The sequence below is a fragment of the Pipistrellus hanaki genome (genome assembly GCF_964339955.1).
Source record: "Pipistrellus hanaki genome assembly, chromosome: 13".
Lineage (NCBI taxonomy): Eukaryota > Metazoa > Chordata > Mammalia > Chiroptera > Vespertilionidae > Pipistrellus > Pipistrellus hanaki.
The window spans coordinates 35423548-35567726 of NC_140515.1; the positions used below are offsets into that span (position 1 = coordinate 35423548).

General features: G+C 41.9%; 1 protein-coding gene and 1 long non-coding RNA gene across 3 annotated transcripts; one reads left to right on the top strand and one right to left on the bottom strand.

Annotated features, from left to right (window-relative positions):
* Positions 1-6674: 6674 nt before the first annotated feature.
* On the top strand, positions 6675-89062 carry RYK (receptor like tyrosine kinase). Of its 2 annotated transcripts, none has more exons than XM_084902139.1 (15): positions 6675-7143; positions 32308-32429; positions 44609-44708; positions 46784-46918; positions 48273-48326; positions 51037-51181; positions 56706-56806; positions 60216-60350; positions 61845-61931; positions 66370-66439; positions 68124-68256; positions 69604-69713; positions 69878-70037; positions 85868-86004; positions 87947-89062. In XM_084902139.1, exons 1-15 carry the CDS (start codon positions 6906-6908, stop codon positions 88056-88058), a joined length of 1839 nt encoding a protein of 612 aa, XP_084758265.1. In that variant the 5' UTR covers positions 6675-6905; the 3' UTR covers positions 88059-89062. The 2 variants fall into 2 exon arrangements, with proteins under 2 accessions (XP_084758265.1, XP_084758266.1); XM_084902140.1 differs by having other exon boundaries at positions 60225-60350.
* On the bottom strand, positions 88692-100877 carry LOC311631728. Its single transcript, XR_014796636.1, has 2 exons — positions 99815-100877; positions 88692-99605 (listed from the first exon to the last, which is right to left on the bottom strand). It is a non-coding gene; the product is annotated as an uncharacterized lncRNA (long non-coding RNA).
* Between the last annotated feature and the right edge of the window lie 43302 nt (positions 100878-144179).

Consider the following 144179-nt stretch of genomic DNA (forward strand, 5'->3'; position numbering starts at 1 on the left):
TGTATTTGATTTTCCCCAAACCAGGCATTGCTGTGCCATGTTTCCCAAATAAACTGGATAAACTCTTAACCTCTAACCAGGCTGGTGTGTTGTGGAATAGAGTTTAGGGACTTTGGCTTCCCTTACAGGAGGGCACTTTGAGGAAATGCAGGCATTTAGCCTCCTCACAGAACCTGACACACTTCCCCTTCGCAGCCTCCGTGAAGTTTTCTTGGCAGCGATATACATCCCTCCTTCCCCGGAAACCCTAACCTAGCCCCCAGCCCCACTTCCCATCCATCCAATTTAGCTTCTTTAACCGAGCTCTTGAGAGCACAGAGCTGTAACTCTCTCCTTGGGGTGAGGAGAGCCAGGCTGACCTTAAGCTTTTAAGGGTACCATAAGCTAAAGTTCCTCTTGAACAATGCCTTCTCTTTCTTTGGCTGATGAATTCACAGCAGGAACTCCTAACAGCAAGATGTTTTTCAAGAATGCATCGTGTTACAAAAATATATTGTTTATTTGTTATGATTATATTTGTAGTAAAAGAAAGAAAAACGTTAGAGGTAGTTTCAGTGAAACAGTGAAGCCTGGGAAGGGAAATTCAGTCCAGTGAAAACCTACTCCCAGGGGAGCTTCCTGTGTGAGGCTGGGAAATCCATGCAGTGATTTGGACACTTGAGTGAAAATGACACCCTATGTGATACCCTACATGACACCCTACGTACGGTAGCATTAATGCCTGGTGTGCTATGTGGCTGAGCACAGGAGTCATAGGTCATGAACACTGGTTGCTCAACATCAATAACATGAATAACAATAAACAACCCTACACAGTGAAAAGGAAAAGATTAGGAAGTCTGGCTGCAATAGTTCACTTTATGTGTTAACTTGTGCCCTGTCTACATGCTGCTGTGGAAGTGCTTTAATGGATGCGATCAACAATTAAATCAGTCGATTGGAAATAAAACTGATTGCCTTCCACAATGTGGGTGGACCCCAATGTAATCTGTCGAAGGCTTTAGAGCACAGACTGAGGTCCCCTGAAGAAGAGATTTGGCCTCCAGAGCATAGAAATTCTGCTTGCGTTTCTAGCCTGCAGGTTTGGCACTCAAGACTACAACATCAACTGAATTTCCAGCCTACCAGCCTGCTGTACAAATTTCAAACGTGCCAGCCCCCACAATGACATAAGCCCATTCCTTAAAATCGTTTTACCTCTACTTCTACTTCTATCTCCTGTAGCTTCTGTTTCTCTGGAGAACCCCGACTATAAGTTGGTTACAACTACTAAGAGCAGGATATTCAATAAATACAATAAATAGTGTGTGAAACAAATGCCTTTCCATATGGAAAAAATAAAATCATGTCATATACCATACATAAATATAAATTCCAGATGGACTGAGGAGCTCATTTTTTTTTTAATATATATATATATTTTTTTATTGATTTTTTACAGAGAGGAAGGGAGAGGGATAGAGAGCTAGAATCATCGATGAGAGAGAAACATTGACCAGCTGCCACCTGCACATCCCCTACTGGGGATATGCCCGCAACAAATGTACATGCCCTTGACCGGAATCAAACTTGGGACCTTTCAGCCAACAGACCAACGCTCTATTCACTGAGCCAAACCGGTTTCGGCGGGAGCTCGTTTTTTAAAAGAGAAAAGTACAAAAGCGTTAGAAAAATATAAAACATTATTAATTGGGAAGTCCTTCTTATGCAATACACAAAGTCCAGAAGCCATAAAGGAAAAGATTGGTAAAAATCCAAAATTTAAATCGAGCAAAGGACATCATAACCAAAGTTAAATGAGATGAGATAGAGTGAGAGAAATGATCTACAAATCGATATAAGACACAAACAACCGACTAGAAAATGTGTCAAAAGATATGGACAGGTACTGCACAAAGTAAACGGAGTGAGCAATAAATATATATGAGAAGATGCTCAACCTCCTTAGTGAGGGAAATACAGATTAAACAAGAAGCTATTTTTCTTTCCTCAGACTGTCCAAAGCAAAATGAAAAACACTGATGTCCTGTGTTACCTTGTCTCTTTCATTTATGCCATTGGTGGTGGTGTAGATTGGAAATGTTTTTGGAAGGGCAATGAAGCAGCATCTATCCACATGAAAAGGTAACTCCCTTGGACTCAGCAATTCCACCTGTGAGAATCTACCCTCCCGATGATCTACCTGTGTGCACAAGGAAGCATGTGCAAGAATGCACAGTTGATCATGGTCCATCCCAACCACAAGAGCACGGTTGCTGTGCCTCTGTGTGCCCTGCCGTGCAAGTATCCTCAAGTCCTCAACTTACTCTGATCAGTGAAAAAAACAAATTATGTAGACCATTACTTTTTGTCTGATTCCATTTATGTAAAACTGAAAGAAAAAAACCCCCACAACTACACACATGTATAGTGGCATCTATATGTAGGTAAATGTCTCGATAAAAGGCTAAAGGACATACACCAAAACTGGAAGGTTGGGGAGAGGCGGGACGATTTGTGTCAGGGAGGTTGTTCATATTTCACTCTGTATGTACTTCTGTGCCACTTGACTCCTTCACAGCGCAGCAGGTGAATATGTTCCTTGTGGAGGGGGAAGTTTCAAAAAGTAAATTGCCCTCTAGTACACAGAATAGCATCCCCAACTGCTTGCAGCAAAGGAAGGAGCTGTTTTGAGAAAAGGAAGGAGCAGTTTTGAGAACTTAGAGCCACCTCTTCTTAGTTCCCTTCCCCAGCTGTGAGCTCAGTCCAGGTTGGGGGTTCCCCCCCCCCCCCCCCCCCCCCGCCCCGGGCTTTCTGAGCTGGGTATCTGTCCTTGTGGACATGAGCTGGGACTTTAAGTGGGGCACCAGACTCCATGCATGGAACACCCCAGTCATTTCTACTATAGTAAAGGCCTCACTCTATGCCTCCCTCACCACCACCCCCAACCTCCTAAGCACTCCCACCCACCCTGCTGCATCTCAAGCCCAAGTCTGTCCTTCCTTAAGCAGTAGTGAGACAAGTCCCGATGATGCTATTTTCCAGTCCTTCTGAAATTTGACTCCAGGAGGAACAGAATAAGGTCAACCACAGTGAAAAGCAAAACCAAGAGCCGGAGCAGGACACAGAGTATGGTGGTGAGTGTGGCCTTCATTTCCTCCAGGCAAGGAAACCTCAGGGGGCTGAGGTCAGGGCTTCCCAGCATTTTCACGCTGAGGCTTATTGGGAAATGTCAAAAGTTGCCACCCACCCTTTGGCTGGGCAGGGAAAGGGGACTCCTCCTCCAGGGATGGGTTAGGGGAAGACCTTGGTGTGAAACCAAGTTACTCTGGAGAGCCAGGAGAGATGGAACCAGTTCCTCCTCTGGCGAGTTACAGTGTTGGGAAGTTCACACTTTTAATCTCACTTAGAAGTTAACCTTTAAGTATAGATTTGACGAGGTGAGAGGTGAGGCCATGTAGATGTCTGAGGAAGAGCATTCCACGTTCAGGGAACAGCACTGCCAAGGCCCCCGAGACAGGATTGTGTCTGGTGAGTTGGAAATATAGCAAGGAAGCCATGGTGGCTGGAGCTGAGTGAGTAGGGGGAGACTAGAAGAGATAAGATCAGAAGAGAAGAGGAAAAAGATATAAGGTGAGCACTGCCTTGATATCTTTAAAAAAAAACCAAAAAACTAGTTGGTGACTTATTAAATGCCTTGATATCTTGTCAGGCCTTTGCCTTTTGTCCTAGAGGAGGTAGGGAGCCATTGGCAGTCTAAGAGCCGGGGAGCAGCATAATCTGGCTGGTGTTCGACAGGACAGCTCTGGCTGCTGTGCGGAGAGCAGACTAAAGGAGGAAGGGGAAAGCAGGGAGGCCAGAGAGATGACAAATGCAACAGACTAAAGGAGAGACAGTGTAGCCGAGTTTTTTTTCTTTTTTTCTTCTTCTTTTAAAAAAAATATATTTTATTGATTTTTTACAGAGAGGAAGGGAGAGAGATGGAGAGTCAGAAACATCAATGAGAAACATCGACCAGCTGCCTCCTGCACACCCCCTCCTGGGGATGTGCCCTCAACCAATGTACATGCCCTTGACCGGAATTGAACCTGGGACCTTTCATCCACTGTGCCAAACCGGTTTTGGCAAGTAGCTGAGCTTTCCGTGACAGAGTGGCCAGCATCCCCCGGAGGGCCCATCATGCTCTTTGGAGTATAAGGACTCCTTAGGACAAACAATAAAGTGTATATGCCCGCTCTCCGTGTGTGACTAATAGAGGTTACTTCCCGTTAGTCCGGGGTGAGGCTTAGGAATTTGCATTTCCACAAGGTTCCAGGTGAGAATTCTGCTTGTCTGGCAACCACAATTTGAGAACCCACTCATTTTTCCCTCAGCGCACTGATGGTAGTGAGTGTGCAACAATCACACTATCACAGCACATCCTCGAGGAAGCACCTTGCTCACCTCTGGGTCCCCGTGCCAAGCATGATGCCTGGCACGCGTGTATTGAGCTTGGCTCTGAGCCAGCTATGGTGCTCTATCCAATGACATTCTTGAGGATCCCTGGTTTGAACGGTCTGGCGGTTCCCGGTGATGAAACTTTCCACAAAGTGGTCATTAGAGGGGAGGGATTAATTATAATAGCAATAATAGTGGATGTGACTGAGTCCTGGTCCAGAGTCTGCCTAGATGTTTTACTCACATCTTCTCCAATCAAATCTTGTAAAAGCCCTGCGAGCCTGGCATCATCACCCCGATTTTGTGAATGATAAAAACCAAGGCCTGCAGAGTTTAATTTTCTCAAGGCCATACCATGAACAAGCGCCAGACCCCAGCCAGGCTGGACTGACTGCTCTGCTCTGTTTCTATCACAGACTGCCTCAAGGAGTCACTGATAAGAGGAGATTGCCTTGCCCACAGGAACTTCCTTACTTGGGGACTGTGAGCCATATTAAAACAAAACAAAACAAAACAAAACAAAACAAAACAAAACAAAACAAAAAAAAACCCCTCAGGGAATATGCCACTCTTTTTTATTTTTTTATTTTTTATGTCTCCTGTCTGAATGGGGAGCCCTGTTCACATAGCACACTCCCAGGCCCCAAGCTATTCTTGAGAGAACCCTGGTCCCCTAATAGGTAGTGCCTTTTCCAACGTAAGTATTTTTTACTGATCTCTGTGGTTTTGATCAGACTCTAGTGGAACAGTTCCCTCAACCCTCACGCTCTGCCCAGCCTCCTCCTGCGGGATGTTGGGTGCAGTATTGTGCTGGGGGGCTGAAGCTTGAATAAGTCCAGGCCAGCTAACCTCCAAAACAGAAGAAGAAAATCAAGTTCTAAGACTTCCGGCCTGGTCAGCCTCTCTCCTCCCGCAGCCTCCCCAGAGGATAAAAATAGCAGCCGCCGCCTCCTAGGGCTGCACTGTGGTGCAGCAACTGCCCATGGAAGCTGCCTGGCCCATGAGCAGCTGCTTGGGGGTCAGATCCTGACCCCCAAGCCTCCTCGGGCCAGCAGGAGGCTTGGGGGTCAGGATCTGGGAACTGCCCATAAGGGGCGAGGTGACCCCGGCCAGGCAGGGACGCTCAGAGGCCTTAAGGAGAGAGGGAGCACTGGAGCAAATGTGCTCACATTCATCAGGAGGCCTGGAGATACTCTGTGGCTTCGCTGGCTGCCTCTGTAAAAGACCATGTATCCGTGATTCCTAACCTCCTTGGGGTACAGGGACCCCCCTACAACAAATGTTGGGATGTACATACCACTTCTCTTTGTGTGCTCAAGCATACTAAGACATAGATGTTGTACACCTACGTAAGCGCACACACAGAGATACAGACACACTTTTGCACACAATGTTACATTCTTGGGGAAGGGGGTTGTCAAAGCCTAGCTTGCACCAGAGGTTAACACCCCCAGATGCCTGGTTGGTAATAGGGATGCAGAACGACTATAAAAAAATAAAAATTTGGCCCTAACTGGTTTGGCTCAGTGGATAGAGCATCGGCCTGCGGACTCAAGGGTCCCAGGTTCGATTCTGGTCAAGGGCATATACCTTGGTTGTGGGCACATATACCTAGGGAGTGTGCAGGAGGCAGCTGATGGATGATGCTTCTCTCTCATCGATGTTTCTAACTCTCTATCCCTCTCCCTTCCTCTCTGTAAAAAAACCCCAACTCACTCAATAAAATATATATTTTTTAAAAATAAAAATTTGTAACATTTAACAACAGGCGACTGAAATTTCCCAAGCTCTTTTTTGGAGAATACATTTATAGAGTATACATGCATGACAACAAACACAGAAATGTGAACGTGGACCTCTGATGGTGGGATACAGGTGATTTACATTTTTCTCCATTTTTCCCTAAACAAAACAAACAAACAAAAAATATAACTTTTTCTTTTGCAACTAGAGCGGCCGCATCCAGGCATTTATTTCCTTGGGTCTGGGGAGCCCCCCTGGGCTGCAGGCGCGGCCCCGGCCGGCCTGACCGCACTCCCCGCCCCGCGGCGAGGGTGCTGCAGACAATAGACAAGCAGACCTCAGGCCGGTGACAACGTGGGGCGGGCTCCTTTGGAGGGTGACCCGAGAGCCCTTCGCGGGCGGCTGCGCTTTAAAAATCAAAGCGCCGCGCCCGGCCCAGCCTGGCCCGCACGGGGCGGACGATGCCTGCGCGCGCGCTCCCGGGGCGGCGGCGGCGGCGACGCGCACGGGCGCGCCCCCGCGGCCAGCCCCCCGCCGTGGACGATGCCGCCGCGGAGGAGGCGGCGGCGGCGGCGCGCTCCGGCGGCGGTCTGAAGCGGCGGCCGGCTGCCACGGGCCGGCGGCGCGATGAGCGGGGCGGCCGCCCCCGGCTCGGGGCTGTGAGGGGCTCGGGGCCGGGGGTGGGCGGCGGCGGCGGCGGCGCGGCGGGTGGCCGGCGCTCTCTCCTGGCGGCGGCGGCGGTGGCCATGCGCGGGACGGCGCGGCCGGGGCCGCCGTGCCGGGGCCGCCTCCTGGGGGCCCGCGGCCTGAGGGTCCCGCCGCCGCCGCTGCTGCTCCTGCTGGCGCTGCTGCCGCTGCAGCCCGCGGCCCCCGGCGCTGCCGCCGCCGCCCCGGCCCCGCGGCCCCCGGCGCTGCTGCTGCCCGCGGCCCCGGGGCCCAGCGTGAGCCTCTACCTGAGCGAGGACGAGGTGCGCCGGCTCATCGGTGAGTGGGGCCGCCGGCGCCGGGGCGGGCAGGTCGGGCCGGGCCCGGGCTGCTTCCGGCCGTCCGGCGGCCCAGTCCGCGCGCCGTGGACCGTGGGCCGTGGGCCGGTCCCCGTCTGGCCCCCTGGTGCTCCCGATCCCGCCCCCGCGCCCGGGGTCGCCTCCGGGGCCCGGCCTCTGCCTGCCTTGCTGGCTGGGAGGTGTGGTCCCTGCCTCGCCCCAGCTCCCCGGGTCAGCCTGCTGGCTGCTCCCCTGCTCCCTGGCTGCTCCCCCAGCGCCCTGGCTGCTCCCCCTGCGCCCTGGCTTCTCCCCTGCGCCCTGGCTGCTCCCCCCTGCGCCCTGGCTTCTCCCCCTGCGCCCTGGCTTCTCCCCTGCACCCTGGCTGCGCCCTGGCTGCTCCCCCTGCGCCCTGGCTTCTCCCCCCCTGCTCCCTGGCTTCTCCTCTGCTCCGTGGCTGCTCCGCCTCTGAAGGACCGGGGGATACCTTGGCCGCCGCGACATACCCGGGTTGCACCCCAGCCCCCCCCCCCCCCCATAGCCTCTTCAGCCCTTCACCCCATCCCCTGGAGTCGAGCACCCTTCCAACTTGTCTTCCCCGCCGCACCCTTTCTATGTGTGTCACTCTGTCTAGGGCCCTGGATTTTGGATCTCTCGAAATCCACCTTTTTAGGTAGACGAACCCTGGAAACCCTTGCGGGTGGTTTGGATGCCCCAGTAGAGGCCACACTGCTGAGCTCATGTTTTCTGGTTATCACACTTAAAAAAATATGAGAGAGAGAGAGGTTATAGTGGGTATTTATTACATGTTCATGGCAGTCTCCAAATCTTGCGACTGAGAGGCATACTTTTAAATAGTGAACGAGTCTCCAGGTGGCCTGCACCTTTGAGCTTCTTAGCTGGGATGTGCCGGAGTTTGATGGATCCTTATTTCTGGGCCACTGTCCTACTTTGAAGGGAAAGGAGAACTTGGCTTTGGGTCAGTTGGTTCTATTCTGCTTAATTAACTTTGTCGTTTGGGAATTAATTAAAAAAAAATAATGGTGTTCTCATGTTGGACTTTGTGGGTTTTGGAAATGACCCCCCTGAAGAAGGTCTGATAGAAATGACCCCCAATGGGAAGTTTTTGATAGTTGCAGATACTTAGACATGTACTTTCTTTTGAGTGTTATTTCATCTCAGGCTTGTGGTGCATCGGAGGGATCGATTATCGGTCAGTTTCATTTTTTTTAAAAAAGTTGTAAGACCTTGAGGTCTTTTAAGGAATTGCTTTTAGCAGGCTGTTTAGATATTGTTACATATAAGGGTTTGCAGTCTTTAACCAAAGAAGAATGCTGTGTTTTTATAATGTCTTGCATTCTTAATACCCCTCTCTAGTCTAGATGAATCAACTGAACTTAATTTAGCTGCATTAAAATTGCAAATTGGGTTAGTACATGGAACATAAAACTAAGGTTTAGGAAAAAGTATGAATACTTATATATCTGCTCATATAATTAATTTTTTAAAAATGTTAATGTACTGTGCATGGTGTTGTAAAGTTTTTGTTGTTGTTGTTAAAAGCATGTGTATTATTTGTGACTTTGTTTAAATGTCAGAAAGCAGTCTGGGGTGGAGGGGTAGAGGATGGGAGGACAGCCAGAGGCTGACATTGACTGAGTGCCTGTGCCATATACCTGCCCCTACTTGTTTTATACCCATCATTTCCTCTACTTTTCTTGTGTCCCAGGGAGATATATATTACTATTCCCATTTTAGAGATGAGTAAAGTAAGGCTTTAAGTAACTTGCTCAGAATCACACCATTTATCATCTTTTTTTTTTTTTTTAAATCGAATATAGGGTTGCTATAAGCTGCAAAGTTTTATTGAATGAACTGAAGATATTATTCTATAGCAGCTTGATTATGGCATGGCAGAAAAATAATGATTGCTAATTAATACTTGAAATGATGTATTTGTTACCCAGTTGATGAGCAGAATAGGTTGTTGGGAGCAAAGAGGGTTTGCCTTGCTGATGAGTCTCATTCCCCTTTGGGCCAGAAGGATCTCCAGCAGTATTTTCTCTAACTCAGACAGAGCTGACCTGTCACAGTGGGTCTCTTGACTGTACACCTTGCTAGATCCAGGTCCTCGCCTTCCAGTCCCCTTCCCATGTCCCGTATACATTCTACCTTTAAAGCATTCCTTGGATGCACCTGGGAGCAGAAGAGCAAGTGGGTAGGACTGGGGTGTATACCGGGCATCCTGAGTTCTTAGAATGCAGTTTCCCACGGAAAATCTTGCGGTATTTACGACTACTTGCAATGATACTTTGTACCGTATTTTTGTATCCTTATGGGTTAAATGCCTGCAGAAAGCTGACTTGGGAAGCTAACCATCATTGTATAATATTTCTAAGACAATGAGTTTGGAATTCTGAGTAGGAAACTTATAAATGAAGTTGATAGTGACAGCGTTATAAGTTGAGCTAACTGCTTGGATATGAGACTAAGTTGTTGTTTTAGTCAGTTACTACATGCCCATAATTTATAAAGTAATCAAATAGCGCTAAAAAGTTCAAAGTGAAAAACAGCTATCTCCTTCCGACCTTTGGCCTTTTACTCCTCCAGGCTCCACTCCAGTGGAAGCTACTATCCTATCTAATAAAAGGGTAACATGCAAATCAACCGTCACTCCGCCACAAAGATGGTCGTGCCCAGTCCTCTCAGCCCCACCAGAGTCCCCCCAGTCCCGGGGGCGAGGGGTGGCCGCTGAGAGTGGGCAGTGTGAACAGCCTGGCGGAATGCTTGCTTTATTGCTGCGGTGATGAGGCAAGCGTTCCACCCCGGCCGCACATGGGCCTCTGAGCTGCAGAGAGCCTCTAGGTGGTGGGCCCTGCAGAGAGCTACTGGCGCACGGATTCCTGCGCAGGGCTACTCCTCTTAAACTAGTTCTGCTTATTCCCTGCCCCGGTGTTTTTTACTTTCATATTTCTAAATCAGTGTATAATAAGCATTTGACTTTCCAGTATCATCACTGAGTACTTGCCCTCTTCTCTTCCCCAATCCCCCCAATATAGTTATATATCAACTAGAGGCCCAGTGCATGAAATTCATGCACAGGGGGGTGGGGTCCCCTCAGCCCAGCCTGCACCCTCTCCAATCCGGGACCCCTCTCACAATCCTGGACTGCTGGCTCCTAATTGCTCACCTGCCTGCCTACCTGCCTGGTTGCCTCCAACTGACCTCCCCCATCTGTCTCTCCCCCCCCCCCCCATGACCTGATTGCCCCTCACTGCCTCTGCATGCTGGCCTGATTGCCCCTAACTGCCCTTCACTGCCTCTGTGTGTGCTGGCCTGGTCACTCCCAACTGCCCCCCTTTGCTTGCCTGGTCCCCCTAACTGCCCCCCCTGCTGGTCTGGTTGCCCCTCACGGCCCCCCTAGCCAGCCTGCTGTTCAGTCATTTGGTCATCCCTAACTAACCCCCCTTCTGGCCTGGTTGTAGGCAGCCATCTTATGAGGATGTGAGGGTTAATTTGCGCATTATCTCTTTATTATATAGGATTTTTTGTAAAACTAGCAGTCAGTATTTACATTATTGTGTATATATTTATTACTTATTTATGAGTTAAATAGTGACCCATGATTATATTTTTTCCCCTATATATTTTGGTCTTTCCTGGAGCAAGTGATTAATTGCCTTTTAATTTAAAAATATTTTTTATTCATTTCAGAGAGGGAGAGAGAGATAGAAACATCAATGACGAGAGAGAATTATGGATCAGCTGCCTCCTGCATGCCCCCTAATGGAGATCGAGCCTGCAACTAGGACATGTGCCCTTAACCCAGAATTGAATCTGGGACCCTTCAGTCTTCAGGTCAACACTATTCCCTGAGCCAAACCAGCTAGGGCAATTAATTGCCTTTTAAGTTTTTTTATTTATTTATTTATTTTTTGTAAGTACCTATGGCTACATGCCCTCAAATATTCCAAGAAATATGTTAAATGCCTTTTGATTTTCCCCCAGGTAGCACGTCAGATCATTTATCAGTTCCACTTGGTTTCTCCTCACAGACTTGTCCCTCCAGAGCCTCCCACCCTCTCGTTCCAATCTGGACAGTAGGATGGTTTTTCCTGTGACTTCTATTCCTTTTCTCTCTTGGAGCCTGTTTCCTAGGTCTCCTGTCTTCCTTTCTCCTGGTTTGCTTTGTCTTGTTAAAGTGCACCCACTATAGAAGGGGTACCTGGGAGGTAAATTATTTGTGGCCTTGCGTGTCTGAAGGTGTCTGTCTGTCTTCATGCTTCATAGGTAACTTGGCTGAATTTAGTGTATTAGGTTGGAAATAATTACCCCCCACTCACACACCCAACACACTCACAATTTTGGTGGCATTTTCACAGTTTTTTTGCCTTAAGAAATTTTCTGATGAAAATCCAAAGCAATAGATTCCTTTTCTTTTTCTTTGTTTATTATGCCTTTAAATCTTTTTCTCGGGGGTTCTGAAATTTATAAGCTTCTGTGTGGGTCCTTCTTTCTGTCTGTCTCTCTGGGCCCTTTCAGTCTAGAGACTCATATCCTTCAGTTTTCAAAAATGTTGATTACTTCTTTGGTAATTTCCTACCCTCCACTTTTTGTTTTTTCTTTCTGAGATGTCTGTTGGTTTGGTTATTGAATCTTCTGGAAATGATGTTCAGGTTTTCTTAATTTTGTTTCCCAAGTTTTTATTTTTAAAAATTTAATGATGGCCCTAGTTGGTTTGGCTCAGTGGATAGAGCATTGACCTGTGGATAGAAGGGTCCCAGGTTAGATTCTGGTCAAGGGCACAGCCCTTGGTTACAGTCTGTATCCCCAGCCCTGGCCAGGGCATGTGCAGAAGGCAACCAATTGATGTTTCTCTCTCACATTGATATTTCTCGCTCTTTGTCTCTCCTCTTCCCTTCCACTCTCTCTAAAAAATCAATGAAAAAATATCTTCAGGTGAGAATTAACAAAATAAAATAAAATTTTAATGATGATGTTTTTAAATTTTATAAGCTCTTTTTGTTCTCTGTGTCCATTTCCATTTTATTCTTATTTTATAAATGTACTAGAGGCCCAATGCATGACATTCGTGAACTTTGGGTCTGGGGAGAGTCCTCAGCCCAGCCTGTGCCCTTTCACAGTCCAGGAGTCCTTGGGGGACATTTGACTGACAGCTAACCGCTGCCATGGAGCCGGGGGCGGCTCCTGCCATCGCCACTGCACTCACCAGCCATGAGCTTGGCTTCTGGCTGATGGGAACGCACAGAGCACCAGGGGGCAGCTCCTGCGTTGAGCATCTGCCCCCTGGTAGTTGGTGCGCGTCACGATAACCAGTCTTCTGTCAGTCGATTTGCATATTACCCTTTTATTATATAGGATTATCTTCCCTTATCTTCGAGGTGTGTGTGCATGTTGTTTTAATTTTTTCTATATATTTAATATGTTTTTAATATTCTTCCTCCAGTGTGCTGTTAATTTCAGGGTTCTTTTTAAGTTTGTTTATATCATAAATATCTGGTGACCCTTGGCGGTCTGTTATTAGGAGCGAGATGCTGAGAAGTTGATTAAGTAAGAGAAAGCGAGTGTGTGTGTGCATGAGCTCCAGTGGTCTAATTTGACTGCTCTTGGGGTGCAGGTGGAATCTACCCCATGTATCAGCACTTTCACGTCTTCTTTGGGACTAGTGTCTACAGAGAAGACACCCCCAATGTCCTGCCTTCTGGCATGTTTGGCGATACACCAGCAGCCTGGGCGTGGGTTAGATTTTGACTTCTGTTTACAGTGCTCCTGCCAACATGGCTCAGTTTTTTTTTCAGAAACAACTTTTGGTCTCCTGCTGGACCTGGGGCCCAGCCGCTTTGAAAACCTCCTTCAGAAGCTCCCCCTCTGTCAGGCCTTTGGTGGCTCCACTAATGAGCCTCTCAGGAGTCCTGAGGGACAGTGACCGTTCCTTCAACTGCTTAACTTCTTGCAAAAGTTGTTGAAATGTATGATGTGCTGTTGTCTTCTTTTCCTTCTGTTTGTCTTTGTGGTTTAATGTCTTTATGATTTCATTGCTATCATTTTAGGGGAGTTTGGGGAGGAAATGGGGATAAAGGCTAGTGGTCATTCCCTAATGTATAACTGGCACGTAGGGTTGGCTTTGACTATTTAAGAACTGGTGCCATGTAGCAGTTTTTGTTTTTTTTTTGGTAATAACACTATTAAAACTAGTAGTGGTGGCTGCAGTAGCAGCTGACCAGTGGAATCTTTTGTCTATGTCAGGTCCTAAGACAGTCACCGTGTTAGGTGTGTACTGTTATTTCCGCTTTACAGATGAGGAAACAGACTTGGAGGAGGCTGTGCCCTTGACCAGCCCAGCCCAGTTCCTTGGTAGAGGACATGCAGTCCTGATGGAAGTCCATTGGTCCAGAGACTCCAAAGCCTCAGGAGCTTTTCATCAATGTGCCCAAGGGCCCTGCTTCATTGCTGTCATTTACTCTTCTTAACATGCTGGCTGCTGGCTGTGTTCTAGGCATCCATTTCCTCCTTTCACTGCTGAGGACTCTGCTTTGGGGCCCTTGGGGTAGCCAGGAGAGTGTCAGTTCTTGAGTAAGTCCTGCCTGCATCCTGAATCCCTACTGTCACTTTGTCAACTCTAGAGGAGCTAGTAACCAAAATACTCAGAGAGTACAACCTGCAAGCCTGCTGCATGTGTGTTGGCTGTAGTCTGGATCCTTATCTGCATCCTCCCGTGTTCTCTAAGTGAGTTTCCTGAAGACCAGAGCCTGTGAAAGTGGCATGTGGCTGAGTCAGTGCTGGCATTTAGAATAACGTGCTGGTGAGTAGGGGGTATGGTATAAACTGGTCATGACAGCAGTATTGGTGACAGTGAATCTGTAGTGGTAAGAAGGACTTCTAAGAATAGACTCTGCCTCCCACCAATTAGGATTTCGCTTTGGACAACTTGCTTCCCCTGGAAGAGTTATGCATTCGTTGTTCGTATCTTATTTAAAATCAGGTCATTGTTCTCTACATCAGTCCAGTGAAGAATTTTGAAGCCCATATTGTGGTAGAAAATGGCGATTCGAAATTATTAAACTTTTCTTGAGGAACTTAGAATTTTGTAGGGAAGATTAAATCTACAACTATAACACCGAGATAAGAGTTATATTGCTGGTTGACATAAGTTATTGTAGATGACTTTTGACTATAGGAGGAGGGAGAGGAGAAGCTCAGAGAGTTTCAGGAAAGGTGTTGCAGGAAAGGAGACATGTGAGTGTCATCTTGAAGGATGACTTAGGTGGGCAGAAAAGAGAAACAGTTCATGCTAGGCAGAGAGAAGAGTATGGCCTAAGCCACAGTCCTGTGGAATCAGAGGTGTGTGAAACCAAGGCATAGAAAGCCCCTAATGTGGTTAAGATGAAAAAAAAATTGGCAAAGTCTGAGAGTGGTAGACTATATATAAGGCTGGGAGGTAGGTAGAGATTGGATTGGGAATTTGAATGTTATCTTATAGGTAATGAGGAGCTGTTGAAGAACTCGGGAAAGGAGTGTGCACAGTCAGGACTGAGTTATAGAAAAGATAGCTTTGGCCCCAGTGAGAACGGTGGTTTGTAGACTGAAAAACTGGGTCTGGGAACTGGGACAAAGCCAGCCTTGTGATAAGGGGATCAACGAGGGCAGTGGAAGGGGTGAGACGGATTTGTGAGGAATTTACAGGGAGTTTGTAGGAGACTTAGTGGAGACAGGAGGGTTAAAGAAAAGGGAGGAGTCCAAGAGGAATCCAGGGTTTCAGATTTGGGCAGCTGAATGGAAGGACTCTCTTTTTGGGAAGTGGTTGAGGGAAAGAAAAAAAGAGACCAGCCATGTGTTCCTCTTCTCCCAGCCTCTTTCTCTCCTCTCAGCCTCAGGCCAAGTGCTTGGTGTGGGAGGGCAGGAGGGTGTCCTCCCCACTGTTGAGTCTGGCATAACCTAGCACTGCTGAAACCCCCAGGAGGTGGGGTGCTGGTGGAGGTGGGTTAGCACCCTACCGCAACCTCTTCACCCCGGGGCCTTCCGGGTGGGGTTGGTGGCATTGACGCAGCATCGATTTGAACCCATGTGTTCTTCATTGGGAGAGCAGGGCTGAGTGAGACATTGTGCAATTGTGGGTTTTGAGTTATTTTTTCCTCCTTCGTGCTACGCATGTGGGAGAACTCTATCCAATTATAGCCAAACCTGTCCCCTATGAGTCACATCCTGAGTTGACTAGTCGGTTCTGAAGGTGCTGCCTAAAATACTTTTCAGATTTTAAGAGTCACTTTAGAAACAAATGGAAACATGGAGGTATTCTTTGAGCACCATGAACTGAGGAGTTAGTTCCATAGCATTACTTTTGGGGTTTTAATGCAGTTTATGCCAGCGTTCTGAAAAAAACTCGCCAGCTCTACAACAACTAAAAACTACAGCACACAAAAACTTGGACATGAAACAGGGCCATTAGCTACTCTGAAATTATATCACGCTTAAAAGTACGTGTGTGTTTTTTGGTGTTATTATTGATGTACATCAACTAAAGTATTTCTAATTAGAATGTTTTTAAACAGCTTTCGTTTATAAAGGGCCTCTTTAAATGTGCAGCAAAAAAAAAAAAAAAAAAAAAAAGAAGCATGCGTATTGCTGAGTTACATAATACATACTTATCGAAGGATTCTTTTTACTATGCCTGGCTAGAGTCCGTGTGAATTGTAGAATATTTCTGAAAAGTAATTTCATAGGTCCCATTCGTAAGAGAAATAAGTTATACCTTGTTCATAAATAAATATGTTCTTGTGTAAATATGTCTGTTTTAGTGCACCTCTTGCTGGGTGACAAGTACTTCACGTATGTTCTCTTTTGCCAACTGTAGGAGTTAGGTGGCATTGACATTTTTGTACATTTTTGATAAAGCTGAGGCTCTGGGGAATTACAGAATTTCCTGGAGCTCACAGAAATGTCTGGGGCTCTGTGACTCCAGAGCACATGCTTTCTCCCTTGTGCTGCCTCTGGAGGTTAGCAGTTTAGTCTTTTATCTGGCCGGAATCATCCGAGGGACATAAACAAAATGCAGACTCCTAGACCTACTCTGAGCAGTTTGTTTAGGAGATCCGGGATGGGCCACAGCTAATGAACCTTTTGAATGCCATGTTTCATTGATCGTAAAATGTGTAGTTTTTCTACATTTGAGCATCTCTGAAATTGGAACCATTTTACAATCAATGGAGAGTCATCAGTTAATAGACAGTTTTATTTTTCATTCTTTAGATTGAAGGAAGCTTACAACTAATTTTCCACCCTTTTTTTGTGTGCCTGTTATAATTTCCAAGTTGCGAAATTCACTGGTGGTATTTATTATTTGCTTACTAAAGGCCTTGTGCACAAAATTCATGCAGTGGGTGGAGGGTGTGTGTGTGTGTGGGGGGGGGCAGTTGGGGGTGGAGTGTATGTGTGTGTGTCCCTAAGCCCAGCCTGTACCCTCTCCAATCTGGGACCGCAATCTGTCCAACTGCTGGTTTAAACCTGATCCTGCAGGGACTGCTGGCTCCTAACCACTTGCCTACCTGCCTGATTGTTCCTAACCACTTCTGCCTGCCAGCTTGATTGCCCCCTAACCGCTCCCCTGCCGGCCTGCTTGATGCCTAACTGCTTTCCTGCCAGCCCGATAGCCCCCAAATGCCTTTCCCTGCAGGCCTGGTCACCCCACCTGCCCTCCCCTGCCAGCCTGGTTGCCCTCAACTGCCCTCCCCTGCCGACCTGATCTCACCCCCAACTGCCCTCCCCTGCCAGCCTAATGGCCCCCAACTGCCCTCCCCTGCTGGTCTGGTTGCCCACAACTGCCCTGCCCTGCCGGCCATCTTGTGATGATGTGGGGGGCCATCTTTGTTGATGTGCAGGTCACCTAGCCTTTTATTAGTATAGATGGTAATGGCTGTGTCTTTGTAGGGAATCCAAATGACTGCAGTGTGATATTACCATTAGGTTTAAGAACAAAAGTATTTAGCTAGGAAGCTGCTGGCAAGGGTAATGTCAGTGGTTCTCAACCATTTTTTGTGTGAAAGCCTTAGAGCCTTTTGCTAGGGTACCCCACATAAGCACCTAAAACGTAAGTTTTGTATACTGTGTATGGGGTTCTTGGACTTTGGGGGTCTTGCAGGGACACCTGTTGAAAGCTTATGAGTCCCACAAAAGCTGGTTCTGGAAAGGGGCATCTGTTACCTTCAGCATTTCATCCTGAATTCGCTGACCTCCTTACAGCAAACATGTCAAACTCTTGTCCCTCAGGCCACATGCGGCCCACAAGGAATGTTTTTGCGGCCCACCCAATATAACGGCATGTAAGAAACATTTTAATAAAAATTTTATAACTTAATCTTTACAAAATCCGGTTAGACGTAATTTTTAATAATGAACTACAACGTTCGCTAATGACTGATTACAATAATCCTGTTGCATTCATTTCCCTTATGCCCCTTACGTGCAGGCACACCGTTTCTCTCCACTAATGCTAGCAGCAAATATTTTAGCACCGATTGCCACGCCATTAGTCTTGTATGTAACTTGTTTGGTGTGTACAACAGGAAATATTTCACTAAAGGAGAACAAGAAAAATAGTTTTATTTGTATTGTGCTTATTAATATGTGCAGTTATTCAGAGTCTAAGTTTAAGAAAAATATTAATTATTATTAAAATGTTCTATTATTTTATGTTAATAATTACTCATTTATTTCAACCCTTTGTATTCAGCATGTCTCTATTGAAATAAACCTACGTTTCTATGAAAATTGAAGCTTTTGTTTTTTTGCAGCCCACATAAACTTAAACCTTGTTTATTTGGCCCGTGTTAGCCTTTGAGTTTGACATGCTTGACCTGTATAATTTTAAAAAATGTGCATTCTTTAAGGTTCTTAATGTTTTATGGGTTTTGACAAATGTACAGTGTCATGTATCCACCAGATACAGAATAGTTTTTCTCCCCTGAAAAAGCCCCATGAGTAGGGGGCATTTATATTTATAAATACTCCACTGATATTTTATTTTTATAATGATAAATCTTTATTGTTCAGATTATCACAGGTGTTCCTCTCCCCCCCCCCCACATAGCTCCCCTCCACCTGATTCCCCACCCCACCCCATGCCCTTACCCCCGCCACTGTCTTCATCCATAGGTGTAAGATTTTTGTCTAATCTCTTCCCTCTCAAACCCCCTTCCCCCTGAGAATTATCAGTCCACTCCCTTTCTATGCCCCTGCATGTGCCCACTGTGTGCACAGCCATCTTGTGATGGTGTGAGGGCATCATGGCGTGATGACCACTTAGGCTTTTATTAGTAAGGATGTTTATATTGAGACTCTTGCCCAGTGGTTGGCAAACTGCGGCTCAAGAACCACATGCGGCTCTTTGGCCCCTTGAGTGTGGCTCTTCTACAAAATACCACAGCCTGGGCGAGTCTATTTTGAAGAAATGGCATCAGAAGAAGTTTAAGTTTTAAAAATTTGGCTCTCAAAGGAAATTTCAATTGTTGTACTGTTGGGTATTTGGCTCTGTTGACTAATGAGTTTGCTGACACTGGTTTCCTCTCCTAACCCTGCCATGTATTTAGTTATCTGGTGCCACACTCCTTCTTACCCTGAGGTCTGCATTAGGTGGTTGCTCTGCCTCACATACTTTCTCAGATCTTTGCATGGTGAGAGCCTTTTTTATCTTAACTGAAAACGCCACTTTCTCAGAGCCTTGTCTTTCTAGGTTTGTGCCATTCTGACCTCTCACCGTTTTATTTTAAGCAATTAATACTTTTGTTGTTTCTATACCCCATCCCTCCCATAGGAAAGTTTATTTTCTTTGAGTAGAGACCTTATTTATATTTCTCTATATCCCTCGCACCTAAAACCTAGTATGTATTAGATGCTCAGTAAAAGATCAGTGCATGAATCCTACCTTTTTTTTATTTTTATTTTTTATTATTCACTATCTTGTACCTTACTTAGTCCATCATTTTCTTGATCATTTCTCATTGTCTGATAAGTCTTAAAAGGGGAATTTGACTGAACTTATACTTATGAATGGGAGTTTAAATAAATTAGTTTTTAATAGCTTATTTTCTTTGAAAATTGCTTAGTTTCCCCAGGTCTCTGTCCCTGCACTCCACTCCCTGGGTAAGGTGCTCTCCATCATAGCTTCCATAGTTCTCTACAAACTGTACCCATCACAATGTCTTTCCTCTGCTGCACTAAGGCCACCTCATAACTTGGCACATAGCAGTCTTTCAGGAGACTCCTGGCACACACTCCAGTTAAAGGATGTGAAGTATTCAAGAGAAACTCTTTTTCCCCCCAATAATTAAAAGCTGGGAAATAGAATTTTTAAATCTTTTCATCTGAAATGCATAACCTGCTGTTAATTCTCTCCAGTGTATTTTTTCATCTCATAACATCTCATAGCTTTGATTTGGGTCTTTTTATATCTTCCACGTCTCTACTTAACTTTTGATCATGTGGATGGATTACAGCTATAATAGTTGTTTCAAGTTGTTTAAATGTCTTTGTCTGCTCATTCTAACATCTGTGCCAGTTCTAGGTTGGTTTCAATTGATCTGTCTATCTCCCATGCCTGGTAGTTTTTGACAGGATGTGACACATTGTGGGATTCTCCCGGTGGGTGCTGGATATTTTTGTATTTATATAAATATTCTTGGCTTTTAAAAAAAATATCTTTTTTTATTGATTTCAGAGAGGAAGGGATAGTGAGAGAGAGAAACATCAATGATAAAGGAATCATTGATCGGCTGCCTCCTGAACACCCCCTACGGGGGGTCAAGCCCACAACCTGGGGATGTGTCCTGACTGGGAATCGAACCATGAGCCCCTGGTTCATAGGTCGACGTTCAACTACTGAGCCACTGCAGCCGGCTAAGTATTCTTGGTTTCTGTTCTATTGTAGGACTCAGATAAGTTACTTGTATCAAGTTTGATGCTTTCAGGTCTTGCTTTTAAGACTTCTTAGGTAGCACAGGAGCAGTGCTCGGTGTAGGGCTAATTATTCCCCACTACCTAGTCAAGTCTACTTGTGTCCTTTCTCCAGTGACTGGGAATCATGAGGCTTTCTAGTCTGGCTGGTGGGAATAGGCCATGTTTCAGATCCTATGTAGGTGCTAGACACTTACCTTTTATCCTTTTTCTATGCTTGCTCTGGTCAGTACTCAGCCGAAGGCTGGAGGGTAACCCTCTGCAGATCTACAAGTTCTCTCCTCTCTGGTTCTTTGCTCTACATATTATAGCTGTCTTTTTCTTTATGAATTCTTATACATTTTGTTTATTTTTTTTTTGGTTATTACAGATGAGAGGGTTAATCTGGTCCTGTTCTTCTTTCTGGTCCAGAATTGGAAATAACGAAGGATTATCTTTTTTTATTGTTTGCATCTTTCCCACAGTTAACTCCTTAAGTTATTTGTTAAAGGAGAGAATGTAGTCCAATTTAAAGAAAAAGATTCCAAGGCTTTGTATGTATGCATGCATGGGTACATAAGTATAGATATATAGTAAATAACATGGTGTGGGACAATATTGGACTTGGAATCAGCATATTGAGTTTTCATTCTCCTGCTATCCTGTTTCCCTGAAAATAAGACAGTGTCTTATATTAATTTTTTCTCCCAAAGTTGTGCTAGGTCCTATTTTCAGGGGATGTCTTATCTTTCCATGCGCTATGTCTTATTTTCGGAGGATGTCTTATTTTCGGGGAAACACGGTATCTGTGTAGGCAAGTAATTAATGTTTCTGAGTGTAGGTGGGTTTCTTCATATTAAGATGCTTTTCAACCAACAATAGCATGTGTATTACCATAGTTGCTATGATGTATATGAAAATGCTACATAATTCTCAAAACATTTTATTTTCCTGTTTGGTGGGGGATTTGCATGTTTTTGGGTGAAAGCTAGAATCATAAAATGTTAAAAAGAGAGGTCATTTAGATATCACATGGTTGTTTGATTGCCTTTAATAGCAACATTTATCACTCATTGAACAATTATTTATTGAGTAGATACTAGGCTGTGTTTGGGGGATATGGGACATATTCTGGTGAGTAAAACGTGGAAGCTTGCCTTCATGAAACTGACTTCTAGCAGAGCACTCAGGGACTTGCCTGAGAAATAATTCAGGTAGCTTTGGATCTGGACTCCAAGTTAGCACTTTGCAGTGCTTCCTGTTGCTGGCAGGGAGAAATGTATTTGTGAGTTTTCCATTGTGCTTTGAGACCACTAACATAACAGTAAGCTGTAAGTCACTAATGGCCTCCACAGCTGCCTGTGGAGCATGCTCCTGTTAGGAGTTGCCTGTGAAAGACGTTGAATGGTGATTATGTCAAACTATGTGCAAATTGCTCCATCTCTGTTACAGGAAAGGAACCAATGACAAATTATTTCCCAGTATCTTTAAAAAATATATTTTTTTATTGATTTCAGAGAGAAAGGGAGAAGGAGAAAGACAGAAACATTAATGATGAGAGAGAATCATTGATTGGCTGCCTCCTGCCTGCTCCTTACTGTGGATTGTGCCCTCAACCGGGGCTTGTGCCCCTGACTGGAACTGAACCTGGGACCCTTCAGTCCGCAGGCCAATGTTCTATGCACCGAGCCAAACCAGCCAGAGTTTTCCCAGGATCTTTTTACAGATAGTGAAATATTCTGGCACTATGGCAGGGCATGCTTCATATTTTATGTTATAGTGCTAGAGACCTGGGTGTTTTGTTTGTTTGTTTGTTTGTTTTTTCCTTATTATTCTTGGATAGGATTTGGGAATCACCTTTAACATCTGTGCAGTTGTGGTACAAATCACATCTTTGGAGGAATTCTTTTATGTTTTGTTTTTTTTAATGACATATATTAATTGGAGGTGAAACCTTGTTCCCTGATCCTGTATTTTAGTGTCGAGCTCTCTCTGTAATTTCTTCTCCAACTGCCGTAGCATTTTTCCATAGGGAGGTGACAGTGCATCATCCAAGTCATCCACTTGAAATCACAAGTGACCTTGCTTTCCCTCTGATTTCACATCACTTCTTCCAAAGATGATATTATCACAGGCCTTAGGAAGGTGGACAGCTTTGGGGGATCTGAAATGTAATCTCTGGCAAAGGGGAGAGCAGGGGCAGGGATGCTTACTAAGAGGACCACTGCACCCTGTAGCTTGGTTTGCTAATGCAGCGGTAACTAAGAGCTACCCCAATGGATTGTTTTTAAGTGAACTATTGATTTTGACCTTATATCATGTTTTCTTCCTCAAGTGGCCAAGTGAGGAAAGGTGCTCAGAGACTACAGATGCCTGGCTTTTGGGGAGGATCAGGAGATTCTCTTCCTTGAAGCTGACTCCTTATTTACTTCTCAGGGCCTAAAAGGGGGTGGGTCCTCTTGCCTTTCCTTTGAGGAGGCTAGTCCAGTCTTAGGAAGGAGATGTGGAGGCCTCCTGGAGGAAGGGCATGGAAGGTGGTGGCGTATTTACCTTGTCTTCTGTTGTCGATCCTGCATATCTTCTTTCCCTTAGAAACTCACTTTAATTCTTTTTTATACTCTGTGTGTACTGGTATACACCTCAACCCAGCTCTGCCAGGGCACTTTAGGTCACCTGATGGTAGGAGGCCAATGCTGAATGGACAGAGGATTACATGAAAAATTGTATTTAATCTATAAGATTATTGTTTAAACAGCTATAGCGATGGAAGATTTACATGCCTTTTCTTTTTTTAGTTATGAAGAAATGCCCTTTCTAGTTAAATATTAGGTCTCAGCTAATTTTCTTGGTATAATTTGACTATAGATTTATTGGATTCTGATGGACAAATTATTTTATTATATCTATTTCAGCTTCTTAGTTTCTATAAACTAGGAAAATTTGAAATAAGAGCTGCATATTTATTATCTTTTAGTGTCGGTCAAACTATAGAGTATTTAATGATTTCATACGTACTGAGTGATTTTGGCTTTTTTCCACCTGGCTCATATACTATACTGTCCTCAGAACCTAGATCATTTTGACTAAATACATTTTTTTTTTTTTACTTGAGTTTGACTAGCATTTGGAAACCATGGATGATATCATAGAATAATAGGATTTTGTGGCTGGGGAGGGACATTAACATCATCTTTGGTTTACCTCCCTTGTTTTATAGTTGAGAAAAATTGATGCCTGGAGAAGGTGGTTAAATTGATTGCCAAAATTCACTCAGCTACTGGTTAACAAAACTCTGCTCTAGTTTTCTTCCTATGACATCACTTTTCTTGCCTTAACTGATTTCTGAATTTAAAGAACACACACAGAAAACCTATTTCATTCAATTCATCAAAATCCGTCTTTGCTATAGTTGACTTTTACCAACAGCCAGCCAGTCATGGGTCTAACATTTGAGTAGCTACCAGTTCTTAGAGTGAACCCTGCTTGCGAGTTATTGGGGAAGACAGACATGTGAGTAATTCCCTGGGATGTATTTCGTCAAGTGCTGGAGAGGTAGCTCTTGTTATAAAGGGAGATGGCTTGCTCAGTGACACCAAACAACCAATGTTGTAGCTTTGGGAAATAAGTAGTTAACTTTTAAGATCATTTGGAAAAAATTTTGAACTATTAAATGATTTGAACTTAAGCTAGACAGGCCAGGTCATGCAGAATAAATACATGCCTGAATTAAGTTTGAATTTAAGATTGTCTGGGGGGAAAATAATTTTTCTTAATGGGCGTTGAGTTTTACAGGAATAACTTTGGTTTTTCAGCTTGGATTTTGGATGTTTGAAGTTATGAACAAAAGTCATATGTTCTAACAAGAGAGCAACATTCCTACTTTGCTGGAATTGGCAGCCTTGTAATGGTGATTGTATAACTAGGTTAGAAGAGCAAAGTTCTGTGCTTTCTAATAAAATGCTACCTCTTCCATCCACAGCTGTCCACTCCTATTGCTGCTGCCCTCCTGCAGAGGCTTTTTCCTCCCTCTGCCCACTCTGCTTCACCTGCCCTGTCCTCTTTCCTGCTGGTCTTTCACAGTTACCTCTGGAGCTCCAGTTCTCTTTGGAGGTCTCCTCTGACTCTTCATAGTGCTTCTTTCTTTCTCTCTTCAGTTTAACTGAAACCTGATTTTCCTCAAACTCCTTACACGTATCTGGAAGCCGGTTTTATTACACTCCCTCCCCATTTATGGGTCAGGGGTCAACTCTTTCTTTTCTTTAAAAAAAAATTATTTTAGGTAAAATTTTCATAACATAAAATTAATCACTTTAAAGTGAACAATTCAATAACATTTAGTATGTATATGTGTAGTTGTACAAACACCAACTCGCCTAATATAGTTTAAAAACATTTCCAATGCTCAAAGTAAAACTCTTTACCCATTAAGTAGTTTCTTCTCATTCCCCCTTCCCCCTAGCCTCTGGCAATGACCAATTTGCGTTCTATCTCTATGGATTTATCTATTCTGTATATTTCATATAAATGGAGTCAAACAGTATAAGACCTTTGTGTCTGGCTTTTATTTAGCATAATGTTTTAGAAGTTCATCCAAATTGTAGCATATATCAATATTTTATTCCTTTCTATGGCTGAATAATATTTCATTATATACATTTACCATAATTGATTTATTCATTTATCTGTCAATGGACATTAGGACTAGCTCCACATTTTCATTTTTATGAATAATGCTGTCATGAGCACATGTATAAATATAGTTGATTGAGTACCTGTTTTCAGTTTTGGATGTATACTAGTATCTAGGAGTGGAATTGTGGATCATATGGTAATTTCTTATTTAAGTTTTGAAGAACCACTGAACTGTTTTTCACAGTGGCTGAAACATTTTGCATTCCCCATCAACAGTGTACAAAGTTCTAATTTATCTACATCCTCGCTTACACTTGCTATTTTCTGATTTTTATTTTTTTAATGAACATGATCCTAGTTGGTGTGAAGTGATACCTCGTTATGGTTTTGATATGCATTTCTCTAATGATTAGTGATGTTGAGCACCTTTTCATATGTTTGTTGGCCATTTGTGTATCTTTGGAAAAACATCTATTCAAGTCCCTTGCCCATAATTGAGTTGTCTTTTTAATATTTTTATTAATTTCAGAGAGGAAGGGAGAGGGAGAAGGAGAAACATCAGTGATGAGAGGGAATCATTGATTGGCTGCCTCCTGCACGCCCCTTACTAGGGATTGAGTCCGCAGCCCAGGCATGTGACCTGAATGGAACCGTGACCTCCTGGTTCATAGGCCTCCTGCTCAATGACTGAGCCACGCTGGCCGGGCTGAGTTGTCTTTTTGTTGTTGAGTTATGAGTTCTTTATGTATTATGGATACTGGGCCTTCCTCAGATATACTAGAGACCTGGTGCACGAAATTCGTGTACCACGTGGAGGGGGCCTAAGCCAGAATCTGGCCACCGTGGCTCGGAGTATGCACCCCTGGTAGGGTCCATGGGTTTGCTGGGGGCCTTGGTCTCAGCCGCGGTGTGGCTTGGAGCACGCCTCCCTGAACGGGTCCTTGGGTCCGCTGGGGGCCTTGTTCCCAGGGCAGGCGATGTGTGCCTGCACTTGAACCACCAGCGGGAGTGGCCTCGTAGCTGGGCAGCACTGCATTCCCCCTGGGGGCCTTGCTCCCAGCACAGAAAGGCTCCCAGGGCAGGCTGCGTGATGTGCCTGCTCCTGAACCCCTGGCGGGAGTGTCCTGGGAACTGGGTGGTGCTGGGGCTCGGGGCGGGCTCTGATTGGCCACGGTGTGTGTCTGCTGGGGCTGGGGCGGGTTCTGAGCTGGTCATGATGCAGCCTCTCGAGCTGGTCTGGCCATGATGTCCCGGCCTAATTTGCATATTTCTCTCTTATTATATAGGATAATTTGCAAACATTTTCCTCCATTCTTTAGGTGGTTCTCACCTTCTTGATAATGTTGATGCACAGAAGCTTTCCATTTTTATGAAGTCAAATTTATCTACTACTTTTGCTCATGCTTTTAATGCTGTATCTGAACATCCATTGCCACATCCAGAGTCATGAAGCCCTATGTTTTCTTCTAAGAGTTTTATAGCATAATATTTTATATTTAGGTTGTGGATCTATTTCCATTAGTTTTTATTTATGGTATTTGGTAATGGTCTGAATGCATTATTTTTCCTGTGAATATCTTCTCCCAGCACCGTTTGTTGAAGAAGCCATTTTCCCCCCATTAAATGGTCTTGGTATCCTTGCCAAAAATCAACTCACTAGAAATATATAGGCTTATTTCTGGGCTTGGTGTGCATGTCCTGTTTATGTTGGTACCACAGTGTTTTGGTTTCTGTGGGTTTGTGGTGAGTTTTGAAATGGGGAAGTGTAAATTCTTCAATTGTGTTCTCATTTTTCAAGATTCTTGGGCTCTTGGTGGCCACTTACAATGCCATATTAATTTGAGAATCTGCTTTGTCATTTCTGCAAAGAATAAATAAATAAATAAATAAAAATTTAAAAAGATGGTTAGAATTTTGATAGGGATTGTACTGATAGATCCCTTTGGGTAGTATTGCCACCTTAACAATAAATAGTAAATCTTCCAATCCATAAAGATGGCCTGTCTCCATAATTAGGTCTTCTTTCCCATGTTATTCTCACTTAAATAGTGAGCATGAGTAGTCTAATAATTTTCTTCTCAATCTTGTTGTCAATGTTTAGTATGGAAATTCTGAGCTTTCATGTTCTCCTTCAGTTCATAGTGCTTTGCCAAATTTAACTTTTAGTATATTTGGGTACTTTAAGGGAAAGTCAGAGGGAAGTTTTAATAACTTATTATTACTAGTGTTAATCTTGATATATCAGAGATGTTACCATTACCAATGTAATGGTGTGTTTGTTTTTCAATTGTGTTTTGTTGTGTGGGGGTTTTCTATACCTCCCACTGACCTTTATATATTATTTTAGGCAGTAATTGGATTTTTGTTTAATTAATTGCTGCAGATGTATGTGTATGTCTTTAAACATTTTTGAAAACTATTTTTTTTCAGTTAACTTAGCGTTTATAGAAAAACCTGAAAGCTAAGAGAAGAAAAAAACTAAAGTATGCAATAAAAGTAACCCATAATTCACCATTCGTCATTAACCACTGTTAATATTATTTTAGTGTTTCCTTTCTTTTTTGAGAAATGGAGCACACACATTGTACATATACATATACTTCTAACTTTAATCCTCTGGACATTTATTATTACCTACTATGTGTAAGAACTATTCTAGGTCAGACATTATTAAAAATTTGCTGTAGCAGTTTGTATCTTACCTGTTTTTATTTAACATTGCACTCTAAGCAAAACCCAGTTCATTAAAATTTATTACAATAGTGCTGTTCATGGCTTCCTGGTCTTTTTCAGTATTTTTTGGTCCTTAAAGCCTGTCTTTACAAGGGAAGCTCAATATGTCACATACATGAACAGGGAGAGATTTGATTGAAAGGATGTAGTGGCTTGGGGTACCATCTCTTCTCCTCCAAAGACGAGAAACTGTGAAAACTATTGTTCTCTGTTATGAATGCATTATAGTTTATTAATCAATGCTCTAATGCCAGTCATATATATTCTTTCTTTTCTTCATTTTTAAATGTTTCTTTGGTTAATATCTTTTTACATAAGAATTTGTATCTATATTTGATTTCATTAGGATTGATTGTTAGACATGGAATTACTGGATCAAAGAGTATAAATATTTATAAAACTGTGATAAATATTCACAAATTGCTTTCTTACCATACCCTGCCTAACATTTAATATTATATTTAAAGAATATAGTGTTTCTGTTAAATATAGTTTACATTCCTTAAAAAAATACACACCTATAAGATTACTGATTCATTAAAAATAACAAGCTTTATGGGAAAAATAAGGCTATGGGTAAACCACTCAAGACCTCTGCAATTTTCAAACAAGTACTAATAAAAGCATAATTGGTACCTTATGAGATAACTTGGATGGCCCAGTCAAGCCACTTATAATGGCTGAAGCTGCCTCAGAGGAGAGTTAAAGATATTAATACATAACAGGATGGAAATTGCTGGCTTGCATCGCCTTGGAATAGTGCAGCTGAGGGTACCTTTCTAAGATGATGGGGCTGCCATAGAGATGGGATCCAAGCACAGGCCAACAGTGCTCCTCTGAGGAGGGAGCTCTGAGTTCAGGTGCTCATTTTTAGTTTTCTTAAAATAGGGCTGAGGGGGCTCCTGCCTGCTAGTATCTGAGCCGAGTAAGGGTCTTTTCCTTTCCCACTGAAAATTGTAATTCTTTACCAGCTTTTCTAGTTTCTCTTGCCTAGGAAAATTCAAATGGTAACCCACACAATTTCCATGTTATATGGGCAATTGTTATTTACTAAACACTTATAAGCTAATTGGTGTTTATAGGAACCTGTCTTATGACAGAACAGACTGTATTTGCTCATTTGATAGGCAAAACTTTGCATCTCTTTTTAATGGTTTCTTTGAAAAATACAAACCCTTTCCAACTAGGAGTTAACTACCTTAATTAATAAAGAATGTTTATTTCAAAACAGTGTCCTCAAAATCTGTAGTCAGAAAACAGCAGCTTGTTTAGCGATTGCATTACGACTTCAATATCTCAATTGCAATAAATTTGAAATTTTCAATATATTTTGGTGGGTCACAGGGCTCCAAACTTTCAGAAGCTTATGAATATTAATTTATTTGTTGAGGATAGTAGTTATGGTTTTGTAGTGACTCTCATTTGTGGGAATAGCATTACCCAGGATTATGCAGCATTCAATTACTAGTATACCACCAGAGAAAACACGGAGTAGGGGAATCAAGTCAGTTCAAAATTGGGTGTTTTTATGGTGCATATGCTTATCTGACATAGGTTGGTGGGGAAAAGTTGAAAGTACTGGTAAGTAACTGAAGTAATTGGTATAGAGGCCGGTAAGAAGAAAATGATAAATTATTGGTATAATAGAATGGGAGAAACAAGAGGATTATAGACAATTGAGAAATGAGCCTAGAGAACAGCTAGTGTCACAATAATAAAGGGAAGGAGCTAAAGAGCCACTAGCTATTGAGATATACAGCTGGAGATTTTGGAGGTGGAGCAATTTACATATTGTTACCGTTCATAGAAATGGATTGCTTTGGTTTGGATAAAAGTTATTGGGTATTGAAGAATAAAAGGACCATTGAAGGACAGGTTGAGGATGAGTTGGTCTCAGGGACATTGGAGTCTGTCATAATAAGTCATAGGAGAAGGACATGTAGAAACCTTATAAATTGGCCTTAGTGAACGAGGTAGCTAGATAGTGGGAGGATAGAAGGTGGCATAGTTTAATGGAATGTGCCTAAATGGAAACAGGACTTTTAATAAGGATGCTCAAATAATCATCTGAGGAGGTTGTAGGGATCCAGGGCAGGGCCCACTGAGGGTAGGAGAATGGGTCATTCGGTCTCTACAGGGCCAGTGATGCTTCAAGAAGGTGAGGTGACTGTGGAAGTCACAGTGGCATTCGGGGAGGACAGTATACAGAAGGGTCGTTGACAAGAAGGGATCATGGATGGATGACCATGTAGTAAGCATGCCAGCAAAAGTTGAAATCCAGATAGGTTTTAGAAGGTTAAGGAAGTTACAGACTCCAGTCTTTGCCCAGCGTCAATTAGAATGGTGTGAAGTTGCTCAGAGGTGTTCCAAAGAATGTTTATGAGTTAGGAACCATGATTTCTATCCAGAATTTGAGTTGGTGGAACAGGAGAGACCTTGAGCAATGTGGGAGAACAGATGTCCCCAGGATGTTGGAAAGGAAATTGGCTGTATCCCTCAGTTTCACGAGAGTAAGAATTTAGAGAATTTCAAGTAGGACATAAACCACAAATTATTAAATGACTGAGTGAATGGCTTGAGGATGTGTTCTCCTTTTGTTCTTTATTTCTTTTCTACTTACAGCTCTTTTTAAGGCAGTTGGATTTACAGAACTCCTATATGTTCTTGATACTTTGAACTGTGTCTGAGAAACTTAAATATTTACACATTGTTGTTATTATTACCAGTAACAACTATAACTGCTATTTATTAGGACCAGAGTTCCTTTTCCCTGTAAAAGATGTTTGAAGTGTAAATTCGGAAGTTGTTGATTATGTATGGTTAATTAGTTTTTCTAAAACTTTTATGTTAGTGCTAGTAACATTCTGTGGTATGTAAGCTTTTTAAGATTAGAACAAAGAGGTAAAAATCAATTGTTGATTCTTTTCCCCCCTCCACTTTTAAAAATTTTTGGTAAACTTTACATGTAATGAAATGCTCAGATTTAATATCACGTAGTTGTTTGAGTTTTGGGAAATGCATACACTGCCCCAACTAGAAATAGAGCATTTCCACCATCCCAGAAAGTTCCCTGGTGCCCTTTGCAATCAGTTCACCAGTCTTCCTCCCACCCCGCTTCCCAGGTAGTCATACTTCTCCGACTTCTATCAGGATAAATTAGTTTTGCCTGTTCTAGAACTTTATATAAATAGAATTATATAATATGTACTCTCGTGTATAGCTTCTTTCTTCACTCATAGAGACTTTGAGATTTACTCCTTTTGTTACAAATCCTCAATAGTTAATTTTCTTAGCAGAATAGTATTTCATTGTGCAAATATACCAAAATTGGTTATCCAGCATGGACATTTGTATTGTAGACCCACAGGTTGATAACCGCTAGCAGGGTCGCCTAAAGACTATCGGAAAACATAGATATTTACATTACGATTCATTAACAGTAGCAAAATTACAATTATGAAGTAGCAATGCAAACAATTTTATGGTTGGGGTCACCACAACATGAGGAACTGTATTTGTCTTTATTCTATCTTATGGTTAATTTCTTTATCATGGTATTTGATAAATAGGCGTGAGACCCATGAATAGGCTCAGTACATATGAAGTTTACATTTCATTTGGTTTACCTGAATCTTTTCCCTCCAATGCGTGAAATAACATATGTCATGCATTACTAGAGGGGTCACCTGAACATACTTTAAATAACAATAAATCAACTGAAAGTTACTCCCTGCTCTTATTCTTTCAGTTATTTTGGATTATCATGGAAAAGTCTCTTTTTGATTCTTTACCTCTCTTAAACACTTGTTAATCCCCTACCTCCCCCCCCCCCACACACACACACACCCTTTTTGTAAGGACTCAAGTTCACTTCTAGTATTTAGCTAGTAATTAGTAATATTGTTTTATTTTTTAAATTGATTTTTTGGGGGTTACCTTGTATTTTTTCAGTTATTACTGATTTTTTATTCAAGAAAGTGATAAACTTGGGCCTTAAGTTTTTTTCTTTTAAAAATTGAGTCAATTTTAAAGAAAAATATTAAATACATGAAGGATGAAGGAGTATGACAGAATTGGAGTATGTCAGAGTTGGAAGTTGGATGTGGCCCTGGTTAAGAATGTGGTGTGGGAATGAGTGAAATTTGAGTGACTCCCCCCAGCATTTCTCAGGAGTCCCAATTATTTCTCCTTTATCTGCAGTACTAACTTGTTGTTTCACAAGTATTTGTTGAACATCTACTTTGTGCAGAAAACTGAGAGAGAATACAGGAGAAACATGGTTCGCTCCACCTTATAGTCCAGGTAGGGCGGGGAGGATATATGTTTGTGCAACAGCTGTTGTGAGTGTGCTGTGGTCCGTGCTGCCAGAGCCGCCAGGCGTCATGCCTGTGGAGCAGCAGCAGGCTGAGGTCCCCTCTGGCTGGGGTCTTGAGGCCTTGGCCCACACTGAGTGTTCTCACCCAGGGGCCTTTCTTCCTTCCATGTGACTCTCTCTTCCTAAATCCACATCAGTTCTGGGGGGAGAAGGGGCATTACTCGGAGAAGCACTGGGTCCAAAAGGAAGAGGGTCACGTTGGCCCGCGGAAGACAGGATGGTTACTAGAGTTCTGGTCCCAGCACCCTGTGTTCAGCCAGATAACCACTTCATTGTTTGGAACCCCAGTTCCTTCACCTTTGTGGGTGTTGATGAAGCCCGGTGTCCTTCCTGCTTCATAAGGCAGCACAGTGGGAGGCGTTTGTGATGTGCGTTTGTACATCGGTTTTATCTTCACTGTTATTTGTACTTGAAATACTGATGGTTAAATATTTTGAGAGTATTTCAGGAGTTTAATTATTTTCTCTTTATTTTTTTTTCTAGGTCTCGATGCAGAACTTTATTATGTGAGAAATGACCTTGTTAGTCACTACGCTCTATCCTTTAACCTATTAGTTCCCAGTGAGACCAATTTCCTGCACTTCACTTGGCACGCAAAGTCCAAGGTAAGAGCGTGGTCAACCGAAGATGCCAACCTAGCCCCGCGTAGGCCCAGAGGCGGAGGCAAGGGCTGCATCTGAGGGGTGGGCTGCCATCTGCACAGAGGGTCAGTGGGTGGAAGGCTGTAGCAGCACTAGGTCCTTTCAGATTTTTATTTTAAATCTTTAGCCTATTCCTCTAGGCTTCTTTAAGTCTTTTAAAATGAGGTAGCCATTATTTATGTGCCTAGCTCAGTGGTCTGCAAACCACAGCTCACGAGCCACATGTGGCTCTTTGGCCCCTTGAGTGTGGTTCTTCCACAAAATACCTCGTGCGGGCACGCACATACAGTGCGATTGGAACTTCGTGGTCCGTGTGCAGAAGTTGGTTTTTGGCTCTCAAAAGAAATTTCAATTGTTGTTCTGTTGATATTTGGGTCTGTTGACTAATGAGTTTGCCGACCGCTGGTCTAGCTTATAACAGAACACTTACATCCCTTCAGGCTTTTCAAGCTGGGATGAAGGTCTAGTTTGAAGGGGCATTGCAACTGCTAATGACTATGCTGTGATGGTGAAGCAGTATGAGTGGGGGTGGGAGAATTGGTGGGTTAGGTGTTTTTGACATGTTTGATATAATGGATATAGTTCTCCCATCTATGGAGAAACGGTGAAAGTGAGGTACAGCTGATTCAGGCACCCATGTGTGCTGTGGCTAAGCTCCCTTAACCATAAGGGCACATCTTGCTTTATTTGCTGAATTCTTCACATTTCCTCAGACTCCTTGAATACAAATTTTCTCAAAAGTCAAAGAATGGGAGGCTCAGTGTGGAGCCAACCTCCTCCGTTCAGCTTTATAAATAGGCTTCTGAGTAGGATTTTATTAGGGAAATAAAAATAATTTTGCTACTAAAAAACAAATAAGAATACCAATTGTCAGAGTGCGTGTATGTTTTTTTTTTAATGTATTTTTTATTGATTTCAGAGAGTAAGGATAGGGAGAAAGAGAAAGAAGGTATGGAGTAGAAGGGGAGGGAGGGAGAGAGGGAGGGAGAGAGAGAGGGAAAGATCAATGAGAGAGAATCATTGATTGGCTGCTTCCTGCACACACACACACACACACACACACACACACACCCCTCACTGGGGATCGAGCTGAAATCTGGACATGTGCACTGACTGGGAATTGAACCCTGACCTCCTGGTTCATAGTCCAATGCTCAACAGTTGAGCCATGCCAGTCGGGCTGGAGTGGTTTTTTTAAAAGTATTGTAAAGTACTGGCTGTTCTGTATTTTTGCAAAGTCTTTTAAATTTGACCACTTTAATATAGATTTTTATTTCTACTTGTAAAGAAATAGTGGTTTTTGGGAAAATTCAAATATTATAGAATTGTTTTAAGAACTTTTAAAAACTTTGTAGATCTGTACCCAGAAGTAGTAATTGTTTATAGTTTGGTATACTTCAAGGCTCATTCCCCCCCGCCCCCCCTTTTTAAACAAAAAGGGGATTTTATGACACATGTGTTGTACAGTATTTCCCCCCTACCTAATACTATATCTTGGCATTTTTCCATTTCTCTACTTATAGATTTAACTCATTCTCTTTTGCGGCTTTGTAATATGATATTGTAAGGAAGTATGATTTATAGTTATTTAAGTGCCTCATTGACACATGGATTTTTAATAGCATTTTACTATTTCAAACAGTGCTTCCTTTCACTCCTACAAATAGTTTTCTTCACTTCATTTGGCAGGCAGAATCCATGGTAACAGGACGATGGAAACAACTGGTAGTTGCTGTTTCTACCTTTGTTATTGATGACTATAGAAACATAGGAAAAATGTGTGTGTGTGTGTATGGTGTGTGTGTATGTGTATATATGTGTGTATGTGTACACATTAAGAACATCTTTGTTCAGAAATTTTTGTGCTTTTGTGGCGTTATTTCTGAATAATAAATTTTCATAAAGAAATGATTAGGTCAAAAACACTTATGCTTAAAAAATTTTGATTTGACAATGCCACATTATTTTCCCTTCCCTCTCCCACGATGGCACCAGTGAACCAATATTCCTTACAAAGTGAGTAAGTATAAATAAAAATGATTATAAAAATAAGCATATATTCTTCTTCTTATTATATATACCCATGCATACTTTATAGAAACAGTACACCCATACAAATTCATGCACTAAAAGATAGGAATGTCGTGGTTAAAGTTGTTAGTTGGGTGCTGGGTAAAGCATGTATGCCTTACTGCCTGGGCCACCCCAGCTGTCCAGCATTGTTGCCTAGGGGTTATTCTAATATGGAGAGTGCTTTTTTAAGCGTGGATAGATGCAGAAACAGAGGTGAAGAGAGGAAAATTCATGTGAAATAATTAAGGGCATTTAGTACATAATAACCTGGATGTGGTATAGATAATTCAGAAAAAGTTCACTGGAGACATTTTTATCAGAAATGTGTCTGTTTCAATGAGTGTGTACCTGAATTCTTCAAGGAAACTGGGCTTACACATTTTTCAGTATTCTTACATAAAGATTATGTGAGGGGGCTGGTAAACTTAATTTTGACTATTTCAAACAAAGAAAAATTGTAAGTATAGTAAAAAGAATTCTCATATATTCTTTACCCAGATTCACTAGTTGTTACTGGTTTGTTCCATTTACTTACTTTATTATTTATTCTATCCTTCTTTCTCCCCACTCTCACATGACCACACTTTTTCCTCTTTGAACTGTGTGGAAGGGAATTGCAAGCATCACATCCTTTTAACCTTAAATATATCAGTGTATATTTTCTAAGAACAAGGACATTCTTTACATTAACATGGTCAAAGTCAGGAAACTTAACACTGATGCAATAATATTACTTTACCACAGGACTCACATTTTGTCAGTTATCCCAATCTTTATAGCTCTTTTTTTTTTTTTTTTTTACCCAATTTAGGATCAGGCATGTAACTACCGTGTTTCCCCGAAAATAAGACCTACTTACAGGTTTCCTTCTGAGTGAAATATAAGGCATCCCCCTGAAAATAAGGCCCCTCCTAGGTTAAACATGAGAGATTTGGTCCACTGATTCTAAAAGAAATGGAGTCACAAGAAATTCACCAGGAAATTCAGGAATTGGATTGTTATGATGATGTTCCAGAAGATGATGACATGATTGTCATTGAATAAATGAGTAAATTCTTGATACTGTAGGATTCACAGTTTGTCTGGTTTGTGTTGACAACTACCGTATACAGGTAATAAATTTCCTTTATTTTCACTTAACAATGAAATGTGTACCGTATTCTTCTTCATGGAAAAATAAGACATCCCCTGAAAATAAGACCTAGTGCATCTTTGGGAGCAAAAATTAATGTAAGACACTGTCTTATTTTCGGAGAAACAGGGTAGTTGATGTCCCTTTAGTTCCATCTTAAACTGTGCCCTTTGTTTGTTTCTTGACCTTGACAATTTGGAAACATACAGGCCAGTTACTTTGTAGAAAGTCCTTCATTTTGAATTGTCTGAGGGTTCCTCTTGATTCGATTCAGGAATGTCTCTGGCTGTAAACACCACAGAAGTGCTGTTCTTCTCAGAGCACACGCTGCCAGCTTGCTCCATCGCTGGCGCTGTTAGCTCTGGTCACCCGGTTCCCCAGGTTTTTCACACTGCAGTTTTCTTCTTTGTGATGGATACATAATTGTGGAGAGAGAATTTGAAATTGTATTTTAAAAATCCCATTCCTTAACCACACTTTCAACCACTAGTTTTTGCATATCTGCTAAAAATAGTTTCACTTTCCAGCCAGTGCTGTCATGGAGAGTAGTGTGTTCCCTCTCAGGGGAGCAGTCAGATCTGCACGGGGCAGCCACGTGGTAGAACTGTTGTAGAAGGAATCCAGGCATCAGTGGAGTGGCGGGCCTTGAATTTTAAATTTCCCTGCAACTCTGAGATCCACTTTCTGTGAACAGCTTTCAGGGAGAGAAGCTTCCATGTTCTCCAAAAAAACCTGATAGGTAATCAACCCTTTGTTAACTTTTCTACCTTTTATGTTGATGAACATAAAAACAAGTGATAGATGGATTTTTAAAATAGAGAAAAATCTAATGTTGTAGAGATTCTATTCTAGGTACTCTACTAACCTTGAACAAGGTGACTATTTCTGGGCCCACTTAGGAAAAAAGAGTGCTGATATATTATGAGACTGTTTCCTGGGCAAGTGTATGGGGGGACCTGTAGCTAAAAAGACAAAGTGGGATGTCACAGTTACAGTTGAACTAAACTATGGGGTGAGAAGGAGGACATATTTAATATTTTCAACAATAAAGATTTACACACACACACACACACACACACACACACACTGATGATTTTATTTGGAATTAGTTTCAGGGATCTGACATCACTGTCAGAGGATGCATGAGGAGTTTTTAGGAGCCTGTCATGGGAGGGACAGTGGAGGAGCGTGGATAGAAGAAGGGGCTCAGATGAACACACGTTTAAATGGGAAGCAATGTCAGTCTGGGGTACATGTTGCAGAGCTCTATTGTACATCCATTTTCTTCACATTATCCTGTACAGCATAATTGCTAAACTACTTCTGTGGCAGATATTAAATACTATCATCAGTTCCTTCTTTCTCATAATTACACCTTAAATTAATTTCCTCCCTATGTTGGGATCTAATGCCTCATCCTTAGTTTGGATCTTAATTTATTTCTTACCTACATATGAAAATGATCTTGTGAATGGTCTTTTTTTTTAAGTTTATTTTTTAATTTAATTTTTTGTCAAGATATTATATGTATACATATCTTACCATTGCCCCCACCCCCACCCACTCCCATACATGCCCTCACCCCCCTCCAGTGTTTTGCGTCCATTGGTTATGCTTATATGCATGCATACAAGTCCTTTGGTTGTGGTCTTGCCTCTGGATGCCTTTTGGTGCACCCAGCACAAAGCTGCTCCAGGTTCTCAGTTGCTACCAGAATCAGGTTCTGGTTTCTTAGGAAGCCTTCACGATCTTGTCCCTGCCTTTCTCTTCTGTGTCCTCTCCAGCTAATTGGTTAGTGCCATTTTGTCTATTCGGCAATTTCTTGAATGCCCTGTGCTCTTATTACATTGCTGCTATTGGCTCTGCTAGAAATGTACTTTCTTCATTCTTTATCTCATTAACTCCCACTTATCTCATAAAACCATAAGATTTGGTGTCACCTCTCCTTGGCCGTGTCAGTGCCCTTTTCTGTACCCACAATATGGTGCTCTTACCTCCCCCATAGCCCTCATCATGTTCTAAGCATGTTGTAGTAGTGATTTCTTTTCTGTGTTCCTCCTTGATGCTCAGCACATTATCCTGTACACATTATCCTATACAGCATAATTGCTAAACTACTTCTGTGGCAGATATTAAATACTATCAAGGTGGGAACCCCTTTCATATTTCTTTGTGTCCTCCGTGCCTGGTGTGACACCTGGTACTTAGTTACCCCAGGTGTTCCTTTACTGACTGCAGAAGAGATGCTGGGGGTAAAAGCCAGAGGGCACAGCTCATCAGACAGGGAACTTGTGAACAGTAGAGCTTTTTAGAATTACAGTGTGCTCCTTTAGGAGCTGTGAATTTCCTGTTTCTAGGAGCATGAGAACATAGCCTGGGTACATTTGACACCTGAGTACAGTTTCACACATGGGCTTTTTCAGGTGTTTTACTTTGAATAAAGTCGTAAATGTGAATAAATGAATGGAATTCATAGCTTGACTATATAGCTAAACTAATTTCACAAACTTATATGTAACAGGTATAAGAATTTAGAGAAAAGTAATCATCTTGTATCTTAAAACATTTTATAATAAAAAAACACACCTAAGAAATGTGTGTGTGTGTGTGTGTGTGTGTGTGTGTGTGTGTGTATCTCGTTTCAGGCTTTGGCCACCATTGCAGCTCATAATTCCAGTTTTAGGTCATAATCTCAGGTGATTTTAGCACAGTTGATTAATTGAAGTTTTTTATTTTCAAAATTAATCTTTTAACTATTTGATATGTGCTCATAGTACAAAATTAAAAAGGCACAAGGGGTATATAGTGAAAAATAAGTCTTTTACTCCTCCTTAGTACCACCCCAAGCCATCCAGCCACCTGGTCCCCTTCCCCGTGGCAACCACTATTACCTGATTCTAGCCTCCCCTTCTAGAGATGATTTGTGCATGGATAAGGTGTGTGTGTGTGTGCATTTTTTGAACAAGTAATATACTGCATATTTTCCAATGTATCCTGGTAAAGTGTGTCATTGCTCATAAAATTGAACTTTTCCCCCCTCTAGATGACTGTATCAGATACTATTATATAGTTGTACTTTGGCTTATTGATCAGTTATTATAAGAGGAAACTAAGACTCATATTTGGGAGGAAGCAGGAAGTAGAGTTGACTTGAAATGGGAAAGTCATGCAAGAAGGGAGGAGGGACATAGAGAAGGTTCTTCACCTGGTCACGTTGGCCCTGGGATGCAGTCGTGAGCTTTCACAAGGAGGGCAGTGGCTCCCAAGCTCCGACACTTTAGCAGGAACTCTTGGTTCTTGCCTTTTAAGACTGTGCCAGAAGATGCAATATTTGCTTCCAAAGATCTCTGGGCTCGTTGGTGTGTCAGTTCACATTGTAGAAATTTTAACATTCGTTTTCACACATCAAAGCTTTTGCTCATAGTGCTATTCTTCAGTGTTTACACAACTGTTTTGTCTTGCCAAACAGACTGGTCTCCTCGGAGGCTGGAGCTGTATCTTATTTTCGGTATGTGTCACATTGCCGTAGTGAGTGGTGGATAAATACCATTGGCTAATTGCATTTCCAGATGGGATGAGAACTCTGATATTGCTTCTCTTTCACAAGGCCACACACTTAAAAAAAAGCAAAAGCTACTGGGTTGTTTTAACAAATAATTAGTTTCTTCTGTATTCCGGAACATTCTCCAATGTCCAGGGGGAAAAAAATCCTGCATTTGATAAGTGTCTATATTTTAGATAATTGAAATGCAAAAATATATGAAAGGTTAGCAGAATACCTCCCCTACACATGCCCGCCCCATAGCTGTTATCTGGTTTCAGGGATTTTTCATCATTGTCAAGAGGGTTTGAAGGAACTCGTCCAGAGTTCCAACAGCAGCCCCGGGTAGCAGTCTGCGGTGTCCCCAGCAGAGCGGGGCTTCTGAGAGAAATTCAGAGGAACCAGAAGGCTGTGAGGCTGTAGGCAAATGTATTTAAATCTGTACTGTGTGTCAGAAGGAAATGGCCTTACTCATCATTGCCTATTTGCAGTAGCCATGCATTTCCAAGTAAGGGAAGATTACCCAAAATGTTTCTTTTTTAGTTTATTCAAATATTTATATTTTCTCTAGTTTCCTTTTTGAAATCTTTTGGTTCATTTTTTTTTTTTTCTGACCAACAACTGCTGTTCAGATTTTCTTTTTGTTGCCGTATTATGAATGTTAACTGTAGAACAGATCTGTTTCTTCAAAGGATTATTGGCACGTGCGATTCCGTATGGATCAGTACATACCAAAGTACAGAAAATGGGATTTAACAATGGACAGTTTCTTCCCTGACCCTAGAAACAGCAGTTTTAAACTTTGTACCTTAAGATTCCAGAGGGAGAAGAGAACTGCCTTTCGAATGCCTCACGTGTTTTGAGGGACCCTCCAACAGAGAGCCAGCAAAAGGCAGGTTTCCCCACCTTCAGACTTACTCTGCCAGCCTGCGGTTCTGGCAGCAGGGCCGTCCTTCCCAAACCTGTTACTGAGCCTTTCACCACCTCTCCTCAAGCCCCTCACTCCACCCTGCTCCACTCACAAGCTCACTTCCCTGCCTCTTGCCCTTCTCCCCACTCCTGTCCTGGGCGCTGCGGTTAGAGCTCTGGTCCCTGGTTAGCTGTGCCTCTGCTTACAGTAACTGAGTCCTGCAGTAAAGGAGACAGTGCGTGTAGGGAAACAAGTTTGGCTTTGAATCTGTTAAATTTGAGGGCTGTAGGGTTGTTAGGTGGATATGTTCAGTAGGTAATTGGGCACATGGGAGAGACTGGAGATAGAGGAGAGTGAGGCAGACTGGTTGGTAATACGAGATCCCCCTGGGCTAGCACCTAGTGTGCTAAATAGAAGGGTTTGTCATTTGGAGAGGAGAGGAGATCTTTCCTTGGGACTGGGTGCAAAGAATGGGTGTTCTTTTTTTTTCTTCCTTTTTTTTATTTATTTTTTTATTAAGGTATTATATGTGTACATATTTTATCAATCCGCCCCCACCACCACCACCACCACCCACACACACTCCCATACATGCCCTCCCTCCCCAGAGTTTTGTGTCCATTGGTTATGCTTATATGTTCCTGGTGCTGAAAAGAAAGGCAGAAAGGGTGCTTGCTCACCAAAAAGGACAAGAACGTTGTTGAGTGAGGAAGCAGGCAGAGCAGTAGGTGGTGAAGCATGAGGTCCTGTGAGGTTTGGAATGAGAAAACTAGGGAGAGAGGGTTGGTGAGGAAGGATAGCTGAGCAGGATTAAGGGCCTACCCTGAGCCTGGAGTCAGCCTTGTGTGAGAGCACCTTTCCCTCCTGGGATGTGATCGCCTCTGGCCGTGTTGCGTAGCAGGAGTAGAGTGAGGGGCATCAGGAGCTGGGGCTGCCCCCTAAGGGGGCAGGGAGTGAACCTAGGGTGTTGACATGAGTGTTAGTAACATTGTCTTCTTTGGTGTGGGAAAGTGAAACCAGGTCACTGGCTGGGCTGGGAAGGAGGGAAATAATTGGCTATTACATCTCAGCTGTGAGAGCACAGCCCCTGCTTATAAATGTGCTTCATAAATGTTGGCTGAATTGGAGTTGAGAGAAAGAACTAGTTATGCAGTAATCAGAGGTAGTGATGGGATCTTTGATCGAGTGCATTTTTGCATTGTTTGGTTATGGAGCAAGCTGTTTAGTAGGTAGGAATATTGAATATTGAAGCCACCAGGAAGATGGCAGGAGATATAGTGAGCCAAGGGCCATGGCCTCTGCAAAGACCCATGTCTGTTGTTTATGTTGATGGCATGAGAAATAGCTGTTAGGAGTAGAACTGGCGAGCTTCAGAATGTAGTTGGTTTTGCATGAGGAAGGGATGTCCAGAAAGGACCTAATGATTCTAAAATCTAATGCCTGGCCCCTGAGAATCAGGTATTGTAGGAATTGAATAATAAACAGGGGAGGTTACAACATCTGAGGAAAGCCATGTTGGGGGACTAGGTGGGGAAGACATTTGTGAAGAGGCCAAGAGTGTGAGGGCTGTTTAGAATAGTGGGGTTCTCAGGGTGGGGGACAGAACAGAAGGGCTGCAGCAGTGATCTTGGCGGAGCACAGGAAGGCTGTGTCAGGATCTCTAGGCTCAGGAGTAGGCTGGTGCTTATGGGAAGTGCAGTGGGACAATAGGGTAGCTACTCTGGAATAAGTACTGATGCCACTGGACTCTTCATTCATCAAGGGGAACCTGTGCCACTCTGACAGATGTGCTGCCTTATTGTCCTGTTTGATCCTCATGACGAGTTCCCTTATCTTCATTTTACAACAACTAAAACTTGGGAAAGTTAGTAATTTTCCTAAGCATCACATAGTCTAACAGTTCCAAACCCAGTTCTTGCTGGCTGCCAATTTGTGCACTTGCTCTCCATGTATGGTCCTGTTAAGAGGTAGCGTGGATACAGGGATACAGTGAGTGCATTCTCACTGTTAGTCCATGAGAATTATTGAAAAGCCTGCTAGCACCCTTTGGTGGCAGTGACCCTGTGGTGGTGTGTAAGGTGGGAGGGAACACTTCCTAGCCAAGGCATCACTAAGTCACTTACTGATGTGCAGCAGCAAGAACATTTCCTCCATGAACAGTTGCACTTATCAAAGCAGGGGTCCTCAAACTTTTTAAAGTGGGGGCCAGATCACGGTCCCTCAGAGAGCTGGAGGGCCGGACTATATGAACTACTAATTCCTACTGTAACACCTCGGCTGCGCTCACTGCCCAAAAAACCTGGCGGGCCGGATCAGACTCCTCTGCGGGCTGCATGTGGCCCGCGGGCCGTAGTTTGAAGACCCCTGAAATACAGCCATTAACAGTTGTTTGTATGCCTATTGTAACTGCAAAGCAGCCGTTTGTTTGCATCTCCCTACAGCATTCAGGGACTTTCAGATAGAGTGTGAAGGGAGAGTTAAATTGGTTGAATTGAGTCCCTTTCCTTATCTGTGGGTAGACACCCCCTTCCCCGGGGCCCTTCCAAAGGCCAGCCCTTGCTCTTACAGCTGGGGTGGGGAACATCATCAGGCCAGCGGGCCATATAAGGTCTGCAGAATCATTTGGTCTGGCCTGCCAAGGCTTTAGGGGTGAGTTCATTAAGTGTTTGACCAAATATAGCGGGCTAACTTTTAAGTTGACAATTATGTATAGTTCTTGAATGGTGTTATAAATATCCAAGTGGCCCTTGGCAGAAAAAAAGGTTCCCCATCTTCTTACATATGGGATGATTCTCTTTCCCAGTTTCCTTTCATCTTTATCATGTCCCTTTTCATTGGCTTTTTTCATTAGCATATACATTTGAATAGCCCCCATTGACAAAAAAAGACAGAAAAGCTTTGAGATTTTACCCCCACCCCAACCCCCTCTACCTGGTTCCAATTCTTCCTTGTTGTTTCTTAAAGATTTGCAAATTGCCAATTATAAAATTACAGTATAGGTAATGTAGTCATTAATATCATAATAACTATGTATGATTTTAGATGGGTACTAGACTTATTGGGGTGACCACTTGATAAGTTACACAAATGTCTAATCACTATGTTGTACACCTGAAACTAATATAATATTGTATATTAATTATAACTGAAAAAATAAATTTTTTAAAAAGAATGGGTTCTCAAACCTCTTTCCTGCTACTCTTTTCCTAACCCACTTCCCCTTGGCTTCCACCAAAGCTGCTATGTGACCCCTGAATGGAAGCAGGAAGACTCCATGGGCCCTGGCCATTGTGGCTCATGGTGAGGGCGTGGCCCACACACCAAAGGATCATGGGTTTGATTCCCAGTAGTTGGGGCACATACTGGGGTTTTGGGTTTGAACCCCAATGGGAAACAGCCAATTGATGGTTCTCGCCCCTCTCGTCCTCTCTCCCTCTCCCTCTCCCTTGCTCTCCCTCTTTCTCCCTTTCCTTTTCCCCTCCCCTCCCCTCCTCCTCCCTCTTTCTCTTCCCCTCTCTCTCTCCCTCTTCCTCTCCCTCTCTCTCCCTCTCTCCTCCTCCCCCTCCATCTCTCTCTCCCTCTCCCTCTCTTTCTCTTTCTCTCCCTTTCTCCCTCTCCTCCTCCCCTCTTCTTTCCCCTCTCCCTCTCCCTTTCCTCACTCTCTGGATTCAATGAAAAAAAAAAATGCCCTTGGGTGAGGATTAAGAAGAGAAAAAAAGGGCCCATGGGCAGAACAAAGAATAATGAGAGATATAAGGCCTTATTGAAGGTGGAGCCATTCTGAATTTCAACCATTGCTTTGCAGTTTGAGCTGTTTCTTCCATGAACATCTTTCTAAGCAGCAAGACTATTTATTTATTGATGCTGGTTGGTTTTTTTAAGTCATACTGTGTAGGGCAGTTATTAGATAAATATTGGTATTCCAGAGATATCTTCTTAGTCACCTCTTTTCCCTTTTGGATTCTGACTCACTTAAGAAACAGATTCAGAAGTTAGATGGGCATCCAACCATGAATTTGCTTAATGGTTAAAGTTGGAGTAGAGAACGTGGCTTAGATATTCTATTAGAAATTCCTGCCTTGGAATCTGCTTGTGGGAGCGGGTCTGCCAGCCACATGTAGCCCATCAGAGCCTGGCTTTCATCAGCTAGAGCAGGCATTGCTGGCTAATCTTGGTCTGTGAATTACACATCTCAGTGGCTCTCCAGGGCTTCTTTTTCAATGGCTGTGCAGTTCTCAGAAGAATTTCTGAACTCTACATGGCAGATTTTACATGAGTGTGGTGGCTATGAAGTAGACGGTGGCTTACTGGGCTGAATTTTTGTCCAGTTGAAAATTCCTAGGACTGTTTCTATTTGCATTTTTTAATAGCTAAATTGTACATCTGAAAGGCGCACGTATTCATTAATGAGCCAAATCAGTGAAGTCAGGTTATCAGTGTCCTTTCTGCTATCACAAGTCCAGTTTGTTTATTTCTCCATTTCACAGGTTGAATATAAGCTGGGATTCCAAGTAGACAACTTTGTGGCAATGGACATGCCCCAGGTCAACATTTCTGCTCAGGGGGAAGTTCCACGCACTTTATCAGGTGAGTCTCAAAGACCTACTGATGACAACTGTGTCTCCCATATCCCAAAAAGAACAAGCAATATATTCCCTACTGCTGTGTAGTGCGTCTTACTTGATAGGCATAAGATATATAAGTACTTTGAAAAGTAATTTTTATAAATGTTAATCATTTATACTGAGTTTTAAACCATTCCCTCTTTTCCATCGCCTCCAGAACTATCTGTGCTCAGCTCTTCCTTATCTCCTCCTCTGCCTTGCTGGCATTGGCCTCTGTTTGGGTCTTGTTCCTCTGGGAGAAATTCCCACACCGTGTCCCCCACCTCCATCAACTGACGGCATCCCAGACGCTCCAGCCAGCGTGCTGTAGGTGGACTGTCTGCCCCTGCCTGTCTGGCCTTGTTGCTGCACTTGCCCCAGTGTTCCAGCAGCTCCACATCCATGCAGTTCTGATACCCATGTCTTTGCATGTGCTGGTCTCTGTATTGGGAACCATCTTTCCCTCTTGTGACCTCCTTCCTGTTCACATGTAATAGTCCACAAGTCTCAAATCTGCTCTGTTCTTTTCCTGCCTCCTCCTCTCCCCCCAATCGTTAACCCTTTCTTCTGTTCTTTCTTTCCCATAGAATCTTTATTTCACTATTTTTGAATAGATATACATTATCTTGTGATTCTTTGTGGATTTTTTTGCCTCTCCCTTCTAGCCTGTGGCCACCCGAAAGGCAGGTGCTGTCTTTTTCAATTCTCTACCGTTGGCACCTAGCATAGCATCTGGCCTGGGATAGGCACTCGGGGCTTGTTTGAGTAAATGATTGAAGTGTCATATTTATAACACTTTAATTACTTTTGGACCAGCCTTTTTTTTTTAAATATATTTTATTGATTTTTCACAGAGAGGAAGAGAGAGGGATAGAGAGTTAGAAACATCGATGAGAGAGAATCATCGATCAGCTGCTTCTTGCACACCCCCTACTGGGGATGTGCCCGCAACCAAGGTATTAATACATGCCCTTGCCCGGAATCGAACCTGGGACCTTTCAGTCCGCAGGCCAACGCTCTATCCACTGAGCCAAACCGGTCCCGGCTGGACCAGCCTTTTAAGAAAAGTTCCTGAAGATGTGAAATTTTAAGAAAATGGAAATTATTTAAACTTGGAAGTATAAGCCACAGATGTTGAGGAAGTCTTCCTGGCAGTCTTATTCACTGTTACATATTTGTATTGATTTCAGAGAGAGAACGGGAGAGGGAGACAGAGATAGAAAATTCAATGATGAGGGAGAATCATTGAATGGCTGCCTCCTGCATGTCCCTTACTCGGGATCAAGTCCACAATCCAGACATGTGCCCTGGCTGGGAATTAAACCGTGACCTCCTGGTTCATGGGTCGATACTCAACCACTGAACCACACTGGCCAGGCCACACAGCTTTATATTTAATTTCTTCATTAAGAGCACTACATATTGCATTCAGGTGGTGAATTCTTTCCTTTTTATCAAGTAATATTTATTATGGTAGATGTGGCTTGTAAGGTGGCAGGATTTGATTTATGTTTCTGTAGCTTAACTATATCACAGTAGGATAACATATGAGACAGAGTGATACTAAAATCATGAGCAAAAGTTGAAAATAATTTCTTGGTTCTTTAATGCTAACTTTTACATTTGTAATAAATGAAATAATGTCTCAAGCTGTGTAGTCTGAAGATAAGTCTTCGGAAAATTTCTTTTTTTTTTTTTTTAAAATATATTTTATTGATTTTGTACAGAGAGGAAGGGAGAGAGATAGAGAGTTAGAAACATCGATGAGAGAGAGTCATCGATCAGCTGCCTCTTGCACACCCCCTACTGGGGATATGCCCACAACCAAGGTACATGCCCTTGACCGAAATCGAACCCAGGTCCCTTCAGTCCCCAAGCCACTATCCACTGAGCCAAACTGGTCTCGGCCGGAAAATTTCTTGCTTAGAATTTTATGTAAATGTATTTTTAGTTTTATTAAAACAAAAATCAAATAATTTAAAGATATTTAATAGGCTTTAGTGTTGAATTTTAGAAAATTAAAATAAACTTTCTTTCTTTCTTTTTTTTTTAAAACAGTGTTCCGGGTTGAGCTTTCCTGTACTGGCAAAGTAGATTCTGAGGTTATGATTCTAATGCAGCTCAACTTGACAGTAACCTCTTCAAAAAACTTTACAGTCTTAAATTTTAAACGAAGGAAAATGTGCTACAAAAGTAAGGAATTTGTTTACAAATTTATGTATTCTATATAGATTGTAAGAAGGTCAAAAATAGATTTTGTAGTTTTTTTTTATAGATTTGTAACCAATCTCGATTATAATTGTAAATGGGAAGAGAAAGATCATTGCCAAATGAAATTCCAAGATAATCGCCAGGTCATCTTAATAGCCAGGAACTAGCCCCTCCCTACTTTCTCAAAACTTTTGTCAGAATTGCTAGGGAATTTTATATTAGGAATGTGCAATAGTACTGTAATAGTTAAAGACTATAATAGGTAATTCTTTTTTTTTTTTTTTTTAATATATTTCATTGATTTTTTACAGAGAGGAAGGGAGAGAGATAGAGAGCTAGAAACGTCGATGAGAGAGAAACATCGACCAGTTGCCTGTGGCACACCCCCTACCGGGGATGTGCCCGCAACAAAGGTACATGCCCTTGACCGGAATCGAACCCAGGACCCTTCAGTCCGCAGACCGACGCTCTACCACTGAGCCAAACCGGTTTCGGCTATAATAGGTGATTCTGACAGGGCCCTTGAGTGAAGGAGTATTTACTGTATTTCCCTTATGAAGATACTGTTGTACACAAGCATTGCCTGAGGTCAGATAGACCTGGGTTAGAATTATGGCTATGCTCTTGGCAGAAGTTTGGGACAAATTACTTACCTAATCCAAATCTCAGGGGTCTTTAAATCTGAAAATTGGGCATAATAACCTGTTTCCAAGGTATGTTTTGTTTTAGATCGAGTCTAGCCTAAAATTTAGAATACCAATTGTGGGTACTTAAATTTTAGATATTTTTGCTTTTGAATAATTTGTTACTCAAATTGTTATGCTTACAGTGTTCCAAGTACTTTACAACATTAAATCCATTTATTTTATTTTATTTTTTTTAAAGGTTTTTATTGCTTTCAGAGAGAGGAAGGGAGAGGGAGAGGGAGAGATAGAAACATCAATGCTGAGAGAGAACCATTGATTGACTGCCTCTTGTGCACCCCTTACTGGGGATATAACCTGCAACCCAGGTATGTGCCCTGACCAGGAATTGAACCATGTCCTCCTTATTCATGGGTCAACACTCAGCTACTGAGCCACACCAGCTGGATACAGAAACCCTTTTTCATTGAGCATCTATCTATAAGGAACACCCTTTGGTTATTGATGATTATAGTGATGATTATTAGAATAATAATCTATCATTTTTTATCTTACAACAAATATTTTAGTTCAGGCAGTGTTCTACTATAACAAAACTAGGCTAGAGAAAACTTACAAAATATAACAATAATATTTAAGAATTTTCACGGGAAATAATTTCTAAAGCATTTTCTTCCTTCTTTTTAATTTAGAACTTGAAGAAGTAAAAACTTCAGCATTGGACAAAAACACTAGCAGAACTATTTGTAAGTGTTTCTGTATTATCCTTCTCCTTCGTTAGGGATGAAAATGGTGATTAGAAATGAACATGATTACATGAAGCTTGGAGGCCTTGTGGTTTCCAGTTTGTCAAAAGATAAACACCTTGCTGTTTAATTTGCAGTTTTGTAGATTGGTATAGTCAGATGAAACTACTAGAATACTAAATATTTCCGGAAGTAAAATTTGTATTCTATATAATGAAAGCCTAATATGCTAAGTGTTCAGTCGTCTGGTCATCTGTTCAACCAATCAAAGCATAATATGCTAATGATATGCTAAGGTCACTCAACCACTCACCATTGACATGCACTGACCACCAGGGGGCAGATACTCCAACTGGTAGGGATCTGGCTGATTGGGACTGAGAGAGTTGGGCTGGACACACCTTAAAGCCCTCCTGTGGTCCTTCCCAGCTGGCCAACTTTCCGTGTCCCTCCCTGGCCCAAACATGTACCAGTGGGGTCCCTCAGCCTGGCCTGCACCTTCTTGCAATCCAGGACCCCTCTGGGGATGTCGGATAGCAGGTTTTGGCCTGACCCCTCAGTCCAGGCCGAGGAGTCCCACTGGTGCACAAGTTCGTGCATCAGGCCTCCAGTGTTTCATAACAAGTGATCTAGAAAAATTTTTTAAAAATATATATATATTTTATTGGTTTTTTACAGAGAGGAAGGGAGAGAGATAGAGAGCTAGAAACGTCGATGAGAGAGAATCATTGATCAGCTGCCTCTTGCCACACCCCCTACTGGGGATGTGCCCGCAACCAAGGTACATGCCCTTGACCGGAATCGAACCTGGGTCCTTTCAGACCGCAGGCTGACGCTCTATCCACTGAGCCAAACCGGTTTCGGCGATCTAGAAAAATTTTTAAGCAAGAATTCATATCACATTTCAAATGATTATAATTAAAGTGTGAACGTGAAATACATGTAAGATCTTCATCTCTTTAGCAGGTTAGAAAATCTGATTTGTGACCTAGACCTAACCCTCAGCTAATTTCTTCCAGGTGAACATGTCAGCTTAAAGACAGATGCCATGTTATTTAAACTTACAGAGCAGAAACTCAAAGTAGATTTTTGTTTTTATGGTAATGGTTGTATTTAGATAGTAACTTCCGTTTTCCTTCTCTGACATGGACACATCATTGAGACTTACTCTCCCTGAGGTAGTTTTAATAGCAGTACCATAAAAGGTTACTAGATTGTACTTGTGCAATCAGGTCTGGAGGACCAAGAAGCCATTTGGTTTCTTTGCATTAATCTGTTCTGATTTCTTGTTTGTGGACTCCAAGTTTAAGTTTTAGAAAGCAATCTTTTCCCCAAAGGCTTGAAAGCTCTAACTTTTACCTTTTCTTTCAACTTATTCCCACACTTGACATCTCCACATAGATGTGCATGAAGTATTCTCGGACAGAACAGAGCTCTGGATCCTCCTTCCCTGGCCTACTTCCTCCTTGTCTTTGTAAATGTGCCATTATTCACCTGATTCTTTAAGTCAAAGCTTTGATTCCTCTTTTTCTTTTCACTTTAGTATAATCCACGAGCAAGGTCTGTTAATCTGCTTCCCAATCCATTCACTTCTCTCTCTGCTCCACACTATTGCTCCAGCCACTGCTGTCTCTTTCTTGGACCTCTCACTCTCCCTGCATCTGCTCTGCTGCCCCTCCTCCCCTCAAGCATTCTCTACACAGCATGCAGTCAGCAGTCTTTGTTTTTTCTTCTACTGTGATAATGTGTGTCATTCTTTTGCTTAAACCTTGCAATGGTTTCCCATCTCACTTGGGATAAAACCCAAATTCCTCAGGTTTTATCCAGTAGAATTACCATGTAAGTACTCATCAAAACGCACTTAAATCTCCAGTCACACCAATTCTGGTCTCTGTCTTCCACTCTGTTCCTCATTTTTCTGTCTCTTTCTCAGTTTGCTTCTGTGTGTGTCACTCTGTCTTCTAAGTTATTTTCTCTATTGCTGAGGCTTCCTTTCTCTTTTTTTTAATAACTCTGGGTATTATCTTACTTCATAAATAGTCTTATTTTTCTGCTTTTATCTTTAAAAACAGATAAGCAAAATAATTTGTTACTCTCAAAAGAAAAGAAGGTTAAATGCTAAATAGTTGTTCTTAAAACATAGGGGTTGCTGTGTTATATATTCCTTCTCCTGGGAGCAGTGTGGTCGGCTAATCTGCCTACTTCAGCATCACTACTGAGGAAGTATGAGGATCTAGAGATCTGTGCTGTCCAATATGATAACTCCTAGCCACGTGCAGTTATTTAACATTAATTTAATGAAATAAAAGTAATTCTTCAGTTCCTCAGTTGCACTAGCTACTTTTCAAGTGCATAGTAGCCACAGGTGGCCAGTGGCTGCTGTATTGGCCAGCTCACTTAGAGCTGGCCAATACAGCATCGCCATCGCCATCGGTGGTTTATTATATGGAGCCGCTGTGACTTGTATACTCATTAACCAAAAGTTATATTTAAAACTCTTTTCTAAAAAACTACAAAAAAGAAAAAACATTTAAAAAATTTGTGTGAGCTTACGTCAATGCACTACTGGTAACTGATCATATCAGAGAATGGACACATGAAATGAAAACCTTTTTTTACAAAGAACAGGATACTTATAGTGTATATTAGGTCACAGAGCAATTGGTGAGTTAATTTAAAAAGCTTGATGTACTTTTCATTTTTGTTTCAGATGATCCTGTACATGCAGCTCCCACCACTTCTACGCGTGTGTTTTATATCAGCGTAGGGGTTTGCTGTGCAGTAATATTTCTCGTAGCAATAATATTAGCTGTTTTGCACCTTCATAGTATGAAAAGGATTGAACTGGATGACAGGTATTGTACATATTTTGGGAAAGTAAGGAAATAAAAGTAATTATCTGCATTTGCTTGGGAGCCCACGGGTGTGCAGTGGTGCAAGGGAGAGAGGGAGGATAATCAAGTCCCTAAGCAAAGGGAAAATTACTGTCTCTTTGATTGCTGTCATTGTGATTCTCTAATTTTTTTTTTTTAATTTGTGAAGTCAAATTACAGATTATTAGTTGGTAAAGAAGTTGAGATAAAAATTTCTGCCTCATCCCCTTTGATATGATCCTACAGCAGACTCATAGTAACTTTCAAAAATAGCCCTGTTACTTCCTCCTACTTTGTTCCTCCATCATCATCCATCCATCCATCCATCCATTAACATTTCTTTAAAAAAATGTTTTTGTTGATTTTAGAGAGAGAAAGGGATAGAAAGATAGAAACATTAGTGAGAGGGAAACATTAATCAGCTGCCTCCTGCACGTCCCCTACTGGAGATTGAGCCCACAACCTGGTAATGGGCCCTAACCTGGAATCAAACTGGTGACCTCTTGGTTCATGGGTCGACCCTCAACCACTGAGCCATACCGGCTGGGCCCCAGTAAACATTTGTTGAGAACCTGCTCTAATTTAAACCATCCGTTCTCAACCTGGTTGCACGTTAGAATCATGGGTAAACTTTTGAAACATACCAGTTTTTGGGTCTCCTCTTCCAGAGAGCCTGATATAATTGGTCTGAGGTGGTGTTTGGGCATCATTTTTTTTTTCTTTCTTAAAGCTTCCTGGATGATTTTAACGTGTAGACTTTGAGATAAACTAGGTTACATAGGCTAAGTGCTGGGAATAATAAAATTAATGTTATACCCCTTAGCTTCAGGTATTTAATCTTTGAAATGAACCCATAATTAAAAAGTTTTATGAAGTTGATGATTATGGTATGTGTATTATTGTGTGGGATACAGAGGTGCTGGTCCTAGCCTGGGTGAGTCAGAGATGACAAGGAAGGCATTACAACCAGGATAGGGTAAAAGGTCAAGTAGGAGTGATAGACAATTTTATTTTTCCAAGACACCATTCTTGTCTCCTGCCTCAGGGTTTCCCAGCTGCTGACTGAAGACATCCCCAGCAGCATGGATTGGCTGTCAAATCTCTGCTTTATGTAGAGATGTATCTCCTTTCCTCCTTGAGCCTTTCTCCCTTTCTCTCCATGTTCTTTCCAGCTGCTCTAGTCAGGTGGTTACTTGTCCCTCACTTCAGCCCTACACTCTGCCCTTCAGGACTTTTGTTTAGAATTTCCTTTTGTCCACAGGCTCCCTACATTTCCACCAGTCCAAACTCTGTTCATTCTTCACACTTCTCTTTCATGAAGTCTTTTCTAAGCCTCCCAATTACCCATTTTGCTCTCCTCTCTGTCTCTCCCCCTCCTTCTGTCTCTTTCTTTGGGGTAACAATTATGATACCTTTTCCTCCTGAAATCGTTTCTCTGTGTACTTGTCCTCCTACTAGAATGTGAGCTTTTTCCAATTAGAGAGCAGTGTGTGTTACTTATTGCTGAGTCCCCAGTCCTAACACAGCGTTGTTCACACATTGGGTGAGCACATTTGTGGCCCAACAAAGCCCCAGGGCACAGGGAGCCTGGCTGAATTCAGTACCTGCCCTGAAGTTCTCTCTGTTCCCGTTGTTTTACTTTCTTTTCCTGAGTCGAGAAAAAACAAGAAAGGAGATGCGAATGAAAAGAGAAATACATGGGTGCTGTGTTTCGGAGTATGTTTTGTATATATGGTAGTGTTGTGTTGAAGTTAGACTTCGGTTCTATAGAGGACGAAATGGTCTTTGGAAGCACCGAGGGAGCAGTGAGGTAAGGGAACAGGTAGAGTTAGAGGGGCATTGAAGAGCATGACACTTCGAGGTCAGTCTCGATGCACACGTTTTCCTTGAGTGCTTGCCTGTGTGCCAGGGCTGGGAACCCACAAGGCCAGAGTTGTGCAGGTGCTTCCCGATTCCTCGGGGTATGTCCCTCTGCCTGCGGAAATAGCCTGTTACCACCCATGAACTGGTCCCAGTTCTCTCTAGCTTTCAGGTGAATGTCTCCAGACATTGCCTGAATAAAAGCAACTTACATTATCACCTGCTTTCCGAGCATAGCCTAGTAGTTAGGAGCTTGGCCTCTGGAGCCAGAGCATCTCTGAATTCTGTGTCCTGCTTACTAGCTTTCTGGCCTCAAGAATGTTATGTTGCCTCTTTATGTGTCAGTTTTCCTCATCTCTAAAGCGGAGATAATAGAGGCACATGCTGGGGATGTTGTGAACTTACATAAATTAAGGGCCATTATTACAATTTTGTTTTTAGAAAGGTTCAGTGTGTTAGTAGTGATGGACTAATTTATTTTGCTTTTTTTTGTTCTATTAGCCACTGTTTATTATGTGCCTGGCAAGCTAACAGCGGTAATTAGAAAGTTCCCATCCAGTAATCCAATAGCATTTAAGAGACATACTTCCCTCTGCACAGGGCCCACTGAAATCTCAATGGCTGCCGTTGTATTGAGTGCTTTCTGTTTACTAGCACTGTGCGAGCACTTTACATGTATTGACACTCACATCCCCTATTGGAGTGAAATTGTCCTCATTTTAAAGATGAACAAACAGGCTCAAAGAGATTAACTTTTCCAGGATAACAGTGCCAGCACCAGGGCAGGGCAGCAGGAGACATTATTGCAGTAGCTCAGTATTGTAATGGTACAAAGCGTTTGTTGCGTGCCCTGCACTGTTACACATGCTTGACCCCCATTAATTCCCCTAATCCCCTGCACCGCAGCCCTGTGCCGTTTGATGGGGCCCGTGGCTCCATGGAATTTCTGGGACAGCAATGATGGAGAGTTCCTCGATTCCAGGCATTCAGGAGCCGAGTCCTGCTGTACACGGAGTTTCTTTAGAGGCAGAGAATGAACTCCGCAGGCTTGTTCCTGCCAGGGGCACTGGGTCCCATGTGTGTAGCTGTCCCTGTCCTGGCACCATAAGGTGACCTTTCTTTCTCAGTCTCGTGTCAGGCGAGATTGTCCTGAGAGGCAGAGCTTCTCGCCACATTCACTCCGGGGCCCTCCCCCAGTGGGATGCTTGCACCCTGTCCACTCTGTAGCCTTCCCCTGTTAGTTCATAACTGCAGGGAAGTTCGTTCCTCTTTTGTGGGGTACTTGAACTTGCTATTTCACAATATCTTCATTTTCCACTCTATCCACTACCCTACCAACTTCACCATTACTAGTGACGAGGTCATCTATATTTATTTATTTTTTAAAATATATTTTATTGATTTTTTTACAGAGAGGAAGAGAGAGGGATAGAGAGTTAGAAACATCGATGAGAAAGAAACATCAACCAGCTGCCTCTTGCACACCCCCCACTGGGGATATGCCCGCAACCAAGGTACATGCCCTTGACCAGAATTGAACCTGGGACCTTTCAGTCCACAGGCCGATGCTCTATCCACTGAGCCAAACCTGTTTCGGCTTTATTTTTGTTTCTGTATCTAGTGCCTAACAGGTCTCAGCTAAAGGAATGTTAGATGAAAAATTTGTTGATTGATGAATGAGTAGAGAGAGGCAAAAACCACTTTGTTATGCCAGGGTTGGGGAAACTTTTTTTTTGCAAAGGCTATTTGGATATTTCATAACATCATTCATGGGCCATGCAAACTTATCAACTTAAAAATTATCTGCTATATTTGGTCAAGCATTTAATTACTCACCCCTAATGCCTTGGTAGCACTGAGAGAGAAATGAGGTAACGGGAATGAGGCAGGGTCAGACCAAATGATTTCTGGGGCCTTACACTGTCGCCGCGGCCTGGACGTTCCCAACCTCTGCATTATACCAATAATTTTTTGCCTCTTTCAGTATATGTCACCAACTCGTGTCAGAAGCAACTGTTCTGTCTTTTTGTTACAAGGAAGTACAGGTTTCTCTGCTCAGCGATCGAGTCCGTAGTTGTTCCCTGAGCTGTCACTGAGGCGCGATGGGGCCGCTGGGCCTGCAGTGCCAGGCGCTGGCTTCAGTGCTGGGAGGAGGAAGTGAACAAGCAGGCACGCTCCCAATCGCAGGGCCTGATAGCGGCCTGCGCAAGGCAGACGGTGAAGAAGAAATAAATCCCTGCTGCCCAGCTTCACGAGGGGGGTCTTTGCATGTTATGTCCCCTGCCAGGTCCCCAGCACACCATCTAGCATGTAGTAGACACCTAACAAGTATTTGTGGAATGAATAAATAAAGTTTCAGAGAAACACAAATTGTAATAAGTGCTGTGAAGGAAAATGATGGTTTGCCCTAACTCTTAACTTCAACTCTGAAACAGAGTTAATATCCCCATAACTAATCTCACTTGCTTATGAAAATCATATTAGGCAATTTATTTATTCTGGTTTTAAACTATTATGGTAAGTGCTAGAAAACGTACACTTTTATTCCATTTTCTACCTCATGTGATACAGCTACCTTATATAGATTACGGGGTTAAGAGTTACCAGGGGTGGATCCCTGACTGCTGCCTGCTTCTTTTTTAACAGTGAGTCTGGGGTTTACAGGTTCGTTTAACCACTTAACATAGTGCTTTACTCATTGTAGGGACTCACTAAGTATCTGTTGAACAAACAAAACATTGGCATGGACATACTCATAACATCTTGGTATACCCACAGTTAGTTTCAAGAATTCTGAGTTGGTACAAGAGTGCCACCTACTGGAGATAGTAAATAATTTGGGGTCTGAGCATTCTCCCACTAGTGTATGTTGATTGCAAGGGAATATTTAACTAGTGTTTTCATATTACAACTCAAGCCTCAAAAAATCCTGGGTATAGGTTTTTCTTTATTCCATTTTGTGGGAAATAAATTGAAGTTCCTTATTTACCCCCTTTGGGGGGATGGGAATGCTTCTTTTCCCTCCTTGTTATTAAATCCTGGACTTATAACAACTTTGTTTTCTAGGGTGATCTTTGAGTAGCACTCCAGAAACGGGTGTTTTGTGCTTCCTTGTCATTCTAAGGCTTGGGGATGCAAAATATTAGTAATAACAAAAATAATCGATAATAATAATTTGTAAACGCTCTGTTATTCCATCCATCTGTATGCCATTTGATTTTGGGCCATCATTAAAAGAGACCCCTTTTTCTGATTCCTTTCCTTAAAAACAATCTAATAGAATGGCAGGGGCTCTTTTCGTAAGAGGTGATTTATAGTTCCGTAACATATTGTTTATCATGGTGTGAGGTTCGGGGCGGCTACTGTCTGTGGTGTCTTAGGACTGGCACCTACATTTCTGTATGACTTTGATAGGTGAACCTGCTTGATGATTGTGGAAGTAGAAGGGAAAGAAAACATTTAGCTTTGTATTATGAGATTGTTAAAATTTTCAATATGAAACGTTTGTGATGGAGATCCATGCATTATTGCCATCTCCATCAGGACTTTAAATTAGTTATAATGTCTACATGCTTTTTGTGCGTGTGGAGAAAGGAAATTTCTCATTGAAGCTGACTTGCCAAATATTTCTCTTAATTATTTGCAGCATCAGTGCCAGCAGCAGTTCTCAAGGGCTGTCTCAGCCATCTACCCAGACGACTCAGTATCTGAGAGCCGACACACCCAACAATGCAACTCCTATCACCAGTAAGAGTTAATTTAATTCTAAAGTCGATTTACTAAAGTTGTCCGTGGTCTGTCAGTGGTCCTGTGTGGTTATGGGACATGTTTACCATACTACGTACATAGGGTCTGATTGTAGAATTAGGCCTGATCCTCAACTTCTGCTTTCTAGAACATTGAATGAAACATTCGGCAATTGGAGTGTGAAAAATAAAATTTAAGTTTAATTGCTATATTTAGTTTCGTGGAGATTTCCATAAATTAAGAATATTAAAGAACTATAAAATCATTCCTATAGAAATTGGAAGGTAGGTTTTCAGGTATTTAAGTAAAGCCATTGAGCTGCATGAAGACAGAGATTTGGATTTTAATACATTGTTTGATGGTCTGATGGGCTATGGTAAGGATTTGACATTGTTTCCTAATCTAGATAGGACACTAGCTGCTATTAGAATTGAGAGCTCGAGATCTGATTTTCTGTTTTTTGAATAAGGGTTTTGTTTTGTTAAAGTTCACCCAAGGATATTTTTAGAGAGAATGGTGGGAGAGGGAGGGGAAAAACATCGACGTGAGAGAGAAACATCAATTGGTTGCCCTCCACACACATATCCCAACTAGGTCCAGGTATCGAACCTGCAGCACAGGTACATGCCCTTGACCAGAAATTGATCCAATGACCCAACAGTGTGTAGGGCCGATGTTCTAACCACATAGCCACACTGGCCAGGGCTTGAACAGGATTTTGATAAAAGTTTTTATACTGGAACTGTAGATGGGAAATTATCATTCATAGAGTATAATGTAGACTACATGTGTCAAACACAAGGCCCGCGGGCCAAATCCAGCCCGCCAGGCCTTGCAATGTGGCCCGCACCGCGCTGTCATCACTGCACTCCGCTGTCAGTTTATGACATTGTCAGTTTATGACTGTTCAGTAAACCATTCGGCCCGCGATTTAGGCTGGATTTTAGATTTTGGCCCCTTCTCTAATTGAGTTCGACACTCCTAATGTAGACAAAGAGGAATCAGTCACCGTACAAATAAGGAACAAGGTAACATCAAGATAGACACTAGGTCACAAGTCAGGGCTCCACTCATTGGTGCTGTTGATGAATTAGGTTCTTGTAGGTATTAACCGTTACCTTCCTTGGGCTAGCATTTTTCTTTAGTAAACTAATACTAAGAATATCTATTCTTCACCTCCTGCCCTCTTGTGGTCTTTCAATACTGTTTCCCAGTGAAAAGAACCGGGATTCTTTGGCAAAATGCATGGTTCCAGGATTGAATCAGGAATGGACCAGATAACCCGTTGCTGAGCCAAATATTAAGGGAGCTGCGAAAGACTTGCAGAGTCCCAAAACGGGCCCATTTGAACATCTGAAACGATGATGACTGCAGTGGGCTTTATGATAAACTGTATAAACCCACGAGATCATAATGATATCTTTTAAAAAAATTGATCGTTCTCAGGTAACTAAGGTACCAACAGACACCTTACTCTGACAACTGGCTCCATGAGTTGTGTTTCAGAGTAACCAGACAGTGCTGGTTCATGAGGCAAAATGTTTCCTCACAGAAGACTCTCAGCTGATAAATATGGAAGGAATCATAGAATTAGAAATTATATCTGTAATCCCAATAAAATGTTTATTCAGGAAAAGATCATCAATATTTAAAACCCTGTGAAGAAAGGGAAATGTGAACTTTACCATTTGAGGGATCAGATTGTCACACCTGAACCCACTCCTGAATCTAGAGTCACGAAAAGTAGGACAAGTAGATATTTTGCATTCACATTTGTGAAGCACCGGCCCTGGGCTTTTCTTGTTTCTCCTCCCACCCTCAAGAGTTAACCGGGACCTAATCAGATCTAATCAAGGCTATAGAAATGATTTATAATTTATAAAATATACAGAAGTTAAATGATATTTGAAAAAGCAGTGCCAGATATAAAGAAACCTGGTCAGTTATTCTCTGGAATAACTGACCAGGTTTCTTTAATAAAATAGTGGCAAGAAAAAAAAAAAAAAAAAAGAGGGGGTGGTTAAAGGGGCTCTCTAGATGAAAATAAATTTAAAAAAAAATCTTAACAGTAATTGCCATCACCACCAACAAAAGAAATGTATGCTCCTCAGGAAATAGGATAATCGATGTGAAAGTAGTCCAGAATGTTCAGCATAAACAAAACATTGCTTTTACTGGTAATGTTCAGATGTCAGACTTTGCTCTTGGGAGTCAATTTGTCATTGTAGATATAACCTTAAAGAGGCAGATAATTCAATTATTGTATAAGCTGAAAGCAAAATACTTTTTTAAAAAGTCAGTGGGAATACATTTATTTATTAAAATACTTTTTTAGTCACCATCAATAAAAAATGTCCTTATTTTGTGGATATAACCTTAAGTAGATAGATTATTTATTATATATAAGACAAATACTTTAAAAAAAAAAACTCAATGGAAATGCAATTGTTTATAAATTTAAAAAAGAAAATAAAAAGGAGCAGAAAAAAATATCTGAAGACATAATGGCCAAGGATTTTCCAAAATAACAAAACACAATAGACCACAGGTCCAAGAAACTCAGAGAACTCTAAGCAGGATTAAACAGATACGGATACTCACATTATACCTACATTTAGGCATGTCTTGGTCAAGCTGCTGATAGTGCCATCGGGCTGTCAGGCTAATCCATCCATTGTGAAGCTCCCCAAAGCCTTGCATGTTGTTCTTCTAGCAGCCATTGATGACCACTGTGTAGGTCCACTAATATTTCTGGGATTTTTCTTCTCAACCTCTCCCAAAGCAAATAAACCATTAGAGACAGCATTCTAATTTCCCCTTGCTAACACTGGGTCTTCCTTTTATTCTAATTTTGGGGGTTGGAGGCATGAGAATTTTAATTTATAGCTAGAATGTTGTTGTTTTTTTGCATGTTAAAAAATGAGTGAGAGTTAAGGGAACTGAAAAACCAATATGAATCTCACAATGGTAAAACATAGACTCTGTGGATATCAGAATGATTAAATTGAGTACACACTTTGTTAGACATTTTTACAAACATCTCTTCCTTTGAAAAGTGCTTTTGTTAGGAGACTCTATTAGAAAACCTTTTGGGAAGCAAACAGTCCATAAGATGGATTAAATTGAATTCCATGAATCAAAGCTTGTTTCATTTGGCTGAAAGTCAGTTGAAGTAGCGGTGATGGTAACATTATTTTTAGTGTTTCTTATTTTAATTCTTCATTTTAAGATTTTGGGGTAGGTGGAAAAGTGTTTCTTTAAAATTGAGTATGGCCTACATAAGTAATTTTGACTGTTCATGTATGTGCACATTCCTTCATTCCTGTGACTTGAGTCCTGAGGTCCTAACGACCTAGTTGACCATGATGCCATCCTTAGGGTATTTATATTTCTTGGTTTGGCTTTGTTGGCTCCTCAGGTTATCCTACCCTGCGAATAGAGAAAAACGACCTACGAAGTGTCACTCTTCTGGAGGCCAAAGCTAAGGTGAAGGATATTGCAATCTCCAGGGAGAGGATAACTTTAAAAGATGTACTGCAAGAAGGTATTTATTATCTCAAAATAAGGTTTTCACAGAAGATTTAATGTTAGCACTAACAAATTTTTTTTTGTTTCAAATTTTAAGAATTTGATTTTATGTCTAAGGATAGAAAGCAGTGCATAATTTATTTCCTTTATAAAACTGGTTTTATTTCCCCCTTCTTTAGATGTTTAATTCAACTTAGTACAGCTTTGGTGCAAGTCTTGATCTTCAAGTATATTGAAGCACTTATATTAATGCTTGTTCCCTTTAAAGTAGATTTTCTTTCTGTTTAGTTCTTGTTTAAAGATGATCACAACCTAGCAGGCCTCTTTGAAATATTCTAAGTAATTTTCTCTCTGGCATATAGTGTGGGGTTCCAGCAGAAGGAGTGTGCTTAAGCTTTGGAGTTACACCCAACTTCCAGTTGCATTCCTACAGCCTTGGAGAAATCACTTCATATATTCTGTGTCCAATTTTCTCTTCTGTAGGTTTGGCTAGTTACGATGTGTTATTCTACGCTTAGGCTAGTTACGATGTAATGATGCACATTAAAAGAACCAACACATTTAGGTGTTTGATAGATATTAGTACCTTTTCCTTCCCCACTTGTTGTCCTTGCTTTGAGTTTTAGGATATTGTTTGGAGAGATGCTGAAAGAAGAGGACAGAAGTTAATAGTAAATACTTTGTTGAGCTCTTCAAGTTGTTAAATACTGAGTTACACTCTCCCCACCCCACCCCATAATTCAGTTAGGAATGTTTTGGATGCATGAGTCATTTGAATTTATCTGTTGGTTGGGATGCAGTAGGTCAATCACAGCTAATTGGGGACCTTGAACTGTCCCCAATGGCAAATAGTAATTAACAGAAGCAGATTTTTTGTGTCTGTTTTTGAATGTATGAGAATAGTCCATTTCTCTCCTTTGTCATTGTGTTGAGGCTAAGCCCAGAAATTCAGATGCCTCTGTGGATACCCCGCTGCTGAGCTTCAGTGCTCCTGGCTGTATCACTGGTTTATTTAGAATAATTCAGAAAGATTTCTCATGTACTTGTGAGATCTGGTATTTCTGAAAGCAAATTATTTTTTTATTTTTATTTTTAATTAAATATATTTTTATTTATTTCAGAGAGAAAGGGAGAGGGAGAGATAGAAATATCAATGATGAAAGAGAATCACTGATTGGCTGCCTCCTGCATGCCCCCTACTGGGGATTGAGCCCACAGCTTGGGCATGTGCTCTTGTCCGGAATCGAACCTGGGATCCTTCAGTCTGCAAACTGTTGCTCTATCTACTGAGCCAAACCAGCTAGGGCAAAAGCAAATTATTTCATAGTAACAAAGAACTTCTAACAGTCATTAAAAAAACAAAGATTTGGGTCTTCTTACTCCAGGGCTATAGTAATGTTGTTGATCACATATACCCTTGTTATGTTTAAGTTATATTGTGCCAGAAAGTTTTGTACTTATAATTTTATGAAGGTTATTTTATGATCTCTTTCATTTCTTTCCCATTTAGGTACTTTTGGGCGTATTTTCCATGGGATTTTAATAGATGAAAAAGATCCAAATAAAGAAAAGCAAGCATTTGTAAAAACAGTTAAAGGTAGGAATTTTTTCCATACTATTTCCATAAAGCTTTCCTGTCTAAGGTGGCTTATTCCAGCTAAATTCTGCCTTAAATTCTCAGTGTGTGCCAGACCTTTATAAATCAGTCCAGGTTAATTTAGCTCATATGGGACTATTAAAGAGTTTTGGGTAGTTCTCATTAAGGTTAGAAAATAGAAGTCTAATAAATTATGACCTTAAACATTTATTAGACATTACTCAGGCTTTTAGTTAAACTGCATCCACTTGACTTCATTATTGCTACATATAATATTATAGTTTTCCTAAGTTAAAAGTCTTTGGTTTTCACCCTTAAAAAAAACACATATTGTTTAAGGGGATGAGGGGGAATAGAAGAGCATAGGGGTGATAAATATTGACAGGAGACTTTACTTGGGGTGGTAAATACATTGTAAAATATACAGATGATATGTTATAGAATTATACACTTGAAACTTACATCATTTCATTAACCAGTGTCACCCCAATAAATTCAATTAGAAAAACATTGTTAATAATTTTCCCTCCTCTCTCTCCACCTGCCCAGTACTGAACACTATAAAGAAAAAAGATGAGCCCTGATTCAGTTGGTTGGAGTATCGTCCCATGCGCCAAGGGGTTGTAGGTTTGATTCAATTCCCAGTCAGAGCACATATAGGAGGCAACCCATTAATGTTTCTCTATCTCTCTCTCTCTCTCTCTCTCTCTCTCTTTTTTTTTTTCTTGAATCAATAGAAATATATCCTCAGATAAGGATTTTTTTTTTTTTTAAAAGATGACCCACTGTACCTTATGTGAATTTCCTTCCTCCTGCCCCTGCCTTTGCCATATATTGCTGCAGAAAATATCGATATCCATGTGGCCATGTGTGGGTATGTCTTGGTATAGTTTTGCATGAATAGCCATAGTTATACTTGGCTGCCCCAAGAGATACTACATTTAAAATTTTGAAAGATATTGCCAGATTTTTTTCTAAAAGGTGTATTGTAATACTAGTTTATATTTTCATGAATATATGGATAAATGTGATACCTACTTTTTCAATTATTGATTTGTATCAAAATTTTAAAAGATTTTTTTTTAATTGAAATTTTTTAGAGAGAGAGGAGGGAAAAGGGAGTGAGAGAAATATCTATGTGAGAGTGAAACATTGATCATGCAGCTGCCTCCTGCACGAACCCGACCAGGGATCAAGCCTAAAACCTGGGCATGCACCCTGACTGGGAACCGAACTGGCGACTCATTTCATGGAATGGTACCCAATCAACTGAGCCACACTGCTAGGGCATGATTTACATAAATATTTTAATTAGAGATTTCCTAACAAAATATGTTAGAATATTATTTATATATGGCTTATTCCCTAATATTAATAAATTAAATACTAGCAAGACTTTAAAATATTAGAATTTTAATTATTTATATTTGATGTTTCTAAGAGCTTAAATAATTCTTAGTATTTAAGAGAAAGAAAAATGTGGGATATTTTCAAAATTTATGTCTGACTCATATAGATTGAGATGACAAGATATTAATTTTAAAAAAACAAATTTAACATTTTGAATACAGAAATTGAGGGGAAAATTCAATTCAATTTTATGAATAGGAGGTGACAACTTTATGATGTTTACAAAGTTGGTTTGAGAGAACTTGTTTCTAAATTTACTTAAGGGGATTCATGGAAGGCATGTTTATTGTTTCTAAAAAGTTGGGTTGTACTAATCTAACAAAAATTCTTTGGGATTTGAATTTGATTATTTGAATTTAGCAAAATTGCTTGTTTAAGGGTGGTACAAACACACACTTTTTATCTTTTCTAAGTAGATGGTGTAACTCACTATATTGTTCAGTGTTATATTATTCACCCACTTTTTCTAGCCCCCAAAATAATTTTAAAGGTTAATATTTAAATCAGGTTCCAGCAGATTTTCTGCCTAGTTTTTGTTTTTGTTTTTGTTTTTGAAGGGGAGTGTCTTTATTGATTAAGGTATTACATATGTGTCCTTATCCTCCCATTCCTGCCTAGTTTTGAAGGATAGTGTACATTGTACTCTTCGTAAATATAAACTTTGAACTCTAAATTTAATAACCACTGCCTTTGGTTACACTTTCCCCATTTTTTAAGGAAACATTTCCCCTTAATTATGATATTTCTTCTGGGCTTTATAAATATTATTTGGACAGTTTAGAGTGGGCTGTTATTAATTTGTTCTGAATGAATCTCGAATTAACAAAAGAGATTTCTATGCAGAATTGGGTTGACATAGGATTGGAAGGGGAGAAAGAAGGAAATAATAGTGATAAGAAAACACAATGTGGATACTGGGACTGTTTCACAAGATAAGATTTCTCTTTCCGTATGTACTTGAGTTGGAGTCACTTGCTTGGTTCTACGCCTAGCCACTGTAATGACAATGTTCTTTTTGAGCCAGGCGGAAACAAGGGAAAGCACAGTGAGTCCTCAGCCAATATATGGTCATTTGCTTAGAAACAAAGAGGAAGTGCTTTGACCACAGCCCTCGCCTCCAGATTGTTAGAGAGCTCCACATGATTTTCTCTGTGATTTATTTTTTTACAATGTTATGTTTATTTCTTAATTAAGCCTACATGTAACTGAAAGTACTTTAACAAGTCTGTATGCTTTGTTACATGCTACACAATTAAAAGTGCAGCTTAACTGCAAAAATATATGTTTTGAAATGATCATTGACCTTTATCATAGGGCAAACTTTGTCTTAAAAAATTCATAGTTTTGCACAGACACTTAATAGATATTCCAATGTAAATTTCTAGAGATTAAAGTTAGGAATCTGAATATTTCACACAGGATTGCAAGATTGAATTTAATAAAATAAATGAATTAATTTGAGGGTTTTTTTTGTGTTAAGTTCTTATATAATAGCTAATCTTTTATAACTTGTGTTTTTTAATATGTTTTTTATATCATTTTGTTCTCATAGTTTTTACAATGTGCATTATTTTATGATATTCTTTTCAAGTGTATCCATCTTGACAATAGATCTTTCAGTATTTAAAATTAAAAGACTAGGACTAGACTAGAAAAGAGATCCAAGAAAATTATTTTTTCTTAATAAGTGGGTAAAATTATTTTTCTCTAATTCAATATTTTCTTAGTTCATCATCCAGTTCAGGTATCTCTTACTTAATAGAACATGTTTATATCAAAGTTAAGAACTGGAAAAATATTATGCATAAAATGACATATCCTGAAATTACCTTTTGTTCTATTTGGGTCTCTGAACCAGTTAATGGGAAAGTGGTATATGCTTACCAACTGATGTGAACCTCCAATGATTACTAGTTTTTTATCCTAAAATCATCCTGCCAGCCCCCAAATAGTCTGGCTATAATTTTGTTAAAAATTATTTAGACCTTAATCAATAAAAAAATTAAAAAAAAATTATTTAGATAACAGGAAGACTAATAATAAGAAACATCCTGTCATTTACTGAGTGATCCTAAATGTTTAGCAGTTTTTAGACAACTAGAGTTTATTTCACTAGACATTGGTGTGGATCACCGTTCCCAAAGAAGCACCAAGCATTCCACATCCTTGGCTTTTTGTCCACGTATTTGACATTCCGACAAAAGTCTTAACTAAGTGAAGCTTCCTGGAAAGGGGACACTAATAACAAGTCGTGGGAGAGGGAAGTAAATGAAACATCTGTTAGAGTTGGAAGTAAATGAAATTTGCAGTTTATCAGCTTTAATGAGTGAATGTGACATGTAATCCTAGAGCCTGAGCTCAGTGGTCCAGATTTCACTGTTGGTTCTGCATTTTACTAGGTAGGGGTGGGATGTGGATCTTGGCTTTGCCAATCTTTATATCTTCTCCTCCCTCTAATACTGCATTGGTCAGAAGCTTTATAAATTATTATTACTATTTTTACTGGTGACAGTACAAACTATTTTTATGGTTTCTTTGAAAAGTGTTTTTAAGGATATACTTTACTCGTTTTTAGCATCTAAGACCTTTCTTTTTAAATGTCACTCATTTTTAATTTTATAATGAAAATATACTTTTTGCTTACTGAAATGTTCTTTTCAAAGAGTGGAGAAATGCCTTCTCTTTAATTTTTTTTCTTATTGATTTGTATAAACTCTTTCAAAAAGGGGGGCAGAAAGGAAATTAGCCCTTTGTGTGCCTTATGTGTTGCAGATATTATTCCAGTCTGTTATTAACTTCTCTACTTTGTTTATAGATCCTTAATTTCTAATTTCTATGTAGTCAAATTTATTTTTAATGACTTCTGTTAGTGTTGACCTATTCAACAAGACACTACCTACAGCAATAGAATTTTAAGCGAGACCTTTTTAAATTTGCTTGAGACAGTTATTTACTAATAGCAGAGAATAGTAATGCCATCCGCATATATAGAATTGTCATTCAGGATAATGTCTTTTTCTTGACGTAGATCAAGCTTCTGAGATCCAGGTGACAATGATGCTCACTGAAAGTTGTAAGCTGCGAGGCCTTCATCACAGGTGAGAGGAAAAACCACCAGCACTCGCTAAGCATGGTGGCATTGATTTTCACATTTTTCTTTTAAGAACTTTGTGATGTGTTCTGAATCTAATAGTGTCTTTTTGGATAGTTTGGTGTGTGTGTGTGTGTGTGTGTGTGTGTGTGTGTGTGTGTGTGTGTTTCCTGAGTATAAAAGGGAAATGCATGCTCATAGCATAAAATTTAAAAATGCAGAGAAGTCTATACAAGAGCATGTGAGCCCACATCTGGACAATCAGAGCTAAGCATTGGAGAGTTTATGCATATTTATGTGCATATTTCCCTTTAAAAATAGAATAATGATAATACATGTGCTAAAAAACTTGGTTATGAAATTTTTGAACCTAGAGAATGCTAAAGTCAAGAATAATAAACACAAAAAGACTGGCTCCTAAATTCATTGTTAGTTATTAACATTTTGCCGTTTTTATTTGCATGTGTACATGTAAGTATATGTGGCATCTTTCTGTGCAGTTTTATTACCCCCTTGCCCCCCATGACTGTAATTATCCTGCAAACAGGTGGCTTTTGTGTCTTGCTTTCCTATGAAATCAGCTTTTACTCACGTTCTCATAACAGCTCTTGTTGACTGTTTTCTTGGCACGTGCTTTCCTATTGTTTGGGTGGGCTCTCCTTTACTTACTTTTTGGACATTCAAGTTGCTTGCAACTTTCTGCAATTAATATTAATTGTCCTTGCTCTTGTAGCTTTTTTCTTTATTAGACGTGTTTGGAAGCAGATTATGCTAAGTTAAGGAACAGGAATGTTTTTAAAGCTATATTATTTCTGTTTATTAACAATTTATTAAATGCTTGCTTTCTGTGATATAAAATATGAGGCATTAGGTGTAAAAATAAGAGTCCGTATTAGTTTTTGCCTCCTAGGAATTTCCAGCGTAAGGGGAAAATAATGTAATTATATAAAAAGTTACATAACTGTGGGAAAAACTAAGTTATTTCTAGGTACCAATTAGGCAATAAGGTGAAATGTATTGATTGTGCCATGGAAATTAAAAAAGGAGTAAGGTTGTTTTCCACTGCTTAGCTTTGCACATGACAGCAACGTTTAATGGTTGGTGGGATTCCTATATTAGAGGTATGGAAACTAAAGCCCAAAGAGATGGTTGCACGGAGAGTTAATGGTAAGTTATGGGCTTGGAAATTGGATTTTAAATACCATGTGATCAGCTAAGACCATCTTGGCTTTTGTGATAGTTTCGGCCCCTTACAGGCCTTCTTGATTGTCATATTCTTGTCCGCAGTCCGCATCAGGGCTTCTTCTTTTTTTTTTTTTTTAAGTATGATGATGGACAAAATCGGGTATTACCATAATATGCTCAGAGTCAAACATTTGTCTCTAATTATCCTTAGAGTAAAGATTTAGTGTGGCCAGATGTGTCTTCAGGGAATCCAGTCCACAGGAAGCAGCTTTGAGCTTATAACGTTCCCTATCGAGAGATGGCACCTATGGGAAATGTTGAAGTCTAGTTTAAAGGAGCATTTATAATCTTATATTTTTAATGGTAATCGTGTTTCTAAGTACATATGTTAGAGATAATTCTTACTTTATTTTAGGTTTTCTTTATTTTATTGCTTTTTATTACAAATAAGCCCCTGAAGTTTTAAGTTTCACTTGTATTTCTCCTGATTTCTGATTATTTTATAGAAATCTTCTTCCTATTACCCATGTGTGTATAGAAGAAGGAGAAAAGCCCATGGTGATATTGCCTTACATGAATTGGGGGAATCTAAAATTGTTTTTACGGCAGTGCAAATTAGTAGAGGCCAATAATCCTCAGGTGAGAAAATTTGCCAAATACCAGTTATTTACCAGTAATTTCTGATATTGTCTTTGAAAGCAGATGTTTACATTCTTAACTATAATCTGTGAAGGCCTGCAAAAAACCTCAAAGTGAATTAGATGGTGTTTATAACCTGTTGGTCTGGAGGAAGATTGCTTTATGATTCCTGCCTAAGGGTGTACACTTTGCTGATGCTGAAGTTTTTCTTTATACCTACTGTGTGTTTATTTAGAATCACCTCAAAATCTCCATAAACCTTCCTAGTCATTTCTCTAATAACTCTTGAAGGTACTTGAACTAGGTCTCCCTTCTAGGCATGGAAACAGGCCTATTTAGTCCATATTCAGAGCCATATTATATCAAAAGCTGGTGATGACTAGAGGGTGTATTTTTATTTGTATTTTTTAAAAAATATTTCTTTATTGATTTCAGAGAAGAAGGGAGAAGATGAGAGAGGGAGAAACATCAGTGATATGAGAGAATCATTGGTCTGCCGCCTCCTGCACACCCCCTACTAGGGATTGAGCCCGCAGCCCCGGCATGTGCCCTTGGCTGGAATCAAACCTGGGACCCTTCAGTCTATCCACTGAGCCAAGCCGGCTAGGGCTGAAGGGTGTATTTTTAATACGCTCGGCTGTAAGATGTCAGTCATGTAAGCGTGTCTTTCTCTGCACTGCTTGTGCCATAGCTGTGAAGCATTAGTCAGATTGCAAACACATCGTGATGGTTTGCTGCCACTGTATCTTGTAGCCCCATTAAGTTTGTTTCAAGATGTATAATAATTTACTTACTACGGTTGCCAGGAGAACATGGATTCAGAGGCTGCATTGATTCAGAGGCTGCATTGAGTATTTGGCTGAATACATTTGATATGCTTTGGAAACGGACAGGATGAAAGCTGGTTCCTAACCAATGGTTGGAGGCATCAGGGTGGAGAGGGCTGTAGGCTTGTAGTCGTTTAAAAATGGCCCCTAAGGGATAATCTCCTACTAAAAACTATTTGAAAAGAAAAGAACTGGTTAATGAGTAATAAGCATCTGAAATGTTACCTTGTGTTCAGCATTGAGCAGACACTTAGGAGCAGCTAGCTGCTGTGTATGCTGGATGCTGGGGAGATATACCTAACAGAGGAGAGAAGTAAATGGTAAATTATTTTACAGAGTAAGGACTATAGTAGATATAAGTACAGGGAATATATTCTTAGTCAAAAAGTAGCTTTAAAAAGAAAACAGCGTGCAAGTATTAAAAGTATTTTGGGATAGAGTGGGATTATGGAATAAAATAAGCAGCTGCCATCATAATTTTTGTGCTAACTGCAAACCTTGTCATCTTCTGTTCCCACAGGCAATTTCTCAGCAAGACCTGGTGCACATGGCGATTCAGATTGCCTGTGGAATGAGCTACCTGGCCAGAAGGGAAGTCATCCACAAAGACCTGGCTGCTAGGAACTGTGTGTAGGTGCCACAGGCTCATCACTGTCATCCAATGTTTAGTATTCCTTGGGTTTGGGGTTCTTTCCAGAAGTCACAGTGGGAATCATATTGTATTTACGAGTAATTATGACCTATATTTTTTAAATACTCTGATTGCATTTGATATTTGTATCTTTACTTTTTAGCATTGATGACACACTTCAAGTTAAGATCACAGACAATGCCCTCTCCAGAGACTTGTTCCCCATGGACTACCACTGTCTGGGGGACAATGAAAACAGGCCAGTTCGGTGGATGGCTCTGGAAAGTCTGGTTAATAATGAGTTCTCCAGCGCTAGTGATGTGGTAAGTGCTGGGGCACAGATTTCAACAAAATGGAAACAAGGCTTTCTGGTTTATTGTTGTTGTTGTTGTTGTTGTTACTAGAGGCCTGATGCACGAAATTTGTGCAAAGGGCTCAGCCCTCACAGCAACTGCTTCGTCTAAAAGGTCATCTGGACAGTCGTTCTGCTGTTCAATCTAATTAGCATATTAGCTCTTTATTACATAGGATTATTACTATTGAAATCTAGTAACTTTTCCCTGAAATTTTTCATTGAGAAAGCAAGTGTAGTTAGCTCAGTCAGCCAGTTTATGGAGAGAAGCTGTGACCCAAACCACGGTCCATCATTGTGTGGCCTCTCACAATAACCCCATGAGGAGCACTGTTAACACTATGGGGTAGGCAACTACAATTATCTCAGTATCTATTTTTTTATTATTTTATTTATTTTTTACATAGAGAAAGGGAGAGAGAGTTAGAAACATCGATCAGCTGCCTCCTGCACAGCCCCTACTGGGGATGTGCCTGCAACCAAGGTACATGCCCTTGACCGGAATCGAACCTGGGACCTTTCAGTCCGCAGTCCGTCTCTCTATCCAATGAGCCAAACCAGTTTCAGCTTGATTATCTCAGTATTAAAGGTAACAACATTGAGGCTTAGAGAGGTTACAGTATTTGATTATTCTTATTTTCTTATTGAAGTCTCAGAATGACCAAGTGGTTGGTTCCAAGATCACAAAAATTTACTGCTTTCTTTTTTAAAATGACCTCTTCTAAGTATTACGACCTGTGTAATTTATAATTCCTCAGATGTCACTCTTTCCCTCTGTCAGCTTCTGGGTGGTCTGCCCACTCGAGCAGATCACGAAGTGGGATTCTTTATACTTAGTAAAGTTCAGTTTCAGAAGTCACATCTACTTATGGATATTTTGCAGGCATTTTTAAGTTCTGTCACTTTTTAATCTGTTTTGAAAGATGAATTTATTTTCCTGTCTCTTTATTGTAGTGAATATTCAGAGGTTAGCTTAAACTGCAGATAAGGTAGGTATAAGTACAAGCAGCTATGGAAACATATTTTTGGTTACAAAGTAGCTTTTTAAAACATTCAGAGTGTAGGTATAAAGAAGTATTTTGGGATAGAATGGGATTGCAGAATAAAATAAAGATTTGTGCCCAACTGGTGTGGCTCAGTGGTTGAATAGTTGACCCATGAATCAGTAGGTCATGGTTTGATTCCCGTTCAGGGCACATGCCTGGGTTGGGGGCTTGATTCTCTGGGGTGTGCAGGAAATAGCTAGTCAGTAATTCTATCTCATTGTTGTTTTTCTCTCTCCCTCTCCCTTCTTATCTAAAATCAATAAAAACATACTTTAAAAAAGAAGCAATTGCTATCATAATTTTTGTGCTAACTGCAAACACTGAATGATCAGTGATATCTGTTAGTGTTACATGTGAAGTCCTAAATAGAATAATTTGTTTCAAAGTTACAACTGTAAAAAATGGGCTTGCTATGTTATTATATATTGTGTCTCATTTTATTTATAGTATCGAGTTAACCTTTTACTTCTACTAGTAAGTGTGTGTGTTTGAAGAATTATTCTTTTAACGCACTCTTTCCCTCAGTGGATTAGTGTCCTGTGGCCGCTGTAACAAATTACAACCACCTTGGTGGTTTGCAGTGACAGAGATTTATTCTCTCAGAGTTGAGTTCTGGAAGCCAAATGTTTGAAATCCAGATGCAGGCAGGGCTCTGCTTCCTCCAGAGGCTCCCAGGCAAACCTTCCTTACCCCTCCCAGCTTCAGGGGCGGCTGCCGTTTCCTGGTTTGGGGCTGCCTCTCCCTGCTGCATATTCAGGTCACTCTCTCCTCCCTGTGTGTTTGTCTCTCAAAACTCTCTCTGCCTCTCATAATGACGGATATGATTGTATGTAGGACCCAGCTACATAAGCTAGGATAAGCTCTTAGTCTCAAGGTCTTTAACTTAATCACTTTTTTTTGCCACATAAGATAATATTTACAAGTCTCAGGGGTTTGAATGTGGACATATCTTTGGGCCATCTTTCAACGTGCTACATTCAGTAATTGAAATTATTTAAGACTTCCATATTGAAAACCTGATATTTTAATTTGAAATCTTTGACATTAGAGTGAGTTGATAAGGGGAGAAACCCTCTCTTGTTAATTAAAATCTCATTACCTTTTCTTCTTTTTTCAGAGGTGAGGTTAGCTATTTGATAATAGGGTGCCTTTTTTATATACCAAGTGTCCTGATTAAATGTGTTCACTTGATGTGGGTGAACAATTTACTTACGTTGTCTTTTGCCTTTTTTCTGTTAATTAAGGTCTTGTGTTGTGCATATCTTCAAAAGACTTTGTTTTAACTTAATTTAAAATCAACCATTCTCAGGAAGAAAAACCGACATATCTGACACTTGTCATATGGGTGATGATGAGGAAGGGAGGTTTTCCTTGAGGAGCAGCTGCACAGGTTCACGGTGGACAAAAACTGGCTTCTTGTTGCCATGGCCGTTCCAGCCAGAGGCCTGGGTGGAAACACATCCAGTCTCTTAGATCCGAACCCTAAGGGCTCAGCTTGTGTAGCAGTGGGGAACGAGGCCTCATCTGTTTTCTCAGAGCTTCATAATAGAATAAAACTTCTCTAACGTTGTCAAGAAGTTACAACTTCAAGTAAAACCGTACAAATATGCAAAGCATCTAAAGAAAACGTGGAACTTTTCTTTAGCAGGGAGGGTTGCTTTTTTGTTGTTTTTGTTTTTTCTCAAATAACATAAAAAGAGAAAACAGAATTGGAGTTTTGGCCAGCACACAGCTGCTGTATTGAATGACAGTAAGGACCAAACTGTACATGTTTTTAGGGTGCTTGTTTTTAGGGTTACCAAATCTTTAGTCAGGAGTTCTGAATCGTAGCTGGAATTCTTCACCAGTTTCTATATTAAGCAAAACTGTTTATAGGGTATGTGTGTGTGTGTGGCGGGGGGGGGGGGGGGGGGGGGGGAGACACACACACACACACACACACACACGACAGGTTTAACTTTGGCTTTAAAACAGTTCTTTTGTGGTTTTGTAAAAATATATTCTTATTGGTTTCAGAGAGGAAGAGAGAGGGAGAGATAGAAACATCAATGATGAGAGAGAATCATCAATGGGCTGCCTCCCGCATGCCCCCTACTGGGGATTGAGCCTGAAACCTAGGCATGTGCCTTGACTGGGTATCGAACCCTCCCAAAGCAAAGGTTAATAATATTTGTAATAACTTTGTGAGGGACAGATGGTTACTAGACTTATTGTGGATCACTTCATAAGGTATAAAATATTGTGTCACTGTATTGTATACCTGAAACTAATATAATATTGTATGTTAACTATAATTCAAAATATATTTAAAAAATAATAGTATAAATCAGAAAAAAAATGTATAGGTATAATTATTGTGTTTGTTTTTTTTTTTTCATTATGGATGGAGCTGGGAATTTAAAAGCTACACTTAATTTTCTGCTTTTGGGCTGAAAAACATCATGCAGATTCACATGTAAAACCGGTAATATAGCCTCCCTCCCACCAGAGTCTCTACACATGTAAAATACATATTTGGGTATAAATGTAACAACTAATTATATTACGGCTTTGGAGGGGACATTTTCTTTGTCCTTTTAACATTTTTGTTTTTTTTTTTATAGTTAAAATCTCTACATGACTTTTTTAGGAATATACTAAATGTTTTCCATCGTACAAATAATACATTATGTCCCTGGATTGTGTTTTCACAATTTTTAATAGAAAGATTCTATATTTCAATATGTCAAGATTCTTATAAAGCTAATATCAGCTTCTAACTGTTGAACTTAGGAAATGCGCACAACTAGATTTGACTAGTTATAAATCTCTTTCAAACATTATTTTAAGCTATGATGTCATCATGGGCATTCTTAAGAATTTCTGAATATTGTTTTTATTCTGTTTTCATCAGATATGAATCCCATCATAGATTTTTTTGGTGACTTTCTTTTCCTTTTCATTTGAATGAAAATAATTTTTGATTTATATTTTCTTTGAATAATTTAGCTAATTATAGTAGCTAACAATTCTGTTAAAAGACTATCATTTATTAAGAGACTAAATGCAATCAAGAATGCACAATTAAGAGTTTCGTTCTTGTTGGTTTTCTTGTCTTTATGGTATTACATTGTGTTTAAAAAGCATTTTCTTGGGATAAACAAGTCAAGGAAATGTTTTTGATTCTAATCACATCAGTGTGGTTTATGGCCACAAGGAGATCTTTCAAGATATTTGAACAGTTTTTAGGGTGCTGGGCTTCTATTTATTTTGTAAACATGAAACATTACCTGGAGGAGGGAAATCTATGAAGTTCTCTAGGTAGGGCATTTACAGAAGAGTGCTTCTTATGACTCGTAAGCACTGCCCAGTCCCTTGGAAAGTCATTGCCACGCCCTGAGCTGACCTGAGCAGAAGAAACTCATATTCATAACTTACCCATGAGGATTGGTCTTTTGACCTAGAACTACTCTAGTTTCAAAGACAAAACCATACTTTTCAGAGAATCCTTTCCCCCATCACCATTATCTCCGCTATATCTTCTCCACCTCCCCACCCCACACAGTCACCACACTGCTATCCATGTCCATGAGCTCTTTTTTTTTTTCTCAATCCCACTAGAAAACTATTTGTTTTATTTTTTATCTTCATTATTAATTTTATAATAATGCTTAAATGCTTACTATGTATTTGCTGCCATTATGGTTGCAGACTTTATACATCAACAATCTTATACTTGCTGTTTAAATATTAAATTCAGGTTAAGAGGAATTGATATAAAGATATTAAGGAAAGGCTAAAGAGGTGATAGTATCTTTCAGACACTAGGAAATAAAGATTTGAAGTTTAAAATTAAGAAGAGATTATTTAGTTTTATTTAAAAGTATTTATTAGACCTAATATTCCCTGGGAATGAGGAATGAATGGATTTACTGCCAGAGGTGACTAGTTGCTATTTTTTTGATTGAGTAATTGCCCTTGATGTATTTCCGGTGTTTGGCTCTCCCTAAGAATAGATATTTTCCTTAAGAGATCTTGTTAGCATTCCTGCCCCACCCTTTGTATGTAACATTCCCTTCAGATAGACCCAGTGCGCTGGTGGAGCAGTGTCTAAGCATCTGGGACAGTGGAGGAACATGCTATAAATAGCAGAAATGTATGACGACCTGGTAGGCATCCAGTGTTGGCTCTTCTGTCTTCCCTAATCACAGATCCAAGGACAGATTTACAGCATAAGGAGTATCTTTTCAGTCACGTGTAATACTCTGTCTAAAGATAGGTGATTTTTGAAGTGGTGTTAGCAACACACATACTAAATTCGATATGTGATGCAATCAATGCATTTTATATAGTCATTGTACATTTGGGTATGTTTGTTTAGCAGGAATTAAAAAATAATAGCCACAGTGATAAAATCTGGAGGAGTATTAAGAGTTTTAGTTAATAATTAACATTGAAGAATTATTAAAAGGACCCAATCTCTTCAAGGGTTAGTACTTGTATAAATTTATTGGATCTTAAAGTTTAAATAGTAAAACTGTTTTAGGGTAACATAATCTTGTAAGTGTATACCAGGTATTTCAGTTATAGTTATTGAAAAGGCCTAGAAAATGTGTCTGAAAAATTAAAATTCACAGAATAATAAAATCTTTAAAAAAATTGAATAGTTAGAAGGGATATCCTATCTAATAAAGTAGGAATATGCTAATTGACCCTTACGCCATTGCAAAGATGGCAGCACTCACAGCCAATAAAGAGGGAATAGGTTAATTGACTCCTATGCCCTCGAAGATGGTGGCGCACACAGCCACAAGTTGACAGCACCCAGTCCCCTCAGTCCCCCAGCCTCCCATAGCTGGCCTGAGGCATAGGCAGGCCTCGATTGGTGGCTGCCCAGTGCCCAGGGCCGCCTCAGGCTCAGGTAACCATGGCCGGCTGAGGCTTGTGCTGCTGGCAGTGGCAACAGCAGAGGTGTGATGGGGCTTCGCCTTCCCCTGATTGCCTGGTCGCCTCCCAACCCTGAGGGCTCTCGGATTATAAGAGGAGGTAATCCAGGCTGAGGGACCCCCCACTTCCTCGTCCAGTGCATGAATTTTCATGCACTGGGCTTTTAGTATACTCTAATAAAGCCTGTACCTTGTACACATTGGAGTGTCAGATTTGAAGACTTGTGAAAATTGCTTAATCTTAGTAAGTCCAATAAACTCAATCTTCCACTACTAGGAATATTTCTCTATGATGGTTTGCTCTTCAAAGTGAAGACTTGAAGATCCAAACTCCTTCCCTGTTTTTTAGAGCCCTGTTCCTTAATCTTAGTGTCCTCGTCCTTTTTTAGCTTCATAAATCCCCTGTACATTTCCTTATATTCTGCATTTCAGCAAATCTGGAATTCCTGCTGGTTCCAAATATACCAAGGCCTTTTATGACCTTTATTTATTTATATATTTATTTATTTATTTATTTATTTATTTATTTATTTATTTATTTATTTTATTGATGTTTTTCATCAATTTTAGGGAGAGAAACATCGGTCAGTTAGTTGCCTTCCATACTCCCCAACCAGAGATGAAACCTGCATGTTACCACACTTCCACCAACTGAACCACCTTGCCAAGGCCCTTTATGACCTTTGATTTTGTCTTTTTTTGATTCCCCGGAGACTTTTATACCTACCTAACACCTATCACATGTTGCCTTATATATTTATGGATAAGTCATTCTTCCCAGAATGGGCAATGGGAACGCTGCTTTACTTGTTTTCCCTTAGCAGATGTTCCATAGTCACGGAATTGAAGTTGACATCCATATGTATGCCTTTGGGGTCATTTATTTTAAGAACAGTCTCAGCCAGCAGTACTGATCATATCTTTGGAGAACTGTGTACTTGGCTCTATATGAGTCCTGAATGGCCTTACACTGGCCTTTGCTCTCCATTTCCATGTTGAATCCTCACATTTGTCTTAGTCCCACTCCCACAGACTTCCCATCAGATATCCCATTTGTTCTCTTAACCACAGTTATTATCTGAGTAAATGACTTATTAATTCAACTTTGTGGCTAGAGCTCCCCCACCCACCTACCCTCTTAACTATTAGCTCTATTGCATAAATGTCTACTGTGCTTTTTTACTCAGGGCCCATGTTTCTGAAAACTTGAGTGCAGTCTTTGATTTGTGCTTTTATTTAGTTCTGCTGTTGCAATAAATCCTAAACCACTGTGAAGATGTAACATAATTGAAGACAGTGGGTAGAATATCTGGTTTGGGGAAACATGATTAATTTGATATGGGGCATGTTGAGTTCAAGAATGTGGGTCTGGAATTCTGTGAAGGCATAGAAGCAGGATATTAGAAACTGGACATTAACTTCCTAAAAGTGGTGATTGAATGAACAAGAGCATTTGACCCCAAAGGGAGTGAATTTCTAGAGAGAAGAAAACCAAGGGGATAGGAAATGCTTATTTTTAATTAGTGAGAAAAGAAAGAAAATGGAGAGATAGGAAGAGAATCCAGAGAATGCTGTGTCATAGAAGCCAGGGAAGAAAATAGTTTCAAGGAGAATGTAGTCTGTAAACATATTTGCTGTGGTCAGAAAGAATGAGGATACCATTGGGGGGGGGGGGGGTTGAAAAAAGAGGCTTTTAAACAAGCAACTTTAGTAAATCATTAAAGATAGATTGATATTTGACACCATGGAAGGTGAATACATGGCAGCAATAAATATTTACACTTTGAAGTTCAGCTATGAAGAGAAATGGAAAGATCATTGCTTGATGGGATGGCAGGATCAAGAGAGGCTCTATTTTGTTATTTTTGTGGGCTTTTTTCTCACTGTATTGGGTTGTTAGGCCAGGGAAGCAATAGGGAGAAAAAGGTTGGAAACGCGGTTATTGGAGGGGTGGGTCTAAGAGATGATGGATGAATGCACCCAGGATTCCAGGTAAAGATACAGTCTTGGCACAGGAGGAAGTCCACTTCCCTTCTGAGATGGGAGTAAAGCAAGAGAAAGGAGAGAGAAGATAGAGAAAAATCCTGAAGAAGGCTCTCTTGTTGAGCTGGTGGACAGCTTCAGTTTGCTGAATATATGTATAATTGAGATCTCCAAAGACATGAGTGGAGGGTCAGGTGGATAGAAAGAATAATGAAGAAGTAACAACTGAAATATTTCCAGATTTGGGAAAAAATATAAACCCATAGATCTAAGGACTCAGCAAATCCCAAACACAGGAAGCCTGAAGAAACTAAACCACAACACATAGTCAAATTGCTCAAAACGAGTGATAAAGAAAAAATATTAAAAGCAGCCAGAAAACAACAATACATGTTAAAATGTTTAACAAAGGAACCAGGGAAAGGATGGCAGCAAATATCTCATTGGAAGCAATGCAAGAGAGAAAACAGTGAAGCAGTGTTTTTAAAGCACTGTAAGAAAAAGCTATGAAAATAGAGTTCTATAGCCAGGAAAAATCTTTCAAAAATGAAGGAGAAGTAAAGACTTTTTCAGAACAAAATATCTAAAAAATTCATCACCAGCAAGCCCACACTACAAGAAATATTGAAGGAAATCCTTTAGAAACCAATGATGCCACATGGAAATCCGGATCTATACAAAGGAACAAAGGGCACCAGAAATGGTAACTGCATGGATAATACAAAGATTTTTTTCTTTTATTTATATCTCTTTAAAAGATAATTGAAAACATTTCCAATCCCTCTCAGTAAGTGATCAAATAGAAAGTAAGTTGAATGACATTGTCAACCAACTAGATTTAATTAACAATTACAGAACACTCCATTCCAACAACAGCAGAATGCATATTCTTTTCAAGAGTATATAGAATGTTTACTAAGCTAGACCATATTCTGAGCCATAAAACAAGTTAATAAATTTAAAAAGATTTAATTCATAAAAAGGATTTATGATTACAGTGTAATTAATTTAAAAATAAAAAATAGGAATCTAGAAAATCCCCAAATATTTAGAAACTAAACAGTATACTTCTATTAATAGATAACTCATGTGTCAAAGAAAAAAGCAAAAGGGAAATTACAAAGTATTTAGACTTGAATTAAACACATTACAAAAATTTGGGGATATATACAATACTAATAAACATCAATATTAGAAATGGAAAAAACTAGAATAAGAACAAATTAAAAACCAAGTAAGTAGATAAAGGGGAATGATAAAGATTTAACAGAAGACAGTGAAATGCAAAACAGAAAAACGAGAGAAAATCAGTGAAACCAATGCTTAACTCTTTGAGTATATCATTAACAATCTCTTTCTAGACTAACGGGGGGAAAAAGTTGCTGCAAATTAACAATTCTCGGGGAAAAGGGGAGTGGTGGATGCGGGAAGAGACTGAACATAAACGGTGCACCTATGGATGAGGACAATGGGGGGTGGGGAAAGGGCAGAGGGTGGGGTGGGAACCTGGTGGAGGGGGGGAAAAATGAGGAACTTTTGTAATAATATGAACAATAAAGATTGATTTAAAAAAAAAGAAAAAGGTGAAAATAAATAAATAAAATAAATAAATAAATAAAAATAATAAAATAAAACCAAAAAAAAAAAGATAACATCATTACAGATTCTCATATTCAGTAGTAAAATATTATGAACAACTGTTTACCAATAAATTTAGGCATGGACAGATTCTTTGGGAGATAAGGACTTTCAAAGCTCACTCAGGGAGTAGATAATTAGAACAGCCCTATATGCCTATTAAATAATTAAAAGCCTGAAAGAAAACTCCAGGTCCATAATGAATTCTAGAACACTGTTGATTATCTCAAACATTCCAGGAAGAAATAATACATATTCTATGTAATTTTCAGAAAATTGAGGAAAGAATACTTTCTAATTCATCCTATAAGGTTAGCATTACCTGAAACAATATCAAAGATGAGAAAACTATAGCTCATTATTCCTCATGATCCTAAATTCAAAAATTTTAACCTAAAGTTTAGTAAATAGAAATCAAAAATATATTTTAAAAATAATATGACCACATAGACTTTATCCCAAGAATACAAGTTTGTTTTACCATTTAAAAATAAAACAGAGCCCAAACTGGTTTGGCTCAATGGATAGAGCATCGGCCTGCAGACTCCAGGGTCCCTGGTTCGATTCCAGTCAAGGGCATGTACCTGAGTTGCGGGCATGTCCCCAGTAGGGGGTGTGCAAGAGGCAGCTGATCGATATTACTCTCTCATTGATGTTTCTGGCTTTCTATCCCTCTCCCTTCCTCTCTGTAAAAAATCAATAAAATATATTTTAAAAATAAAACAGGGCAATTTCCTGTAGTAACACCCTAAAAAAGAAAAACCAGATGATCATCTCAGTAGATGCAGAAAAGTATTAGACAAAAATTCAAACTTCATTCCTAATAAAAATTGTTGGCAGTCTAGGAATAGAAGAGAAGAGAACTTCCTCAATCTGATGAAGGGCATCTACAAAAACCAAAATCTACAGCTAATATCACACTTACTGCTGGAAGTCGGAATGCTTTTTACCTAATAACAGGGATAAGAGGGATATCAGCTCTCATCACTTCTCTTCAGTATTGTACGTGAGGTTTCAGCCAGCACACTAAGGCAAGAAGAGGAAATAAAAGGCAATAAAAGATTGGACAGAAAAAAGTACTATTTGTGGATACAACCATCTATGAGGAATCCAGTGAGATATACAAAATAGCTACTAGAACTAACAGATAAGTTTATAAAGATTTCAGGATACAAAATCAATGCACAATAATTCATTGGATTACTGTACACTAATAATGAAAAATCAGAAATCAAAGGTTTTATTTTAACATAAAAAGCATCAAAAATATAAAATTCTTAGGAATATATCTGACAAAACATGGAAAGACCTATACAATGAAAGCTAGAAAAACATCCTTCTGAGAAATTATAGGCCTGGATAAGTGGAAAACTATACCATGTTTACTAGTTAGAAAACTCAGTATTAAGATGTTTGCTCTCTCTAAGTTGACATAAAGATGTAACATAGTCTCAAAGAAAATCTTTGCAAGCCTTTTAATTTTTTTGGTAGAAATTGGCAGGTTGATTCTAAAATTCATGTGAACATACATAGGACCTAGGGTAGCCACGACAGCTTTGAAAAGAGAACAGAATTGGAGGTCTGATTTCAGATTATAGTAACCAAGACAGCCTGGTGTTAGCCTTAAGGTAGATAGATCATTGGAACAAAATAGAGTAACTAAATGAATGGTTCAACTAATTTGCAACAAAAGTGCAAAGGCAATTCAGTGGAGAGAGAATTTTCTGTTAAACACACAGTCCTAGAGCAATGGATATCCAGCTACAGAAAAATGAACTTGATCCTTACCATCCTCCGTACACAAAAATTAACTCAATAGACTATAAACAAAATTCAAAATCTAAAACTATAAAGTGTCTAGAAAAGTACATAGAAGAAAATCTTGTGTTAAAGATTTCATAGATAAATACACCAAAATCTATAAAAAAAATTTAGACTACATAAAAATTTAAAATTTGTTGTTTTTGAAATACAGTGTTAAGAGAATGAAAAGACAAGTCATATAGAGAAAAGCATTTACAACACATATATGGTAATGGACATATATACAGAATATATAAAAGTACTCTCAAAACTCAAAAAAGCAACCCAAGACAAAAATGGGCAAATATTTGAAGAGACACTTCACCAGCAGAGATATACGAATTGCAAATAATCGCATGAAAATAGGGTCAATATCATTAGTCATCAGGAAAGTGCAATGAAACACCATTACACACCCACCAGTATGACTAAAATGGAGAAGATGAAGTGTTTACAAGGATATGGAGGAACTGTAGCTCTTACACTGCTGGTGGAGATCTAATTTGTACATTCACTTTGGAAAACAGTTTGGCAGTTTCTTAAAAAGTTAAACATATATGTACCACTTCAGTCATTTTGCTGGTGGATATATGAAAGCGTATGTCCTTACAAATACTTATACACAAATGTTCATAGCAGCTTTATTTTTAGAGGCTGAACCTGGAAATAATCCAGATGTCCATCCACAGGTAAATGGATAAACAAATCACTGCATTCATACAATTCAACAGTGGAAAAGGATGAACTGTTGAAACATGCTGCTCCAGGGATAAGTCTCAGAATCCTTATTCTGAGTGAAAGAAGCTCGGCAAAAAAAGAAAAAAGTACACAGTTTAAATAATTCCATTTATGTATAATTTTAGAAAATACAAACCTCTATAATGACAGAAAGCAGATGGTTATGTAGGAGTGAAAGGACAAGGATCAGAGCAGGAAGAATCTTTTGGAGATTATGGAGGTGTTTATTTTCTTGATGTTGCAGTGGTTTCTGGGGTGTCTACGGAGGTCAGAATTTACAAATCAAACACTTTATGCGCAGGCAGGTCATTGTATGTCGGCCATACTACAATAAAAATGAAAACTGTCTGCTGTCTGACCACCTCTGCTAACATATCTAAGACGAGTGCCTAAATTTGCTGGATCTTAAGACACAGCTAGGATTCCTGTTAAAAATACTATGTTCCAGGCCTCAGAACCTTCAAGATAGGACTGGGAAGTCTGTACCCCAGATAATTCTTGTTGGTCAGGCTTGGAAAGCACTTGGCCCAGATTAAATTAATTGCACTTTGGTAGGATTGGAACCCATTTCCACTATCCACGAGAGAGGGATGTTAGGTATCTAGTATTAACAGAAAGGCCTAGCCATAGAACACTTAATTATGCTCTTACTGTGGTCAGATGGAAAAATCAAGAATTTGACAACATTTTTTTTCTCATCCATGTAGTATACTGAGGTCAGCCTTGCATTTTAAGTTCCTGAAGTAACAGCATGGAAATCTCTTACTAGCCCCAGCGTTAGTTAACATGTCATAATAGAGGAAAAATAATTTTATCTGTACCGTTTTTGACAAGTCACATCAGAATACATTGTTAGTTGAAAAGGATGCTTTATATACTGTATATTTAAAATTATAAAATAACATAAGTTGTGAGAAGAGGAATAAAATGAATAGAATTTGTTATTCTCTAAACGTTCTTTAAATGGACATAGTGTTATTGAACTCAAGGGGTTCAGGGCTGCTGCAAGGTAGTTTTGTTTTCTTTCAGCAAGTGAAAAAGATGGGCCTGGTAGCCATAGCTCTGCCACTCTGCAGAGGCGTAGGCATTGCTTATATACACTATGTGGTTAAATACATGTTGATTTCTTCATTGTAATTGGCTTTCCTTAATCTGGTTGAGTTCCTGTCAGCTCTTTCTGTTTACAGCTGCATCTGCAAAACACTCAGCCACATTTTAACATTTAGTAAGAATAGCACTGAGTAAGAATGGCCCAGACCTTGAGACCCTTCTAACAGTGGCAGCAGCCTTTTATAAAACTCTGGAAAAAACAACGTGACCTTCTTATCACTCCCTTTCCAATGACGTCAAACTCAAGGAAATTATAGACTAAGTCTGTCTGAGTTTTAAATGGTTCAGTTATCAGAAGACTTGCAGAGAACAAGTTTTCCACAAATCATCCTGTGCTATTGGTCTTGGTTTTTTTTTGTTTTTGTTTTTTTTTTGAAGGGCTGGTGAGCCAACATGCAATTAATCACTTGGCTTTTAAGGAAATGAAACTGCAGTGCACCCTTTGGCTTTATTGTCCTTTTTTTGTTTGTTTGTTTTTTGGCATTTATTAGCATTGCAGTTTTTAATATGAGAACCTTGGGTGAATGCTCAGCGATAATAATGTGGACAAAACAATGCAAAAAGCGTAATTTTTAAAAGTCAGTTTCTACTCATTGATCTGTTGCAGTACCTGTGCACACGCCAGTCATTAAAATGACAGTGAAAGCCCCTTACAGCCCGAAGTTGTTAGAATGTTCCTCCCTTGTCAGGACGGAGATCTATTCCCGTGTACAAAGTGGCAGTATCTGTTTGTTATCACTTCCCACTGTTTCTTCCTCCAAAATCTGGTTTGGATTGATTATCCTTCCCCACAGCTGCTCCATGGGTGGGAAATCTATTCTGACCAGTTTCCCTTCTTTGGATTCTATCCTGTCTAGGGAACTACCTTCCCAATGGAAGTTGGACACAATTTTAAAAATTAAGCATCATTTGTACTAATCAGTGTCAGTACTAAAAGTTCACAGAGAGGAAGTTATTATGTAGACTAAATACCTGTATGTAAGCATGCAGCTTCCTTTAATTTTTATTAACTTGACAGCATTTTTGTCATTTTTAAGTGGACTGGAATGTTCCACTTAAACCAGTAGGCTCTGCTTTTATGGAGATTTAAAATGTTCCTTCCATCTCCATCAATTTCCTGTCCCCCCACTCCACCACCACCAAAAAGCACAGATGTCCAGGATGTTACTGCTCCCTAATGGTTACTGTTAATGAAAAAGATACTAAGTGCCCAAAGGCTGAACTCTTTGGTTTTGGTATTTCACTGGCCTCAGAATGAGGTTAGAAGTGTTCCCTACTTCCGAAAGAGTTAGTGTAGGGTTGTGTTGTGGATTGAATTGTTTGCTTCTCTACTCCCCTTACCCCCCCCCCCCCCCCACACACACACAAAATAGGCACAGTACCTCAGAATGTGGCTTTATTTGGGAATAGGGTCATTGCAGTAAAATGTTAAAATGAAGTCATACTCATTTAGGGTGGACTTTATAATCCAAAATAATTAATATCCTTATAAGAAAAGACATCAACATGGTATTCGAGGGGAAAATATCACTTGAGAACAGATTACTTTTAAATAAATCTGTTCTTTTACTCAAGCAAGGTTGGGAGATACCTTCTCAGGGTACTTTCACCTGTTAATTTAAATTATGTGAATATGCCCTAACCCAGTGGTCAGCAAACTCATTAGTCAACAGAGCCATATATCAACATTACAATGATTGAAATTTCTTTTGAGAGCCAAATTTTTTAAACTTAAACTTCTTCAAACACCACTTCTTCAAACTAGACTCGCCCAGGCCATGGTATTTTGTGGAAGAGCCACACTCAAGGGGCCAAAGAGCCGCATGTGGCTCGTGAGCCACAGTTTACTGACCACAGCCCTAACCAATTTGGCTCAGTGGATAGAGCATTGGCCTGCGGACTGAAAGGTCCCAGGTTTGATTCTGGTCAAAGGCATATACTTTGGTTGTGGGAACATCCCTAATAGGAGGTGTGTAGGAGGCAGCTGATTGATTGATGTTTCTTGCTCATCAATGTTTCTATCCCTTCCCCTTCCTCTCTGTAAAAAATCAATTAAATATATTTTAAAGAAAGAAATCACATCTTTAAAAAAAATTGTGTGACTACAACAAAAAAATGCAGGGCATTCTATAGTTTACATATTATATTTTGCACATTTCACTCTTTCAGGATGCTCTTCCCTCTAGTTAGGCTAAAGTTATATTTATTTTCAACTTCTCCATTGTGAATGCGAGCTACAGTATTTAAACTAACCAAGTTTCATATTAGGAGAATCTATAATTAACAGTTTTGGGTTGCTTGCTTATAATCAACAGTAAAAACAATTTTTCCAATGCAGCTAATCACCTTAGAATATCCATTAATGATATTCACATTAAAGGATGCATCCACTAAAATGCCTTTTTTTTTTTTTGTCCCAGTAAGATAAACTAACTTATTAGCCTAGCAGATAATATTTTGCCTTTCCGTAAGTGTTGGTGAATCTGCTATTTTGGCCACAGGCAGCAGCACTCTGGCAACTGTTCTAAATACCCGTCCTGTGCTTTCCTTCCCCTCAGTGGGCCTTCGGAGTGACGCTGTGGGAGCTCATGACTCTGGGCCAAACGCCCTATGTGGACATCGACCCCTTCGAGATGGCCGCGTACCTGAAAGATGGTTACCGAATAGCCCAGCCCATCAACTGTCCTGATGAACTGTAAGTGTTTCTGTGCTTGAAGACATGGGTTTCATTCCTTTCACGATGTTGGGATAAAAGAAAAGCAGTGGGCGTCCAGAAGCTTCCCTTTGAGAATAATGACTCCTCAGCGGTGAATTAGACTCTTCCAGAGAACCAGAGTCAGCCAGACTCATCCACTTTTCAACACATTTGACATTAGGACTTTTCACATCTTATGTTTGTAGCATTTAATCCATCCAAGAGACTAACGCACGTACATAGTGAGAAAACGCAGAACATTATGTGGGTTATTCTATGCAGAGTGAAGGATGACTTTTATTTATACTAGTAGAGTCTTAAGGACATATCTATATATACAAAAGGCTAATATGCTAGTTGTCCAACTATCCAGCTGGTCGCTATGACGCACAATGACCACCAGGGGCCAGACGCTCAATGCAGGAGCTGCCGTGACATGCACTGGCCATTTACAAAGAAACAGCACTGTGGACCTGGTGCCTACAAAGCAATATTCGGCTTCCCCCAAGTGAGACACAGGTCCCACCAGCATTCTGGAACACCAGCCCACCAAATCACAGCCAATGCAGCCAAGACCCCATGGCACAAAATGAGGCTCACAGCCCAGTCCAGCCCGGAAATAGTCACTGTGGACACTGGGTAATGACATCACATAGCAACATCTAGCTTCCTCTCCTAGCAACTACCCCTTGCAGTTTCTTCAGTCCAGGAATAGGGCTTGCTTTATAGCCAGGTGGAAACAGTTCACACCGTAATCAAATGTCTGTGAAGTATTTTCCCATACCTCATTGTATTTGAGCCTCATAGAAGTCCTCGAGTCGGTAGATAGGAGAATCAGTGGAACCCTATTTTCATTAGCCAGAAAACAGATTTAGAAACTTGACCTGACTGAAAAGAAGTAAGAAATGGTGGACCTTGAAAATGACTTGGGGTTTTCTCACTGTGCAGAATATAATCAAACACTGCTACAGTTAAATATTTTACCCTTTGTTCTCCCTGTATAAATACAATAATAATCTGCTTCGTGTTGGCATTTACTACTGTGTTGCTAACAATTATCTGAAAGAGAAGTTGGGGTGCTTCACTGGGCTAGAAAAAGTTTAGCTAAATCAGAAAGCAGGTCTAATTAAGCAAGTTTATTCTATGTATATAAAAGGCTAGGTTGACTCACGCACGCATGATACATATAAAGCTCTTGCTGGCACCAGTCACACATGTTTTTTTTTTTACCTGTCATTGTCAATCATGAATTTGGTTGACACTTCTACTATAGAGAAAGGGCAAATAGCAATATTAAAATATTTCTTCTAATTAATTTCCTTTCAATGTGCATGAATTCATGGACTGGGCCACTAGTTTCGTTATAAAAAGGCTTTCTCATTGTCATCATGCCGTGCCAGTTGGTGTCAATTGATATATAAAGAAGTTTTGAGCTGGCAAGTAAAATAGTTCCTGTTTCCTGCTTTCATCACATAGCTCAGCTTCCCCTGTAATGGGACTCGGTCAGGGGTTGATGAGTGCAGGGGTGAGTGTCATCTCATTCTGGAATCCCCTGAAGTTTCTGCACCACGGTAGCTTGACATCACTTGCCCTGATTTTACTGAAGACCCAAGGTTCTTAGAACTTAGCTAAAGCTTCCTCTTCCTCAAGGTTCTTTCTCTCAAAACAAATACAGGATAACACAGGTATTTCCATGACATCTCTGTATTTGCTGATACATTTTGGTATGCTCTTATGAAGAATTGAAATCCACATATAAAATTCACATAGCTCCTTTTAGCTTCTTTTCATTTTAGAGTTCCCAACAGGTAGTAATGGCGATAGATTTTTAGTATGTCATCCTCTCCATGCCCATGTGTGGACAGAAAACGTAACTGGCATCAAATCTACTAAAAAGTTGGGAGTACTGCATCGTCACTGTACCATCTCTGTCACTCTGCAGATTTGCTGTGATGGCTTGTTGCTGGGCCTTGGATCCGGAGGAGAGGCCCAAGTTCCAGCAGCTGGTCCAGTGTCTCACGGAGTTCCACGCAGCCCTGGGGGCCTATGTTTGACTCTCACATCCCACAGCATCCAGGCGGGAGGTTCCCGCCAGGCTCACTGGGAGCCAGTCCTGGGTGCTTCACCCATCGCGCGACGCCAGCAGAAGCACATTCGTCTTCCAGAACACTGTGCCTTAGACATGCGTTAGACTCTGAACTTTTAAAGACAGACTTAATAATGGGGAACATTTTCTAGATATCACTTTTATTAGGTTGAACTGAAAAGGTTTTTGTAAATTTTTTGGCCAAAAATTTTTAAAACATAGTTACTTTGGACTAGGGGTACCTTCTTACAAAATAAATAAACAGTTTTTAAAATTGTTTAAACACTTGGAATAGCCATTTTAGTGCCAACTGTTTTTTTTTTTTTACTTCATCAAGGTAAAATGTAGGTGATTCACCTTTAAAGTTTTTAAAATATTTATCACTAGTCTTGGGAATGGTTTGTCTTCGAGATGAAGTACTTTTTCTTAGGAAAAGAAAAACAGCATACAAAGATGTCTGGGTTGCCTTATACAAGGAAAGGCAATATTGGAGAAAGAAGACTGAAAAGCTAGAATAAAAAAAGAAAAAAATACTTATTAGAGATGGAAACTGCCCTTTCATGGAAAATTGTTTGTTTTTTATATTTTTAAGGAAAATGAGTTTTGTTATTTTTATTTTTTGAGGAAGTAGGTGTTGAGTTCTTTGAAACATCATGCATTTGGCAGAAATTAGCTTTTCCAGGTGCCAGAAGTAGGTTTGGGTCAAGTCAGTAGTAAAGATTGGTGATTTTATTTATTTTCACTCTCTGGAAAAGATGACGATCCAGTTTCAAAGAGTGAAGTCATGTTTCTAAGGTTAGGAATCCCTTTATAGCACCTAGACTCATGCTATGCACAGAGCAGGTGCTCAAGTTGTGAGTTTAAAAAAATGTAAACTGGTACATTTTGTGCTTATCTTCTAGGCTGACAAGTATAAAATTGTTTTTTAAAACACTTGAAAAATTAAAGGATTTGTTTTCTATTATGGCAGTATTGAAAATATCGTTCCTAATCAATGATTGGTTTGAACCTGCAGCAGGTAGATGAGATGTTGTATTTCATGGGTGTTTTGCTAAGGCTCCCAGCCCCTGATACAATTACTGCCAACTCTGCTCAGCCTCCAGATTCCAATAAAAAGTTGGAATTATGATTACAAAGAAGTGTCACAACACTGACACTTTCCTCCAGGATCTTTGCATTAGGGGTGTGTGTGTATTGGTGCTTGTTGATAGTTGGCCTAATGCATAGTTGAATGGGCCTCCTAGATGGTTAGGCATAAGGGTGCCTCCCACTACTCCCATCCTCATAGGTATACAAGGGGGAATGCAGAGCAGGTGGAGGCCTTTGCCAGGCTTCTCTGAACAAAGGGCATTTGAGTTGAGATCTGAATGCTAAGAGCACAGCATTGAGAAGGGACATAATTGCAGAGGACTTAAAGCAGGAACGAGTGGGCCTCCCGGCTCGGCCCTTCCTGTTTATCTTCCAGTAGCTGCGGCCACTCCTGGAAGAAGAGAACGGAGGTTGGTGTGGCCCGACTGTGGTCAGGGAAGGGCGGCTTCAGCATGAAGCCTGGGAGACACGCCCGGGCAGCAGGGTCTTACAAACGATTGGGCACATTTATATTTTCTTTACATTCAATGGAATTTTAAGTTTTTTTGTTGTTGTTTTTGTTTTCAATAAGGGATTGGTTGACATGACCTGATTTATCATTTTTAAAAAGGTTATGCCAACTCTTTGGTGAAGATTGCATTGTAGAAAGGCAAAGGTGAAAGTCATGAGACTTTTAAGAAAAACTGTTGCAGTTTAGGAAAGAAAGTATAGTGGTTTGGGAGATTGGAAGGGCAGATTGGAGATATGTTTTGAAGGTAACAGACAGTGGAGTGGAGAAGGAAAGAGAGTGATCGGGGCTGACTAATTTGTTTGGGGCTTGAGCATCTGACTGTATGGCTAAGCTATATGATGAGATGGAAAAACCCCAGGAGGAACAGATTTTGCTGTGGCAGGGGGATTAGTAATTGTTGTAGACTATGTTTGAGTTGCCCAGTGGTCATCTGAATGGAGTAGACACATGGGCGTATACCCAGGGAAGAGGCCTCTTGAACATGGAAATGAAGGAGTAAAATTTACTTTTATCTTTAAAAGCCATGGCACTGGATGAGCTGGCTTCAGGCAGTGGTGTAGCTGGAGAGGAGGTCCTAGGCCTGAGTCCTAAGCACACCAGCATTTAATGGTCTGAGAAGAAGACTGAGAAGAAGCCACTGCTGTTGGAAAAAACGGCAGCAACAACAACAAAAACAGGAAAATGAGGTGTCATGGAAACCCAGGGAATAAAATGCTTCCAGTGGAGAGGCTCTTCTGTGGGACTTGGCGTTCGGAGGGTTCAGTATTAACAACACCAGCAGGGATCAGAGCAAGTTGAAGTGTGAACACGCGGGAAAGGGGAGATTCTTCTGCGGTCAGAGTCATTGGGAAATGGAGTGGGAACTAGGGAAGGTCAAAGAAGTGTTCTGGGTGGGGTTTTGGTGGGAGTAGGGACAGGGAGGAGAGCGTGCTTGTTTTCCAGATGAAGATACGGGCACCAGAGAATGTTTCTCTCACAGGCTAATGGGAATGATCCAGGAGAGGGAGAGAAAACCCTTTGGAGTATGGGACATGCCTCTTGCCTTTTGGTCCACAGGCATGAAAGCCTCTGCCCTCCGCCTCCCAGTCCCTTTGGTTGTGGTAAAGGTTATGTTGTGAATGGGGAAATAATGTGAGGGGGAGGGGAGGCGGTATACAAAACCTGAAACATTCCCACTGAACCACATTCTGTTGAGTTGACTAACCTAGAACCTCAGACCCATCCTGGTGTCTTTTCCCTGTTGCCTCTGCAACTGCTAACTGCTCTCGGCCCTTAACCCATCCAGCCAGCCTCTGCCAGAGTAACGCTTCCCTCACTTCCTCACGGAGCTGCTGCCGTTCCTGCGTGACCCTCCTCAGCAGTTCCCGGAGCCTTCAGGGTGGGGATGAGAACTAGGTCGCCGTCGCTGCAGTTCCCTCGCTTCTCCGCCGGCTGGCTAACTACTGCTGTTCCACCTGTTCCTTCTTTTGCATGTGCTGCTGCCCTTAGAATGCCAGGCTCCGGGGTAGATTTCCTGGTGCCAGGAGGCTCCTCTGACACCTTCCCCTGCCTCTGCCGGAGCTTTTCAGTCTGTTCCCTGGGTGTGCACTCCCACAGAGGTAAGACGGGGGCACATGTAGTTATTTATTTGAACCACTTGGCTGTGCATTCTGGGAGGATAGAAACTTGTGTTTCCCTGCAATCTCAAATCTCCATGGCTGAATTAGCACTTGACATATGGTAGGCTTGAATATTTAATGCGCTGATGAGTAAAAATATCTAAATTTACATAAGAGAGCAATTAGAGAGGCTTAAAAGAAAAAACTAATTCCTTTAAAGGATTATCTCATATTTAAAGTGTTGTATTTTAACACCAGTGATACTTGTTTTTAAATTGAAGAGTTGGGTTTTGTTTTTTTTTGTTTGTTTTTAATATATCTTACTGATTTTTTACAGAGAGGAAGAGAGAGGGATAGAGAGTTAGAAACATCGATGAGAGAGAAACATCGATCAGCTGCCTTCTTCACACCCCCTACTGGGGATGTGCCCGCAACCAAGGTACATGCCCTTGACCGGAATCGAACCTATTACCCCTTAGTCTGCAGACCGACTCCTGCCCACTGAGCCAAACTGGTTTCGGCTTGAAGAGTTTTTTTATGCAATATAAACCAACAAGGCATGAAAGAAAAAGAGACAGATTGGTGGGGAAGACCATATCCCACTGCAGTTCTGGCTTAAGCACACCCCCACACCCTCATTTCCTAACACACTTTTTATTTTACTTTCCTGCTTTTTCTTTGGTCACAGGAATAATTAAGCCTGATTGCAAATTCTGCTTCATGCTTCTTTACAAGGCAAATTTCATTGGGAGTTATACATGGCGTAATTCATTGACTTTGGAGATTGTTTTCCAGGTGTTATTTTCCCATGCCCCTCATGCACGCCAGATAATAAAAAGGGGGTGATATAATTTATGGGGCTAAAAAGAAAAATTTAAACTGTTATTAATAATTTTTGTTTCTACATTCATTTCCGCCTTTAATATTTCAGGATAACATTGAACTTAATTTTCTGGGACACAGTACAGTTATCTTGTGTAACTGTATTTGAGTATTTGAATACAGTCATGTGCCACTTAACTGACAGAATACCCTCTGGGGAAAGTGTCCTTCTGTGACTCTGTTGTGCAAATATTATATGACTGGCAGCACAGTATACTTATTTACACCAGCATCACCACAAATGCATGAGTAATGCATTGAGCTGCATATGGCCTTACACTGCCGTATTACTAGGAGGTAGGAATTTTTCAGCTCCCTTATAAGCTTATGGGACCATGTTGTATATGTGGTCTGTCATGATAGAAATGTTATGCCATTTTATATATAAGTAAATTGAATCTGTAGGTTCTGTTTTCTTCCTGAAAGTGATGTTCTTTAAGTAATTCAGGCTAACCAGGCCTAGAGGACTTAGTTGAAGATGCTTCCTAACCCTTCAAAGAACAGATGTTACTATTTCTTTTTTTAGCTCTGCCTGTGTGGTTCAGTGGTTACATGTTGGCTCATGCCCTGAAGGTCTCGGGTTCAATTCTCAATGTTTCTCACCTCTCTCTCTTATCTCTCTTATCTCTCATACCTCTCTCTCTCTCTCTCTCTCTCTCTCTCTCTCTCTCTCTCTCTCTCTCTCTCTTTCTATTTTTCTCTCCATCAGGATACTCCAGAGACTGGTGGACTTGAGGAGGAATTGGTCATGGGCCCTGGCAACAGAAAAGCACCCGAGTTGTTTAATGTTCTAAATAAACTTCCTCTAACTGACTTTCCTCAGGCCAAATGGGTTTGACTTGACCTTAATCTCTTCATCAGGAAGTGCAATGTCTTGATGATATTCCTGTAGTTTGAGTTTTGTGTTGGAATCTCTAGGCAGTGCCCCTCTGGCCTTTGCTCTTTTGTTTTTTTTCTTTTTTCTTCCCGAGTAAGACCCAGATGACCTGGCAGAAAGAAGGGCAGCTTCATTTGACCTGATAGACATTCTTGGTCGGCTAAGGAGACGCCTGTCTTGTGTGAAGTGCTCCCCAGGGCCCTGCTTGCCCCTTCTGGGAAGGCAGGAAAAGAAAGCCCTGGCACCGCTGGGCTTCATGGAAACCTGGTATTGGCTCCACCCAAGGGCCTTCCCCTGTCCCCATCGTCCTCTAGCCACGGGAACTTCTTCCTGTTCTTTAGCATCCCTTCATTGCCAGCCTCACCGTCTGGATCATGTACTACATGTTTTTCTTAAAGGAACCTCATTCCCTTTCCACAGGATGTGATATTTCAAGTTCATTTAAACAATATAATTTGATTTAAAGGGAGCTATTAAATTGTTTTCCCCCCTCTGGCCACCTTAGCATAGCATTGCATTTTAGAGCTAAAAGGAGAATAACCTAATACTTTTACCATTAAGGAAACGGAATTCAGTATCGCTTTCTAGACACAGGATAAAAAATAGGCTCTTTCTCGTTTAAGGGTGTAGGTGTTCCTTCCTAGGGAGAGGAATTAATTATTGGAGTGTGCTCCAAATAATTCTCCAAAGGGGGGCATTTTAATATACAGCTGTCGAATTAGTGAACATGGATTTTATTTTAGTTTTTTTTTTTTTAGCTCTGTGGGCAGTTTGGTATTATTGGAGCATAGTACTCAAGGCAGAGAGTGGCAAGAGAGACACTATTTGGTGGTCTCAACATTTGTAGAAATGTAAGGAGTTGGATAGACCTCTGATAAACATTGTGAGAGCTGGAAGCTTTTCCTGGGGGGAGTTTGTAAGGGAGCTGAAGATCAAGCAGAAGTGGAACCGAGCTGAGGCTGGAGATAAGAAATGTGTGGTGGCATTGTCCTGATTGGTTATGGCACTTTCTCCACGAATTTGACTACAATAGAATCTGTTACAACAAGGAGTGGATTGTATAAGGTAAATGTCTATTTCTCTCTCACCTTACAGTCCAAGGCTGGTGGAGTAGCTCAATTTCCAGAACCACTCAGAGACCTGGGTGCCTCCGGTCTTGTTCTGCCATTCCGTAGACTATGCTAAAATGGCTGCATGGCCAATGCTGGGGCTCTGGAAGGAGGTAAGAGAAGTAGAAAGCAAATAAATTCCTTCTAGGTAAGAGAGAGAGACTTCTTCTGAGCAGAGTAAGACTTCTGCTCATATTTCATTGGTGAGAGCGGAGGCACCTAGTGCAAGGAAGTCTGGGAAATGGGCCTAGCTGGGCAGCCATGTTCCCAACTAAAACCCTATTTCTATGGAAAAAGAGAATAGATTTGGGGGACCAGCAAGCAATCTGCCACAGAAGATGAAGGTAACTGTAGGTTGATGGATGAAGGGTTGAGTTTTGGGTTTTTCTGGACAGGTGTGAGGATAGCAGTGCAATAGAGTTTAGGGTGTTGAGGCGTATGTCGTTGGGGGTCAGCTAAGAGCTCCAGCCGGGCAAGGTAGTTAGGGCCTTGGAAGCCAAGACATTGAGGGCCTTGGAAGCCTTGAGTCCAGGAGGTTGCAGAGTAGATGTGAGACTAAAGGAGGAAGTGGTTGGGATAGGAATTAGTTATTCACGCTTAGAGCAGGAGCTGGAGCTGCATGTAGAGGTGGCTTAGTTCTGGGAGACAAGACCTGTGGTGGAGCCATGGGTGCAGGAGCTTGACCTGGTGAGGTGGGGGTTTGCAGAGTTGAGGCAGCCACAGGGCATGTTTGATGTACCCTGCACAGTGGTCAGACCTCCTATCTTGGCACTGAGTACCCTTCACCATCTGGCCCCTCGCCGTTTCACCTTCTCTCTTCCCTTCCTCGCTACCTAATACTAAGTTACTTCGCATCAATCCAGGTTACTCCCCTCACCTATAAAAACCACCTCATGTGTCATCTCTCCCAAAGGCCGTCCTTGATCCGTAGCCTCTTAAAGTCTCTTTGTTTCTGTCTGGATACCAGCTATCTTTTTCCTTTGCTTAGCTATAGTTTGTAACTTAACCTTACATCGGAGCAGTTTGGCCTTTCTAACCTACTATGTATGCACTATATATCTACTGACGGGCAGTTTCTGTACTTATTTTTGTATCAAATTTTTGAGACAATCTGATTGGCCCAGTTCATCTCTTCTTTTCACACGGACCAAAGCTGTCCTGGATGTGAGCTACCAGCAGCTGGTTGCTCGTGTGCATGGGAACAGGATGGGCAGATCAGGACACGAACCCGGCTGCTTGCCATGCTGGCTCCGTGCCGAGGCTGTGACCTGTGGGGGCAGAGCCGTGGGAAGGATTACAACCCCATCATTGCTGACCTTCCTGCCAGGCCTTGAGCAGGGCAGGGGTTTTTAGGGAGATGAAAGTTGGCTGTGTCTCCTTACCATCAGGAACAATGAGTTTATCCTGTTCCGGAGGGATCTGATCTTTGGTCTGTTCATTCAACGAGAACAGCTGAGACTCTCTGCCAGGCCCTGGTAATTGGGAAGGCCAGGAGGCCACCCTGTCCTCACAGTCGGTAGTGTGGGGAGGACAAAGGGCACCTAAGCAGGAGTTATGGTGCTGTGGACACTCCCCGGGTGTCCAGCCTCAGAGAGCCTTCTTCAAGAGCCTGGTCAAACCCAAAAGCCCCATTTGGGGAGGGCATCTCCAGAGACATGAAGGAGCAGTGCCCCCGGCTCTAAAGAGGAATGGCTCAAACCATTCATTGCCCATGAGTGGCCATCAGTTCTGTCCTTGAGTTTGGCTTCCTATTTGGCCCCAGTGGTATGAGGAGAAACTGCATGTATGAACTTCAAGCCCCGCCCCCCTCCCCAGCCCTGCCCCTCTAAACCCAGGGCCCCAGACCACCGGCCCCAGGGTGGGAGGGCCTCGTCCTCACGGTGAGAAAACCACTGTGGCATCAGCTGGAATCAGTCAGGCTGCCTCCCTCTGTTCCCCGCCTCCCTATTTTTATTAAAACTTCTACTTGTAAATCCAGCGCTTTCTATCCAAGAATCTGTTTCTTGGAAAACAAATATTCCATTTCCCAGAGGTAAAAAAAAAAATGAAAAATGCTCATTTTGTGGAAAGTGCATCTCATAGGTCAAGGGGGATTTCTCTTCTCAGGATGGTGAGGCATCTGGCCAGGCCCCCAGGCCCTGACTGCGTGGCGCTCCCCTCTCCCCCCAGGCAGGAGCTGGGGGAAGCTGAGGGGCAGGCCTGAGGTGGTCTCACTTGACCGGACCTCCCACAGCCTCCCTGGAGCTGACTCCGAGATTGTGGCCCCGAGTCTTTGAGGGAAGTCCCTGCTGAGGCTGGACGTGAAGAGTGGCCCCTCATGCCCCCATCCAGTCATCCCGAGGTCCTCCTCTCCTCAGGAGAGCAGACATCTCTCTTTCCCCTGAGGTTTCCCAGGCAAGAAAGACACACTCTGGGCGGTCACACAGTCACCTACTACACCTCTGATTGGAAGTCTGTCGTTCAGATGACAACACTCCATGCCACTCAGTCAGTATGAGAGACCAGCCTTGGTGCCTCTCTCTCACCCCCAAAATGTGTCTCTGTATCCTCCACTTCACTCTTTCACCACGCCCTATGGTCCAGGCATTCACCACAACTTCAATCCCTTCCTGATGGGCTGCCCTCCAACCTCGCCCACTTTAGTCCACCCTCCTCACAGCTGCCTGAGCCATCGTGTGACGGGATCTTCCTGACCAAGGACCTCTCTGGACCACTGCAGTGGACAAGTATGGCACAGCTTGATTTTCCAGGACAGCTGGCGACCCCACAAGCCTGCACAGGAATTCCAGAAGGAATTGCACAGGAAGCATCAGCTCCGTATCCTGGAAAAGGAAGCCCCAGGAAACAAACCGAGGCCAGGTGCTTATGCTAGACAGAGAACTACCTGTTCTTATAGAAGAGCTTTCTCATCTCTCCCTCTGGCCAACATCACTGTCCTCTGCCAACCTGGATCCCCTGGGCTTTGTTCTATTTATGGTCTGTGTGTGTGGGACCAGCCAGTCCCCTGTCTTCACCCCTCCTACCAGTCTCCATGCGGCTTCCTCTTTAATTCCCTAGTTATAGGACTCCCATTCAGCTAGATTTCAGGCAGTTCTGAATGATGGTTTTCTGTAGTTTAGTTGTAATTTTGGTATGGTTGTGGGAGGAGGCAAGTACCGCATTTACCCACTGTGCCATCTTGCCCAAGAAGTCTCAAAACATGAATTTTTTGGTCTGTTACATTGTAGCTCCCCAAGCAAAGAAGAACCACTCCATCCTCTCTGTAGCTTCTTGTAGCACTTAGGGTTTGTTAAATATATGATTTCTTGGAGTAAAGAGTAATTTTACTGACCAAACAAAGGTAGTCTTCCCACTTCCAGTGAGAAATACAGATAAGGAATTCATTATTCCAAGAGTTCCTACTTTTTTCTAGGCAGAAAAAAAATGTAAATGTACATAAAATTCTTAGAGAAAGGTATGCCAGAGATGGTTTCTAAGACACATTCCTGAAAGAAACTGGGAGGAAAGGAGTGAAGGAAGAAGAGAGAGCCAGCCAGTCTGATAATCATTAATGTTGATTAATGTATAGGGAGTTTTTATATGAACTCTACTGATTATGTGGGTATACCTTTCCTCTCCCACATCTGTGTCCCCATGACATTAAATAGCATCTGGCTCATCTATTCATACATTCCCTCATACTTTTACACCTACACAATCTAGCTAGAGTGTGTAAGAGTTGCTTTTCTCGTAGTGGCAACAACTTCGGACCAATGGCCCTGACCTCTGGACCCGGACCTGAGACCACAGGCGCCTACTGGGGTTGGGCTGCTGCCTGTGGCCATGAGCCACTAAGGAAATGACCCATGACCTAGACATCACCAACTCCCTGCTCTAATTCACCGGCACAAGCACCACCTAGAATGTCATTCGGAAGACTTGATACTGTTGGCTGACCTACCATGAACGGGAAGCACTGGCAACTGCCATGGTGACTTCATGACAAATGGCCTTCCCTCCTTCCCGCCCGCCCCAGGATTGATTTATTCCTTTGTTTTTTATTTTTTTATGCAGTGAAATTAGAAAGTACACAGTACTTTTGTTACATACTTTCTCATCGAGGCACAGATACCAGGAAGTGGCTTTGAAATTGTTTTTTGAAGATCTAAGGAAAACATAATTTTTTAAATGTGTACTTGGTACATTAAGCATTTGCTTAACTTCTTGTCTCGGAGGAAAATGCCAAGCTGTAGGGTTAGGACTAGAGTTTATTGTCAGGTTAATTAAACCCTAACAAGAAGAGGGAGAGAAATATTTGTGAAGGGAATGTTGTCGCTTCATGTTCTATCTTCGGTCTCTTCACCTCTTTCTAATATTTTTCTCATTTTAACGTGATCCTGCATTCTGCGTAACATTTTTACTCTACCTTCTGATTCATCAGTTATTTTTTTTTAGTTGTGGTTCTTCCACTTTTTAATAGACTTAGGTTTTTAAAGTTGAATGGCTGTGTTTTTCATTTCTAAAAGCTTTTTTTTCCTTGTAAAACATATATCTTTTTTTCGAAGTAGTTATGTTTTCCATTGCACCTTTATTGTTTTAATCATTGTACTTATTCCTTTTAAATCTAAATCTGTTAATTCCACTTCTTGATGAAGCTGCTTGTGCTTTTGCTGATTCTCAATTAGAACTAATAAAACTATTAGACAAACTATTGGAACTAATTTAAAAAAAAAAAAAAAGGCCTAAAAAAATAACTTACCAGAATTATTAGCCTTCCAATAAGCCATAATAACTGCTTATAGCAGTTCATTATACTTAGTACATCATGTCCAGCTATCAAGAAAAATAAATACAAGGTATACTAAAAGGCAAAAAACAATTTGAAGAGACAGAACAAGCAAGCAAGCATCAGACCCAGACATGGCAGGGATGTTGGACTTATCAGACCAGGAACTTAAAGCAATAATGATTCATATGCTTAAGCTTCTAATGGGTATAGTAGATAGCAAACAAGAGCAGTAAGTAGAGGAAGCAATACTAGAGCTTCAAATACTAACAGATAGAAGAATTCCTTTGGTAACTTATTGGACTGACACTGCTTTAGAAGGAAACTGAGCTTAAGGTCATATCAATAGAAACCTCCAAAACTGAAAATCAGAACAAAGGCTGAAAAGAGAACAAATGCCCAAGGACTGCGGGACAACTACAAAAGGTGTAACATATGTGGTATGGGAATAGTAGAAGGAGAAGAAAGAAAGGAAGCTAAATACTTAAAACAGGACTGAAGGTTTCCCCAAATTAATGTCAGACACCGAACCACAGATATGGGAACTAGGAAACTGAGAGAACACTAAGAATGATAATCTGCCCCTCCCCCCTAAAAAAGCACACCATAGATTGAAGCATATTAATTTCAAACTATATTAAATCAAAAATAAAAAATTCTGAAAAAATCCAAAGGGAAAATAACCTTACCTTTAGAGTAGGGGTGTCGAACTCAATCAGAGAAGGGGCCAAAATCTAAAATCCAGCCTAAATCTCGGGCCGATTGGTTTACTGAACAGTCATAAACTGACAATGTCATAAACTGACAGCGGAGTGCAGTGATGACAGCGCGGTGCGGGCCACATTGCAAGGCCTGGCGGGCTGGATTTGGCCCGCGGGCCTTGTGTTTGACACATGTGCTTTAGAGGAACAAAGATAAGAATTATATCTCACCTATCAGAAAGCATACAAGCAAGAAGAGAGAGAAATGAGACTAAAGTGCTGAGAGAAAAAGGAATCCTACAAACCTATAATTCTTTACCCTGCAAATTATTCTTCAAGACTGTAAGAGAAATAAAGACTTTCTCAGACAAATAAAAATTGGAATTTGTTGCTAGTAGACCTCCCTTGCAAAAAATGTTCAAAAGAATTCTTTAGAAATAATGAAAATAATATGTCAGGAACTGAGGTCTACATAAAGGAATAAGTGAATGTAAAATAAAAGGAAATTCACAAGCTTATTCTAAAATTTACTTGGAAGAGAAAATGTGCAAGAATATTTCTGTTGAGAAATCAGCTGACAGTCTTATGTGGGTAACTGTCCTTCTCCTCCTGCTTATAAGATTCTCTTATCTCTATCCTTTTGTGAAAGAAAAGAGCCACATGTTAACCTGACAAGCTCAGGGAAGGCCTGCGTGGCAGTCTTGCAAACTCAAGAGACCTAAAATAACCACAAAAGATGGTTTGAAAATTAAATATCTAACTACAAACAGGTTATAGTGGGTAGTCATGTCCCAGATATTTCACCTGACAAAGATCAACTCAGATTTTCTTTACTGAGCCCATCTGCCTTCCAGCCTCTAAGATATTGTATCTGTGAGATGTCTGGGTAATTTGTAACTTCCTTTTTACCTCGGACCCCTCAGGGCATAACAATGGCCTCGAGACATTCCCTCATTGTTATTGTTATCAAGTTAATTGTCAACTGTTAATTATGTTAGAGTATCCTGTATCCATCTCTGTAAAAGCTCATCATTTCACCTTTTACCCTATCCCAGAGGTTTCCCTGCTTCGCTCTGTCCCACCTTCTTAATCTATCACCAATGAATTTCATGTAACTCACCTACATCCCTTTCCTTTGATTGCAATGTATAAATATAGAAATGTAATCCGCCATTCTCCAGAGCATTATCTCAACCCATTGAGGTTCTGCTTCCCGGCATATGTTGACAATTTCGCTCAAATAAACTCACTAAAATTCTTTACAGGTTTCAATGTTTTTTTTTTTTCGTTAACACTTTGCTATTTTAATTATGATGTGTCTTGGTGTGGGCTTCATCTTGTTTGGGACTTTCTCTACTTCTTGGACTTGTATGTTTATTTCCTTGACCAGGTTAAGGGAATTTTCAGTCATTACTTTCATCAAGTAGAGTCTAACCTCTAGCTCTCTCTTCTCCTGCTGGTAGCTTTATGATGCAAATGTTATACTTGATGTTGTCCCAGAGGTCCCTTAATCCCGTGGTCAGCAAAAATCCCGAGCTACATGCTGCTGTTTGGCCCCTTGAGTGTGCTCTTCCACAAAATACCACAGCCTGGGCCAGTCTATTTTGAAGAAGTGATGTTAGAAGAAGTTTAAGTTTAAAGAATTTGGCTCTCAAAAGAAATTTCAATCGTTGTACTGTTGATATTTGGCTCTATTGACTAATGAGTTTGCCGACCACTGCCTTAAACTATCATCATTTTTTTAAGTCTTTTTCTTTTTGCTATTCTGAATGAGTGTTTTCTGCTACTCTGTCTTCTAAATTGCTGATTCAATCCTCTGCTTCATCTTATCTGCTATTGATTTCTAGTGTAGTCTTCATTTCAGTTATTGTATTTTCATTTTTGACTGGTTCTTAATTTATGGTTTCTATGTTGTAATACTTACTGTCTCTATTGAAGTTCTCATTAAGTTTCTTGAGCATCTTTATAACCAGTGTTATGAACTATCTATCTGGTAGACTTACTGCATCCATTTCATTAAATACTTTTTCTGCATATTTCTCCCGGTCTTCCATTTGGGACATGTTTCTTTGTCTCCCCATTTTGGCTGCCTCTTTTTGTTTGTTTTTATATATTAGGTAGACCTGCTATCTTTCCTGGTCTTGGAAGGGTGGCTTTATGTAACAGGTGTCCTATGGGGCTCAGTGGTGCAGTCTCCCTGATCACCTGGAATGTCCCTTATGTGGGTTGTATGTGCCCTCCTATTGTAGTTGAGTCTTGATTGCTATTGGCACATCAGTAGGATTGACCTTCAGGCCGACTGGCTGTGAGGTTTGGCCATAACCACAGTGTACGAGCTACTGTGTGTGGGCTGACCCTACAGAGAGGAATTCACCACAGTGGGGTCTTATACCTACTGTTACCTCTCTTTGGTGGGCTGCTTTGTGGAGCTAATTGGGTGGTGGTTGTTTGTTTGTTTGTTTGTTTGTGTTTTGTGGTCTGAAATTAGCCACTAGGTGTGTTGGTTCTGGAGAGTCTTGGGAGAGAATTCCATGTGGTCAGTGTCAGATGCTGCCCGTGACTGGTCCAGGGCTACCAGTTAGGAGCTGTAGAGTGATTCATAGTTGATAGCTGCCTTTGTTGGATCTGGATGGATGTGCATAGGAAGGACCATGCTGCAGGAGAGGCCAGTTGCCACCAGTACTAGGTTTGGGGCAGGTCAGCAAAAGGCCCAAAGCACCCTGAGACCTGCTGCCACCTGCTGGCTGCCATAGTGCTCAGCTGTTTATAAAGCCCCTGGTGGAGTGCAGGTTGGATGAGGCAGAGTCTCAGGGAGTTGTCGGGGCGGAGGTAATGGAGTTCACCAAGCTAATGCAGAATTAGGTTTGGCCGCGTGGGGGAGGGCTCAACACAAGGACAATGTCCCTCCAGCCCTCACCCTGGAGCCACACAATTCAGATTCTCCCTGTATTTCTCAGGCAGGTATGTCTTCTTTGCATTTTTTTAGTTTGATAATTACATTTTTAATTTTCAAGAACATTTTTTCTCCTTTTTTGACTTTCTTTTTCTACAAAAGAAAAACTTAGATTTTTTAAAATATATATATTTTTATTGATTTAGAGAGGAAGGGAGAAGGAGAGAGAGAGATATAGAAACATCAATGGTGAGAGAGAATCATTGATCAGCTGCCTTCTGCACACCTCCTAATGGGATTGATCCCACAACCTGGGCGTATGCCCTGACTTGGAATTGAACCATGACCTCCTGGTTTATAGGTTGAAGCTCAACCATTGAGCAACACTGGGCAGCTGAAAAACCTAGAATTTCAATGAGGATGCTCAGTAGATGTTTTATAAATTATTTTCTATTTCCATAGGTGGCTGGTATTGGTCTTCTCTACCATCATATTGATCTATTTCTTCAAAAGCCCTCTGCTCCCGGTGGAAGGCTTGGGCAAGATTGACTGGTCATTCTTGACTGGCAAGATTTCATTTAGGGCCCATGGTCAGAACACCCACACACACACTTGGTACAATGAGGGAAGCCTTTTCTTGGAGCCTCATCCTTCCCCAGAGATCCTGTCCAACTTCTTTTATGGGCACCCTCTGGTTCAGCTATACCATGTTGTCTTGTTTGTCTGCCTACTCAAGAAAGACACAAACCCTGGCTGGAGTGGCTCAGTAGTTGGAGCATCAGCCCATGCACCAAAGGGTCATGGATTTGAAACCCTGTCAGGGGCACATACCTAGGTTGCAGGTTCAATCCCCTGCCCTAGTTGGGGCAAGTGTGGGAAGTATCCAATCCATATGTCTCACTTGCATTGATGTTTTTCTCTTTCTCTCACTCCCTCCCTCTCTTCCTTCCTCCTTACAGTCTTTCTAAAAATCATATCCTTGGGTGAGGATTAACAAAAAAGCATAGAGTGGATGTGCTCTTGAACACAACTCTTTCCAGATAGACCTAGGATTCACCCTGATTTCTCCCCCTATTGGCTCCTGCCCTGTGTGCATACACCTTCTAACCACAAGGTCTTCCCAGACCCCCAGTGAGCAATGGTTTTCATCCCCTCTGGTTGTCTCCTCTGTTCTGCTCTGCCCATCAGGATGGTTCCATGTCATGTTTTCAAACTCCACCATTGGTCCCCTCTTTCATGCTTAGTGCTGTGATTTTTATTTTCGCTTGCCATTTTTCACAAGTGTGATCAATGTTGAAATGGGACTCTTACTGTCCTATTCAGTTTGACTGAATCAACAATGTGAGAGACAATCAAATTCTAAGCAAATCTGAGACAGACTACCACATGCATAATTTACAATGAAAAGAGCCAAGGAATGTTTCATTTAAGAATGAGGGAAGAGCTGGGAAGAAAGCATTTCAAAGAATTTCTTTGGAGGTAGTCTTATTCTAATCCTCCCTCACCCCCATTTATCTACCTACAGGCCAGCCCCAGAAGGGCTGAGGCCCAGTGAGAAAGAGGGGAAGTATGGAACAGAGAAAGAGAAGCTGCCAGCCCTCTTACCCTACTCTTTCCTCCTGCTGGTCAGCAGCAGATCTGGGAAGCTGGTGATCCCACCCACCTAATGTCTGCTCTCACAGGAAGCCTGTGGACCTGGGTAGCTTGCCCTTCACCTTCTCTCCTCAAAAGTCCTCTCTCTGCTGAAACCGGTTTGGCTCAGTGGATAGAGTGTCAGCCTGCGGACTGAAGGGTCCTGAGTTCGATTCCGGTCAAGGGCATGTACCTTGGTTGGGGGCACAGCTGATCGATGACTCTCTCTCATCGATGTTTCTAACTCTCTATCCCTCTCCCTTCCTCTCTGTAAAAAAATCAATTAAAAAAATATATTAAAAAAAAAAGTCCTCTCTCTGTCTCTCGTTCTCTACCTTCCCTTTCTCTTCCACCCTGCCTTTTCCCTTTTCCTGCTTTCATTCTTTACCTCTCTTTTTTCTTTTATTGCTGATAATACCAACCTCACATTAGTAAGTTGTCATCACTGTTTATAAAGGACTATGACACTCCTCCCTTCCTCTTTCTGTGTATTGAGCAAACACCGCTGCAGAATGTGATGGTGACTCTCCGAGGACAGTAAGAACATACAAGCACAGTGTGGTCAAGATCCAAGAGAGGGAAGCAAGAGGGAGGGGTTCCACATTCAGCATTGAATGACAGGAAGACTTCCCAGGAGTGATGTTCTGAGGAAAAGTAGAGTTGGCTAGGGGGAGGAGATGTGGGCAGAGTGGTCTGGACAGAGACAGCAGTGTATCCAAAGAGACACACCACAAGGTCCCTCATTCTATTTCCTCCCCTATCCTCGGGACCACTAGCACCATCACCCTGGTCACTGCCATTCACTGAGGGCTCATTACATGCTGTGCTGTGAGAAGCCCCTTCCAACCTCAGCTGGCTTGTCTCTGCTCTCTTACCTGTTCTAGAACTCTCTGCTTGGTCTATGTTCCTACCAAGAAGCCCTCATTTGGTTTCTCAAAGTAGGAAACCCCTATGAGTAAGCTTATGTCCCCTCCCCCTTTTAGGAAGAGATAAGTACATTCCAAATGCAGGAAGGACACCTTTGCATTGGATTAAAATGCCAAACACCTGGTTCCATTGGTTTCTTTGCAAATTTCTGTACAAAAAATGGTCAGGAACCATAAACAGCCCTTCTCTCATTATAAGTCAGTTAGCAATAATCATTAAGTTATCACACATTGAGGAGTCTTGTTCAGAGAATAAACTGTTGAACCAGTTAGTAAAAGGCTATCGTGTCCTACCTGCCTCCCCCTGTGAGAGGTCCATCTTATTGTTTGGGACAAAGAAGGAAGGAACATTTCCTGGTTCTCATGCCAGGGGATCTACCACACCGTCTGGAGAGGCTGACTCAAGGGCCCTGGAGAGAGCCAGTGGGAAGGATTTCAGGGCTCTCCACCTTAGCCTTCAGATGTTGTTTCCAGGAACTGGGAGAGTTCCTTGAAGTGTTTTCCTGTGAATCTGTGTTCACAGGGCTCTCTGCAGTTACGCAGATTGGCAATAAGCCAGGGAGTTATTGCGGCGTGGCCTTGATATTTCCCATCATAGGTTATCACTGTTATTTGTTTAGTGTGCCTTCTGTTCTGCAACTTAGATCTCCTCATATTTTATTATGTGTTGTGAAACGTGCATTTCAACCAGTCAGGTGGAGGTATAGTGGTATCTCATTAGGGAGACTACTAATAAGGTTGAACTCCTCTCTCTCTCTCTCTCTCTCTCTCTCTCTCTCTCTCTCTCTCTCTCTCTCATTTGTGTAACCTCTTTTAAATACCTGTTCACCCCTTTGCTTGTTTTAAAATTGTCTGCCTTTTCACTGCTTTGATGCCATCTTTTGAGGAACACAATTTTTTTTCCTTAATGTAGTGAAATTATCAACTTTTACCTTTGTGGTACTGGTTTTGTGCCTTATTTTTAAATAATATTTTTATCCTTTAGTTAGAAGATATTCTTCTACACTATCTCCTAAAATCCTTATTGTTTTTGCATTTTACATTTACGTCCATAGTCCACCTGGAGTTGACATTTGCGCATGGTTTGATTATAGGAGTTAAGTTTAATTTGCATTTCTTATGGGTATTTTTTGATAAGGCTTTATTTTACTCATTTTTGTTGAATAAAATTGACATGTAACATTGTATTGTGTAAGCTTAAAGTGTATAGCATGTCATATTGATACTTTTATTTTCTCCATTTTATTTTTAATCCTCACCTGAGGACATACATAGAAAGAGGAAGGTAGGAAGGGAGAGAAAGAGAGAGAGAGAAGCATCAATGTCAGAGAGAAACATTGCTTGGCTGCCTTCCACACACTCCCCGACTGGGGATCAAACCTGACCGGGAATTGAACTGGCAACCCTTCCATCCACAGGATGATACACTGAGCTACTCTGACAGGGCTCACATAGGTATTTTATAGTTCCAGAATAATTTATCAAAAAGGCTATCCATTCCCTATTGTTCTGCAGTGCTACCATTGTCCTCAATCTAGTCTATTTATGTGTGTTTATGAGCTATGTATTCACACGTTCTGTACTATAATAGTTTTGTAGGGTCTTAATATCTACTAGGGCAAGTTTTTCCTTTTTTTTTTTTTTTTTTTTAAGAGATCTGGGCTCTTAGCTTTTTGTATTTCTGTATATATTTTAGAATCAGCTTGTCAAGTTCTAGAAAAAAAACATTAAAATAAAACCTATTGTGTATTTTGGTTGGGAATACACAAATCCTAGAGATCAAGTTAGAGCAAATGAACATCCTTTCACTTCACATATTTCTTCTGTTTTCTTCTTTCTCCTTCCCACATTTCTATTACACATATATTACCCTCTTTGTGATTGTGCCACAGTTCTTGGATATTATGTTTCTTTTTTCTCTTTGCTTTTTCATTTAGGAAATTCCTATTAACATATTTTCAAACTCACTGATTTTTTTTTTTTTTTTTATCGTGTCCATCAGTGTATTGATGAACCAATCAAAAGCATTCTTCATTTCTGTTAGAGTGTTTCTGGTTCCTAGCATTTCTGTTTGATTCTATCTTAGCGTTTCCATTGCTCTAGTTACATTACCCATTTGTTTTATATTGTCCATTAGAGCCCTCAGCACATTAATTATAGTTATATTAAATTCTCACTGATAATTCCAAAATCTCTGTCCTGAGTCTGGTTCTGATGCTTTCTTTGTTTCTCCAAATGGTGCTCTTTGCCTTTTAGCATGCTTGGAATTTTTTGTTGAAAGCTGGACGTGATGCATAAAAGAACTGATAGGACATGAGTGTGAAGTTTTGTGTTTATCTGGCTAGGAGTTGGCTATGCTTACTGCTTGCTGTAGGTGTGGTATCAGAGGCTGTTTTCCTCTAGTGTTCTTGTTTGTCTCCTCTGCTGCCTTTGGGATTCCTTACAGACACTTTCTTAAAAGGGTTCTGAGGCTTGCAGTCTTCTAGCTGTAATCTCCCGTTGCTGTATAGGAGTTCTAAGTTCTGGGGGAGGGGATGGGGGGAGCACTCTGTAGTCCTATGATTAGGTCTCAATCTTTTGGTAGGCCTGTGTCCCTGAGCTTACAAGTGCTTCTGAGCTCCCTCTCCCTTTAACAGACAGGAAGCCTAAAAGGGACTGGAGTTGGAGATTTCCCTTTCCACAGGTAGGTTCGGCTTTGGTAAAAGGCTCCAGCAAAATAGTTTCCCTTGAGGACAAGTATGTTAAGGAGAACAGAGAGGTCTGGGTATGTTCCAAGATGGTTCCTTTCCTCCTCCCCCTACCTGAAGCACAAGGGAAACCTTCAATCTTCTCCAGGTTGGTTCCTGAGGTAAAATTTATAAACGTGTGAGGGATCTCCAAGATGGCCCCTCCTAAGCTTTTACTCTGAAACCTGTCTATGCTGAGCCTCCGGCAAATTGGCAATTTTGTTGAAGTGTTCCTACCATTCCTGACTCCAGCTTCAGGCATCTGCTCCTGGAATTCTCTGGATAAGCTGTCTATTGCTCCAGGGTTTGGGGCAGCTGTTTGCTTTATGACCTTAACTATCTGTAGATGTAAGATGAGCTGTTGATTGTCAGTTTTTTCAGCATTTTTCTTCTGTGAGGATGGGGGTGGTAAACTATCTACATGCCAAATCAGAAAAGAGAAGTGCATTCTTTAATATGAGTGATCATGGCATTTCTTTTTAGGTCTTCTGATTTTCTCTTTAACAAATTTTATCGTTTTCTTAGTGAGGGCTTTCCAGTGTTCTATTAGATTTATTCCTACCTACTTGATATTTGTTCACATTAGGTCAATGCATCTTCTTTTGCTTTTATTGCTGGTATATAACAATATCAATTTTAACAGCTTTATTTAGGTGTTTGTGCAGCATAATGTTCATCTGTTTAAATAATAAACATTAAAACAATCAGTGATTTTGGTATAGTTATAGAGTTCTGCAGCTATCACCATAATCTAATTTTAAAACATTTTCATAGTTCCAGAAAGAAAACTTGTACCTATGAGCAGTCATTTCCCATTCTCCTCTCCTCCACTAATTTATTTATTTATTTTATCTTTATGAATTTGCCTGTTCTGGTCATTTCGTATAAATGGGATCATATCATATGTGACTGGCTTCTCTCACTTAGCATAATGTTTTCAAGGTTCATCCATGTTATAGCATATATCAGTATTTCATTCATTTTTTATAGTTGAATTATAGTTCATTATATATGCTATGCCATCCAGTCATCATTTGATGGACATTTGGATTATTTGCACTTTGGGATATTACGAATAATGCTTCTATAAGTATTTGTGTGCAAGTTTTTGTGTGGGCATTTTATTTCTCTTGGGTAGATATCTAGGAGTGGAATTGGTTGGTCATGTAGTAACTATTAAGTATTTTGAAAATTTTATAAACTGATTTTCAAAGTGGCTGCACTATATTACATTCCTACTATATAAAGGTTTCAGTTTCTTTTATTTATTTATTTTTATTTTATTGATTTTTCACGGAGAGGAAGAGAGAGGGATAGAGAGTTAGAAACATCGATGAGAGAGAATCATCGATCAGCTGCCTCTTGCACACTCCCCACTGGGGATGTGCCCGCAACCAAGGTACATACCCCTGCCCGGAATCGAACCCGGGACCTTTCAGTCCGCAGGCCGACACTCTATCCACTGAGCCAAACTGGTCCCGGCTCAGTTTCTTTATATCCTTGAAAATGCTTGTTATTACCTGTCTTTTTTATCATAGCCATATTAGTGGGTATAAAGTGATATCTTATTGTGTTTTTGGTTTTCATTTCCCAAAAGGCTAATGATGTTGAGCATTTTTTTTCTTCAAGAAATGTCTCTTCAGATTCTTTGCCCGTCTTTAAACTGAGTTAGATGCCTTTTCATTATTGAGTTGTGAGGTTTTTAAAAATACATTTTCTTGATACTAGACTCATATATGATTTGCAAATATTTTTTTTCTAGTCTGTGGGTTGCCTCTTCATTCCCCCCCCCCCTTTTTTTTAATCCTCACCCAGGATATTGTTTTCATTAATTTCTAGAAAAAGTTGAAGGGAGGATTGAGGGGGGTGAGAGAGAGAAAGAGAGAGAGAAACATCAGTGTGAGAGAGACACATAAATTGGTTGCCTCCTGCACACATCCCTACCAGGCTGGGGGATCTGCAACCAAAGTACGTACTCTTGACCAGGAATTGAATCCGAGACCCGTAGGTCCCCAGGCCAATGCTCTAACCACTGGCCAGGGCTTTCCTTTTTTGATAATGTTCTCTGAGGAACAAAGTTTTTTAGTTTGATGAAGTTCAACTTACCAATCTTCTTGCTTATCTATTGTGCTTCTGTGTTATGTATAAAAAAACACATTGCTTTTTACCTATGATTGCAAACATTTACTCCTGTGCTTTCTTCTAAGAAATTTATAGTAAAACTATAAGCTTTTAAAAATAAAATAGAAATACTTAATATTTACATTTGTGACCCACTTTGAGTTCATTTTTATGGTGATCTGAGTTTGGGGGTCCCAATTTATTTCCTTGCATGTGGATAGTCAGTAGTTTCTAAACCATTTGTTGAAAAGAATATTCTTTTCCCCATTTAAATTTTTTGGCCATTTTGTTGAAAATCAATTGACTATAAATCTTAGAGTTTATTTGTGGGCTCTCAGTTCTATTGATCCATATACCTATTCTATGTTAGCACCATACTGTCTTGATTACTATAGCTTTGTAGTAAATTTTGAAATAAAAAAAAATCTGAGTCTTCTAACTTTATTCTTTTTCATGATTGTTTTGGATATTCTGTGTCCCTGTATTTCCACATGAACTTCTAGCTGTCTTTTGTTGTTATCAGTTTCTAGAATAAGTTCATAGTGGTCACAAAGCATGCTCTGTAGTTTTCAATTCTTTGAAATTTGTTTTACGGCTTTATGGTAATTTTTCGTAAATGCTCCTTTTATGTTTGAAAAGAATGTACATCTACAATTTTTAGGTGCAACAAATGTATCCATTAAATCAAGTTTCTTAATAGCATTGCTCAAATCAGCTAAAAATATTGCTGCTTTTAGTGTACTTGCTCTATCAGTTCTAAATAGAAATATATTAAAATTGGCTAAGCCAGCTTTCTTTTAGTTAGTATTTTCATGACCTATCGCCCTTCTTTTTACTACAAACCGGTCTGCTTTTTTTTGCTATTGTTGTTAATCCTCGCCCAAGAATATTTTTTTCATTGATTTTTTTTAAAGAGAGAATTGAAGGGAGGGAAAGACACAAAGAACATCAATGTGGAAGAGAGACACCTATTGGTTGCCTCCCACACTCTCCCTGGCCAGAGCTGGGTATTGAGCCTGCAATTGAGGTACATGCTCTTGACCAGAATTGACCCTGGACTCTTCAGTTCACAAGCTGATGCTCTGTCCACTGAGCCAAACCAGCTAAGGCCTGTCTGCTTCTTTTTAAATATACCTTGTAAATATTGTCAGTTGTGTTTTGTTTTGATTTAAATAGTCTGATAATTAATTGCTAATATATTTCAATTTAATTCACATCTATGTGCTTACTGTTTGTCTCAGGGGCCCCATACTTCTTTCTCCTTTCTTATGTTTGACTAAGTATATATCTTAACATTTTTATTTCCCCTCATCTAGCTTCTAAGTATACCTTCTATTTTTATTGTTAATAGTTAACCAGAAAATCATAACATTCACCTTTTTATGTTTCCAACAATTAATGTTAATACCTTTACCCATTTCCTGGACAATGAAATGATTGTAGGACACTTTAATCCCATGTGTTCCTTTCCCATTGTTATCAAATACAGAGTGTTCCACTAATATGTTTTTAAAATGAAGATTAGCTCATACTGATATCAGTATAATGATGTCAGCAAAATGCAGAAATTCTGCTAGTTTTCTCTAGCACATGAGTGTATTGAAATGTGTTTTCTCTAGCATGAGAAAGCAAGCTTGCTTATAATGAAAACAAAGCCTAAAGCTAGGTGAAGATCTTTAGAAAAAAAGCTAAACATTCTGCAGAAGTGCTAAATTTGGGGCAGAAACAGGCAGTTTTTAGTGGATTTCAGAAGATCTAACAAATTGTTTCTCCATAAAAATTGTTTCTTCATAAGAAATGGTGCATCATTGATTTTTTTCATTCTTCCTGTTTTCAAGATTTTTCAGCAGTTTGATTATGAAGCATTTGGCATGGATTTCTTTGGATTAATTATCTTTGGGGTTAATTTAGCTTCTAGAATCTGTAAGCTATATCATTCACCAAATTTGGGCTTTTTTCTTTATGTATTTTTTTTTGCACTACACTGTTTTCTCCATCTGCAACTGTGATAATGCAAATGTTCCACCATATGGTTTTGTCCTTCAGGCCTCTTAAGCTCTGTTCACTCCCCTACCCCAAATATTTTTCTCTCTGTTGTTCAGATGAAATAAGTCCCACTGCTCTATCTTCAAGCTCACAACTGTTCCTCTGTCATCTACATTGTTACTAAGTCCATTCAATGAGGTGTTAGGTATTTTTACAACTATTTTTAAATAATTCTTTATTGCTGGATGTATTACATATGTCCCCCTCTTTCCCCCCCACCCCCCATTAATCCCCTCTAGCCCACTCTTGCCCTCTGCCCCAGGCCCTCACTGTCCCATTGTCTGTGTCCATGGGCCAAGCATATATGCATACAAGGTCTTTGGTTGATTACCTCCCATCCACCCACCCTCCCCTGCCTTCCCTCCTAGATTCCAATGAGGTTTTTGTTTCAGTAATTGTTTTAGTTCTAAAATTTCCAAGTGATTCTTCTTTGTAGCTTCTATTTCACTGTTGAGGTCTCCTTTCCTTTTATTTAACAACTAGTGGCCCGGTGCACAAAATTTGCGCACTGGGGGTGGGTGAGGTCCCCAGCCTGGCTTGTGCCCTGTCACAGTGCAGGCACCCTGTGATCCATCGCCCCAAAGAGGTAGACCTCCGCGAGCCTCGCATCCCTGGGCCCAATGCCGGGGGCCAGCTCAAGGGGCAGGAACATGAGCCTCACTTTTCTGGGGCCAGTGCCGGGAGCAGGGATGTGAGCCTCATGTCCCTTGGGCCGGAGTTGGGAGCCTCACATCCCCAAGGCCCAGTGCTGGGGCAGAGACGCAAGCCTCATGTCCCTGGGCCCGGCACTGGGGGCAGAGACACAAGCCTCATGCAAGTCCCCAAAGCTGCTAGTCCCCGCCCACCCACGCCTGCTACACATGCAGCCTCCTGCTGATTGGTTATTATACGTGAGGGCATCACATTCATTTGCATATTAGCTCTTTATTATATGGATAGCTATTTTAAAGTCTTTGTCAGATAATCGCAATATTTATGTCATATTGATATTGGCATCTATTGACCATCTTTTTCCATGAGAGTTGAGATTTTACTAGCTGTTTTTTGTGGGGGGTTTTCTGTATGCCAAGTAATTTTGAATTGTGTCCTGACAATTGTGAATATTATGTAACAGTATTCTGGGTCTTGTCTGAATCCTATGAAAAACGTTGATTTTTTTTTTTTTTTTTTTTTTTTAGAGGCAACCAACTCACTTGGGTTCTGGCTGCAAGTTCCAGCCAGCCTTCTGTGGTTTGTGGCTTTAAATGAGTTCTATTTCAAACATCTGCAAGTGCTCTTCAGATCTGTCTTGCATGTATGACGTTCATGGGTCCTAGGATACAGTCTCTCTCTTGGTTTAGTTCTCAAATCCTTTGGTATGCTCTTTAGGATTAGACCCACATACGCACAAGGTGAGTCCAGGACTTCATAAACTTCATGAGCTGTTTTCCCAAGCTCCTGCTTTTCTGCAGCCTTTCCATGCTGATTCCCTGTGGCTCCCCATTTTGTCATCTGTCTAGGAAACCAAAGCTGGCGCTTTAGTTACTCCACTTCCCACACTTGTCCTCATGTCTGGGGCCAAGTGGCAGAAGGACAGAGGGTTAAAAATACCAACAATGGAGGCTTGAGTCACCCTTTGGGGACACTATTGAGACCGCAGGTACTCTTATAAAGAGGAAGGTTCTCTCCCTCTAAGTTTTAATCTGTATTTCCTTTCTGGGAATTGCCTGTTCCTAGTGTTTGCCCGTCTTTTCATTGGATGGCTTATCCTTTTTTCTCTTCTTTTCACTATAGTTCATCATATATTCTGGATATTATTTACTGTTTGATATGTACTATGCAAATATTTTCTCCCAATCTGTCACTAGTTTGTTCCTTTTTTTTTTTTTTCTTTTTTTTTTTTTCTTTTTTTTTTTTTTGGTATGGTCAACTTCATTAGTGTTTCTTTTTTCCTTTTGTAGTTTTTGCATTTTATGTCTTAAGAACTCCTTCTTATCTGCTAATTTTAAACATATTAGCTGAAATTTTCTCCTAGTACTTTTATAGATGAATTTATATTTATGAAGAGGTAAGGTAACTTTATTCTGTTTCCCCTTTTCACATTATGTACTTAATTGTTCCCAAATCATTGGTTAAATATTCCATCACTTGAAAAACACTTTTGCAATGTTCAGTTCCTGTGCATGCATGGATTTCATTCTGTATTCTCTATTCAGTTTAATTATTTACTTGTTTTGAATCAGTAACTTTTTGGTAGAACTCTCTAGTGAACCCTCAGGTCCTGGATTTTTTTTTTTTTTTTTTTTTTTTTTTTGGTGGGAAATGTTTTTGTTTACTAATTCAATCTCCTTGTTTATTATTAGTCTGCTCAGATTTTCTATTTCTTCATGATTTGAACTTGTTATGTGTTTCTAGGAATTAATCCATTTCTCCTATTCTAAGTTATCCAATTCATTGGTGTGTATATATATATCAACAGAAATTATATATATATTCCCTTTATATATTTTTTAAATTTCTATGGCATTGTTTATAATACCCCTCTTTCATTTTGCTTTTAGTTATTTGAATCTTTTTTTTTTCTTAGTTAATCTAGCTAAGATTTTGTCAGTTTTTGTTCATCTTTAAATAAACCAACTCAAATTTACTGACTTACAAATAGTTTTTTATTCTCTATTTTGTTTATATATTCTCAAATATTTATTTCTTTGCTTCTGCTAGCTTTGGGTTTATTTTCTCTAGTATTATCTAGGTATTTAAGTTGTTTATATCTTCTTTAACATACATATTTATGGCTATAAACTTAGCACTGTTTTCATTGCATCCCATAAGTTGTGTTTCATTTTCATTTAACTCAAGGTATTTTCTAATTTTTCTGTGCTGCTTCTTTGACCCATTGGTAGTTTAAGAGAGTGTTGTTTAACTTATCCGTGTGTTTTCTATTTCCCTTGTGCCCTTGATTTCTGGTTTCATTCCATTTGTGGTCAGAAAATACACTTTGTATAATTCAATCTTGAATGTGTTGAGACTTGTTTTGTGGTCTGTTGTGAAGAATGTTCCATGTGCACTGGAGGATGTATATTCTGTTGTTATTGGGTGGAGTGTTCTGTGTATGTCTGTTAGGTTTGGTTGATCTGTAGCATTCAAGCTCTCTATTTTATTACTAACTTTCTATCTGGTTTTTCTATTCATTATTGAAATTAGATGTATTGAAGTCTCCTAATATTACTGTATTGCTGTCTATTTTTTCCTTTAATTCTGTCAAAGGTAGCTTCAAATATTTAGAAACTCTGAGGTCTGGTGCAAAATATTTATAATCTCTCTATATAAAAGCCTAAGCAACCAGCTGACCAGTTGACCATTCAACTGACCAACTGGTAATTATGATGCACACTGACTGACCACAGATGCTCAACATAGGAGCTGCAGTGACTTGGCAGCTGAGGTTCTCGAGTGATACGCCAGATTCTGGGGTTCGTCACCAAAGAACTGCCCTCTCTCAATCCAGGACTCCTCGGGGGATATCAGAGAGCTGGTTTTGGCCTGATTCCCACAGGCCAGGCCGAGGGACCCCACCAGTGCGCGAAATCGTACACCGGGCCTCTAGTTGTATATATTCTTAGTGAATTGACCCCTGTATCTTTATAATGTACTTCTTTATGTCTTGTAACAGATTTTGACTTGAAGTCTACATTGTCTGATATTAGTGAAGCCCTCCTCTTTTTTGGTTCCCATTTGCATAGAATATCTTTCCACCCTTTCACTTTCAGCTTGTGTGTGTCCTTAGATCTAAGTAAGTCAGTCACTTGTAGATAGTATATAGTTGGATCCTGTTTTTATTTTTATTTTTTAATATATCTTATTGATTTTTTACAGAGAGGAAAGGAGAAGAATAGAAAGCTAGAAACATTGATGAGAGAGAAACATTGACCAACTGCCTTCTGCACACCCCCCACCAGGGATGTGCCCGCAACCAATGTGCACGCCCTTGACCAGAATCGAACCTGGGACCCTTCAGTCTGCAGACTGATGCTCTATCCACCAAGCCAAACTGATTTTGGCTGGATCCTGTTTTTAATCCATTCAGCCAATATATGTCTTTTGATTGGGGAATTCAATCTGTGTACATTAACTGTAATTACTGATGGGGGAGGACTCAGTATTGTAATTTTGTTCATTGTTTTCTGTATGTATTGTGGCTTTTTTGTCATCCCTTTCCTTCCTTACTCCCTTCCTTCGTGTAGTTTTGGTTCTCTTCTCATTTCCTTCTATGTGTGTTCTATAGATATTTTCTTTGTGACTACCATTGCAATTGCATAAAACCTCCTAATATAACATTCAACTTTACACTGACAACATAAGTTTAATTGCATATAAAACCTCTGCTTCTTTATAGCTCCACCCTCCCCAACTTTATGTCATTAATGTCACAGATTACATCTTTCTATATTGTATTCCCATAGCTTTAAAGAAAGTCTTGTCTCAGTCACATGTGTATATACATTCTATGCATCAGGATTACAGAAGTACAGGTTATATCTTCCCATGTATTTGCTTTTCCCAGGTGTGATTATATTTTTAAACGGCTTTGTGCTTCTCTCTACCATCCTTTGTTTCAGCTTGAAGGACTCCCTTTAGCATTTATTGTAGAGCAGGTCTAGTGATAATCAGTTCCCTCAGCGTTGGTTCATTTGAGAAAGTCTTAACTTCTCCTTTGTTTTTGAAGGACTTTTTTTTTTTTTTTTCCCCAGATAGTATTCTTTGTTGACAGTTTTTTTTTCTTCTTGGAGCACTTTAAATCTAGTAATATCCCACTTCCTTTTGGCCTTCAAAGTTTCTGTTGAGAAATCCACTGATAATCATATGGATTATGTGATGAATCCCTTTTCTCTTACTGCTTTCAAGAATCTCTCTTTGTCTTTGACTTCAGACAGTTGGATTATAATGTGTCTCAGTGTGATTCACTTTGGATTTCTCCTAGTTGTTCTTTAATCTGTCTGACTTCCTTTCTTCAGAGTTGGGAGATTTTTCAGCCATGATTTCCTCAAATAAATCCTTTGTCCCTTTCTCTCTGTTTTCCTTCTGGAATTCCTATACTGTGTTTGTTGATGTCCTATACATCCCTTAAGTTCTCTTCATTCTTTTACTCTCTTTGCTCCTCTGACTTAATGATTTTAAATGAACTTTCTTTATATATATATATATATATATATATATATATATATATATATATATATATATATATTTTTTTTTTTTAATTTTTAATTTTATTGATTTTGTACAGAGAGGAAGGGAGAGAGATAGAGAGTTAGAAACATCGATGAGAGAGAGTCATCGATCAGCTGCCTCTTGCACACCCCCTACTGGGTACATGCCCTTGACCGGAATCGAACCCGGGACCCTTCAGTCCCCAAGCCGATGCTCTATCCATTGAGCCAAACCGGTTCCGGCTAAATGACCTTTCTTTAAGCTCACTAATGCTTTTTTTTTTTTTTTGTCTGATCAAGTCTGCTATTGAACCCCTCACTCGTTTTTCATTCCAGAATTTTTATTTGGTTCTTTTTATAGTTTCTACTTCTTTGTTGATATCCTCATTTTGTTCATGCGTACATTGTTTTGTTCTGTTTTCTGTGTGTATTCTCTTTTAGTTTATGAGCATCTTTATGACACTTATTTTAAATTCTTTGTGAGGCAGCTAATAAATATGCATTCCTTTAGGGTTCGTTTCTGCAGTTTTGTTTTGTTTCTTTGATTGGGTCATGTTTTCCCATTTCTTTGTATGCCTTGTAATCTTTTGCTAAAATTTGGGCATTTGAGAAAGCAATCACCTCTCTCAGTCTTTGCATGCTGGCTTCATGCAGGAAAGAGCTTCAGTGACAAGCTCAGCCAGAGGTTCTGATACCTCAAACCTGTTCTGATGGCTCTCTGTAGCTGGTGTCTGCAATGGCAGTGCAGCTCTAATGTGCTGCTTGCATCTCTTTTCAGTGGCTTCCAAACTCTGGTGCTCCAAGTCAGGCAAGATAGAAATGAGTTCCTCGGCAAACCAGAATGTTGGACACATAATCCAGTATTTTGTTTGTTTCCCAAGGAAGGAACCCCAGAATTCAGGGTTGTTCCTGGTTGCTCCAGACGATGCTGCATAGTGAAAGGGACATGAGTGGACCCACCAAATGTCACACGTTTTCTTGTCCCTTTCACTTGGTTTTACAATAGCCTGGTGCTGTAGCTTCTCAACTGATTTCCAGAGTTCTCACCAAGGTATTCTGGTCCACATGTTTTTAACTCAGTGTCTCTGTGAAGGGGAAGAGGGCTTGCAGTTTCCTAGTTTACTGTCTTGCTTACATGCCACCTCTCATTCCTAAATAGTTTTATAGTCTGATTTTGTTGGGGTTTTTGGTAACACCCAAGTAATTTAGAGAATTGAATATTTTTTCCAGGTATGTGTATGAGAAGTCTTGGAGCTTCTCTTTGTGGCTACTACATGGAACTTTTTTGTGAAAATTTTATGTGTATTGTGGGGTGTGTTTTTTTGTTGTTGTTGTTTGTAGTACAAAGTCCTAATTTTATCTTTGGGATCCAGCTCCTTCCTTTACTTTTCCTTTGCTTTCTAAATTCGGTATAACATTGCTTCTTATTTTAAACCACATTATTTGCCAATTTCTGAAAGAAATTTGAGAGAATGAATATTTTTGGGCCTTTATAGCTACCAGTTTTTATTTAATATATTGCAAAACATGTTGTTTAGTGCATAATGGTTCATGACTGCCATGCTCTATTTTTAATATGAGGGATAATCTTCTTATCATAACTCTTATCCAATATCCTTCTTTGTTCCAGTTTGTGATTTTTACTTTGAATTCTGCTTTAACTGATACTAATACTATATGCCTACTTTCTTCTTATGAACATTTGCATATATCTTTACCTCTAGTCTACTTCCTGCATCATTTTAGTATGCTATGTTTTCTTAAAAGAGCTTAATTTTTACTTTTTAAAATGTAATCTGACAAGCTTTTAAAAATAGATGAATATACCCCAGTTACATTTATTGTGATTGTTGATATCTTATCACAGTCATTGATTCCTACCAGCCAGAGATCACCAGAAACACACCTGTAGTCAAATAAACTTGGGCTTATTGGTACTTATTGCAAATTCCTCCTGCTGTGTGGCCTCCCTTGTTTCAACAAAGACCAATAACTTTGTTTAACTCGTGATCTTTGACATCAACATAGTAAAGTGCCGTGTGTGTGTGTGTGTGTGTGTGTATGTGTGTGTGTGTGTCTTTCTCTTGTTCTGTCTCTATTTCTGACATTATCTTTGTCCTAAATACATGCTCTCTCTCCAAATGTATCTTACTACCTAGCTACCTTGGGTCTCTATTTCTTTTTTGTCTTTACCTACATATCTGTTTCTGCCTCTATATGTCACTCTCTGACTCTCTCACACACACACACTTAATTCTGCCAGTTCAGCCGTATTTACTGGCCAGAGCAATGCTTGCTCTCTGAGCCTGGGAGTGGGACTTGAGAGGAGGGATTGTGAACAGTAACTTATCTGAGCAAAGAAGCTATTTCAAGAGTTTCCTTATGTTGAAGCAAATAATAGTCACAATAAGAATCATCTCCCCTCTTGATTATTCTTGATCGTTGATGACCCTATAACCATATGGGCTTAATCATACTCTTATTGCTTGGATTAGATTGACCCTGTGTAACACAGTCAAAACAACACAGTCTGTACTTTTTTTCCTACTCCCACTTCCTTCTACAGCTCTAGACTTCAGGTGTCCCGGAGCCAGCACTTTCACCTGTGATCTTTGGAACATTTGCATGATAGATAATCAGAGTTAGGCTGGAGAGAATAGGATGGAGCCCTGGTCAGTGTTGCTTAGTAGTTGGAGCATCAGCTTAGGCACCAAAGAGTCAGGGTTTGATTCCCTGTCAGGTCACATACCTGGGTTGCAGGTGCCATCCTGTGACCTGGATGGGGCATGTGCAGGAGGCAACCAACCAATCAATGTGTCTCTTGCCCCCTCACTCCCATCCATCTTCCCTTCCATTGTCTCTAAAGTCAGTGGAAAAAATATCATCAAGTGAGGATTAACAACAACAAAAAGAAGAGGGTGGAGACTTGGGGGAGATGAGATAGAGGCCTTGGACCAGAAATCAGTGTGGGATGACTTTATTAAGCTCTCCCACCCATATTCCAATCATCACTAAAAAATGCCTTCCATCTACACTGTACACTCACAGACACTATCTCTTTTGCTTATTGAAACAACCCTGTGAGATAGATAGGAAAAATATCAATGTATCCTTTTCACTGATTGAGAATTGTTGTTGTGATCGGATGCATGCCTGGTTATGACCAAGCCTTATGAACTGAACATGCTGGCTCTCTGGGGGAGACAGGCATGGTGAAGGAGGCAGAATGTCAAAAGTCCACAGGAGCCGAAACGGATTTGGCTCAATGGATAGAGCATCGGCTTGGGGACTGAAGAGTCCTGGGTTCAATTCCGGTCAAGGGCATGTACCTTGGTTGCGGGTATATCCCCAGTAGGGGGTGTGCAAGAGGCAGCTGATCGATGACTCTCTCATCGATGTTTCTAACTCTCTCTCTCTCCCTTCCTCTCTGTACAAAATCAATAAAATATATTTAAAAAAAAAAAAAAAGTCCACAGGAATGATCAGGGTTAATGCAGAGGCCAGGTAATGCCTGGAGGAGGGGATGTGGTTGAGGGTAAGGAAGTGAGCAGGCTGACTTAGCCCCAGCTACTCTCTGAAGGCTCCAGGGCCATGAATGTGGCCTTAAAGCAGGGCCATCTCCTTCTCCTCTGGGGGAGTCTCAGCATGTGTGGATGTACATCACAAAAGCCTTCTCCCATGTATTCATTAAAGCCGGCCTCAACCCCATCCCATTCCTTTCCATGGCCACTGTCATGAGTACTGCCAGGCAATTCTAGTAGGTCAGGTCTTTGTCCTGATGGAGCTCATGAGGGGATGGACAGGAGAGAGGGTGTGGTCCTGCACATGGAGGTGGGGGGAAGGGCCACCCCACTTCCTGGATTAGGCTTAGAGAGGTGCATCCGTAAGTCAACAAGCTCTCATCTTCCCATGGCACGCCCAAGTGCATTCTTCCTGCTGACCTGATCCCTGCCTGTCCTGAGAGCTAGCCTTGGGCAGCTTCATCTGGGAGTGGATTACATGATACAGACAAGCAGGACTGATACGTGGCAGGCACACATTTTATTGCTTCCTTTACCCTAGTTGCTGTCTGTTTTCTCTACCTTACTCAAGATAATACCTCCTGTTATCCCATTAGCCTGGTAGGGTAAGGGCCAAAGCCCCAGAAGGAAAGTAGGTATGACTCCTTTTCCAGGAAAGGGATGAAGAGGAAGAAAACTGAAAAATTCGGCTCATCCACATAACAATCTGATTGTCACACAAGATAAAGGGGAAGGTGACACATTCTCGGACCGAGAGAGAGAACCTTGCAGGTTGTCACATTCTACACACACTGTTAATTACTTGCTGGCTAATTAGCTGGAAGGCCCGTGAAGGCAGGGCCTCTGGAGATCACATTGGATCCTCTGTACCCAACACTGTGTCTGGGACATGCTAGGTGCTCAATCAATTTGACAATGGTTTAGTAGTTAAGGAACTGCTGGGGAAGAGAGGGCTCCACACAGAGCAGAAAGGGAAAGGTATTGATGAGAGCGGCTTTGCCAACAGACCTTTCTGCTGGGGCAAGGCGCTGATGAGGCTTTCTCTGTTCCAGCTGAAGCCCTGCTCCACACAGGGCCTCGCATTCCCCAGCCTTAGGAGCTGCCTTCCTTCTCCATACTGTCTTCTGCCACTCAGACCTGTTCTGCTGAATGCAACCTTCCCAGGGCCGGAGACAAGTCCCACTCCTATGTAATAAAGTCCCTGCACTTGGACGGTGCTGGAAAGTCACCAAGCCATTTCCTTTTTCTCACAGGCATATGAGAAAACTGCATTCCCAGTGCCTCCTGCTTCTGGATGGGGCCATGTGATTAGTTCTGGCCAATGGAATGCCACTTCCTGGCCCAGCTCCTAGGATTTCCCATGAACTCCCCAGCTGCTCTCCTTACCTGTGAGGTCTCTGTATGAATGCAGAAGACTCAGCAGAGGTCTGCAAGGGGATGGAGGGGGCCCCCAACGAGGAACATCCACTTTGCTTATGTGTCAGGGAAAACCTTTGTTGTATTAAGTCACTGAGATTTAGGTCTGTTGCAGCTGTTAGTCCATCCTGACTGATGCAGAAATTGGTAAAGGAACTGGAGTCTTGTTCCTTTAATATGTGGCATTGGCTTAGTAGTAGGTATTAAGCAGAAAGGAAGCTATATTTATTTTTAAAATTATTTAATGATTTGAGAGAGAGGTATTTGTTGTTGTTCCACTTATTTGTGAACTCATTGGTTTATTCTTATATGTGCCCTATCCAGGGATTGAACCCACAACCTTGGCGTTTCCTGATGATGCTCCAAACAACTGATGCTACCTGGTCAGGGCCTAAGGGGAAGCTATACTGGGGTCTGGAGAAATAGAGATCCATGTTGTGAGAGAAAAGCCATTCAAAGTGATTGCTTTTGAAATCTAAGAAGAAGACCACATGCCTAGTGAGTCCTGGGTCCCAGGGAAAGGATGGGGAGCAGAGTCTCAGCATGTGTGGATGTTACTGGCTGTGATGACAAGATATTGCAGTGGTCACATGCATTGAGTAAAGACTCCATCAGCATAAAAATAGACACGAAAGGAAATTGAGGGAGGGAGGGAGGGAGGGAGGGAGAGAGAGAGAGAGAGAGAGAGAGAGAGAGAGAGAGAGAGAGAGAGAATAAATTTGGCACCTTGAAAGAAGGAAAAGGCTGAAATTCTAAAGCACCAAGTAGGAAGAGATACGATTTGTAAAAGCTCTGAGCATAAAAGCTCAGTAAAATGTATCCATTGAATAAAACATTCAGGGAAATGTTTACTTTTGTTTTGTTTTTTTTTTGTTCTAACTGGATAGGTTTCAGGTAGCTACCTTTACACTGAGAGAGAGGTGTGAGAAAGCATCCTGAGATTTGAGTACTATGACCAGGAAAGAGCCTTGGTTATGATTAATACATGGAACTGAAAGCAAATAGATTAGCAGCCCTAAAGTGTTTGGAGGAATTACATTTTGTAAGCTACCACAAGCCCGGACAAAAAACAGCTTTAACTATTCAAGACTTAAACTAATCGTCAGAGTGCCAATGGTAGTGTGGTGGGAGGTGAGTCTGAACTCGACATTCCTCCATGCACAGAACATCCTGGATGTTCTAAACATCTGTCAGCAGCCAAGGTGTTGGCAGAAAGTTCCAAGTAACAGGCACAATGAACTGAACATGTTGGTGCCCACAAAGCCTTTGACTCATAAAGTCAGGGCATCACTAATAGACATTTTAAACGTATAATATCAAAAGACAAACATTTGTGACTTCTGATTCTGAACAAGATGGATTAACGGATCAGATTTACCTCCACCCAAAATCACTAAAAAAAAAACTGGGCAAATACAATAAACAATGTCATTAAATCATTGGGTATTAGACAATGAAGAACAGTGATTTATGAAAAATGGGAAGCAAGTGAAATGAACCCTGTGATGGCCCGAGCTTAATGCCTGGAAGGGAACCTAGGGGAGATTAGCAGTCACCTCAAGTTGAGAATATGAAGTTGGACCAACGTGACTTGAGTTTGCAGGGCAGACCATCTGGAGGAATTGCAGGGAGAGCTCTGGGAATCTGCAGAAACTCTCTGGAGTATGCAGCCAAGTACTGGCCATGCATGTATATGAGGAAATTTCACTAGGCAATGGAAAGTGTCACATAAAGGACCTGAGGAGAAATCCCTGTAGTTCACATAGGAATAGACATAGTGCTTATTCTCACCATCTAGAGAGGAAATTTTCATAAGTTTCCCAGTTTCAAAACTTCCTAATTAAGCATAATTAGTCCTCACTAATAAAGCTTAAAAGCAAGATCTGAAGAATTAAACTGGCTCCATGTGACTTAATCATGTCCTGTAGCAAGAGTCAAATATTTATAAAGATACAAATACATCTAGCCCCCCAAAAAGGTAAAATTCAAAATGTCTTGCATTACACTCAAAGATTGCTAGGCATGCAAAGAAGTAGAACAGCATAATCCGTGATGAAGGGGAAAAATCAACCAATAGAAACTGACCCAGAAATCACATACATGACAGAATCAGTAAGTTGGGACCTTAAGAGTTATTAGAATTATGATTCGCATGTTCAGGAAGACAGATGAAAGATTAACATGTCAAGTAGAGACATAGAAAACATAAAGAATATTCAAATTGAACTTACAGACATAAAAACTACAATGTATGAGATTTTTAAAAAAATACATTGGATGTTACCAAAGGCATATTAGATATTATGGAAGAGGAGATTAGTGAATTTGAAGACAGAGCAATAGAAACTATAGAAAATGAAACACAAGGAATAGGAATGCTACAAACAAATTAATCAGTGGGCTATGGGACAACTTCCAGCATCCTAATTTACATGAAGGAAAGGAGAGGAGGAGGACAATGTGAACAATTTTTTTCAGCTTTATTGAGCTATAGATGACATACAACATTGTGTAAGTTAAGGTGTACAATGTGTTGACTTGATACATATGTGTATTGCAAAATTATTACCACCAGAGTGTTAGCTAACAACCTTACCACATCATATAATTACCTTCTTTTGTGGTTAGAACACTTAAGATCTACTTAACAACTTTCAGGTATATAATACAGTATTGTTAACAATAATCATCTTATTGTACATGAGATTCCCCAGAACTTATTCATCTTAAAACTGAGAGTTTGTACCTTTTGACCAACATCTCATAACAACACCCCTTCTTTCCCACCCCCCAGCCTCTGGTAACTACCATTCTACTCCGTTTGACCTTTTTAGATTCCACATATGAGATCATACAGTATTTGTTTTTCTCTGCCTGAATGATTTCACTAAGCATGCTTTCAAAGTCCATTTATGTTGTTGCAAATGGCAGGATTTCCTTCTTTCTCATCACTGAGTAATATTCCATTGTGATTACACACACAGTAAAGATATCACATCTTATATATTCATTGTTGACAGACACTTAGGTTGGATCTTTTAGAGGCCCTGTTTTCATTTCCTTTGTACATATACCCTGAGGTAGGATTTCTGGATCATAAGTTATTCCTTTTTTTTTTTAATCCTCACCCGAGAATATTTTTTTCATTGATTCTTCAGAATGGAAGGGATGGAGGGAGGGAAAGAAAGATAGAGGTAAAAATAGAGAGAGAGGGAGAGAGAGAAACATCGATGTGAGAGAGACACTTTGATTGGTTGCCTCCTGCATAAACTCCAACTAAGGCCAGAGATTGAATCTGAAATTCCAGATATGTTCCCTTAACTGGGAATCAAACCTCAGACACCTTGGTGCATGGACCAATGCTCCAACCACAGAGCCATAGTGGCCAAGGCAAGGTAGTTCTATTTAATTTAAAAAATATTTTTTGAAGAATTAGTAACCAGTTATTTTCTAAATTAGATATAAACTACAAACCCAGATATTAAAGAAACACAATAAACCTTGCACATAAGAAACTAGGAAAACTACACCAAGGGGAGAAACCAAGACTGTGGCATGGTAAACACCTAAACTGCTGCCTCGCACAACAATTTCAAAACTACAACTAAAAGACAAAACAAACATCATCCAGAACTACAGGAAGGATGGCTGAGTGGAAATTCTACAACTAGAAGGAAAGAGAAAAGCACACTGAGACTTACAGGAGTTGTGGAAGGCAGAGGTATGGAGGCAGGAGCGTGGAGAAGGCTGTCAACTGAGTACGTGGCTGGCTCTCTCAACTGGGAAGGAGACAAAAGCTCCCGACTGCTCTAAACTCCAGTTCTGGGCAAGACTCTGGGGACCCAGACTCATATGGGGAGAAACTGGACTGTGGCAGCAAGCGAAACTTGAAGGCAACTTTCTCTCAGAGGTTGCAGTGATTACCGAGGGACACTGAGAACCAGGGGCCTCTTAGGGAAGGGCTGAAGGGAATCCATCGCTGTTTGCTCTGCCCTGAGATCTCATCCCACAAAACCATTGCTGATTGCTCCGCCCTGAGACTAAAACGTCATTCAGAGACAGTTTGGATACCAATCAGGATTGAATGAAGACACAGAATTAGAAAGCTATGAAAGCAAAAACATTGAATGATAAGCCCTTGTGCGATGATTGAAATGAGTGCTATTACTGTTGATTTATTGAGCATATCCTATGTTTTAGAAGCTATGCTAAAGGTGTTACATGTTTTGTGGCTACCCTCTGAAGTTAGTATTATTATTGCAATATTATAGCTAGGAAGATTGGCAAAGAGAGGTCCATTAACATGTGGGCATACAGGGGGTGAATGTCTCAGCTGGAGTTCCAACTCGGTTCAGGGTGACCCCATCCTGGCCTTCTTTGCTGCCTCGTGGAAGCAGCCTTCTCCCCAGATGGACCAGGCAGTGGTTTGGGAGGTCTTATGACTTCGAGGCACCCTTCCTGGGGGGTGCTTTTCCCCCAGGACTTGAAATTTTTTGGAAGGTAAGCCCTAAAAGTGGGATTGACCTGAGGTGGTTCCCCGGGGTGCTAGTCCTCAGACATATACTCCAAGGGGGCACTGCTCTTCGGTCCATGGTCGCCTCCTCTGAGCCAAGAGCACCCCTTCTCCTGGGCCTCTGGAAATTGGGGAGAAGCTTTTTGCGTTTACTTTAAATCCCAGGCCTCACTAGTTGTGCTACTCTAGACTCATCCGTTCAGCATTCTGAGCCTCAGATTCCTTGTTTGTTAAAGGAGAATGTAGTGCCTAGTCCCTGGGTGAGCAGGTGCTGCAAACGCTCCAACAGGCTGGATGGGCCCTCGGGAAACCAGGGGGAGACTGGCCCCGGTTGCACTGGGAGCGTGGCCCAGGTGGGGAGCACATCCCGCCATCATTACTCATTGCCCCTGTTTGCTGTGGACCAACAAATCATCCCTGTGGTTTTGCAGGGCAAGGGGCAGAAGTCTGGGGCTCCTGCTTCTAGAGGGGCCTCTGAGGTTGGGACAAACGGTATACCCAGTCCAGCCTGGAGAATCTTAGCCATCCCGTAAGAATAGCAGCTGCGATTTCATCAGGAGCAGGACTAGATCACCATTATTCTTCCTTAGGAATGCATCAGGAGTCAGATGACCGCTTATGCACTCTAGTTAGTGAGCTGGTTGAATGTGTCTGCTAGAGGTTCCAGTCTTGACTTTACCAGTTACTGGCAATGTGTACTTGGGCCATTCACTAACCTCTTTGACTCAGTTTTCTGATTTGTACAGAGAGTGTGATTATAATTATATCTACTTCATTGTCGGTTTTGGTGAGGATTAGCCTAGGCTCCTGGGAAGTGCACATTGACCGCCTATACCCAGGGGTCTCCTAAGTGGAATCACATTTTTAGCCCTTCAGTCTGTTCTCATCACTCAGCCAGGTGGATCCTGTTAAAAAGAAAGTCAGATCATATTTCTCTCCAGTTCAAGCCCTCTCCCCCTCCCAGTGGTTCCCACTTCATTCAGAGTAAAAGTCAAAGACATTCCAATAGCCCCCACCTCACTGTTTCCATGCTGCTCTGCAGGGAGTGAACTCCAGGGCAGGCTGAAGCTCAGCAGAAAGTTGTGTGAGGTTTCAGGGGCTGGTAAGTAGCTGCCCTCTCCCCTTGTGGAGGGGCCCTGCCCTCCGGGAACATGTTCTTGCCCAGCCCTCATCCTGTCTCCACCTGGAGGGAACAGGGTCTCGCCACTGCACACAGGCTGGCCTCCAAGGGGTATGAGCACAAAGTCCATTTCAAAAGCCAGACCAGCAAGCCAGGAAGATCCCAGAGGGGTCAGGCTCTCCGGAGTCAAGCTGGCTGAGTGCTTGGTGAGAGTGTCTTGTCTAGATGGCCCTGGGCCAGCGTCGTCTGGCCACAGCTTCCTTCGTTTTGAAGGGAGACAGGTGTCTGTAGGTGCCACCTGTAGGGCAGGCTCTAGTCTAGCGTTTGAAGGTTCTCTCTCCATGTTGGGGGCCCAGAGGCCGCACCGGAAGGACTCTTGTGCTGGGTGCCAGGGACACAGTGATGAACAAGACACTCATCCTTTAGTGGGGAGGACTGGAGCAGCAAGGATTCCAAGGAAGGCCACCACCTGCCCTGGGGATGTTGCAGGCTATCGGGGAAGGCCACAACCCAATTTCTTAGGAATAAAGGTTGCACCAGTCTTCATTGACTTTCTTTTTTTTTTTTTAGAGATGAACACTCAGAGGATTTCCTTTCCAACACTGATAAGCAGTCACCTACTTCTTACCTACCACACCTGCACCGATGTCACCAAGCCATGCTGGATGAGTCAGCACGGTTGGCTGGGTCAGCATGACTGGTCCAGAGTTGTGGCTCTCTCATCCCCAGCACAGCAGACAGGAAAGGGGTCCTGGTGGACACCGAGTGGACAACCGTGCTGTGCTGGGCCCACCTGTGGGTGATCACCTATTGTCTGCAGGGCTGCTCTGTAGGTCAGTGCAATTGCTCCCATTTCAGAGATGAGCAAACCAAGGCTCAGAGGGGTTGCATTTTGTTTCAGGTCATGCAGTGTGAAAGAGGCTGAGCCCATATTTGCACAAGGATTTGACAGCAGCCTCCGAAGTAGGAGCCCTTCACCCAGAACTCAGGAGCTTTCTTCATGCCCTCACTCCCCAGCAAGGGAACAGTGACATTTGCAATCTCCCTCCCAGCCTCTGGGCACTGAAGTGTCCCAGAAGCCAGGGCTGTGACTCAGAGAGTTAGTTCTCTTAGGCTGGATTCTTACTCAGCCTCCAGGGGAGTACTGGGCCAACTCCTATGACAAACAAAACTCACCCCCTCACCGCCTGCCCAGCAGGAACCCGCACTCGTGTTGGCCCGTCACAGGGAATAGCCAGCCTGATCCCAAGCGCCTCCCCAAGAGGCTCCCCTTGCTGCGGGTGATACACCAGGGCACACTTACTGCTCGTGGGCCCTCGTGCATCCAGCCCTTCCTGGGTGCCGGGCAAAGTCAGAGGCTCTATTAAACCTTCATCTCAAATCTCAGGGGCAGTCAGAATTTCAGTCCTCAGTTTATATTGTAGAAGAAAGGGAGGAAAGAGAGGTTAATTTTTCAAGGGTGCAGTGTCTGACCCCAAATCCCATGCCATGTTCTTACCCTGCAGTCTGGTCCTCCTGCCTGCCCTCCCGCCCTTCTCTGACCCCATCAGGAGCAGGAGACCTGCTGCTCCAGAGCCAGCCCTGCCCCACTCAGCGTTGTCCTGGCAGTGGGCTCTCTGCCCTGTGCTAACCTGAGGAACTGTTAAGGAGTCGCAGTCCAGCAGCGATGACTGTAGAGGTTAAGTCAGGTGGCCAGAGGCTCACCTCCCAGCCTTGCCTGCTCACCACCTGGTCACCTTCCCCCCAAGAGAAGCTGGGGAGGGCAAGGAGAGCTGGGCCAGCGGTTCTCTGTCCTGGTTCGCATGGCAATGTCCTAACCCGAGTCCCACCCCGGGCCTCTGATTCAGTGGGTGGGGCAGGACTATTACTACTTTTTAAATCTCCCTGATTTGCAGCGCAGGGTGTGGAGTCCTGGTGTGCATGGTGCAAACCTGAGTGGACTTCTGGTGCCCACTCTGGCCAGCTGGGCATCTGGAGAGCCAAAGGGTATCTGAGGCCCAGGACCTGGACAGAGGCTGAGCATGTCCTGGGAAAGCCGAGTCCAGTCCCTGGCTAACCTCTCCCTGTAGGACTGAGGAATTTGGGTGCTTTGTACCTTTTCCTTCGGAAGGCTGGCTTGGCAGCCCTCTGCGTTCGGCTGAGTGCCAGCTGCATTTGCAGCCATGGAACCAGCGGCCAACTGTGCAAGGCACGCCCATCCATGCCCCTCTTCCTCTCTTCACTCACCTATCCCTCAGGCCTGTGCAGCAGGCCCTCTGCTGCTACAGAGTCAGAGTACTCATGGACCGGGAGATATGCAGGTGACACCCCCGTGGGTGACAGGCAGCGGAGAGGCTGTGACAGGGGGTGCAGGATGCAGTGGGTGATGGGAGCAGGCAGGGCCAGTGTGAGACAGGAGTGTGCGCATGTGCCGGTCTGACCAAACAGTCCTGCTTTTGGCTGGCCATTCTCAGACCTGACTCCCTCCCTGGCCTGCATCCCCACTCTGCCCTGGAGAAACCAAAGGGAAGGCAGCGGGGGTGGAGGGGATGGCGGTGGTAGAGTCAGAGAAAGGCTAGGAGTGTGTGGGTTCTGCATTCCCCGGAGTGAGCGGCTTTGGGGTTGTTGGACTCAAAGGGGCTCTTTCTTGGGGCTCTGGGGACCCTCGGACCTCATCCTGCCTCCACTCCCACATCAGGAATGGGGCTGAGAGGGGCGAGGGCATCAGAGCTTCTCCCAGGCAGAGTGCCGCCAGCTCCTCCACTCCCAGCCCCTCATGGGGGTGATTTCCTGTGTGGTGGCTCCTCTCTGCAGGGCATGCTGGCCCAGCTGTGTGCACAGGGGAGTGTCCTGGGAGGTCCTTTGTTTCTTCTCACCTGGCCTGCTCTCAGGTACCACCAGCCAGGCTTTCCTGGGTGCAGGGGAGAGGGGTGTGGCCCTTTAATCAGAAGGCTTGGAAATGCTGGGATGCTAACAGGTGGCTTCCTATGTTCAGGAGCGGCTGGACCAGCCCTGACGAGCCCTGAACCCTGATGCGGGTCCCCTAGGCCAGTGTTTCCCAACCTTCTCTCATGATGAGAATCACCTGGTGGAGTTGTTAAAACACAGATTCCTGAATCCCAACTAAGAAGTGCTAAACTAGAATTTTTGGGAACATATAGGTAAAATTGCATACCTAACTTAGTGCTCTGTATATAACATCTGTCTTAGAGCACTAGTTAGGTATACAATTTTACCTATATGTTCCCAAAAATTCTAGTTTAGCACTTCTTAGTTGGGATTCAGGAATCTGTGTTTTAACAACTCCACCAGGTGATTCTCATCATGAGAGAAGGTTGGGAAACACTGCCCTAGGCTCTGAGCCCTGACGCGGGTGTCCGGCCTGTGTCTGAGGCTGGTCCCTCAGGCATCAAGTTCTGTAACATTGAACTTGAGGTCTTCAGTGGTAGGACTTTGTCTTAGGCACTGCAGGTTCAGCCAGGATGATCTGGGAATGCATGAATCAGTAACTGGCTCCCTCCTCCCTGTGCCCCTTGCCCTGGCTTATGGACAGTGTCTGAATGAGTGCCTGCTGACCATCTTCTGGACTCGCCCTTCACTTCTTCCAGTCCTTGTGGACTGTGCCCCCTTGGGGGACATCTAAGCCCGTCCTTTCCCTTTGGCCACATGCTGTGCTGACCCTCGATTCTGTCCCCTCCCATTCTACGTGCACCATCTCATTCTTCCATCCAGGGCAGCAGTCTGTAAAGGACGAGGGCACTCAGGTGGCTCCAGCCCAGCCAGCTGGCCCGGGAAGCCAGCTCGTTGCAGGAGCTGATGTGGATTTGGGGCTGGGCCCTCGGGAACACACCGGAGGCTGGCTTTTCAAATATTTGGTGGCAAGGGAAGGCCCCACGGGAGAGCCAGAGGAGGCAAAGTGAGGATGGAAGAGAGGATCCATGGGGGTCATGGGGGTCAAAGGTCAGGACCCTTCCCTATAGTCTGGAAGAACTGGGGCTCTTTCCATGTGAGCAAATTTATAGCAGGACCAGGAGTCTGGCCCCTGCTCACACTATGTCACGTACCAGTGGCTACAGGCCTGCGCACAGGAGCTGGAGAGAGGTGGGCAAACAGAGAAGAGGATGGGACCAACATGAGTAAGCTGGGCCCAGGAGGGCCCAGTGGCACGGCCTGTGCAGGCTGACAGGTACAGTGAGGGTACCAGATGGATTCAGGGGTGGGTGGGTGGCTGGGGTGGAGGAAGCTGGGTCAGCACCCCGGAGGGCATGCCTGCTTCTCCCAGCACCGTGAGTTCTAGTCTTCTCAGCATTCTGAGGCCCTTTTGATATTTGAAAATCTGCTTTCACGTGATTAACGATATCTTTACCTTCTCTTTATGCTAATAACTTCCAGAGAATAAATGAGAAACAGATTGTCTACTTAGGTATGGGCATGGGACAAAATGTTCCCACATGCTGTTTAGAATGAAATTCCCACAACCTGTAGAAAGTCAGCTTCATTTCAATAGGATTAAGTCCTCCTCCTTACATTGGCTGCACTGGTCTAATTGCGTCAAATACGGTTATTATGTATTTGGATTTCCTTAGCTGCATATTTGAGAAGCCCAGGAATAGTACCATATTGCTTAAAAATACTTTTTTTACTATGGAAAATTGCAATCACAGAAGTAAAGAAAGAAAGTAGTAGTCAAACAAATCCCCATGTGCCCATGACCAGCTTTAATAATCACTAACATATGACCATCTTGTTTCATCTCCACCTCCCACTCCCACTCCTTCCCCTGACTCATGTTAGGTCATCTGCGAAGACTCAGTCTTTTTCTTATAAAACATGACCACATGCTGGTATAACACCCGAAAGTTGACAATTATTCTTTAATATCACCAAATATCCCATCATGGTTACAACCCCCATTCCCCCATTAATGGCTTTTTCAGATGGTTTGTTTGGACCCAAACCAAGTTCACACATTGAGTACATCCAGTTGACATGCCTCTCATGTTGCTTGTTGTCTCTAGTGGTTCTGCTTCCCTCTTTTTAATTTTATTTTATTTTTCCCGGCCATTTATTTATTGAAGAAACCAAGTCATCTGTCCTGTAGAGTTCCCCATATTCAGGACTTGGTTGATTGTGCCCTCTCAGTAGCATTACCAGATTTCTGTGTTTCCTGTGAATGGTAGTTAGACCTGGAAGTTTAATCAGATTCATGGGCAATTTTCTATGAGAACATTTCAGAGATGGTACAACTTCATTCTTATTTTATCACAGCAGGAGTCACATGCTGTCTGTCGTCTCTGTTTTTGTAGAATATTCCTTATAAAGTGATGCATTGTAGAATTTTCAGCTGCTGGTAGTTTTAACAGACAATCATGAATGAACATGGTCCAGATTCATGATTACATTAAAAAATGCAAAATGATGACTTTCCATTTCTATCCACCCCTTCTGAATTTATTCAAATTCTTCTCCATAGTTACTCTGACATACAGTGTGTACAGAAATTACAATAAATGCTTGTGTGTGTGTGTGTGTGTGTGTGTGTGTGTGTGTGTGTGTTTACCAATTTTTAAAATTATGAGCTAGTATCTTCATGGCTGCCCAAGGTGACCAGGGAGATGGTGAGTGTCTGGGACATTGGCTTACTAAGTTAGCTGCCACATGTTCAGGGATGTCAGCAGAGGACATGCAACTCCTGGGTCAGAGACAAAGGCCTTTTACTCAGCCCATGAGCTTCATATGAGAATCAGTTCCCTTTGTCTTCCAAGTCCCCTGGGTGGATGCTATACATGCACTGGGATTTCATCAGAGCTGTAAAGCACTGAACTTAGAGACTGAGGCATCCCCTTTGTCCTGGAGGAAGACATCACCCAGCCTGAGGGGCAAGGTTGCTCTCTGCTAACTAACACAAATAAAGGGCCCGGGACTGAGGCATTCTCAGGGCTTGGGGCATTCTGTGGGTAAAGAGAAGCCAGGGCCTTACATTCTTTGCTTACCCAGCAAGAACATGGAAGGGTGATCAGGGCCATGGCCTGAATTCAACTCTGTTTTTTTATTTTTGCATAATGAATGGACTAAGTTATTTTTAATATTTTATTCCATTGCAGCAATGGTTATTTTTGATGTTCAAGTTGACCCATCTCTGGAACTTGACTTCTGTGATCTTTTGACATGACCCCAGTAGTCTTGGATGGTGCCCTAGTTCCATAAGGTATGGAACATTTCCTGCTTCAGACCTATGGGCATTTCTCCAGGAAGCCCTTTGCTGGAGGGTGGTATTTAGAAACCATAATCTAGAGACTAGGGATGCTCATTGCTACTCGGTGGGTCATTGATTCTAGGTCTTTTCAGAACTAGGTCAGAAATAGGATAAGTATCTGTTTTAAAATATAAAAATAAATTAGGAATTAATATTAATATAGCAAATTAAACTTTAAGATTACAAAATTTGACTTCACTTTTTAAACTTTGTATCTCTTTTTTCTTGTGTTGAAAATTTTGATTCATATTAACACTAACAATTATTTATTCTATCCTAACATATAATAGTTTCAAAGTAATATAACTAATATTATTACCACAATATGATTACTGAAGTAACCAATTTAAAATTCCTTTGCAGTTATATCTTATTTGGAATATTCAGCCACATTATTGTTATTTGAAAGTTGCTTTAGTAATTCTCTGTATGGTTAAACTACCAACTTGATATTCAGCTAGGCTCATTTGTTTTATTTTATTTTTTTCTGTGTGCATTTTCTTCTGGTTTAATTTTGTGTAAATATTCTGTAAAACATCCACATGATTCAAAGTCAAAGGTATAAAGTCAGGTAAATTCAGAGAAATTCAGCTTCCATTCCCTTGCCCTAAATCCTTTATACTCCCTCCCATATAGGAAACTATTTGCATTTCCTCTTCAACTGTTTTTTATTTTAAAATATAGGCAAATATGAATATATACATGTATGTTCCCCAAGTCCTTATAAAAAAAAACTTGCCCTTTTCATTTTATACCCTATAGATTATACGAAGACTATATTTAGAAACTCTCCTTATTCCTTTTTATAACCACATAGCATTCCATTATATTGACATACTGTGGCTTATTAATCCAGCCCCTGATTGCTGGAAATGTGAATTTCCAGTCTTTTGTTATTATAAACCATGCTTTAGTGAATAGTCTTACAATATGTTACTTTGTGATTTTTATTAGTATCTTGGGGATAGATTCCTACAAGTAGGAGTGCTGAGTAAAGGCATAAACACTTAATGTAATTTTGCTAGGTAGGACCAAATCCCCCTCCATAGGGTTTGTGCTGTTATTATTATTGGATACATTTTAAGAATTTAAAGAGTGATGTGATAATATATCTCTTTATATTAGATATATGAGAGAGAGAGAAAGCGATTTAGACATAGTATAAAATAGAGTTTAGTTTTAAGAAATTACAGAGCTTTTCAAAAACATTTTAGGGTTTCTCAAGCAAAGTTTTAAGACAAGTGGTATGAGAGTGTGTAGAATAATTGGTTTACATTCATGTTGCTCTGGGTGAGAGGTGAGACGCTGCTGTCAGAGTCCTGTATCCCTGCCTCTCTGTCTACTGGCCGAGTGTCTCTGGGTAAGCCATGTCATGTCTCTGGGGGAAGCATTTGTGGATGGTGTGAGATGCGAGGATGCATGAATAACTCTGACAGAGTCTGCAGCCGGTGGACCACCATGTGGAAGAAACTATTATTATTGGCTTGTTCTTTCCAGGCCTGCACCGCCCCTCCCTGTCCTCACGGATCTGCGGGGAGGAGGCAGCTATGATGGGACTGAATAATCAAAGAGTAGGTTGAGCAACTTGCCCTGGTTTGCCCCGAACCTTTCTGGTTTTAGCTCTGAAAGTCCCCTGCCCTGGGAACCCCCTCAGCCCTGGGGCACACGGGGACATGAGGTCACTCTCTCGGCGGTCCCTGAGTAGACGGCCGCAGGGACCGCTGCCAGAGTTTGGAGACAGCCCCACCCCACTGTTCTCTGAAGGTCCGATGGCAGAACAAATCAGTCACAGCCACAGAGTGGACCAGAAATGTTTAAGTCAAAACGGGATCCTCATCTTGAAAGGCTGAGCCGCCAGGGGAGCTCAGGGGTGCCCTGCTCTCTCCTAGTCTGGGAATAGCTTTTCCTAAGGCCTTTGGGTATCAACCCTCGCCTGTTCCGGGGTGGTGGATGTTAATATCATTTTTTATAACCATCGTGAGGTGTATAGTTAGCCTACTCACTGCTTCAAAATGTGGGTTTTAGTGTCATAAAGAGCGATTCCACGAAACCGTACTTAGTCATCCCTGTTCTCTGGGGTAATTGCTGTTTAATACTGACCAAGCAAGTGAGATCCAGGCCTCACAGCAGGACACTTCATGCCAGATTTGTGTCATTCAGCTCCAGTTATTTCAACATTTTCATGAAAGAAAAATGTCCTTCCATATTGTTGGGTGCCCGAAGATCACCAAGAAGTGGGCCACTCATGCCCTAGCCAAGTGGTAGGCAAACTCATTAGTCAACAGAGCCAAATATCAAGAGTATAACAATTGAAATTTCTTTTGAGAGCCAAAATTTTAAAATTCTTCTATGCTACTTCTTCAAAATAGACTCACCCAGGCCGTGGTATTTTGTAGAAGAGCCACACTCAAGGGGTCAAAGAGCCACATGTGACTCGCGAGTTACAGTTTGCTGACCACTGCCCTAGCCAGCTTGGTTCAGTGGATAGAGCGTTGGCCTGTGGACTGAAAAGTCCAAGGTTTGATTCCGGTCAAGGGCACGTACCTTGGTTGCGGGCACATCCCCAGTAGGAGGGTGCAGGAGGCAGCTGATGGATGCTTCTCTCTCATCAATGTTTCTAACTCTCTATCCCTCTCCCTTCCTCTGTAAAAAAATAAATAAAAATATATTTAAAAAAAAAAAAAAAGTGGGCCCCTCAGCCAGGAAGTTCGGGAATATGCTGGGACCCCACCTCTAATGTCCTCATGCTGCTGAACATCCCTGGGAGCTCGTCCTGCCTTCAATTCTCATGCCTTCAGCCCGTGTGCCTGTTAAAGACCAAGGAACAGGAGGGTGTGGCACGCCAGGCACTCAGAGGTCTTAGCCCTGTTGGGCCGATAACGTGAGTCATACAACCAAATCTTGTGAATTGCCTCTGAAATTGTAATTTCCTGTTCAGAAGAGCTTGACACTTCTTTAAGGGCACTCAGTTTACCGGAGATGTGGCTGGTTATAGCCACTCTCCTGCTTCCTTTGATCTGACTGTCTGCCATTCCATCTTTCCCCCCTGAGTTTCAAGTGCATTGTGTCCCATGACCCCTAAGGGGTGGCCCGGCACCTAACAGCACCCAGTAAAGTGATGGGAACTTTCCAAGTGAGCAGCCTTGGAAGCAATGACCCCAGGCCTGAGCAGATGCTCACCCCCAGCCCAGGCCCTTTCCAGCATCACCCACATGTAGGATGAGGTGGGCACCTTCTCTCTTGGCGCCTTGAATCCCCAACAGAGCCATTCAAAGAGGGACCCAGTGTTTGGACTGCAGCCCGCTCCGGCTGCAGCTCTGGGAGTGGCTCAGCTGTGGCCTCCCAGGGTCCCCGCATGCCTTTCAGCCAGAGTCCCTGGTGTGCCTGGGTCTGAGCACTTGGCTGCTTCAATGGTGAGGAGGGTCTGAGAGCCACCACGCTCGGGAACTTCAGAACCTGGGAATTTAAAAAAATGATAATTAGCCAAGACCGGTTTGGCTCAATGGATAGAGCGTCGGCTTGGGGACTGAAGGGTCCCGGGTTCGATTCCGGTCAAGGGCATGTACCTTGGTTGCAGGCATATCCCCAGTAGGGGGTGTGCAAGAGGCAGCTGATCGATGACTCTCTCTCATCGATGTTTCTAACTCTCTATCTCTCTCCCTTCCTCTCTGTACAAAATCAATAAAATATATTTTTAAAAATAAATAAATAAATAAATAAATGATAATTAATTTATTTTCATTAAGTAATATGTAAGCCTGATGCAAAATTCAAAATGTATAATAAAACAGAGTAAAAATGGTCTCTGTCCCACTCCTGTCCCCCACTCCATGACGCCTGAATCTTTGTTTTCAACAGAGGAAACCTACATATCCACTGTTATGGCGACATTTAACATCACAATTGGAATCCACCTACTTATATAATGTTCCAGGCTCAGCGTTTCCGATGCTTCAAGGTGGGAGGCTGGCCTCCCGGGGCCAGCAGGACAGGAGCCGGCGCACCTGTGAGTTGCCCTGTGTCTCTGGCACCACTGTCTGCCTTCTGCTGGGGGAAACTGTTGCCAAGGCCACTGAGCTAGAGCTCATTCAAGTGTGTCTTCTCTGGGAGTGAGAATGCATGTGTGTAAGCGTGAAAACACGTGTGCATGTGATACATGGGTGTTTCTGACACCACACTGTGCACGGTGTGATAGGTTGGAAAAAATCAGACTTCATCCATCTTACACTGAGCACAGGGCCCTGCAGAGAGACAGCAGGTGCCCTAGGTAATCTCTTCCCATCTCCTCCCCAGCGCCCCTCCCCCCAGCATGATCACACACTTGAGCCAATCTCAGGATTGTTTCACAAACCATCAGCCGTTGCTCAGGATGTAAGTTTGTTGTTTCGTGTTGGACTTCCTTTCTTCTACCTGAATATCATCCCAAGTTCATCATCGCCTGTTGACGTTGTGGGCATGCTCTCTGGTCCTCTTCTGAGTGCTTTCTCTGACCAGCCAGACCGGCCAAAGGCCACAGACGGCCTTCCTGTCTCACACAGGACTGCCCGGACCCCAGCACTTACACACAGTGACCCCAATCCTGACATCACCACCAGAGACACGACATTACACACGTGGCACAGTGCCCCACCCGGTCCTGATGGCTCCCGATGGCACCTGGAACCAAGAGGCTGAGCTGAGCCTGGAGCCTCATCCATGGGTCTGCGGTCTTTCCATGGTGAGCCACTCTGAGCTGGGAACCCTCTGCCGGTAATTTCTGTTTCTTTCTATCCCTGATTAACCTTCCCTCGAAACTCCTGAGAAAGAGCTATCTAGAGACAGACATGAGATTGGTCCCAGTCCCCACCATGCTCTCTGTCTTCATCATGCACGGTGCTGGCCTGACCCGGCAGCTGTGAGCAGAGGGAAGGAATCCTGGCGGTCTGGAGCTGCCTTCTTGGCATTCACTCTCTTAATCATCACTTATTCAGCTTATTTTTTTAAGCATATGTTTTTATTGATTTCAGAGAGGTGGGATAGATAGAAACAATGAGAAAGAAACATGGGTCCGCTGCCTCCTCCACTGGGGATTGAGCCCCAAACCGGGCATGTGCCCTGACCGGGAATCAAACCAGCAACTTCTTTGTGCATGGGTCAACATTCAACCACTGAACCACACTGGCCAGGCTCAACTTATTGAGTTTCTTCAATGTATAGGGTCCCAGGGAAGATTCTTTAAGAAAAAAACTCTGTAGCTGAGAAAGCCTGTGACCACTGGCCTGTTGGCTGCTCACAGTGCTCCTGAGAGCCTGCCCCTCTCCAGGTCCCATCCGTCCCACTCGGCCACTCTGGGGGCAGGAGCGACACAGCCCCCTGCACTGCGCCTTCCCCAGGTGAGCCTTCCCCAGGTGTCTCCAGACATTGCCAGGTACCCTTGTGGGGGGCAAAATCACCCCAGGTGAGAACCACTGCCATCTCATTTGATTGCACAAGTACTTGGAGTTGGCAAAAGTGGTTGTCTGTCTTTTTTTTTTTTTTTTTTTTAACCAGCTCTCAGGACACTCCTGAGACCACCTTTACTTAAATAGAAGTTTCACTCTGAGGTCTGCACACAAAAACAAGTTCATGCCAAGGCCCACGTTAACGTGTTGGTGGTTTTCAATGTACCAGGTTTGTATGTAATGTGAATGTGTTACATTTGTGTGGGTGGGTTGTTTTTATTACAATTTTGAACAACAGGAAAATCCTCATGTTAAAAACATTCAAACCAAATGCTGGCAGACCCCTCGGCCCCTGGGAGGCAGGTTTGCAGATGCTGGTTTCGCGTTGGGAAGCAGCTGCAGAGAGGCCGGGAGTCGATGGAGTGAGGAGAGAGGCCCAGAGCCTTCGCCTGCCCCTGAGACTGGGAGCTTTCATCAGACACAGCCCAGGGGAGGCAGGGAGGGCTCGCAGAGGACTGGGGCCTCTCAAGACAGGGTCCATAATCGAGGAGAAGGAAAGTAAGACTGATTCAGGGGGTGAGCAGGAGGGAGAAGGGGCCTCTCATCCCAGGCAGTTTTAAGAAAAGAGCCCCATCATCTCGGTGACGGAAGGCCAGGAGGTTAAACCAGAATAACCATAATGAAAACCGTCTGTTTGCATTATGTGATGCTTCCAGACATTCCCGGGAGCAGGTCCAAGGTGGAGAATCCCAGCGGAAGTGCTGCTGGTTGGAGCCGAGAGGGTGGTGCATGCAGGGCGGGAGGGAGGGGGGCATCCCTCCCAGCTCCCCAGGGCAGGGGGCGGGGGGGGGGGGGAAAGGGGGGTGTGCCGGCCACCCGGGGGGCGGTGGGCGGGGGGGCCCACAGGCTGCAGAAACAACAGCTGGCTTTAATGTTCCAGAAAAGAATAGTTCTTCACTGGAATCAATTAGTTCTCCCTCCTCCGAAATCCAGAGCCAACTCCAGGGTTTGCTCCTGGGAAGTCGGCCTCAGCTGCGGTGGGACAGCCAGGCACAGTGCGAGCACTTGTCACACCATGAGGGTTGGAAATAGACATAGAGAACGTGGCAAGGCCTGACCAGGGGACGGAGAGCTATCTGTGGCCGTGGCCTCGGCCTCAGCCGCTGGCAGTTCCAGAGGGAGCTGACGCACCTGCCCCCTTCCCTCCCCCCCCTCCCCCCTCCCGCCCCGGAGTGCAGGGACAGGGTCACAGGGTGCCTTTCTCTCCTCTGAACTCCCAGGATATGCATCCATCACCACAGTCACTTTGAGAAATTTCATTCTTTTTTTTTTTTTCTTTTTAAAAATATATTTTATTGATTTTTTAGAGAGAGGAAAGGGGAGGGATAGAGAGCTGGAAATATCGATGAGAGAGAAACATCTATCAGCTGCCTCCTGCACATCCCCAGTAGGTACAAGCCCTTGACTGGAATCGAACTTGTGACCTTTCAGTCCACAGGCCAACACTCTATCCACTGAGCCAAACCGGCCAGGGCAAGGAATCTCATTGTTATGACATGGTTGACTGCTTTCCACAGGTCAGATGTTGGTGCCAAGGGAGACCCTGAGCGATAACGTGGTCCATCTCCTCATTTAACAGGTGGAGGCTCTGAGGCCCAGCGGGGTGACTCCCAAGGTCACTGCCCAGGTGTCCTGACCACCAGTGCGGTGCGCGCTCGCGCTTGCTCGCACTGGCGCTTGCTCTCGCGCTTGAGCGCGCTCTCTCTCTCTCTCTCTCTCTCTCTCTCTCTCTCTCTCTCTCTCTCTCATCTTTCTGATGGGATTTGTCCAGAGCCTCTCTGCTTTGCCATCCACCTTGCTGTCTCCTGAGACACAGAGAGCATGTGAATGAGAGTGTCCATGGATGCACACAGGTGAGTGTGTGTGCCCTGGCATGAGAGAGTGAATTCGATCCCTACCCATCTTGTAAACTGCTAGCAGTAAATCTCGGTACAGACACTTCGTGAAGTGTTAGGATCAAGGGGTGGGCTGGAGAAAGGGCTGGGGAACAGGGTGTTGGGTCAGGCAGTCCCGTCTGGGACCTAGGGAAGTCCTTGGTTGTAGAGGGCCGCCTGGGAAGGCACATGGCCGATTTTCCTTAATTATTGTCAGCTGAACTCAAGGCGTAGGCACAGCCACACCCTTGTACACATGTTTCCCCAAGATGGTGGACATGTCAGCTTGGCCTTCATATCAGCCCAGGTGTCGGCAGGGGCGGGACTAGATATGTAAATCCAGACATGCTAGGGCCTACTTAAGAATGCAAATAAGTTGGTGTTACTTCCTGGTATTGCGGCTATAAAATAAATGCGCAGGGAGGGCCCATTGTTGTCTTCCTGCCTCTCAGCGGACAGAATGGTGGCCCACCCAGCTCTCAGCTTAAAATCTTCTCTCCTTATTTCTATTATTTCTCAATCCCTGAAGCTTCTAAATCTCAGCCTAACTCCCACAGGCCAGATCCTGGTGCATCCCCCGCCCCAGGCAGTCTCTGAACTCCCAGGACATGCAGGCACATTCGATGTTCCCATGGGAGTTGCTCAGGGGACTCCCTAAGGACCACCAGCCCCTGTGCAACCTGAGCCTTGGTGAGACAGGGGAATTCTGCTCCGTCTTTCTGACCTGTGACCCTGCTCCCTGCACTGCCTGTACTGCACAATCAAGGATGCACAGACGGTCTGCAGACCTTGTCTCCCTCATTCTCTGGGGCCCGCTGAGCCTTAGGGCAGAGGACCACACGCTTAGCAACTTCTCTGCTTCACATCCAAGGCTGGTCTCTCTCCCCAGGTCACCACAGGCTGACATTCAGAAACACTTCCCAGGGTCCCACCTCGGACATGTCCTCGGGCCTTGGCAGAGCAGCTAGGGTTTCCTTTGTACAGATGAGGCCTTTGAGGCTTGGTGAGGGCAAGTGGGTGCTGGAGGGTGGGCTCCCCTGAGGGTGGTGACCTCCCTGAGCCTGTTCTGCAGCTTTCCTCAGCCCCCTCCCCTTCCAGGGGGACTTCCCTCAGGAGGCGGCCACCGTGCTCTGCTCCTGTGCGAAGGGAGTGGTTTCCAAAACCAACTGTCAATTTCCTGAAAGGCGCCCAGGCCCCCTGCGTCAAGGGCTGGGCAGGGCCCTGCCCCAGAAGCCTGAGGCAGCACTTCCCCAGCAGCAACCTGTGTGCTGACCCTGGCCTCAGGGGTCTTCCTCTCCTCATTAGGGGGATGCTGGGGAGGAGGGAGGAGGCTCTGGGGAGCCCCAGCCTTAAGGGGATCATCCTGAGACACTCCTGTACACACTCCTGTGCTGCCTGCCCAGCGCTGGGCCGCATCCGCCTTTGCCTTTGGCAGGGAAAGGACACGTCTTAGCTCCTGGGTCCTACAGGAGGCAAAGGCGCCCTGCCCCCTCCAGAGCTCGCCTTTCCACTTCCCAGCAGACAGAGGCCTGGGTCCCCTGAGCTGTGCTGGGAGCTGGCGGTAGAAGGATGTGGGGACCCACAGAAGGATGTGGGGACCGACGGGCAGCCCTGTCTCTGCCAGGCAAGGCTCTGGGAGCTGTGTGGCCTCTGCTGGGTGGGAACTGACATGGGCGCCTCCCTGCCCGGGGGTGCAACTGGGCCCCTACCACCACCCGCTCCCAGTGCCTGACCCCGCAATTGGAATCTGGCTGCCATGAGGTTAGGTCAATGCCTGCTGGATGTGTGCCAGGCCAGACTCGGTAGGAGGTGCCCAGCTGTGTTCCTAGGAATGTTCTAGCAGGATTGTGGTTTCCAGAAGATACTATAGTGAGGCCCCGCTCACACAAGGGGTGGAAGGAAGCATGCATGACCCAGAGAAAGTCACGTGGGATGGGTCAGGGCAGGGGATAAAATGGGGCTCACACCGAGAGGGCGGGCAGGACGGGGTGTCAGGATGGTGCCGGGCAAGGAGACCCGAGGGTGGCTGGTCCAAATGGAAGGAAATGGATGATGGGGAAGGGCACACAATGAGCACAGAGCCACAGTTGTCTGATAATTACTCGCCCTAGAAACTACAGTGTGTGCTTATAGACCCTGGGAAACCGGAGGACGGAACAAGCCTGTAGAAAGATGAGATGCCTTGCCAAAGCCGGTTTGGCTCAGTGGAAGAGCATCGGCCTGGGGACTGAAGGGTCCCAGGTTCGATTCCGGTCAAGGGCATGTACATTGGTTGCGGGCACATCCCCAGTGGAGGGTGTGCAGGAGGCAGCTGGTCGATGTTTCTCTCTCATCGACGTTTCTAACTCTCTATCCCTCTCAATTCCTCTCTGTGTAAAATCAATAAAATATATTTAAAAAAAAAAAAGAAAAGAAAAAAAGAAAGAAAGATGAGATGCTTTGATGAGTCCATGACCCAGAAAAGAAATACATTTTGAGAACAGACTAAGGACAGGATACGCTTTCATTTGGCTGCTGTGCCCGGACCCTGACCCCCTCCGGGAGTTTTTCTTGGGAACGCTGACCTTCCTCCGGTCCCAGCCTCCTTGCTATCGGGCTCTGAGCTCCTGAAGGCCAGACTGCAGACCCCCCCCCCCGCCTCCCCTTCCCCTATTACCCTTGCTGCTCGCAGCGGCACGTAGCTAGCTTCTCCCTCATGTGTCTACAATCAGCCAAGTGGCGAGGGGGTCAGAGAGCGGAATGTCCAGGATGACCTGCTGCTCTCCCATACTGCTGGCCTTACTGGAATAAATGCTCACATGTGATTTAACCCTGACTCTGCTTCATTTGGCTCATGTAGTGACAGGCGGCCTTGGACCCATTGTGTCC

Bases quoted from the DNA above. Each gene is read 5' to 3' on its own strand.
- RYK (XM_084902139.1), top strand. From the start codon at position 6,906: ATGCGCGGGACGGCGCGGCCGGGGCCGCCGTGCCGGGGCCGCCTCCTG. The intron at 32,430-44,608 runs GTAAGAGCGTGG...TCCATTTCACAG, and splicing joins CTTGGCACGCAAAGTCCAAG to GTTGAATATAAGCTGGGATT. The intron at 51,182-56,705 runs GTATTGTACATA...AATTATTTGCAG, and splicing joins AGGATTGAACTGGATGACAG to CATCAGTGCCAGCAGCAGTT.